This window comes from Mauremys mutica, unplaced genomic scaffold, assembly GCF_020497125.1.
Source record: "Mauremys mutica isolate MM-2020 ecotype Southern unplaced genomic scaffold, ASM2049712v1 000090F_np12_subseq_1:148583_obj, whole genome shotgun sequence".
Lineage (NCBI taxonomy): Eukaryota > Metazoa > Chordata > Testudines > Geoemydidae > Mauremys > Mauremys mutica.
This window is the reverse complement of record NW_025422840.1, coordinates 5,142-148,583: the sequence shown is the minus strand read 5'-3', so window position 1 is coordinate 148,583 and position 143,442 is coordinate 5,142. Positions and strand designations below refer to the sequence as shown.

The 143,442-nt window shown below is 43.6% G+C and overlaps 3 protein-coding genes and 1 non-coding gene across 5 annotated transcripts; 1 reads left to right on the top strand and 3 right to left on the bottom strand.

Moving 5' to 3' along the window:
• Positions 1–21,775: 21,775 nt before the first annotated feature.
• LOC123356958 (leucine-rich repeat-containing protein 28-like) lies at positions 21,776–42,878 on the bottom strand. Of its 2 annotated transcripts, none has more exons than XM_045000213.1 (5): positions 42,614–42,720; positions 32,720–32,947; positions 26,732–26,772; positions 23,851–23,888; positions 21,776–23,055 (listed from the first exon to the last, which is right to left on the bottom strand). In XM_045000213.1, exons 2-5 carry the CDS (start codon positions 32,885–32,887, stop codon positions 22,718–22,720), a joined length of 585 nt encoding a protein of 194 aa, XP_044856148.1. In that variant the 5' UTR covers positions 32,888–32,947; positions 42,614–42,720; the 3' UTR covers positions 21,776–22,717. The 2 variants fall into 2 exon arrangements, with proteins under 2 accessions (XP_044856148.1, XP_044856147.1); XM_045000212.1 differs by lacking the exon at positions 42,614–42,720 and adding an exon at positions 42,747–42,878 and having other exon boundaries at positions 21,779–23,055.
• LOC123356959 (tetratricopeptide repeat protein 23-like) lies at positions 42,530–93,152 on the top strand. Its single transcript, XM_045000214.1, has 6 exons — positions 42,530–42,637; positions 55,227–55,332; positions 70,594–70,721; positions 72,323–72,472; positions 78,327–78,410; positions 93,043–93,152. The coding sequence occupies exons 1-5, from the start codon at positions 42,530–42,532 to the stop codon at positions 78,408–78,410; spliced, it is 576 nt and encodes a 191-aa protein (XP_044856149.1). The 3' UTR covers positions 93,043–93,152.
• LOC123356957 (synemin-like) lies at positions 85,184–108,498 on the bottom strand. Its single transcript, XM_045000211.1, has 4 exons — positions 107,707–108,498; positions 99,584–99,708; positions 90,838–90,911; positions 85,184–90,229 (listed from the first exon to the last, which is right to left on the bottom strand). The coding sequence occupies exons 1-4, from the start codon at positions 108,496–108,498 to the stop codon at positions 86,079–86,081; spliced, it is 5,142 nt and encodes a 1,713-aa protein (XP_044856146.1). The 3' UTR covers positions 85,184–86,078.
• Positions 108,499–114,615: 6,117 nt separating this feature from the next.
• TRNAV-CAC lies at positions 114,616–114,688 on the bottom strand. Its single transcript has one exon. It is a non-coding gene; the product is annotated as a tRNA-Val (tRNA).
• Positions 114,689–143,442: the final 28,754 nt, after the last annotated feature.

Genomic DNA, 143,442 nt, shown 5'->3' with positions numbered 1-143,442 from the left:
GTTCGGCCGATAGCGGCTCCCTCTGGCTGAGGTTCACTGCTCCAGGCCAAGGGGGGCTGCGGTAAGCGGCGCGGGCCGAGGATGTGCTGGCCACCACTTCCCGCGGTCCCCATTGGCCTGAAGCGGCGAACTGCGGCCAGTGGGAGCCGTGATCGGCCGAATCTGTGGATGCGGCAGGTAAACAAACCGGCCCGGCCCATCAGGGCGCTTACCCTGGTGAGCCACATGCCAAAGGTTGCCACCCCCTGCCCTAGACAATGCATTTAGGATAACAGGGCCTGATTTTTGGAGGGGCGGAGAGCAATCACAACTCTTCTTGAGATCAATGGGAGCTGCTGCTGCTCAGCATCTCTGAAAATTAGGCCAGAAACTCTATTTTACTAGGAATTGCCCCCTTTTCAGTCATTTGGAATTGCATTCCTCCAAGCACATAAATGGGTAGTCATAGTCCACAAAACTCACACATTAAAGGTACACAATACAATTACTAACTGGAATACACTGTTTAAACATGCTGTGTGTTAATGATTCCAAGTAAGGATTGTTAATTTAACAAAGACGTGGACTACTTTTAATGACTATAGCCCTTAATGTTAACTATTGATGCAATAAAATAAAGAAACATGAACACAGGTATCAAACTCCATATGTTTGTGATGCATGCAATGAAGAAAGTCACTACTTAATGCCTATAATTTTAAGCATTTGTTTTGAAAGGTTTTTCACTTAGTTTTAGTGGCATGAAATCCTATTTTGCTTGAATTCACTTAATAGATTAGTTGAAAAAGGATGCCAATAATTGAGAGATTTTTTTTTAAATCCTCTCACAGCAATACATGTAACTGAAAAAGTCAAAGTTCTTTTGCGTTAAGACCATCAACTTTGGGGTGAGTGTTCTGATTTCTACATTTTTTGTATTTGTTCAGGTTCTACAGGTTCAATAACTTTGTTTTTCAGGTTTCCTGAGTAATTATGGCCTAATGGTAAATTTCATTTGCCAAATGAACACATAAAAAGCAACCACCCATTGGTCAAGCTAATCATCCTAACTTATGGCAAGCTTGCAAGAAACAAAACTGAAAAGACCCAAGTGGCTTCATGGATCAGTTTTATTTTTTGAGACTAAAGGGTTCTATAAGTCAGCTCATATCATTCAGCTCTTAAGACATACAGCATTATGAAATAACATGGCAAAAAACTAGGGCTCCAGGCTTGATCTTCATTCAAGCACATAAGCCATACATGGGAGCACAGGTCACTTAGTTCCATTCAGCCCAGAGTTTCTTGAAACAAATGAAGTTTATTAAGAAAGACATTATAATTAAAAATATATTATGCTCTTAAATTAGGAATAGATTTTATAAGAGTACCTAAGAATCTCCATATATTGTTAAGAACAAAGGTGTAAGTATTATTTTTCCTTCCAAAAGTGGTGGCCAAACAATCTCTAGAGATTAGCTAGCTATCATTTAATTTTGGCTAGGAGATAGAAAGTTTGCAACCATATATTAAGGCCAGATTTACAGTACAAAATTTTGCCGGTGTAGTTATCTTGGTCAGGGGTGTGATCTGTGACTGACATAGCAATGTCAGCAAAAGCCCCTAGTATAGATGCAGTTGTTCCAGCGAAACTGCAATTTTGCAAGCTTTTTTCGCTTGGGGGGAGTAGAATAAGCTATGCCGGCTAAAGCGCAGTTTTGCCAGTATAAGCTGCCTCCGTACTAGGAGTGCTTTACAAGTGCAATATATTGGTATACCTATACTGTCAATGCATGCCTATTATAGATCTGATCTTGGCAAAGAAGTTTCTCCTCCAGTTTCATACACTTACAACTTTACAAAATAATCATTTTTTGCTCTGAAATTTTTCATGCTTCGTCTCTGTTCAAAGGTGAGGTTCTCTGAAAGTTTAGAAAATCAATTCAACTTACTCTCTGGAAAAAAAAAATCACCACCACCTTGCTCTAAATATATATAAATAGTGACCACCATCCCCCACCCTAACAAACACAACTTAAATAAAAACAAAACACTGACTTCAAGCATGGGCCTCAATTCTGCAAACACTTAAACAAAAGCTTAAATTTACACATACAGACAGACAGTCCCATGCACATTTGCAAGATTGGGGTCTTGGCATCTAAGGAGGTCTCTCTAAAGTGTTCAGCTTTGTCCAATTTGGGGGGGAGGGGGGAGGTTACATAACAGTTTTAAGGGGCTGAAAAATCATTTAATAACATTGTGAAGAGCATCTGCTATGAAATCCCTCCCAAAAATATCAAGCTGGGCCATTCTCCATCACCACTGATTTGTCACACACGTGGACTGTTTTAGATTGCTGACAGCTCAAGTAGCATGAAGGAGACTGTTAATGTGTCAGTGCCACACAATTAATAGCCTTAGCCTGTATGTACTCCCTCCCACAAAAACAAATCCAGAACACATCCCTCTCCTCAAAAGAAAAACTGCTCCAACATCAAAAAGTCACAGGCATGAAATGTCAGATTCCAAAATTTCAGGATGTCTCTAAAATTTTTGCTACATTTTAAAATTTGCATATTTTAAACTTTCATTCAAAAAAAGGTACATTTCTTTCTTTTTCCTGTACCAAGATATAGGTATCACAGTATAAACAATTGTGCTAATGCCAACACAGAACTAGCAACTGTGAGCCCTTCACCTGTCACCTCTAGCTTGGCCTACTGCAATGCGTTCACCTAGTGGCCAATCTTAAAGGCCACCCAGAGGGCAGAGCATGCAGTGGCCCACCTAAGCAGGGCCAACAAATACAACCACATTACACTAGTACTCTGCACTCTATATTAATTTAAAGTCAAATTCCAGGTCCATTTCTAGGTCTCCTTGTTCTTCTCTTCAAAGCCCTGAAGAGAACAAAGCCTCAGCTATCTTAGTGATCATTTCCCTCTCTGTGCTCTCCTGCATGCCCTAGCTCAGCAGGGATGTTTCTATTGCTGGTTCCTTCTATAGGTTTGATCTTGCATGCACCACCAAGAAACATTCTTTCTAAGGTCAGGCTTACATGGAATCTCATCACCATCAGAGGGCACTGCGAGACAAACCTATTTAAGCTTGTATTTAACGTAGCTTTTTGCATGCAATGTATTTAATCTAACTAGCACTCTAAGTTGTTCTCTCAGTTGTTTCTTGTAAACCTGCCCTAAAATAAGATTACCTTGTCGATGGACTTCTGGTGTAAACACATATATGAAATACACAAAAATGTTTGGAACCAGGCAATCAGACTCTGACTTTTACTTTCACCAATGATATTATTTTGTGTTGGTAGACAACCTATATGCTGACGTGTTAAAATCCAGTTGTTCTCCAGAAGCTACTGGAAAAGGTAGCCTTATATCAGGCACCATTGGATTAGAGGTTAGAAAGCAACATCAATAATTTATTTTTGTAAGACGTAGTGTTCAAATGGAAAGGCAAAACAGCAGTCAAACTCCTCCCTTCATCAAACTAAGGTGTATGTGTAAAGGTGTATATGTGTGTGCACACGCAAATATGGAGAAACTGCCTTGTTACAGCCCCTAGGTATGTTACTCAGAACCTGACTGTTGCCAGCCACCACCTGTAAGAACGTGGGCATCAGCTCCAAAGAGGTGTGTTTTCTGTGCTCCCAGGAGGAGAAAAAGACTCAAGAGATAAAAGCAGAACAGCAGTAGCTTAGTAAATATTACATACAAAACCCAAGAACATTCAAGTTGCAAAATCTCAAAAGTTATTTTTATTTATTTAGGTTTATAATAATAGATACCTATCCAAGGCTCTGGGCCCTCTAATATAATTAACTATACAGCAAATACAATTAAATTAAATCTCAGCAGCATTAAAATCAGTTCCACAGGAACTCGATCATCCAGCCAGCAACCTACTGGAAGTATACCCTCAGCATGCCACAGAAGTCTCAGTATGTGGACTATTTTGGACATGGATGGGAGAGCACATTCCAGAACTTCAGAGCCCTCCCAGAGAATGCCATGCCAGCTGCCCCTACTCTTTTATAACAAGAAGCATCCATCTTGATGGCCTCTGCTGTGGCAGTATGGCATGAGGGGTGAGGCAATCTTTCAGATAGTTCAGAAGTGCCAGATTTAATTTTACCTGTACAACCTTAATTCAGCCTCCATGTGCATTAGGCTTGCCAACTTTCTAATTGCGCAAAACTGAACACCCTTGTCCCCGCCTTCCCTGAGGCGTGGCCCCTTTTATGATGCCCTGCCCCCACTCACTCCATCCCCCTCCCTCTGTCGCTTGCTCTCCCACCACCCTCACTCATTTTCACTGGGCTGGGGCAGGGAGTTGGGGTGCGGGAGGGGATACAGGGCACAGGCTCCTGGAGAGAATTTGAGTGCGGGAGGGGGCTCAGGGCTGGGGGTTAGGGTGCAGGAGGGGGTTCAGGGTGCAGGCTCTGGGCCCACAGGAGGCTCAGAGAGGTCTGGGAACACACCCAGTGCATTTTCTATGCAAGTAGTTCTATGGATCCAGGCAAGCTCAGCATCTCTCTCACTGTCTAGAATTTCCTGCCAATGGCTGCTCTGGTCCTTTGATGGTTTGCCTCTTCCCATGACTCGGCCTTCTGACCAAATCAGAATTTAGTCCACCCCTTCTGGGGTAACAAATTCCTACAAATAGACAGTTCAATTCCCTTATAACAAGACCTCACACTCTATTCTCAGGCCTCTCTGTCATCCTGGTCCCCTTCTCTGGACTCATGCCCCCTTGGCAGTGGCTAGTAGGGGAACCTGGACCCTCCCACTACACAGGATTCCAGCTCAGAGACCCTATAATCAACAGCCAAGGCCTGCTCCTTCGGACTACTTGCTGCTGCTTGCCTGGGCTTCTTTCTACTGGGGCCTTTCTGAGCACATCTGCACTGCAGCTGGGAGCGAGAGACTCACACTAGCGGGGCTTGAGCTAGCGTGCTAACATGGACATTGTGGCTCTGACAGCAACTGGGACTCAAGCTCACCTGACCCTCCTGGGTCTGAGATCAAATGGCTATCCCAAGTCTCCAACATCCACGGGCCTATTTTTAGCATGCTAGCTTGAGCCCAGTTAGCGTGAGTCTGTCTACCTGAGCTGGAAGGCTCACTTCCAGCTGCAGGGGTAGACACACCCTGAGAGTCCTGGCCCAGAGAGAACGGTGAGCCTAAAGAGGCTGTGGGGGGAAAAGGCCAGAGAGGGCATGTCTACATTACACTAGAAGAGCTGCAACATGGCCACGGCTGGCCTGGGTCAGCTGACTCAGGCTCATGGGGCTCGGGTGCAGGCTTATAAAACTGCAGTGCAAATGTTTGAGATTGGGCTGGAGCCCAGGTTCTGAGACCACATGAGGCGGAAAGGCCTCAGAGCCTGGGCTCCAGCCCAAGACCGAATGTCAACACTGCAATTTTATACCCCTGCACCGGTGTCCTGCAAGCTCAAATCCACTGACCTGAGCTCTGAGACTCAGTACTGGGGCTTTTATCGTAATGCAGACTTATCCTCAAGGCCCTGCCTGGAATCATCTAACAAACATCCCAAGATAGAAGTATACAAACGCAAACCAATGTCCAAATCCTGCCCTTCTAACAAGATTTACCACTGGAGCCTGCTCCACTCTCAGTGGCTGCTCAGTCTCTCTTGGCAGCTTGCCAGCCCTCTCTACTCAACCAACGACCCAGGGCTAACTCTCCCTCGGCCCCAGGTTTTCTTCTCACAGCCTCTCTATTCTCAGAGAGTGACTGCAGACTCTCCTGCTTTCAACTTCCCCTGTTTGTAGTCTCAGTTAAGCTTGGTTCTCCCTCCAGGTGCAGCCTAGTGTGTGAACTGGCTTCTCAGGCCCATGTTTCAAGGCCAGTGTGGGGTACACACCCCATCACACAATGGAACGTTCAATGATTTTACTAGCAATTTCTACAGAGCATGATCAAATGCTGGTTTTTAGGGGCTAATAACTCAGTCAAAATTCAATGCATTTTCATGGAGATAATACAAGATATCTCACTGGTATGAGGGCTATCCCCTTGCCAAATTTTAAATTCTTGCTCCAAACATGGAGGTGTTAAGAATTTTTAAAGAAATGAGTGGGAAATGCTTTTATTGGCAAAAATGGCTCTTTCCCCCTAACTTTTTCTGAAACTTTCCCAAAAACTTCAGCCTGAGACAGAGTGGAAGCATGAAAATGTGGAGACCAACTAATTATAGTTTGGCAAAATTATAAGCAACTGAAAATAGGGGCTTATAATGGAAAGTGTTAGGCTACCTTAATTATAGACATCACTACTAGCTCCACCTAGAATGCCAACAAACCTGTTACCATCACAACTATATTTAGTAATCAAATCATCTGAAACAATTTATAAACGGTTACCTTCTCTTTTCTCACAACACACCTGGAAATTAAAGAACCTAAGCAAAAAACTGTGGTAACTTTGATTTGAAAATCTATATAGAATTGTACAAATAAATCACCACTACAACTGCTCAAACAAAGCAAAACCAGAACAAATTAAAATACTAGTTATGTAGCTTTTAATTCTTGGTTATCTGCTTTTCTAGATCACACATATCCAGTTGGATAGGAACAAAAGTGACCAAAAAAATTTAAGGAAACTTTTGCTGGATGTGACCAACACATAGACACAAAGCATTCTCATTGGTAAAAACAAACGCTAAGGGAGCAATTACAGCTTTCAATTCAAATACACCTTTTGGCACCACTGATAGTTATATTTCTGTCTTTGACACAGTTATAAGCGAGTACTTCCCATGACTTTCAAAAGCAAATTCACAATATTCTATCATCAGTCTGTGAAAAACAACCCCATTTGAGCTTCATTATTTAGGTCTGTGTGCCAGGTCTCATCAGTTCTCAGTAGCAGAATCAGTTTTTTTAAAAAACAGTCTGTGTAGAAATACATTTTTCAAAATAAAACAAACAATGCATTGTTTTGATGGCACGGCCTGGAGCTCTTTATCTGATTGTTATCAAAGTATGTTCTAGAATTGATCAAAGCAGCAATGACAACTTAATGTTCTTTAAAGTTATGTATCACTGCATAACTAACTTCCCACTCTTGCCTTGTGGCCTCTGGCTCAATGTGTCATTGGGAGTATTCTCAAAGGTCAGGAGATTTCTAAAAACCCTCCATTACACAGTGGCAGCTGTAAAGATGGGAAAGGCAGAAGTGTGGAGACAGGGTAGCTTAAGTCTATCAGCCTTACCTCCCACATGCCACAGGAAAAATCACTCTTACCACTTTTCCCTTCAGGTGCAAGGTTTCTCTCAAAGGTATTATATGTACTACTGTTCTATAAGTAGTACTTTAGGATGTGGTAGTAGCTGGTCCATATTTAAGAATGGGTCTTGCTTCCCGTTATAAATCTGATAAAGAGTCTTTGGGCCCTCTTCCTATTTTAAAATACTCAATTTAAAACGCTCCTATGGTTTCGAATTTGCCTTCTGCTGTCTGTGGCTGGCAGATAGTTGGTTTTTAAAATCATGTGTGAGGTTACTGAGACATGCCATTTTACGGATATGGGATACAGAAAAAAGGTGTTCAACACAGTTTGAAAATTCTTGCCACAGTTCGCTGCTCCAGGCCAATGGGGGCTGTGGGAAGTGGCGTGGACCGAGGGATGTGCTGGCCGCCCTTCCCGCAGCCCCCATTGGCTTGGGACAGCGAACCGTGGCCAGCGGGAGCTGTGATCGGCTGAACCTGCGGATGCGGCAGGTAAACAAACCGGCCCGGCCCACCAAGGTGCTTACCCTGGCGAGCTGCGTGCCAGAGGTTGCCGATCCCTGATATACACTTTCCAAAAATCACCTTGAAAGGTTCACATCAGTGGAACAGTAGGGATCCAGGAGGAATGCAGGGAGGAGTAAAAATGAGTAAGTCTCAGGTAGAATGCCCAATAGCCAAGAAAGGGGAACAGAAGCATGTAAAAGGCAGAGAAAAAAGAGCAAGTGACTTTGTTGGGTGCTAGAAACTATGGAGATGGATTTGGTATAATAACCTAGTTAGAAGAGCATTTGTAATACAAAGACCTTATAAAGCCCTTCTCCCAGTAAAGCAACACTCCCCCCCAAGTATTTTAAAAAGATTGAAGAACGCAAACTTCCTCATCCTGGCATGATGCCCTGGCCTACCGGGGATTCACCTTGAGGATATTAACAGTCACACAGGTGGAGAGATCCTGGCCCAGAGGAACATGCACAGCTCAGAAAGTCTGCACACTCCTGCAAAATGTAACATCCACAAGTGGAGTCCTGCAAAGCCAGGAGCATGCAATGCTTAACAGCTCCACAGATGTTAACTGGGTGGCTCTTCTCCTCCCAGCCTCAGTTCCACCTGCTGAGTTTAGGCGTTCCCAGTGTTCTTGCCAACCCAACCCCAGTCTAAGGATATATCTACACTAGAAAGGTAAGTCAACCTATATAAGGCCGACTTATAGCCACCACAGTAATTACGCGGTGGTTCATGTCCACACTACTCTCCTTGGGTCAATGGTGCACATCCTCACCAGGAGCACTTCGACTGACCTAAAAGGGGCAGTATGAGGAGCCGAGAGCCCGGTTTCTCAGCTCCGCTGGCAGCTCCCTTTGGGAGCCTCGCTGCTCCACAGGCTCCCAGTGGGTTGCCCTCCCGCTCAGTTCTCCACTGAGTACAAGGAAGCCACCTGGGCTTCTTGACCCCTTTGCCTGCTCCCCTCTGGGTGCCCGGAAGCATAGTCAATTTCATGGCTGCAAGCTGTGCAACTGACAAGACATCCTGGCTCCTGGTGGAGAGCAGGCAAGGGGGCCAAGATCCCCTGGTGGCTTCCCCCTGGCTCCCACCCAGGAACTGCAGGGAAGCCACCCAGGGCTTCTTTTCCTGACTCCCGGAATGGGGCCCCTCAGGGTTCTCGCCCTGACTCTCAGGTGAGCCGGCTCCAGGGGAGCCTGGGGGTTTCTTGTCAATTTCTCCTGCCGCGAAATTGACAAGAAAGTCAATGCAAGGGACACAGTATCTACATGTCCACCTTACACCTCTCACTGAGGTGGAATTATTTTGTCGGTGTAGTAGGGCACTTACATCAGCAAGAGGAAGGCTGTAGTGTAGACACTGTCATAATTAGGTCGACATAAGCTGCCTTATGTCACTCTAACTGTGCAGTGTAGACCAGCCCTAAAGGAAGGGGAGAGAAGGAAGTCCTACAGAAGTCCTACACATGGCAGGATTGCTGGAGCTGCTGAGGTCAGAGGAGTCTGGAGGAGATGAGACTGCCTGGAACAAATAAGAGCAGAAGAAAAGAGTGCGGAGCAAATGGGCATGGCTCAGTATAACCAATAAATTTCCAGATACAAGGAGCACAAACATGTCCACAGGGAACTACAGTTCTGAGTAAAATCTCGGGCAATGGACAATAATGATGATTCAAGAAGGATGCTGATAAATTGGAGAGGGTTCAGAAGCGAGTCAGAAGAATGATTACAGGTTTAGAAGCCATGCCTTATAATGACTGAGCTGCTTGAACCTGTCTATTTAGCTTAACAAAGACAATGTTAAGGGGTAACCTGATTGCAGTCTACAAGTATCTACACGGTGAACAAATATTTAATAATGAGCTCTTCAATCTAGCAGAAAAAGCTATAACACATGATCAAATGACTGGAAGTTGAATCTAGACAAATTCAGACTGGAAATAAAATATGCTCTAGGAATTCGGGGGGGAATTCCATGGTCTGTATTATACAGGAGATCAGACCAAATGATCATAATGGTTCCTTCTGGCCTTAGAATCTATGAATCTCTAATTCCATCCACTAGGCCACTTACCACTGAGAAATTCCTAAATCAAAGGTTTTTAAAAAATTAAGTCAATTACCAAAGGAAAACATAGATTATTTCCAGCTTAACAATTAGTAACTAAGGGTAAAAATCTTTATAAAAAACAGTTATCAGAAAGACTAATACTGAAAGATCAGGCAATTGAGAGTTAAGGTTGAACTTAAGACATATTATAAAGTATGAAAATGCAGTATATTAATAGATTTTAAGGACAGGAGCAACAATTATGATCATCTAGTTATCGACACCCACAATTCAGAAGTGCATATCTACTCTGAAAACTGACTCAGGTGGGAAAAAAAACTTTTTACTTGTAAACAGAACATAATGCCATTTATTTTTCAAACTGCCAGCCCTGCAAACTCAACATGGGATCTGAAAGTAAAGTTGGGTTCTTTCCTCCTGGTGAATCATCCTCAAAATTAAATAGCCACATTTTGTCTTCAGTAATTTCTCTAAAACTCCATTTTTCTCAGTAGACTTGTACACCTGCATTTAACTGTTCATATACCAACATTTTGGTATAAATTCTGCTGATAAAGCAAATGAGCAGATTCCAGTTCACACACTGTTCATGTTGATTCTGCAGAATTAACAGGAGTAAGAAGCAATAAAGCTTATTGTAGTCTATAGAAGATATGACTGACTACATAAAGTAAAACATATTTAAGGACAAAGAAGAAGAAGAAAAACCAGAGACTCTGAGATTTGTCCTTCACAGAGAAGTTAATTTAATTAGCAACCACAAAAGCTAGCAGGTTGTACACCTAACTGTACCATGGTTGTTCTAACTCTGGCCTTCTTTATGACAATAAGGAAGACCATGAAAAAAATCATTTAAAAAATTCCTGATTAGACAAAACACCATATTGAAGTTGGTCATAGAATCATAGAATCATAGAATTCAAGATCAGAAGGGACCATTATGATCATCTAGTCTGACCTCCTGCAAGATGCAGGCCACATAAGCCGATCTACAAACTCCTTTAGCAAGCGACCCCTGCCCCATGCTTCGGAGGAAGGCGAAAAACCTCCAGAGCCACTGCCAATCTGCCCTGGAGGAAAATTCCTTCCCGACCCCAAATATGGCGGTCAGCTGAACCCCGAGCATGCGGGCAAGACTCTCCAGCCATACCCTCTGGAAAAGCCCAGCCTTCATTAAGATTCTCTGGTCAACAATTTTGTAAGTATTATTAGATACTGGGCAAGTATACCTATATATACACAAAACTCCTAGGCCTAAACCATTAAAATTATAGCACTTACATGAAAAAAGAGCAACATTTACAATGAAGTACTATTACTTAATATCAGAGACATCTATGAAATCAGTTATAAAACAGGTGAAAATGTGAATCACATTTTTGATACAATACCTACACGCTGAACAAGGGCAGCAGTTTTTCCAGTTTTAACACATCAGCATACTTAGGCTGTGTACTACTTAACGCTCTCAGCAAAGTGCTTGATCCAAAAATAACATTTTATGAAGAAAGTACAATAGAATCAGAGAAGGGAAGACTGGAGGTTAATGTCATTTACAGGGTAGAGTTAAGGTTATTTAGGTGACAATGCTTTTTCATATTTCAATTTAGTCTTGACTCAATTTCCTGGGTTTCCAGATTATAGTTAAAAATGTTCTCGCAAGATTTTCAACCTGTAAGTTACTGATACATAGCTGCAAATTTAACTGCAGCTCAAATTTGTACAGGAACAGCTTTCTGGATAGATCTTAAAGTAGGCTTCAGTGGCAGATTAAATGACTGCTATGCATGGTTTGTAAAGCCAAGTGACATCTGGAATGAGATATACTGCAGAAATCTAAGTATATTGTTGGCTACACCAGTACAATGTGTTCTACAACCCCTTATTTATATAGTTTTAAATTTTTAAATTACTAGTTACTTAAAGGCTAAGTGCTTTTTGTTTAAATACTATTGGAACAGCAAATTCTATTTAGATTTTTTTAAACTGGACACAAAACGATTTCAAAAGTGTTAAAATTATGATTTTAAAATTATGATAGTTTTTTCCAATTGCTTTAGATATTTTCTTTATTCACTGATTTCAGGTTTACTGAATTACAACAGAAAACAAAAACATTTAACGGCTGGATTTTTGCAAATCTGCTATGCAGCCTCATAGTAACTAACTTGACAACTGGGAATCTCAAAGGTTTCTCTTGAAAGAGAGAGACAAGGTTTGGGTTTTATATATTCTCTTTTATACATGTTGGTAATGATGTTTTAGCTCCATTAATCCCTACAGACACGTGTTTGAGAAAATTGTTGGAATAAAAATGTACACTCTAGATAAACATTTTAATTTAGAAAAAATATAGCTAAATCATTGCAGATTATATTCTTAGTATTAGTATTTTTGCTATCAGTGTACAGTGGTATTATGAACCTTTTGTTGTGCGCTAAGAAATACTGTATGACACTAATAAAGAGGCTTTCAAAAGCTCCTCAACAGGCAGGAAGTGGCACAGAACTGTGGAAAGAAAATAACCATAAAAAGCAGTAAGCAGACAGAGAATAGTGCACTTCTCTGTACACAGAGATGACTCATTTTGACATGCTGTACAGGTCAGAGTCTGCACAGAAAGGCTTTAGTTTCAGGTTAAATTTCCAGGAATTTACTGGCATTTGTCTTCTTTGTCTTCACTTCCCTATCCATCATTTAAATTCACAGTCTGTCAGAAGTGTTAGTAGTTTTATTAAGAGTTTAACTCAAACAGAAAATCCATGAGAAAAATAGATTACTGCAAAAATTCATACAGCTTCTCAGTATTAATTTACAAAATACTTGTCACGACGGTTGGGCTTTACACAAAAGCTTACTAGTACAAACTATTGCTTTCTGCTTTGTTTAATTCTGTAAGATAAAATTCTTCCCATAGTAAGCACTCATCTGCCATTTTGCATTTCAAGTATAACTCCTTTTAAGAGATGGTTCTCCTTTTGGATTTCTTAAAATGAAAAAAAAACTTAACACATCTCATTCCTGCTTGATGTCAGAGATAAATTTATACAAGGAGACATGTAAGAAGTTGTTCTCTTTTCTTCCAACAAACCCAAAACCAAAAGCATCTCTTTAAAATAGGATCCTTTTAACATATGTCCTTCTTCTACGTATCTTGGGAGTCAAGTCTGCCTTGTAGTTTATGAAACCTTAGGTATTAACAATGCATCGTAAAATAACAACAGCTATATATGAGAGTGGATGAGTATTATATTAGAGTAGCTAAAGAAATAGAAATGTGGTTATTGATCTTAATTGATTACTTCCAAAATTTCAGCATTTGAGGAAAATGTTATTAAAATAAAACAGAGCAACCTTAATTTTTTTCCTCTGTGATTCTTATACTTTTCAGGCTGAATTACTTGGAGAAAAGTCATTTAAGAATGAGGTTTTCAAAATAATGGGTTGAATTAGATTAGTGTACTTTTTGCATTATAAGAGATTTTTTCAAAGACACAAACAGCAGGTGCCAAACTCCCACTGACATTAATATCAGAGTCCTAAGAATTTCAGCTGTATGCCCCCAATTTTTATGGAAGCAAAAACTAAGTGAAGAAAGTGGCACCACAGTTGTTTGAGTTTTTTCAAAGTAGTGTTTGAGAGGCCCCTTGAAAATATCAGACATCCTGACAATCACTACTGAGTCCAGATTCTAAAGCTTTGAAGGCAATAGGTATATATAATTAATTACCCAAAATCTGTGCCAGAACCATTTAACCTTTTCTTTCCTTTCATAGAAATTAGTGGAATTGTCAATAACTCTTCATATACATTTCATGGACAACTTTAAATATCAAATGAAGATTCCATTTCTGCTGGAAAGAGCCTACGGGAGGGAAAAATATAACAAACCCTGTTGGGTTGACTTTCAGTTTTATATGGTAAATATAGTTTGGCTAGAAATTAAACTTACTAAACAGAACAAGCATTTTACAGACATTGTGTTAACTGAGGAGAACACAAATCTAAAATTAAATGCCAATCTACTTTAATAGAAACAATATATTTTGTGTTAAAAAAACAATTATGCCTGACTTTATTTAGGAGATAGTGCTCCTTTAAATAGTTATGTACTTGCAAAGTGCAATGCTTGTGCAACCTAACCTATGTTTTCCTCAAATGCCCACAAGTCCAGTTACTTACAAACACCACACTCCTGGATGGGTGCCTGACATACCAAACCTGCCCCGTCGTGCATATTTTTATACGTTACTAAATTAGGAAACCAGAGTGGACTAAGTCTATGCCAACTCTGAAACAGAAAAGGGTCCAGTTTGTGCCTTGCATTTAAAGCCAGGAACATTGTAAGATATTTAATCTTTAATAAAAGGCACCAAAGTAATTTAACCTAATAAGAAGCAGCACTGAAGAGTAGTGAAAATAAGGAGAAAACCTCAAGATTAATAACACAGATTCTTCTTTGCAAGTCTAAATCAAGATACTGAAAATTAATTCCAAAAATTAGGCAGATTGTATATTTTAATTCCAAGTTCTAGAATGAGAATAGAACGTTGGCATGCCGTACTCTTCTAAGCAGTGAAAATCTATTTCTTTTGCAGAGAGGAAAGGAAAAGAAGCTATTTAAGCACTACTTGTTCATGGAGATTTATTGAAATACCTAATATTGAGCTCAGCTCAGAAACACTAAGTAGGGCATTCAAGACTTGTTGAGTAGAAAAATACTGAGAAGTATTTCAGAATATGTCATCTGTATGAATTCTAAATACATATATTGTACAAATGGCAACTTACAAAATGAGAAAAAAGGGACAAATATGTAATTTTCCAGTCTTAAAACTTCACTTAAACTGCTAAGCAAAACAGACTTGGTGGTAATCAAGTGGTAACATTCCTAGGATTATTTTATAAATACACAGTGGTGATCAAAAGTTACAGCTTGATTTATATTTTTAATGGGGGCAGGGGGTGTGTGTGAACCATTCTGATCTGTTACCACAGGAGTCTATTTATATGGGGTGAGGTCCTCAGATGGTTATCTGTACATTGTTGTTTTGAAATTCATCTTTACCCCTGCTACTTAGCCTTCTGCAAAAGTGAGTAGTTTCAGCTGAAAAACATATTTTATTCATCTTATTGCTATACTGGGGCTTCCCACTACTCATTTCACATTTTTAAAGCAAATTATACACTTTATTCCAGAAAAGTTAGCATATGCATATATCAGTGTGACATGCAAAAAAATATTTTACATACAAACCATCAGTTAAGCACCTGAACATACATATTGCACTTTCAATACAGAGAAGACAGATATCTTCTCTCTTCAAATATTTAATACAATAAACTTCAAAAAGGTGTGTTCTTAGCAAAGGGACTGGGAGCCAGGAACACCCAAGTTCTAATCCTGGCTCTAACACTGATCATCTCTGTAGCCTACAGCAAATCATTTACATTAAATTCTGCTTCTCCAGCTGTAAAATGAGGTTAACACACTCCCTTATCAACTTCACATGGATGGTCTTAGGATCAATTCATCTTTGTACAGTACTTTGAAGAAGAAGAAAGTTTTACATCTATATAATTATATTTTAATGTTTAAGTTGACTATTTTACTTCTAAAATAATTTGCCTTGAAAATATCAAGGGGGCAGGGGAAACAATGGGTGAATTTCAGAATCCAGCCTGGATCCAATACATGGTACCAAGGCAGTTAAATGTTATGGCAGTATGTACTTCAGAAATGCTAGAGGCAGATAAATACCATTTCCTTTTGGTTTAACAGAGAGGAAGTAAAATGGCAGCTCGGGCACATAAGAGGCAGAAGTCTCTAAAGACAGCAAAGGAATATCAATTTGAGATGGAAACCACATGATATTGCCTTATATAGAAAAGGAAGGGCATCTGCAAAACCTGCATTTGACTATTGCAAAGGGTTCTGGCACCTCTCTTCAACCACATCATGTGTTGCTAAACCATCATCAAGCCGCAAATTCTCTTTATGAATCAGATGAAGAAACTGCTATCCGTATCATTCATTTGGGTACAAAGAGTTATATTACCAGACCACATACTTTTTCCCCTGACTAAGGACCCAACTCTTATTGTTAATCAAAGTATGAAAAGCTAAATATGACCAGGGAAACTTGATTTGCTCCAACCAAAGGTATTTGCTAATTTTTTCTTAAATGTTTTTTTTAAAAAGCAATGCACACATTTATTGAAAGGGAACTTTGCCAAAACATGGGTTGGGAGCATAAACCACGCACAAGTCTTTGTTTAATTACTTCAATTTCCTTCAAAACTTGGCAAAACATTAAGCTTTTCATTTACTAAATCTATAATTAACTATAACATTTGCTGAATAAACATAACCTTATTTTTAATTAAGTCAGAGCAAGATGCTACAACTTGCATCTAACAAGCAACATGTATCTCAAGTAACATGCAATAAAAACACCTGTCTTGTCATACATGAAGACTTAACTGTAACTACAGTGAGCCAATTAACACACCCTCATTTTAACGACATCTAGTGCCAAAACCTGGATTCGTTGACTTCGGTGCAACCAAAATTTAACCCCTAAAAATGGAAACAACACTCTATCCTCAAAACATTATGATTTGAAATCAAGCTGAACCATAACAGTAGCCATGTCTACAGCAATGGATTACACATCAGAAATACCCCTGACCTAAATTTAAGTCTGGACAAAATATCTATTCAACAGTTTGCAAAGGAATTCAGGTGGAACAAGTGATATGATGCAATACTACTTTTGTGGAAAAGGCCTCTCATAAACAGTAAATATTAAGCTTAAAGTTTTTTTTTAAAACGCATTAAAGAATCCTGTACGTAATTGTGAATGAGAAACTGAAGCTAAACCTTATTACAAACTAAGTAGCTGTTTAGAACTGGAAGATCTGCACAGACAAATTATAGTATAATTGCAACAGGCACAAATAGTGGAAAATCTACAGCTAAGAGAAACAATTCTGAACTAGAACTTGTAAAACAAAGCTTTGAAATGAGAATAAGAAATCTCTAAACAGAGTAGAAGTTAGGTTATGCACAATAGCAGCAGCTCCCGTTGGCCGGGAGCAGCGAACCACGGCCACTGGGAGCCGCAATTGGCCAAACCTGCGGACGTGGCAGGTAAACAAACCAGCCCGGCCCGCCAGGGGCTTTCCCTGCACAAGCGGCGGAACAAGTTTGGGAACCACTGCTTTAGAGGATATGATTTTCTTAGCTATATGAAGAATCAGCCTACCTATCAAAAGAGATAATCCATTTAGGGAGTCAGCTCTACCCCCGTCCCCAACCCTCAAGAATTTTGGAGATAAACTGGTACAGTTAATTGTAAGTATCAGAGAAATGTACTTTATATTCAATAATATTGTGTACAAATACCAAGCAAGACAGGTTATTAAACCTTAAAACGTCATAATTTACACTTTATTAAATAAAATGATTTGAACATTCATCAGAAAAGAGCTCCAAGAACTTTGCAAACCTTATGCCTCACAATACATTTGTTTCTTATTGCTTATCATCATCAGTGATTCTTTGAAGCAGTGCTGACTTTGTAAAGATGGCTGTGGTGGAAGTAGGATCCAGATACTGATGGCTGCCATTTCATGTGAAGATGCCCGTCTAGTAACTAACCCTAACAGCAGTACATTCAAAAACTTACTTGAAGAGGCTTTTATAAAACATTTTCCTTCTAACCAATTTTATTGCAAGATATTATGAAGGTTTGCATGTTTATTCTGGACAATTTCCCACCCACCCCCTCAAAATTGGGCACTTTTGTTATTTATATGTGGGTATGTTTTGTCATCAGCTCTACCACTTCATCTGTGGGATAAATAAGGTTTTATAAAATTTTAAAGAAGAAGAAAAGGAAGCCAGACTGATTTAATGGCTGAGTCTGAATTTAACCAAGGTGCCTTGAGGCCAAACCAAATAATCTAATCATTGGATGGCACTGACTCTGTCACCTTTAATAAGCATCAAAGGAAGATGTGTATATATTATGGTAGTGCCAAAATGGGCTAGATGCTTTCCAAATAAGAGGAACACAGTCCATGCCCCCATAAGGCTCATCTTTTCCCTGAAATTTTTTTTTTAAATAAAGCTATTTCTGTGTTCTGTATGACAAGTCTAAAGCTAACTTCTAGCGTTTAATGAGGGCATCATTGTGAAAGCAGTATCTAAAAACGACAGTGACCCAACTGTTTACTGTGATTTAGATTAATTTTAATGTTTGCTACACCTACTAACCAGCTACAACCAAGGAAGAGGACATAGTTCAGCTCAAAAATTTGAAGTGTGCTGGAATATTCCTGTAAATGTTTGATCACTCACGTGTTATTACAGCCACACTGTCTTGAAGTCGCAATTAAAACTGTCTGAACATCATCAAGGTCATTAAGAATATTACTGAGCATAGGACTTCATTCCACTAGGTGCTCACAACTTCATTAGGTGTTGAGGGCACTCAGTACTTGGAAGGTCAGGCCAAAAGTTCTTAAATATGGTTTTTTTCATGTAGAGACATTATGCTATAGGTTAGCCTGTCCGGTTACAGAATGGCTGATCGCTGCTTGCTGACTTATTTGGATCTTCCATTGTGACCTGATGCTTTCTGCTATTCCGGTCACAGTCTTTATTACCAGCTATGTAGTGCTTGTGTGATATGTACAAATGGCAAGCAAATCCACTTTACTTGGGACTAAGCCAAGAGTTAAAAAAAAAAAAAAACACCCAAAAAAGGGCACCAGGGCTGATAGGTGACTAACAATTTACCATCTCATGTACCTGCAAGCCATTTTGTTTTTTCTAACAAGCTGTATTTTAAGTCACAGATTTTTCAGTTCTACCAACTAGGTAATTTGCTGGTTATTCTGTAACACCCTCTGATTACCAAAAGGAGGGAAGAAGCAGCTGTCCTTGCCTAGCAGCAGTGTACTATCCAGATAAAGAGAGGTAGTTGGCAAAAAACATTAAAACTAGAAAAACATTTTATGCTACCATGAAGTTAGAGCTCAGTTTCATCCATTTTATTAAATCTGCCAGCTTTCTAGCATGAATACTGTAGAACAGCTTACTATGAGGTTCACATGCTACCTGTACCCCAACATAACTAAAAGAGACTAGACCATTTCAAGCTATTTATCAAAACTTCACAGAATCATAGACTTTAAGGTCAGATGGGACCATTATGATCATCTAGTCTGACCTCCTGCACAATGCAGGCCACAGAATCTCACCCACCCACTCCTGTATCAAACTCGTGTCTGAGCCATTGAAGTTCTCAAATTATGGTTTAAAGACTTCAAGGTGCAGAGAATCTTCCAGCAAGTGACCTGTGCTCACAGGGCTTCTGCCAATCTGCCCTGGAGGAAAATTTCTTCCTGACCCCAAATATGGCAATCAGCTAAACCCTGAGCATGTGGGCAAGACTCTCCAGCCAGACACCCAGGAAAGAATTCTCTGTAGTAACTCAGATCCCACCCCATCCAACATCCCATCACAAGCCATTGGGCATATTTACTGGTAGTAGTCAAAGACGAATTCATTGCCAAAATTAGGCTATCCCATTATACCATCCCCTCCATAAATTTATCAAGCTTAGTCTTGAAGCCAGATATGTCTTTTGCCCCCACTATTCCTCTTGGAAGGCTGTTCCAGAACTTCACTCTCTGATAGTTAGATACCTTCGTCTAATTACAAGTCTAAACTTCCTGATAGCCAGTTTATATCCATTTGTTCTTGTGTCCACATTGGTACTGAGCTTAAATAATTCCTCTCCCTCCCTGGTATTTGCTCCTCTGATATATTTATAGAGAGCAATCATATCTCCCCTCAGCCTTCTTTTGGTTAGGCTAAACAAGCCAAGCTCTTTGAGTCTCCTTTCATATGACAGGTTTTCCAGTTCTCGGATCATCCTAGTAGCCCTTCTCTGTTCCAGTTTGAATTCATCCTTCTTAAACATGGAAGACCAGAACTGCACACAATATTCCAGATGAGGTCTCACCAGTGCCTTGTAGAATGGTACTAACACCTCCTTATCTCTACTGTAAATACCTCGCCTGATGCATCCCAAGACCGCATTAGCTTTTTTCACAATATCACATTGGCGGCTCATAGTCATCCTGTGATCAACCAATACTCCAAGGTCCTGCTCCTCCTCAGTTACTTCCAACTGATGCCTCCCCAGCTTATAACAATAGTTCTTGTTATTAATCCCTAAATGCACGACCTTCCACTTTTCACTATTAAATTTCATCCTATTACTATTACTCCAGTTTACAAGGTCATGCAGATCTTCCTGTATGGTATCCCGGTCCTTCTCTGTGTTAGCAATACCTCCCAGCTTTGTGTCATCCGCAAACTTTATTAGCACATTCCCACTTTTTGTGCCAAGGTCAGTAATAAAAAGATTAAATAAGACTGGTCCCAAAACCGATCCCTGAGGAACTCTACTAGTAACTTCCCTCCAGCCTGACAATTCAACTTTCAGTACGATCTGTTGTCGTCTCCCCTTTAACCAGTTTCTTATCCACCTTTCAATTTTCATATTGATCCCCATCTTTTCCAATTTAGCTAATAATTCCCCATGTGGAACCGTATCAAATGCCTTACTGAAATCGAGGCAAATTAGATCCACTGCATTTCCTTTGTCTAAAAAATCTGTTAGCGTCTCAATGAAGGAGATCAGGTTGGTTTGGCAGGATCTACCTTTTGTAAAACCATGTTGTATTTTGTCCCAATTACCATTGACCTCAATGTCCTTGACTACTTTTTCCTTCAAATTTTTTTTCAAGACCTTGCATACTACAGATGTCAAACTGACAGGCCTGTAGTTGCCCGAACCACGTTTTTTCCCTTTCTTAAAGATAGGAACTATATTAGCAATTCTCCAGTCATACGGTACAGCCCCTGAGTTTACAGATTCCTTAAAAATTCTTGGTAATGGGCTTGCAATTTCATCTGCCAGTTCCTTTAATATTCTTGGATGAAGATTATCTTGGGCCCCTAATTTCGTCCCATTAAGATGCCAATCTCCCTTAGAATCCTTAACTTATTTCCTCCAGGTTTTAAAAATCCAACATTTCATTAATTAATCCTCCTTGCAGAGTTCTGTGAATAAAAATGTTCACAATCTTTTGTAATGACAAGACAAAAGCTATTCAAATGTACTTATGAAGTTTCCCTCCAGGAAGCATTATGGGCAGGAAACATTCAATGCAATAGAGTAGCAGAGCTAACGCTTCACAGAAATGAAAGATTCATTTTGCTCAGACTGATAATGCACAAGCTGCATATCGTTCAGCCATACAGACAGCATTTTGAAAAGGAAGTGGTTAGTAAGAGTAGCATTAAGCTGTTTATATACATAGACCCTACATCAGCACCACAACACCTAAATGTTGCTGGATCCTCTGGCATACAAACAGCCTGCTGTGCATCTGAAATTTTCATGCACCCAAGGCTTTGAGTGCACAAAATAAGGAAGCTTAACATCCAAAATTTCATATAATTCACAAGGAAATAAATGCAGCTTGCCTACACAGTAACACTAGTTCCTAATCAAACGTGGTAGACACAATCAACCTTTCAGTAATGTAAATTATCCTTTTCAAAGTCTCCTTTTTTGGAACCTTTTTAAGTTTGTGTGTGAAGTTTTGCAGGAAATGTGTCAGTTTTTCTTTGAACAAATCTTTCTTTCATGGTATGACACCGCAAGGTAAGTTATCTATAAGGAACACAAGCATCCTCATGCAAACTCAAAAGAAAGAAGCATCTATCTGAAAGCTGATGAAAATTTTACTTGCTTTGTGTCATAATGTTTACAGGTTTATGTAATTTCATTACATACAGAGTTGTGTACATTTATAATTTCTAATCACCACCACTTTTTGCATTAGTCTGTAAAGCTTACCTTATTACAGCTTAAAAAACAGAGGCAAAGGACAGCTCAATTTCTGTGCTCAAAGCTTTAAGAAACAGCTATAGCATCTTCCTAAAGAATGCAAAATTTGTGTTTTGCAAACACATGAAGGACATGTTCAAAATTTAGTTAAAATTCCAGCCAAAAGTTAATCCTGTTAGATTAAGTAAATCATTTTTTGAAATGCTGACCTTAGACGCTATCTTCTGCACAGATCAAAACACAGTAAAAAACAAACCAAGGTTTTAAAAAACAACCTGACAAGCAAACAGCTTCATTTGGGGGAAAGTTACTTTTAAATGCTTTGATAAGCAAGAAACAAAATAAAGCCGTTGAAAAAATGCCAAGGGTCAATCTTTTTCTAATGGTGTGTCAGATTTCTTTTGGACAATACACCTCTACCTCGATATAACGCTGTCCTTGGGAGCCAAAAAATCTTACCACATTATAGGTGAGTCCGTGTTATATTGAACTTGCTTTGATCCACCCGAGTGTGCAGCCCCGCCTCCCTGGAGCACTGCTCTAACGCGTTATATCCAAATTCGTGTTATATCGGGTGGCGTTATATTGAGGAAGTGATGTACTTGCTTTTTTTAATAAGCGGTTAGATCAACATTTGTCATCTATTGCCACAGTGAGGTAAATAAACTACAGGCAAAGCTACATGAGTAGTGTCTCTTTAGGGACCATAGACACGGGACAGTTGCGACATAAGAGTAAGAGAAGACTTTAATCCTTTAAATTCTGTAAAATAGGAATTAAGGTCATTTTGTCAATGCGACGTTTGTTGTTAGCGTTTTATGTCTCCTTCAAGAAGCTTGAAATATTATTGATACAATAGCAAAGAATATCATAGACGATCCATATGAAAAAAGAATCCTTCGGACATTTTTCTATCCAAAGTCCACCATCAGAAATAGCATGCTACTGGGAAAATTACGACTTTTTATTTGTTAAACACAGAGTATGTTTGGCACTATATAAAACTGAGGATAACAGTCCCCCTGCCCATTCTGCTCTAAAATTTACTTGCATCAGCCTTTTTTTCAAATCACAGAATTGAAGTGTACAACGTAAATACACGTACAAATTTAGTTTTAGGCCAGATCCATTTGTCACTGCTCTGATCCCCTCACCTGCAGGTAAGTATTTCAGTTGGTTGTTGGCTAATCGAAGGTGACGTAAAGACCTCAGGCGGCCAATCTCAGGGCACACAATTTCAAGAGCGTTGTCACTTAGGTCCAGAAACTGCAGTTTAACCAAGGAGCCAATAGCTAGTGAGAGAATAGAGACCAAAAAAAAAAAAATGAATGTGACCCAGGAGTAATGTTAAAACCTTAATAGGACTATGAGATGATAGAAGGCCTCAATATCTAATTCCTATATCTGAGCAGACTGTGAGGTATTAAAACCATTGGTCTCATAACTGAATGTCATGGGAGTTAAGTATTTGTAAGCGCTTCTATTGATAACAAGCAGTATTGGGGGTATAGAAATATGAAAAAAAATAAATCACACATAAGAGACCATAGATTTTGATATTATTCCAACCATGATTCTTCTCCCATGAAATTACTTTTTACTTTACTTTGCCATCATCTTTATCTGATTTACTCACCCCAGACTGGGAATTTAAAGTTTTCTTTTCTGAAGGTAGGACATGTTTGCTCCACAATAAAATGAAAGGAATAGAAAGGCCAATGCAATTATTGATGCTTTAGGTTTAAACCTACCAATCATGACCAAGCAAAATGAAAGTATTGTATGTAATAATTGGCTTAGCGAGCAGGAATGATCCTGGAACGTTGTTTTATTGATAAGTGCCATTTAGTCTTTTCACTTCCTGTAATTGGAACTAGAGCGAACAACATGTAGATGCATCTGAAAGTTTAATAAAATAGTTTAACATAGTACAAACAAGGATATCAACATTCTAAGCACTACAGTGGTGTATTTCTGTGGATATCTTCAGAATTTCATGGGAACATAAGGAAAACAGGCCTTTTACTGAATAGAATAAAATATTTGATAGTTTCTGCCACTTATTTTGAAGCTAGTAGGGCACTTACCTTCAGGTACAACAACTATGTTATTTGAATGAAGGTACCTGGGGGGAAAAGAACAAACAACACCACCTGTTACCCTCAAGGACTTTGGTTAGATAATCAGTTGGCAAAATGTTCAATCTGAAATTGGAAGAGAAAAAAACCTTCACAGACATTTCTCTTTCTGAGCATGACAGTAAATTTTACAACACTAATTAACATATTCTAAGGTTTCACTTATAATCTATTTAAATCATGAACAGAAATTAAGATCAAGAATGTCTTAGCTGATGATTATTAGAATATTCAAATGTAATGCACATGATCATTGTACTCGCAACTGTTTCATTTCAAGCTGTTGAATGCAATTTTTCTTCATAACAACAAAATATCCAGGATAGGAAAAATAAATCAGGAGTCACCAGATTGCACTAAATTCTGCCATAGGTCCTCTCCTGCTGTGTACAGGGAAAAACCAAACAAATAAATCAACTATGTACACTTACACAAGCATGCAGAATCTACTTGTCACGATAATGTGATTTTTTTTTAAATGTAAAGTACTAAATTAAATTTTACAAAAACAATTTTCAACCAGTAAATACAGTGACAAGTCCAGACAAGTTTCGGTGGCTATTTTAAGGTTGATAAAGTGCATTTAGGGCTCCCTGGTGGTGAACACCCGTAATTACTACAATTTGAGAAGAGCTTAATCCATATCTTTTAAACTGTAAAGATCTGCTTGAAAACAGAAAGACTATATGAAGTTTGTAGGCAAGCAATCAATACCTGAAAATAGAGTTACAATGTCTATTCTCAAAAGATAATGAGTACTCTCATGATTTAAGCATGCGTGTAAAAGATTTGAACAAGCAGTTTTTCTATTGCACTGTGAAACAATGTTTCCCAAAAGCAGGGTCGTGTCCCTCTGGGAAGATGGGAAGATCTAACTGGTGAAGTGAGGATATAGACTTTTCCATTGTTCTGCAGAGTCTCAGTTTTCTGTTTTTTAAAAGTATGTCCTTCGTGTTTGTGGTTGTGTAGAATACTTTCACAATGGAAACCATGTGTAACTTATGTAGCAATGTCTGCCTGTGTTTGAAGACAGCCTGAAACAATATCTCCAAAGTGTGAACTCTCCCACTCATTTCAGTGGATGGTAAGTATGATCATTAATGTTGACACAAAGTATTTCACTGCTCAAAGGACATAAGAAAGCAGAAGTATCATTACAAAGCTCTACACCAGTGTTTCTCAAACTGGGGCCTCCGCTTGTGTAGGGAAAGCCCCTGGCGGGCCGGGCCAGTTTATTTACCTGCCACATCCGCAGGTCCGGCCGTGGTTCACCGCTACAGGCCAATGGGAGCTGCTGGAAGTGGCGCAGGCTGAGGGACATACTGGCCGCCACTTCCAGCAGCTCCCATTGGCCTGGAGCAGCGAACTGCGGCCAGGGGGAGACACGATCGGCTGGACCAGCAAACGGGGCAGGTAAACAAACTGGCCCGGCCTGCCAGGGGCTTTCCTTACACAAGCGATGGCCCCAGTTTGAGAAACACTGCTCTACACCAAAAAAGTTTCTGTGTGAGGGGTGCACCCCTGGTGGGAAGCATGGAAAGTAATTACACTAAGATGAGTAGATCTTTGAAAACACATGGTGGTATTGCAAGGGGGATATATTCAATTTTATTTTCCTGAAGGGGAGCTCAGCTTTCAAGAGTATAGGAAACACTGCTCTAAAGTAAAGGAGGTATATATACAGTAACAAATCAGCATTTTAAATATGAACCTATTGGCAAATTATTCTTTTTACTTCATTTTCTGCTCTAGCCCCAAACCAATTATTATCTCAGCTAACAATTTAAATTGTGTTACTTGACCTACAGAAGCTGCAGAACAATTGCAATCACCTACATACCAAATACATGGGATAATGGTAGCACAACAAAGCTTGGTGGTCATGAGATAATATATATTTACTTGATTTAGTTAATAGACTTCTTTTGCTTATTTGCTGCTTCTTAAATTAACCTCCTCCAAGCAATTTTAGGCTTGCTCTTCTAAAGGCATCATCAGATAATACTAAAAGTTCTTGATGCCTGGTGGCAAAATGTCAAACACTCTTAAATATATCAAATACAAGAAAGTTGTTCCACTGTTCCAGTGTATGCGAACCCAAAATATAGGGCAAGATGAGGCAAGATTGTCTCTTCAGCAAGCTGGAGACTGCAATGACCTACAAAACAGTTAAACTATGTTGTGGACATTAGTCCTAGAAAGGTGCAGTTTCAACAGCCAAATTGAGAAGACAAGCTCAGACAGATAACTTATACTGTTCAAACACCCCATGCTTCCTTTAAGTTTGAATTTACAGTATGTACTTCAAAAACACACTGCACTACCAAACCATCCATTAAGATCAGGTCATAGCTGTCATAAAGCAGTATGGGAGGTAGGGAGAGCATATTTAAAGTTCAGTTCTATTGCATGATGGTTGTTTGGGGAACTACATCAAATGTAGGGCTCAAAAAATGTATTATGCATCTACTACCCAAATGGGCTATACTTAATTGAAAAGGACAATACAACAGATGTGTTGCCTCCCGCAGCTGGATCAAGGTGCACAGCCCTGGTATGAAGACCAGTACACACCACTTTCTTACCGGATGGGGTGGAGGAAATCAACATTCCCTCACAACACAATCTGAACAAGAAATTATGACACGGAAAGAAATTTCAGCATGGGACTGAATGTAGCTAGTAGCCAAAGTACCGCATTTTATTACCAAGGAGGAAAAACCACATTATACTGAAAAGGAAAAATGTATACAAACAAAGCATTCTTTTTTTTTTTAAATAATTTGACACTGATTAGCATAATAAAGTTGGTCAAAACTCCAACACTCACAATTCCACGAGGTTTGGAAGCTTCTGTGCAAGGTTTTCTGGCTGAAAAAGAGAAAAGAGATTTATTATTTTAAAAACTAACATGAGTCCTACTCATTTTAATAACCATGCCAACAAGAGATATCACAAGTGTGTTTCAGTAGAACTGTGTACAGTAGAACAAAATCAGCAACACTCAGCCATGGGGATGGAAGGATGAGAAAATGGAGCACCTGGTGCCATTCTTTCATAGTCTAGAAGTGACATTGATGGGATCTAGAGCAAATTGCATCCAGCCCTCCAAGGTTTGAAGAATGGATTATCAATACTTAGCTTTTGAAAAGGAATTAAAGCTAAGGAGTTGGAGATGAGATAGAGGGGTTTCCTAAGCAGCTGCTGGAAAGAAAATGTTCACTGATTTACAGCAGTAGTAAAAAGCAGGAAGCATGCAAGACCACCTCCTAAACAACATATATTTTCTTTGTAATACTGCAGAGCAGCAGGACAAGACCTGCATCCTCTACAGTTTATTCAACACCTCTGTACCAGAAATATCAAACCCACAGATTTCTTTATGCATGTCAAGATGCACGTCCTTTCCTGTATTCTAACTCACTCCTGGGTGCGCATGCCTGTTTCTGGATAGTCTTTTTAAGTGTAAACAAAAATTATGGCAGTCAACACACTGGGATCAATACGGCTATTTTAATAATTTTAAGACACAGCAGGTTAGATTTTCTCCTGCATCTGAGCTCCATTCAGTGCAAGAGAGCAAAAATAACGAGGGATATGGCAACAACTCTCTGATTCTGAGCTAGTCAGACTAGAAGTTGCTCGAACTCGTACCTGTGGTTTATTCCCCTTGGGTTGCATGTGGTCCCTTTTCCTCCCCTGATACATTCTCTATACCCCAGAGGGAAGGGAAATTGGTGTGGGAGCTAACCGATGGTTTTATGCCATCTGAAAGCTTCTCATAACAGGGAAAATGTCAGCTGGCCAGCGTGGCCAGAAATTGGCTGTTCTGAATTGCCTGAGTTGTGCAAATGAGCCGAGTCAGACATCAGAATTGGGTTTGAAGCTGTGCTAATTGGGTGTATTTTAGCCTAGTAGGGAAACATGTTAGCCTGAAGCATAGTAGGGTTTTTCAGTCATGTTTAGCTAACTCAACTGAGCTAACATGGTTGAAAAACACACCCTTTGTGTCAATCAAGACAGGTCCCTAGGTTTTCTTGGAAACGGCAACTAGTAGGAATTTTAGGAGAGGATGGAATATGTTATGCTGGAAGCCATATTGAAAACCCATATTCAAGGTTAAGAAGATTTTATTGCTTAGGAAATCTACTTTAAATGCAGTGACTGCATTTTGATTTTAAAATTCTGGTTTTAATTATATGGAATGCAGAGTTTAGACATGCAGAACTGGAAATAAGTTTTAATGAAGAACATTTAACAGCACACAGTATCACAGCACAATCACTTACAGAGTTTGGCAGTTTTCCTATTCATTCTTCATCTAAATTTAAACAATATTCCTTCTTAAAACACACTTTTTAGTTAACATATTTTGCCATAATTTGAAATTTGTATAACATAGGCAAGATATGCATATTTCTCATACATAACAATGATGTTGAACATCACTGATTAAAGTGCAAACCTCAACTCAGCCTTAACCATGAAGCAGCAACCAGCAACTCCACAAATGAATCAATTTTCTATATGAAAGTGTCACTCAAGCCACAGAAGAAATGAGGAGATACCTAAGCAGTGGTTGCCACCTGCTGGAAAGTTTGTATTACAATACATTCATTTTCAACATAATATAGCATAGAAAGGTTTTTGCACAATGTTCTTTTCCTTGTATATTTTTCTCGGTGTTAACCAAATAAATGCAGAAACTAGCTTGACCCTTAAAAACCCAGCAAACATTTTTTGCTTTAAGTTCTAAAGGAAAAAAGTTTCAATCTAACCTAACTCTAGATCAATCTTAATGAATTCTTGCCCTAAACTATTTATTAATCTAACAGATACTTCTGGTGTGTCTATTTTAATGTAGTATTTTCTCTTCAAACCCCACTCACCTCTCCCCCGCCCTCCCAAAAAATTTACTTGTTGGCTTTCCCTTGCAAAGTGAAACAGATTTCAAGGGTTTTGAGTGTTTGATCCTCAAATGAATTGCTCTAGAACTGGATGATGTCTTGGAGGTTAAACAGGCAGGGTTCGGGAAGGGACATAACACCTGTGATCAAGTCTTGGCCTTGACCATCTTTCTCTAAAATCATTTTTAACAAAATCTAAAGATAGGAGCAGTCTTCCTGGAATTGACTGCCGCTTATGACATGGTTTGGCACAGAGGCATTCTGTGTAAACTCTCATGAGTTGCCCTGCATTGGGTGATCGAAGTAGTACATCTCTTCCTCCAAAACAGGTAGTTCAGAATACACGTAGACAACCATTGCAGTTCCTGGAAGTGTCAGATTAATGGTCTTCCTCAAGGTTCAGTTTCTTCACCAATACTATTTAACGTGTACATCAATGACTTGCCAGCAACACTCTCACGCAAGTTTATCTTTGCCAACGATATCTGCTGCAGTTATCAAGCTCAGATCGTCTCAGAAATTGACAACATCCTGAATGATATGAAGCTCATGGCAGACTACCGTAGTCGATGATGCCTGCAGCCGAGCTTTTCCAAGACAGTTTCTAGCATATTTCCTCTGCACAATGCAAGTGCAAGCCACGAGTTAAAAACCATCATCCCAGAAGGTATGACCTGCAAAGCACCTGTGGTCATCCCTGAACTGGTTTTGAACAGGACAGGGCAATTGTACGGTCAATCTCTTCAAATGGGTCATTCTCTAAATGACGTGCGATGTAGATGCAGTCAACTTCAGACTGTGTTGGATATCCTTGATGAGTGCCTACTTAGTAGTTATCAGTGATTCACAGTCAAGCTCGAAGGGCATATCGAGTGGGTCCCACAGGGATCAGTTCTGGATCCTGTTCTGTTCAATATCTTCATTGATGATTTAGATCGAAAAGATGGGGATCAATATGAAAATTGAAAGGTGGATAAGGAACTGGTTAAAGAGGAGACTACAATGGGTCGTACTGAAAGGTGAACTGTCAGGCTGGAAGGAGGTTACTAGTGGAGTTCCTCAGGGATCGGTTTTGGGACCAATCTTATTTAATTTTTTTATTACTGACCTTGGCACAAAAAGTGGGAATGTGCTAATAAAGTTTGCGGATGACACAAAGCTGGGAGGTATTGCTAACACAGAGAAGGACCGGGATACCATACAGGAAGATCTGCATGATCTTGTAAACTGGAGTAATAGTAATAGGATGAAATTTAATAGTGAAAAGTGCAAGGTCATGCATTTAGGGATTAATAACAAGAATTTTAGTTATAAATTGGGGACACATCAGTTGGAAGTAACAGAGGAGGAGAAGGACCTCGGAGTATTGGTTGATCACAGGATGACTATGAGCCGCCAATGTGATGTGGCCGTTAAAAAAGCTAATGCAGATTTAGGATGCATCAGGGGAGGTATTTCCAGTAGAGATAAGGAGGTGTTAGTACCGTTATACAAGGCACTGATGAGACCTCATTTGGAATACTGTGTGCAGTTCTGGTCTCCCATGTTTAAGAAGGATGAATTCAAACTGGAACAGAGAAGGGCTACTAGGATGATCTGAGAACTGGAAAACCTGTCATATGAAAGGAGACTCAAAGAGCTTGGCTTGTTTAGCCTAACCAAAAGAAGGCTGAGAGGAGATATGATTGCTCTCTATAAATATATCAGAGGAATAAATACCAGGGAGGGAGAGGAATTATTTAAGCTCAGTACCAATGTGGACACAAGAACAAATGGATATAAACTGGCTATCAGGAAGTTTAAACGTGAAATTAGACGAAGGTTTCTAACCATTAGAGGAGTGATGTTCTGGAACAGCCTTCCAAGGGGACTAGTGGGGGCAAAAGACATATCTGGCTTCAAGACTAAGCTTGATAAGTTTATGGAGGGGATGGTATGATGGGATAGCCTAATTTTGGCAATTAATTTGGCAATTGATCTTTGATTATCAGCAGGTAAGTATGCCCAGTGGTCTGTGATGGGATGTTAGATGGGGTGGGATCTGAGTTACTAGAGAGAATTCTTTCCTGAGTGCTGGCTGGTGAGACTTGCCCACATGCTCAGGGTTTAACTGATCACCATATTTGGGGTCGGGAAGGAATTTTCCTCCAGGGCAGATTGGCAGAGGCCCTGGAGGTTTTTCGCCTTCCTCTGCAGCATGGGGCACGGGTCACTTGCTGGAGGATTCTCTGCAGCTTGAGGTCTTCAAACCACAATCTGAGGACTTCAATAACTCAGACATAGGTTAGGGGTTTGTTACAGGAGTGGGTGGGTGAGATTCTATGGCCTGCATTGTGCAGGAGGTCAGACTAGATGATCATAATGGTCCCTTCTGACTTTAAAGTTTATGAGTCTATGAGATCGGGGTGGGCAAACTACAGCCCACAGGCCAGATCTGGCCCCTCAGGGCTTTGGATCCGGCCCGCGGGATTGCCCCCTGTGGCGCCGCAGGCCCCGTGCCATTCTCAGAAGCGGCTGTCACCACTTCCCTGCAGGCCCCCGGGTGGGGGCGGGCAGAGGTCTCCGTGTGTTGCCCTTGCCTCCTGGCACCACCCCCCGCAGCTCCCATTGGCCGGGAACGGGGAATCACGGCCAATGTCAGAGACATCCTCCCCTTGCCCTCTCCAGATAAGGTGGGAAGGGATGGGGATGGGGAGAGTGTGGGGGTCCCAGGCTAGGGGTGGGGTCATGTGGAGGTGGTCACAGGGGTTACTCCCCTGACTCCCAGCTTCTCTTCTCTCCCCCTCCCCAAAAATTTCCCCACCAGTTGCTGTCCTGTCAGGGTAAGCAGCTGGCACGCCAGGACACTTTGTTTATTTAGGTTTACCTCCGTGCCTGTGGATGCTCGAGGTAAACAAACTGTCTCAGCCCCCAGTGGCTTATCCTGATGGCCTGGGAGCCAAAGTCTGCTGACCCCTGAATTATAGGGTCGTCTTATGAATGGATTATAAACATTTTCCATTTTTACTTATCCATCTTGTGGGGGTCGGCTTATAAACGAACCGGCTTATGATCGAGTACTCCACGCTGATTAGGCCTCAACTGGAGTATTGTGTCCACTTCTGGATGCCAAATTTTAGGAATGATGTGGACAAATTGGAGAAAGTCCAGAGAAGAGCAACAAAAATTATTAAAGGTCTAGAAAACATTACCTAGGAGGGAAGATTGAAAAAATAGGGTTTATTTAGTCTGGAGAACAGAAGACTGAGAGGGGACATGATAACTAGAGCCCTGCACAGATATAAAATTTGTATCCGCATCCAAGCCGCGATCCACAAAGATATTCACATCCGCAGATGCAGATATCCACAGATATATAGCAGATATCCATGGGTTTTTGCAGGGCTTTAGTAACAGTTTTCAAGTACATAAAAGGTTAACAAGGAAAAGAGAGAAAATTCTTCTTCTTAACTTCTGAGGATAGGACAAGCAGCAATGGGCTTAAATTGCAGCAAGAGAGGCTTAGGATGGACATTAGGAAAAACTGCCCGTCAAGGTGGTTAAACATTGTCATAAATTACGTAGGCAGGTTGTGGAATCTCCATCACTGGAGATTTTTAAGAGCAGGTTAGATAAACACCTATCAAACGCTATCAAATGGCTGGGCACACTGTGCATATGCTGAGAGACCTGAAGCCCACCAAAAATCTTACCTATTGGATATCTGAATTTCCAACATATATAACAGAATGTGGTGTTTAAATCTTCTCAATGGAGCCAGGTCCTGAGTGGTGTTTAGCACCATTCAGGATCAGCTTTTCTGAAAGACCAGCAGCAGGCTACAAAAATGCACTTCATCACTCTTTTCAAATCAGAATTTATCAAACTACTATAAACATACAGACAATAAGAAGTATAACAATTTATCATACCAGGGTGGTCAAGGAGTTTCTTTTCATATAGAGTCTCTCCAGGTACTGCAGACCCTCATCTTTCAATAATTCCAAAGGAAAATTATGCAGATTTCGGTAATTTAAGAACAAGTTCTTGTGCCTTTCCAGCTTTGCCTCAGAGATCGTTTTACAAAGTTCTGATGCCATTGTTGACTTTGTCGCAGGCTTCACATTAGAGCTCTACATCTTCTGAATGCACATCCATTTCTAAAGAGAAAGCAAGAAAAGGAAAACATTGTAGCAATGAGATACTCAATACAACTAACGTTAACAACATGGAGTAAGGAACACAAGCCAAAATAGGGAAAGAACAGGCTGAAGACTATTTAGATAAGTTAGATATATTCAAGTTGGCAAGATGAAATTCTTCCTATAATTCTTAAGGAACTACCTGAAGCAATCTTAGAATCATTAGCACTTACTGTCAAGAACTCATGGAGGATGGGTGAGGTCCCAGAGGACTGGAAAAGGACAAACATAGTACCTAATTTTAAAAAGGGGAACAAAGAGCACCTGGGGAATTATAGACCTGTAAGCCTAACTTTGAGACCTGGAAAGATATTGGAACAAATTATTAAACAATCAATTTGAAAGTACCGAGGGGATAACAGAGTTAAAGGGAATAGCCAGCATGGATTTCTCAAGAACAAATCATGTCAATCCAACCGAATTTTCATTGACAGGGTTCATGCCTAGTGAATGTGGGGAAGAAGTAGATGTGATATAAACTGCATTTTGGTAAGACTTTTGACACAGGGTATGTCTACCCAGCAACTAGACACCGGCCATTGGCCTGTGCCAGCCGACTGGGGCTTGTGGGGCTGTTTCATTGCTTTGTAGGAGCCTATGGGGTGGGAAGGTCCCTGAGTCCAGACTCCACCCCGAGCCCAAGTCTACACTGAAATGAAACAGCCCTGCAGCCCAGGCCCCACGAGCCCGAGTTGGCCGGCATGGGCTAGCCACAGGATTTTCTTTGCTGTGTAGACATACCCACAGTCCCACATGACATTCTCATAAGCAAAATAAGGAAATGTGGTTTAGATGAAATAATTATGAAGTAGATGAAAAACTGATTTAAATACTGTACTCAAAGAGTAGTTATCAATGGTTTCTATCCAGTTGGGAGGACATAGCTAGTGGGATTCCGCAAGGGTCAGTTTTGAATGTGGTACTAGTCAATATTTTCATTAATGACTTGGGATAATGGAGTAGAGCAGTGGTTCTCAAACTAGGGCCGCCGCTTGTTCAGGGAAAGCCCCTGGTGGGCCAGGCCAGTTTGTTTACCTGCTGTGTCCACAGGTTCGGCTGATCGCAGCTCCCACTGGCCGCGGTTCGCCGCTCCAGGCCAATGGGGGCTGCGGGAAGCGGCGGCCAGTACGTCCCTCAGCCCGTGCTGCTTCCCGCAGCTCCCATTGGCCTGGAGTGGCAAATCACGGCCACTGGGAGCTGTGATCGGCCGAACCTGCGGACGTGGCAGGTAAACAAACCAGCCTGGCCCACCAGGGGCTTTCCCTAAACAAGCGGAGGCCCTAGTTTGAGAAGCACTGGAGTAGAGAGCATGCTTACAAAATTTGCGGATGGGGATGAAGGGGTGTATGAGGGATGGGAGGTGCTATATGGCCGGGAGGGGATGAATGGGTCGGGGGGGCGGGGGAGGTGCTGCTTGGTCAGGTGGGAGGATGAATGGGTCTATGGGCGGCAGGAGGTGCTGCATGTCTGGGGGGTGGGGGGAGGGAGATGAATGGGTCTATGGGGGAGGTGCTGCACATCTGGGTGGGGGGGGATGAATGGGTGTATGGGAGTAGGAAAGCAAAGTTCTTCAGTTAGGAAGGGAAAATCAAATGCAACTACAAAATGGGAAGTAACTGGGTAGGTGTTAGTACTGCTGAAAAGGGTCTGAAGGTTATAGTAGACACAAATTGAATACGAGTCAACAACATGATGCACTTGCAAAAAAGGCTAACATTCTGACATGTTTTAGGAGTGTTGTACATAAGGCACAGGAGAGAACTGTCCCTCTCTACTCAGCACTGGTGAGGTCTCAGCTGGAGTGCTGTGTCCAATTCTGGGTGCCACATTTTAGGAAAGATGTAAAGAAATCGGAGAGTCCAGAAGACAGCAACAAAAATGATAAAAGGTATAAAAAACTTGACCTATGAGGAAAGGTTAAAAAAAAAAATACACTTCAGATTTGAAAAAGAAAAAAAAAATAGAAAATGAAACGTGCTAAGGTAACAAAACTAAAAATCAATCTAAGCCTGAACTCCCACAGACTTCATTTTACTTCTGCTGTATAGTGTTAACTAACATAATTCTCTTTATGCTTCCGCCTACAGTGGGATACTATCTTGACTAGCACTGCTATAAATAAGAATTTAACAAAAAAAAAAAACAGGTATCAAGAGTATTGATTAGGAGCCTAGCACAGGAAGTCTATTCAATGGTCTATTCTGCCAATGTGCCAGGGACTTAGGCAGACAAGTTTACATTCATAATGAAAGAACAGACCAGGGAGCTAACAGCTCCTATCTACCAACAATATTTTCTGTTTGCTCTCTTAACTTTTTCTTGATGAAGGCATTTTTAACCACAAGTAGTCCTGGAAGATGACCAGCTACCCAGAAATCAATGTGAACTTTATCTATTGAACAGTAATTGTTGTAAATACAACCTTGTCTCTCAGATAAGACTAAGACTCCTTGTATAGATCAAACTACCTTATCAGTTTGAGTAATGCTCTTGAGCTCCAGAACAAGCCTTCACAAACAGTCCATATTCTTCTGTAGAGTTACATAACTATCTTCTTTATAGGCCATTCAGAAATGCTAACCACAGCTCAGACATAACATCCCTCATACACTTCAGTGCCCTTCACCTCTAACTCAGCAGACTGAGTTACCCTCAGGTCAGTTCTGAAAGAGTCATAACCTGTGTTCCCTGTAAGTTGCTTGCTTGTGGGGCTGACCAGGAAACATTCAAATGCCACCCAGCTGATAAGCAGATCATGCACAGCCAGCAGCATGAGTTCAGGTGCCCCACCCACCATGTTGCTCCGTCATGTAGCTGCTCCTGGGACCCTCTTGCTGGCAGTGTGTGGAGGCAGGGGCGGCTCTAGGAATTCCACCGCCCCAAGCAGAGCGGCGCGCCGCGGGGCGCACTCTGGCGGTCGCCGGTCCCGCGGCTCCGGGGGACCTCTTGCAGACGTGCCTGCGGAGGGTCCGCTGGTCCCATGGCTCTGGTGGACCTCCCACAGGAATGCCTGCGGATGCTCCACCGGAGCCACGGGACCAGCGGACCCTCCGCAGTCATGCCAGCGGGAGGTCCCCCGGAGCCGCGGGACCGGCGACCGCCAGAGTGCACTTGGCGCGCTGGGGTCTGGAGCCGGCCCTGGTGGAGGGGTGGGGGGCACTGAGGTCAGGATGTCCCCCTTTCCCCGCCCCAGAGCAGGAGATCAGGGACACAGGCTGACTCAGGACTGGAGCTGCAGCAGTGTAACTGAGTGCCTTTCTTAAAGAGACAGTGCACTGTTTCTGAGGTTTCCCCAACAGCCAGCTCACAGTCTCTGTCTCTCTCACTCACACCCACACAGTCTATGTATCTCGCTAACACACAGTGTCTTTCACATTCACCTCCCAACATATACTTGTATTATTATTATTGTTGGTGGTGTTTCTTCTTGGTATTTCCTGCAATGCACATATATTCTCTGTAATTTTATCCTTTCAAAGTGTGTTATTTTAGTGTTTTGACTGGTCTATGCATTTCATAATTTTTATTTCTCATACACTTACATTTAATTCTTTGAGTAGTGAATTCTAAAATGCCTAACCTGTCCTGGCTGGAGTAATTATCCCTATGGTAGATTATAATAAATATTTTTACAAAAGTTAAGTTTTTTGTTTCTACTGGTGGTGCACATACCTCGGTGCACATACAATTTATTCTGCACATGGATGGAAAAATTTAGAGGGAACATTGGTCATAACTATTTTATGGCTGTTCAGTTACCTGTAAGTAAGACAGCATCAGTACAATTCCAAGTGAGCCAGCATCCACATCAGAAACAGCCTTACTATGATTGACAGTTCTTTGTGGACAGTCTTAGGGCATGTTTACACTGGCAGAGTTACAGCCCCGGGAGTTACAGCACCACTCAGAGCATTGAGGGGAAACCACTGTTGTGCGTTCACACTGTCAAGTGCCTGCGCAATAGTGTGCTCACACTTGCGGCACTTGCAGCAGTATTCGGAGCAGTGCACTCTGGCCAGCTATCCCTCTGCTACTAAGAGTTGTGGGAAGGCGGAGGGAGTCACGGGGCATCCTGGGTCTTGTCCCAAAGCCCTGTGATGCACTGCTTTGCATGCCAACAATCCCTGTGCTTCCGTCCAAATTTGGTGCCAACTTTCAATGGTTTGTGTATTATGCACCCTGCCTCTTTGGGCTGCAAGAATGGATCCCGAACTGTTGACCAGTATGTTGCTCACTCTGACCAACACATCATGAGTGGCAGTGAAGTTATTCCTTAAACTACAAAGGCAAGAGGAGTGCGATTTTGATCTCACCACACGTAGTAGCTATGACACGAGATTGCTTGTGGTATTCATGGGGGTGCTGAGCACAGTGCATAACATTGTAGATGGCTTTGCACAAATGGGCTTCCCTAACTGCGGAGGGGCAATAGATGGCATGCATATTCCAATTCTGGCACCAGACCACCTAGCCACTCAGTACATTAATCGCAAGGGGTACTTCTCAACGGTTCACCAGGTGCTTGTGGATCACCGTGAGCATTTCACAGACATTAACGCATGCTGGTCTGGAAAGGTGCATGACACATGCACCTCTCAGAATGCTGGCTTGTTCAGGAAGCTGAAAGCAGGGACTTTCTTACTGGACCAGAAGATCACCGTAGGGGAAGTCGAAATGCCCATTGTGATGCTGGGAGACCCTGCCTACCCCTTAATGCCGTGGCTTATGAAGCCATACACAGGGCAACTTGACAGCAGCAAGGAGCAGATCAGTAACAGGCTGAGCAAATGCCGAATGTCTGTTGAGTGTGCTTTTGGTCATTTAAAAGCCCGCTAGCACTGCCACTATGCGAAGCTGAACCTGGCCGATGACAATATTCCTATGCTTATAGTCATGGGCTGTATGCTCCATATTTGTGAAGGGAAGGGTGAAAATTTCACTCAGGGCTGGACTCAGCACCTGGAGGCTGAATTTGAACAGCCAGAGACCAGGGCTATTAGAAAGGCACAGCATGGGGCTATAAGCATCAGCAATGCCGTGAGGCAGCAATTTTAAGCTGAAAGCCACTAATATTTGTTGCTATGCTTAGGAGTGCAGTGCTTGTATTGCTAGGAGGTGATTGGTGCAGACAATGCAATATGGGGGTTTAACATAGTTGTATGTTGCTTTGCAGGGCTCTTTGTGCTTTCAATTAATAGAATAAAGATGGCTTACAAACCAACACAATTCTTTTATTTAAAAACAACAACTGGAGGAGAGTGTCAAACCAAAAAAAGCCATCAGCCGTGAGGGGAATGGAGGAAGGGAAGGTCCCAGGAGGAGGCGGGGTCCCGGGATGGCTAAAGATTTGTGTATGTCCAGGGATCATATCCAACCTCCTTTGGAGTACAGTGCAGTGGGTACTGTACTTCAGCAGGGCCAAATTGCAGAGGGATGGGTGCGAGTGCAGTGGGTAGTGGGAGTTTGCAGTGCTGGATTGCGATGGGGGACGAGTAGAATGCCGCGGGTATAGACTGGAGCCAGGAGGTTGATAAGAGTGTGTTGGCAGTGTCTGGGGGGAGCATGGGAAAGAGTTTTGCGACAGCGGCTGTGGGGGAGGGCGGGTGCGAAGCTGCTTGGTTTGCAGAGCTAGTATCGCCTGGAGTGTGTCTGCTTGGTGCTCCATAACCTTTAAGAGCCGCTCCGTGGCTTCATTCTGGCGTGCCGTGTTCTCCTTTCGGTCCCTCTTCTCGCTGTCCTGCCACTCCTTCAATTCCTGTTTCTCAGTGACGGAGTGCATCATAACATCAGGCAGAAAGTCCTCCTTAGCTCTTCTCGGCCGCCTTCTAATTCTGCACAGCCATTCAGCTGCCAATAACAAAGAGGGAGGCTGGGCTCCCAAGGTCATCTCTGTGAAGTTTAAACGCAACATTTTACAGAAGCACTATTGTTTGCAACACAAAGAACACCGATTCAGTGATTTAAGACACAGCCAGTACTCACACACCTGCCACTAACTGGCTGACCCCAGGAAAGCACACATGAGCCACAAGATCCCCAAAATGGTGAGCAGCCGCAGGGGCAGGGTAAATCACTCTTCCCGGACCCTGCTATACACTGGGCGCGTGGCTCTTGGGGAGAGCCAGCAGTATGGGGGAGCCTGATAATCATTCCTGTCCCCACATTTTCCACAGAATGTGATCATTATGGAAGATATCTCGCTGCTGAGGGTGAGCAGGGAATCAAGGGAGGGTCTTCTCCAAGACTGCGGCTTCCTCCTTGGCCCCTATGCAGCTCATCTGTGTGCAGCAATGGTCCATCCCCATCCCCACCCCAATCCCAGGACGGCACAGTAGTGCAGGAAAGTTACCATTAATGGGGCAAGAAAAAAAGCAGCTCTGTCAAAGAACCCGCGGCAGCGGATTGCCCAGTATCTCCACCTGAGTTCCTGGAGATCTCAGAAGGAGATTCCCATGAAGTGAGGGAGTCAATCAACAGCCTATTTTGCTGCTGATATTAGGCATGCGGTGGGAGACAAGCCTGCATTCTACAACCCTCCTGCCCCCAACAACTCGCTTCAGCGATTCCCAAAATCAAATCCACTTACCAGGGGCCTCCTCTCCTGCTTGCACTTCACCAACATCAGATAGCTGAGACTGGCTAGCCTCCTCTGGGGTAGAAAAGAAGTCCTGGCCGCATGCATCTCTGACCTCAGAGTCATCCTCTACCTCTGGGTCCCCCTCCTCATCCAAGATTTCCTCCTCTTGGCTCCGTTCACTTTCGACTGGCATGCGAGCCACTGAAGTATCCACAGTAGTCTTCACAGTGGAGGTGGAGTTGCTGCTGAGTATTGCGTCCAGCTCTTTGCAGAACCGGCGCAGCACCGGAGCAGTGGTTTGCATCCTATACCTTGTGTGCATTCTGCAGGTCCTTCTCTTTGATCCTGAACTGCACTGTGTCCCGGTCATGGCCCCTTTCTGTCATACATCGTGAAATCTGTCTGTAGGTATCATAATTCCTACAGCTGGAGCGCAGCTGGGACTAGACAACCTCCTTTTCCCAAATGCTGATGAGGTCCAGCAGCTCGGCATTGCTCCAAGCAGGGGATCAGGCTGTTACATGGAGCAGGCATGGCCACCTGGAAAGATGTGCTGAGACCACTACACACATCACCGAGCAAACAGGAAGGGGACTTTCAAAATTCCAAAGGAATTTATGGAGTGGGGATGATGGTTGGTCACCTGAGGGCAGGGCAGTAGAGTTCAAACCGATGACCAGAGGCAAGAACAGTCATTGTGGGACACCTCCTGGAGGCCAACTGCAGCGCTTGTAATCGACCAGTGTCTACACTGGCACCGCAGCCTCGGTGCAGAAAGCTGTACGCCTCTCGTTGGGGTGTTTTTTTTAAAGCGCTGCAACTGCGCAGTTTCTGTGCACTAGGTGGTTTGGCAGTGTGTACACCTCGGAGTTATAGTGCAGAAAGCTGCTTTACTGTGCAGAAACTTGCCAGGGTAGACAGGGCCTTAGACAAATGAAAACAGAGACAATTGCCCTCACCTCTAGAGAGAGTCAGTAAGGCAACATATAAGGGAAGCTCACATTTCTAGTGCCCAGGCTTTCCCAGTTCAGTGGACAGATGGCTTCATTCTCCAGGATTCTAAACCAAGCATGTCACATCAACATACATTTTTTTCTCTTAAAAAAAAAGAGCATAAAAAACACTCACGTGATGTACTGAGAGAATATTTATGAGTATTATTATATCATGTTCCCTGTTACAAGACATGACCATAGAATGCTCACTATCAAAAGTAGCCATGACTGATGCAGAACAAAAAGGTTAATGCACGTCTTAAATATCTCAGACTGTAGATTCCACTTTTCTACTGTATTATGTACATTTCTGAAAGCATGAATTGGCTTGTAATGTGGATTTCTTACAAGCACCAAAGACACGAAAGCATCCAAAAACAGTCTAAAATCTTTTGCAACATGCCATCCAGATGTTCTTTACTGAAAGCTGAAATTATGGAAAAACTACACAACTCAGACTCAACATCCCCAGTGGACCAAATGTAACCCTGGCATAAGCAGGCACAATGACTGGTGAGTTCAATGGGAGTTTTGTGTACTTATGCCAGAGACGAGTTTGACCCACTGTGTTTGGGTTCCCACTTCCAAGGTCAACTACATACACTTTCCCACACCCAACAGCCAGACGGTTCATCACTAAATACCCCCCTTTCAAAGCACTGAGACTGAGTTCAGTAACTGATGGCATGAGAGCATAGGCCACAGAGAAAGGGGTGGCTGTTCCAGTCCTACATGGAGGTTACGAGTGGAGTTCTGGAAAACCAGTTGCTTCTACATCACTGGAGAAAGGGGAGAATGAATGGGATAATGGGGAACTGGGGGCTGCTGTTTCATAGGGTGGGGGGACTGGTGCATGGACGTACTATGAGAGGAACCAACCAGGAAAAGGCTGTATCATTAGGAGGTTAGGAAGATGAATAGATGGAGTGGGGGGATTGGGAGGTGTACTACTGGGTGGAGGGATGAATAGATCTATGGTGGAGGGAAGGAGAAATGTTGAATGGCTGGGTGGGGGAATGGGACGTGCTATATGGCTGGGTAGGGGGATGAATCGGTGTGTGATGGGGGATTGAGAAATGCCGTCTGGGGAAGATGAAGGAGTGTATGATGGGGGTCTGGGAGGTGAGTATAGCTGGGTGAGGGGATGAATGGGTGCATAGGGGGGGTTGGGAGGTGCCTGTGTGGAGAGATGAATGGGTGCATGAGGAGGTGATGGGTGAGGAGATGGGACATGCTGTATGACTGGGTAGGAAATGAACGGCTGTATAAGGGGGTTGGGAAGTGCTGTATGGCCGGGGGGGGTGGGGGAAACAGGCTATATGGGGGAGGTGCTGTATGGCTGGGGGGGGGGGGGGAAATGAACAGGGTCTATGGGGGGAGGTGCTGTATGGCAACGGGGAACGGTCTATGGGGGGAGATGCTGTGTGGCTGCAGGGGGTGGGAATAGGGTCTATAGGGGGAGGTGCTGTATGGCCGGGGGTGGGGGGGGGCGGGTCTATGGGGGGAAGTGCTGTATGGCCGGGGGGGTAAACAGGATCTATGGGGGCGGTGCTGTATGGCGGGGGGTGGGGGGCAGGGTCTATAGGGGGCGGTGCTGTATGGCCGGGGGGGTAAACAGGGTCTATGGGGGCGGTGCTGTATGGCGGGGGGGAGAACAGGGTCTATGGGGGCGGTGCTGTATGGCGGGGGGGGGGGGAACAGGGTCTATGGGGGCGGTGCTGTATGGCGGGGGGGCGAACAGGGTCTATGGGGGCGGTGCTGTATGGCGGGGGGGAGAACAGGGTCTATGGGGGCGGTGCTGTATGGCGGGGGGGTGGTGGAGCAGTCACAAGGGGGGCGCTCCTGTATGGCCGGGGGGTCCAGGGTCAATACGGGGCGGTGCAGTAAGGCGGGGGGGTGGGGGAGCCGGGTCTATGGGGGCGGTGCTGTATGGCCGGGGGGGGCAGGGTCTATAGGGGGCGGTGCTGTATGGCGGGGGGGTGGGGGAGCAGGGTCTATGGGGGCGGTGCTGTATGGCGGGGGGGATGTTGTCCGTTACGCCGCGCCCATCACCGCGGTCCAGTAGCGAGGGAGCCGGTGAGCAGATGGGCCCGTGCCGGGAGCTGCTGCAGCCGCAGGGGAAGGATCCCCGCCAGCAGCGGGCGAGGCGCTGGATGTGTCGCGGGGGGGAGGGGGGGTCACTTACCTGCGCTCCCTACGGGCGGGGCGGGGCGGGCCTGCGGCCTCGGCTCTCAGCGCCGTCGCCAGGGGACAGGAACCCCGCGAGCGCTCCCTCCGGCCGGATCTCGCGAGAGCTTGGCCGCTTCCGAGCTCTGACTCCTCCTATGCCAGCCCTGGGGGGCGTGGCTTCGGGGGCCTGGGCGGGCGGGGTTGACGCTCCCCGCGTATCCTGGCGTGTGCGGGGGATCAGCCTGTCAGTGCAACGTTCTGCCCTACGTACCGTCTGTGCCTCAACACGTTCCCTGGTTACACCTTGTCTCCTTGATTTCCAGGGGTCAAAACAACATCCCCCCCCCCCCCCCCACTGATAAGGCATTTAGGGAAATGTCCATCACTGGGCTCTGTGTGAGACTATATGAAGCCTTGTCTGGTTTGGCGCTACCACATGTTAGCAAATGTGTTGACCAGTGTGTTTTAAATCGTGTTAAACTCGTGGAGTTAGTCTGGAAGGACCCCTAGGCTTTAACTCAGCCACTTTAGCCTGTGTTAAAGGTAGTTTGCCTTGTCTAGATTAGACTTAAAATGTGTTTCTTAGCCCCTGTTAAGCCTTAACACACATCCCAGCCTTAACTCCTTGTTTAGATAAGGCCTTGTTTTTTTCTGATACGTTTGTAGATACATGTGATGTACTCAGAACTCTTACAGTAGCATTTCATTCATATTCAGAATATTTAACATTGCTGGGTTAAGAACCTTCTAAAAGCTGCCCTGTTTCTATAAGAGAAGTCTTTGGAAGGGACATACCCTTAGCAAAACTCCCTTAAACTTCCATGGATTGGTTATCCTCTCATGACTGCCAAGCCTAGAGCATTGTCTCTGTTTCTAATTGGTTGGTCTTTTTATCCATCATTCACTGTATTCTGAGCTTTGTGGATATCAGGCTACTTTGAGAGAAGCATGAAAGAGATTTTTATTGGTGCCATGAATTTTGACTTCTTTGTGATTAACATACTGTATAAATAAATGTACACAAAGCTAAAGATTTACACTGATGTTAAAAGCGCAACTCAACAGCAGCATTACGTGTTTGAATGGAACAGAAGTGAGAAACTAAGACAACAAAAAAGAATAAGTGGATAATTCATTTACACTCTCAAGTTCATTTTTCCTTCTAGGAAGTTTGTTGGCTTTCTTATTCATTTTACTGGAGAGTAGTTACCTAATGAATGTGACATTTAAAAAGGGTAATGATGAATTAAGTACATTAATTGAAGGAATATCTCAATCATCCTTAGGAAAATGGATTGTGCTTATGACTAACCAGGGAAGTTGGGAGGGACAGCAAAACAGATATTTTCTTAAGGGCCAGTTGAACAATTTTGTGAATCCTCAGTAAAGTTATTTTTGGGGAGCATCCCCTCAATTTTTCATTCTCCCTTTCATCTTCTTCCTATCTTCCTTTTCCCTCATGCTCAGGAGGGAAAATGTATAATAGACATTCGCTCTTTTCCCAACTGATCAAGGTAATTACACAGCATCAGACTATAGAGCCTTATAGTAAATTTGGGATTGTCTCTACACTGTTTGAAGGAAAAGATGAATGTATATGACTCCCTTCAGAGACCATCTATACTGCCTCTTAATTAGCACAAGGGTCGCTATGGAATTATGTGAGCTGTTCACCCATTTCTTGCCAAAACAGGACCAACCTGGGATTTGAAATTCTCCCACATCCTACAGCTGTATCACTGGCCCACCGCTACCTACCCCTTTTTAAATGGTGTTACGGTGTCCCATTCAGCCTGGATGGGCTTTCATGATCTTCCCTAAGCAATCGGTCATAGGTTTATGATGAAGTTACTTCTTCACTGGAAGCCCTGCCAAAGCAGTGACTCAGCAGTGTGAATTCATTGGCTGGAGGGCCCTGCAGCCTCCATGATCTTTCACCCTGAATCCTATTCCATCTGCTGTTTTGGTTACAGTAGCGACACTGCTGAAAGATGAGATTAGGAATTTTTTTCTTGCTTGATACTATCATGGTCTCTTCAGTTTATGTCACCAGACTCTCTGAGCAGTGCTCATATATCTGTGCTTGACAGCTGATCTTTCAAGGCTTGAGCCTGCATACCACAGAAGTGACATGTTGCTTTTATAATCACAAGGTTAAAAATGATGAGCAGGACAGGGAGTGCTGGGAACCTGATCCTGCATTAAGGAAAGTGCTGCTGTGTAGCTGCTAAGTTACTCCTATCCAATAGCAAGAGGCTGGCTACGAGGGGAGTTTATTGCTAAGAAATCATCATCTCGCTACCTACACCCTGCCTCTTGAGAGGGGGCTGGAGACTTACTTCTGCTTGGAGCAGAGCATTACACCTCCTAGTGCGTAACCTTATTTGTGGCCACACATACCGATTACACTTGCACTGAAGTGCAGCAACTTTGCAGGAGAAGACCTGTGTGTTCTCCAGTCACCACTGGCCTGGAAAGTAGAGCTCCACCAACTAGTCTATTTTTTGACTTGGGGCTAAATTCTGTCCCTGGAGTTAATTGGCATAATTCCATTGACTAGAATTGCACGTTCTTATACCAGAGCTAAATATGGCCCCAGTCAAATGCCTGACTGATGATGTATGGTGCTGTGTTTCCAGGCTAATTGCACAAGCTTGGAAAGATGCAGGTAGTGGCTTCTGTAATCTAATAGTAAAGCCTTCTGTAGTCATCATATGCTGTCTTGCTTAGATAGGGCCAGATATAAACATGAAGTAGTGGTAATAGTTTTAAGGTTTTGTTGTTATTGTCGCAAGATTTTTAGCTCTCAGTTTTGCAGATTCCGGGGATTCAGATAATTCATCTGGGTTTGGAGCTGAACCTGCACAATTTGAATCTCTTCAGGCTCCGCAATCACTAGTTTTGATGGATAAGCCTTTTCCATCCAATATTGTGGATACTGCTCATGTTGAAACATATTCACTAATTGCACTTTGTAAATTTGACTTTGAAATTCAAAAACGTTCACTCCATAGTCAAAGACCTGTCTTGTCAGTAGTGGAGTCAACAACATTAGTTTTAGTGACATGTCTCAGAAAAATGAATTGGTTTCTCTTTTAGTGGCAATTAAAAATAATATATTCTAAGCTAATTCACATGTTAAACCTTGTGCTCACACCAAAAAGTAGGTTTTCTTGGACACAGTTCTCTTTTGAGAAGTACATAAGGCACTTCCCTTATGAGAAGTACATAAGGATGGTCCCACCAGGATTGGGTGGAGCCTCTTCCCAGGAGGGGAAGTACTTGATGGTGGTCTGTGGAGGGCTACTGGGTAAATAGTTCTCTTTTCCAACTGCTAAATCTGATTATATGAATCTAAAAATACATTAAATACTTTCATAATATTTTCCAAATGAGCAATTGCTGTAGTTGCCACAGGGGTGTTATATGATTGCAAATGGGAGGAGGAGGTGATCCTTTGGATCACTAACAGCAAGTGGGACGTACATGAGATAATCTTTCAGTTAAGTAATATTGCCAACCACAAACATTGCAAAATCATGGGTCAGGCTCCTAAAATCATGAGATTTTTAAAATAATGGGTGAAATCCTGGTCTCATTGCCGTTCATGGTAAAGCTCCCTTTGATTTCTATGGAGCCAGGATTTCATCCAGTAAATCTGGGGCTCTTTATTTGCCTTCTAGTTTTTGAGACTATAAGGTTCATGATTTCAACTTTTTCCTCCACAACCGTTACAATTTTCTTTTAATAAAAACTGATATCTCAAGTAATCACCTGATTCCACAAGCTTTAAAAAGATCCTCAGAATATCACAAGAATCAAAATAAAAGCACAAGTGTTGGCAACACTGATTAAGATGTCGTGTACACTATGAAAAAATTTGCTGACCCCTGCCATAGATTCTGGGGACCCAATGCAGGAAAACATATCTATTTAGCAAAAGGAACAGGAGTACTTGTGGCATCTTAGAGACTAACACATTTATTTGAGCATAAGCTTTCGTGGGCTACAGCCCACTTAATCGGATGCATAGAATGGAACATATAGTGAGGAGATATATATATATATACACATTCAGAGAACATGAAAAGGTGGGAGTTGTCCTACCAACTCTAAGAGGCTAATTAATTAAGAGAAAAAAACTTTTGTAGTGATAATCAAGATAGCCCATCACAGACAGTTTGACAAGAGGTGTGAGAATACTTAACATGGGGAAATAGATTCAATGTGTGTAATGGCTCAGCCATTCCCAGTCTCTATTCCAGTCTAAATTGATAGTGTCTAATTTGCATATTAATTCAAGTTCAGCAGTTTCTCATTGGAGTCTGTTTTTGAAGCTTTTCTGTTGCAAAATTGCCACCTTTAGGTCTGTTACTGAGTGGCCAGAGAGGTTGAAGTGTTCTCCTACTGGTTTTTTAATGTTATGATTCCTGATGTCAGTTTTGTGTCCATTTATTCTTTTGCGTAGCGACTGTCTGGTTTGGCCAATGTAGATGGCAGAGGGGCATTGCTGGCACATGATGTCATATATCACGTTGGTAGATGTGCAGGTGAACGAGCCTCTGATGGCGTGGCTGATGTGATTAGGTCCTAGGATAATGTCATTTGACTAGATATGTGGACAGAGTTGGCATCAGGCTTTGTTGCAAGGATAGGTTCCTTGGTTAGTGTTTTTGTTCAGTGGTGTGTGGTTGCTGGTGAGTATTTGCTTCAGGTTGGGGGGCTGTCTGTAAGCGAGGACAGGTCTGTCTCCCAAGATCTGTGAGAGTGAGGGATCATTTTCAGGATAGGTTGTAGATCTTTGATGATGCGCTGGAGAGATTTTAGTTGGGGGCTGAAGGTGATGGCTAGTGGCGTTCTGTTATTTTCTTTGTTGGGCCTGTCTTGTAGTAGGTGACTTCTGGGTAGTCTTCTGGCTCTGTAGCTTTACTTTCTGTTTTCCTCATTATATTTTGTACTTTCAATCTTTCCAAATTTGTGTTAAAAGAAATGGAAAAGAGCTAGTTCATCCTCTGGCCTGGGCTTTGATTGTTCCTACAACATCCAGTATTTGCTACTGCTTCATCCAGTCTCAGTTTAAATTACTCCACTGGGAGAGATACTGTTCCATAGTCTGCTCAGTATCAAAATTAAGACATTTTTACCAAATATGCCATCCAGATTTAGCTTTGCTTAAAATTTCATCTTTATTGTTTCTACTTATTCCTATCCTTTGCAACATCCTAAATAAGGCCTTTCCTTTTTTGATGTTCACACCTTTCACAGAATCATAGAAATGTAGGTCTGGAAGGGACCTCAAGAGGTCATTTACTCCAGCCCACTCTGCTGAGGCAGGCAGGCAAGGACACTTACACAGAGGACCCTTACACCGAGGACAATACCAAAATGTTAAGATCTTTATTAAAATGAATGAAAGAATAAGCAAAGATATAAAACACAGAGTCACAAAGACGTAATACAATTCTATGGCCCCTGGTGGTAACATCTCTGTTCTAAAAGACTACTTAAACTAGCATACTCCATCTTTCCCTGAAGACCTGGTAGTTGGAGACAGAGGAGTAGCCTTGTTTCTGGCAGGCCCGATGAATTCAATGGTCCAGGCTCCCCAAATTGCTAGGGATCAGGTTTGAGTGCTGAGTAGCTGAACTACATTGCAAAGCTGAGCTGATAGCTTGATAGAAGATAGGAAAGAGCTACCTCCCTGCATAGTTGTTTGCCCTCTGATAGGGTTCTGGCACTGCTTTAATCAGAGCAACCTACCATGCTGAAATCTTATTTCCTCACCCAGATAAATCTTTGGGTACACTTACTCTATAGGCTAACATATACTCATACCTATTAATATCGATTATCTCATCCCCAAAACCATTGGCCAATACGTCCCTCGGCCCGCACCGCTTCCAGCAGCTCCCATTGGCGTGGAGCACCAAACTGCGGCCAGTGGGAGCCACGACCAGCTGGACCTGCGGACACGGCAGGTAAACCGGCCCGGCCCATCAGGGGCTTTCCCTACACAAGCGGCGTCCCAAGTTTGGGAAACACTGCTCTAGGTAATCAAACAGGATACCGGCCTGTAGGTTCCTTGCGTTACAGCCAACTATTATGAGTAACATATACTGGAATTCAGCATAAGCAAAACCCAAGAAAATAACAATATAATCAATCAAACCAATGAAGAAAACACATTATGCAACATAGCAAGCTAGCAAAATAGTGTTATGGGCTACAAGAGGAGAACTTCCCTAAAGTATTTGTGTTTTTGCTGGTGCAGAAAAGGATTCATGTAACTGAAGAGAATAGGTCATCTTATGTGTTGTTTCCCAATGTCCAGCTTATCTCATTAGCAAATCATGTTAGTGCAGCAGATCCTGCTTAGCTGAGCATAACAAAGTTACAGCTAATGGTTTCAATACTGTTTACATTGAATCCTAAGCCTTTGCTAAATCAGCTGTTGCTTCCCAAACAGTACCCAGAATTGCAAGGCAGATGGAGCCCTTGCATGCCTAGTGGCCGTATTCCAGTGGTTAATGATTATGTGACATCTGCCTTTATGCTTAAATTGTTCTTTTATTTAATTACCTCAAATATATTAAACTTTAATTGACTCCCTTTCACTTTGATTTGTTTCAATTCTATGCCCTAATGAGAGACCTGAAATGCTCTAATTTGAATTAAAATGACATGTTTTGCCCTTTTGTTTTGGTAAAACGTTTGTTCAAAAGAGTAGCTTTTAAAACAGAGTGTCCACCTCAGATTTGTGCTGAGCTGATGATTTGAAGGAAACTTCCTGAAAGTGAGATCAATTAGGCCATGGAATAGACTGGGGAAGTGGTAGAAGCTCCTAGTAGTCCAAAGGGAACAATCCTAGCAGATGACATACTAATAGTGGATTTTTAACCTGAACTGCACTCTTTGCTCACTGCAGTTCCCAGTGATATTACTAATATTAAGTGTGCAAGGACTGATGCCTGATTGACATCCCTAGAGACCAAATTCCACTGTTAATACACAGAGCAAGTACAGGAAAGGCAGAACAAGCTTCCTCTCCCCCCACTCCTTCCCCACTGCTCCAGCCAGAGGATCGAAAAAAGGGTGAGAGAATAGCTCAGTCTCCATGGCTTATGTGAGCCTCTCTTTAGAGAGGGCGAAGAATGTAAACAACTGAGACTGGGACTTTTACTGTGTGGACACTGGTTGGCTAGGAACTCAATTAAAGCTACCAAACTCATTTCACATAAACCAGCATCATTCCTTATCTACTCCCATTGCTGCTGTTTGCTACCTGTCGGGTGCATTTATTAAAAAACTCTTTTTTTTTTGCTTTCTTTTTAGATTTTAGGTTATAAAACTCCTTAAACGTGACAGGTTTCCCTGAATTCAGACCATTTGTGCTCAGCTCAGAATTTTATCTCCAGCTTTCCCCACTCACTTTTAGCTCAAGAAATAGTACAAGTTAAGCAGCAGATTTATACCACATGTAGATGTTTGTTAGTGTCAAGCTGCAAGTGGCATGACACATTCTTTGGTCTATTTTTACATGACCTCGGTAATATTTTTACCGCTGCCCTCTGCTGTCATTGAGGTTGTACAATGGTTGTCTCCAGTTCTATTCTTCATTCTGCCTGGGCCAAGATTTGCCACTCTTTTCTTTTCACTGCAGTTGCTTTGAGTTTTATCTACAGAAGAGGGTCAATATTTGTCCAGCTAGTAGTTTTAGAGGACTGTCTAAGCACTTTTGACTGTGCATTGGATCCACTCAAAGCAAAACTTCTTATATATATGACAGCAGAGGTCTAAAAATGTCACTCACATTCACCTCAGGCTGTTTCTGTTTCAGGTCATCCAACTTATTTAGTGCTTTTATTCACTGCTATGCATCTCTGTTCCATTTCTGCAATATTTGGAAATCACATTTTCTCTTGACTTTTCTTTTTCTTGCATCTTAGCCCTTCAATCTTCTTCTGAAGGAGATAAATTGATCCCAGGCACTTTTGTGTATATTTTGCATGAGACATTAAAACTGAAGCCCTGTCTTCTCTGTATGGACATTAAAGATCCATGCACTTTTTGTAAGTTTGCCCAGCACCCTTGGCTAAAACGTTCAGCCTTCCATCTGGCTGCCATAGTTCATCCCAGAGTTGACTATAATACTCTGGAGAGTGAAGTGTGAGTGTAAATTTTTCTATTTTTTTTTAAATAACACATAGCTGAATCTGCATATTTTCATCTTCCTAGTTACAAATATGTATTTTCAGTGAAAATTATTCCAACTCAATTGCCTAAGATCTTGGTTGTATAAGACTGAACTTTTTTTTATTCTGCCGTTTGTATCAGGACAGTGTTAATGTCAGGGCCTGATTACGTTATGACAGAAGTGAGACAGGTGGCGAGCTGTTTTTCATACCTTGTGCATATAAATAGTGAAGGAAACAAGTGTGGTGTGTACACAGCTCTTTGAGTTATGTAGGCATCTAGTGGAACCTGCTTATAGTGAATTTAGGTTATAGTGGACTTCTGTCCCAGAGCCCAATGAGAGATCTGTGTGTAAAGGGCTTGCAAAATTTAGCCCTTTATGGTGAAGTCATCTAGTGGTTATAACTGCATTCCAGCATTTATTCCAAGTGATTGCTGTACCTATCTGCTTCATTTTTGAATAACACAGCAGGTACAGCCTAAAACGCTACTCCATCTTTTTTAATGGACTCTCTGTAGGAAGCTTCTGTTGCTGTTAAAACACAGATTTTCTAGCAGCAGTAAAGGGGTTAAAGAGCAAAAAAATGAATGGAACTTTGAGTTGAGATTCATTACGTAATTTAAGTGAATTCCTGAGCAGTGGGTCTGTAGAAAGTTAAGCAGCCAAAGTTTGAGCAAAAATTGATGAAAGAAGAAGTGATAATGAAATTGGGCTGAGCCGTTTCTAAAAGGTGCTCAAGATGCTGATATCTTGCACAAATGTCTGCTAAGAATATCTCATTCGTTTAAGTCCCTGACTCCTTCCTGTTTTTGTCACTGTGACAGTGCAAAGTCCATGCCTAGTAGGGCAACTGGGAATTCCCTGGTTGTAGGGAAATCCTGGATGACATAGAGCTGGAATAGCCAGCTCGGCACTACCCATCCTCTTCCCCCCTGGAGTTGGGGGGCATCCCTGGGTGCACTGGGAATATGATTGGAGAGAGAAGGAGACTCAGCCGGAGTGTGATGAACTCTGGGAATCCCTTGGACAGCCAAGCTATCTCTAGGGTCCATTCCAGCCAGCATAATTTAGAGCAGGGATTGGCAACCTTTGGCACACGGCCTGCCAGGGTAAGCCCCCTGGGGGGTTGGGACAATTTGTTTACCTGCCACGTCCGCAGGTTCGGCCAATCACAGCTCCCACTGGCCGCGGTTCGCCACTTCAGGCCAATGGAGATGGTGGGAAGCAGCGGCCAGCACATCCCTCGGCCCACGCCGCTTCCTGCCGCTCCCGTTGGCCGGGAGCAGCGAACCGTGGCCAGAGGGAGCTGCGATCGGCCAAACCTGTGGACACGGCAGGTAAACAAACCGGCCCGGCTTGCCAGGGTGCTTACCCTGGTGAGCCGCATGCCAAAGGTTACCGACCCCTGGACTAGGCTTTTACATCTTCTCCAATTTCCATGGACTTGATTTGGCAGATTAAATAAACTAGTGTTTCCTCAATGAATTTCTGAGGATCTTTCTGGACAACACAAGAAAAAAATCTAATTCAAAATATCTTTTTCTTTCCTATTTATTTTGTCATGATAGGAATATACTTTTTTAATTCATTCAAGCCTACATCCTTGTCCCATTTAAGTCAATGGCAACATTCTCATTGACTTCAGTGGGATCATAATTTGGATCTAAATAAGTGTTACATTTTTATGTATGATCACACATTTAATATTTGATGCCTGAAATGTATTTCTTTACCCTGTACATTTGTTACCATTACCAAAAGTGTCCCATTTGGCCATCAACTCTAGAAGATTACTAGCTAGTGCAGTGATAATGACATTTATAATGTAAGGGCCAGATCCTGCAAACCCTTTGTATCCAAGTTACAAGTCTATCTGAAAGTTTTAATTCCTGTTTGAAAGTCAGAATAAAAATGAAACTGAAAATCTCCATTAATGAGGTTGAATAGCAAACAGTAACCATTCTGCCTAAACTCAGGAATGTACTGGATCACCATTACACTAGAAAAATTCCTGGTGCTTTGCTCATGATATTTGGCAAACATCCCCGGTGCTCCCTATCCTGTAGCAAATTGCATTTTTCAGATCATTTCACAGCTGACTTTATTTCTGCTGCCGTCTGCATTCCTCCTCTCCCACTGCACCATTTACTCAGATTGTCTTGGGATGGACTACATCACTTACATGCAAGAGGAAGGGAAGAAATGAAAGCAGTTGCGTTGTCTATCCTAGGAGTTAAAGATATATTGTTAGAATTTGTTAGCTGGCATGTTCTAAAAGTCTAGTGTAGACAAGGCCATGGAGACTTTAACACTTGATAAAATTGTTCAAATTAAAGCGTAGACTCTTCCCTGTGGGTCACTTTGACCAGCTAATGTGTTAAAATACAACTAGCCCTGTCTATGCTTAGGTTTTAGTTAGGCTGTGTTTACTAATCTGTTTTTTTAACACCACACACTAACACCTTTGTCAATATTCTAGCAAAGGCCTAAGGGGAAAGCCTGTGTGTCTGAGAGGCTAAATTCTCTCCGCAGGCCTGAACATTTTCCAAAGTGGCTATGGCTGAAGCTCACCTGCGTACGCTTCTGTACAGTCTGAGGGCTTGAGCCAAGTCCCTTTCAAGTCAACAAGTTGGATGTCAGTGGGAGTTGGATTCAGGGCCGCCCAGAGGATTCCGGGGGCCTGGGGTCTTCGGCAGCGGGGGGCCCTTCCGTTCCGGGACCCGCCACCGAAGTGCCCCGAAGACCCGCGGCGGGGGCCCCCCCGCCGCCGAATTACCACCGAAGCGGGACCCGCCGCCAAAGTGCAGCCTGGTCTTCGGCGGTAATTCGGCGGCGGAGGGCCCTCACTGCGGGTCTTCGGGGCACTTCGGCGGCGGGTCCCAGAACAGAAGGGCCCCCCGCCGCCGAATTACCGCTGAAGACCGAGCTGAACTTCGGCGGCAGGTCCCGCTTCGGCAGTAATTCGCCAGTGGGGGGTCCTTCCGTCCCGGAGCGGAAGGACCCCCCGCAGGCGAAGACCGGGAGTGGCAGAAGCTCCTGGGCCCAGCCCCGCAAGAGTTTTCCGGGCCCCCCAGAGCGAGTGAGGGACCCCGCTCCAGGGGCCCCGAAAAACTCTTGTGGGGGCCCTTGTGGGGCCCGGGGCCTGGGGCAAATTGCCCCTCTTGCCCCCCCCTCTGGGCGGCCCTGGTTGGATTGAGTGCTAAGAGATTACCAGCAAGGACAATATATCCACTAACCATAGAGCAGTAACTTTTGAATTTGATTTTTCTATAGTCCTTTCCTTTTCAAGTCCACTTGAGGGTCTGGTTTTGACTCCTCATTTCCCCCCGTTAGACTAGGAATTGCAGTTGCCTGTGAGTTTCTTATTACCTTATGGAAGGCTCCCTGCAGTGAAGAGTGGATGGGAGGAGGATAGGGAAGCAAATCCCTTGTATTTCTGCATGGCCTGACACAGCTGAGCTGGCTTACTGCTGATTATGACAATGAGCAGCAGTGGCAGGGCTTTACTGTCAGAGAATGCTGCCGCAACATTATAGCCTCTTGCCATTAGTGTCATTATGCCCACAAGCACAAAGCCCAGAAATGGGGAAAGGAGTAAAAATCATCTTTAGCGGAACAAAGATTTTTCCCTTTTTGTGTAAAAAGTTTTAATAGTGGATCAATGGATCTCATTATGAGGTGTCTTCTTCTCTCAGGCACATGCATGTAAATCCCATGCATTTGGAGTGGCATTGCATGCTTCATTCTGGGCTTCAAATAAATATAACCAACATTTAGACAGTTCCTTTTGCCCCCAGGATCCCAAAACACTCTAACCCCAGGATCCCCAAAATCTCTATATAACCATTTATGTGCAGGAGTCATCTCACCCACCCCGCAACCACAGCCATCTCGGGAGTGGAATATGCAGCTATAAAGGTGCACAGGAAAAATGCACAACAATTTAAGACAGGAAATGAATATGAATTCTGTTGTCATTAGACATTGAAGTGGAACATTAGATTGCGGGGAGGGGGTTTTACTTTCTGAACCAAAACAGAATATAACTGACATTTGGGATTGGTAGCTAAACAGTTCACCTAGGACCTGATCCAATGCCAGTGCAAGAAATTGGGAAAACTGATTTTAATGTGCACACAGCCTCTCATTTATAAAGTCTGTTTGATTTCCCTGAAAAAGAAACTTTCTGCCAAATAAGCCCATTTATTTTCTTCTTGTCCCACTGGAGACAGACCTCACTGTGACACTACATCAAAGCAATGTCATTTAAACTAAACTGTTTCCTCTGTTTATTTGTAACAGGCTCATTTCATTGCCCTGAGAAAAAGCCCTTCTTCAGGGGAAGCAGCAGAAACTGCTCACTTGGTGGCACAGGCTGCAGTTGCCTCTAAACAATCAGAGCACAAGGGTGAGTGCCTTTTAAAGGTTATGAATGGTTACCATGCTGTCCTGCTTGTAGGAATGCACACTTCAGTAAACGCTGCACACTGGATCACAGTAGATTTAGTCCCTCTTGCACTGTTTGTTTCATTTTGCAGACTTTGTATGACTGTGACGTCGTTTCTCAAGGCATGCCGGATGCTTTTGATATGTATCACCCTCCACTTAATCCTTTGCCTTTTATGAGCAATAGCTAAATCGCCAGAGGGAGTTACAGAGGGAGCCTTGAAGCCACAGAAGATGTTCTAAACCGATGGCAGGCATTTGCCATTTCTTTCTAACGTGTTTATCCATCTTTTAAAATCATTAGTGAGCTGCAGCCACTGCTGTGACTGAACCAGTGAGTGTGCTGCTGACTGCAGTCTCTTTGCATTCCCTTGCTGGAAGTCTTACTTTGCAATTTGAAGTAGCTTCAAGCTATCAATCAGTGTGTGCAGCTGTAGCTATACAAATTTACTGTATCCAAAAGCCTGGGCATAGGGTTGCTACGATCAAATTTTAAAAGCCTACCATTTATCCTTTTGGGACCCTGCCACTGAAAGTTTTTTGTCCTGATTTAGTATTTTGCTATTCTGTTGGGATTCTTTCAGTTCTATCAGTTAATAATAACCTAGTATTTATAGATTTGGTTCTCAACCAGGGGTACATGTACCCCTGTGGATACACAGAGGTCTTCTAGGGGGTATGTGAACTCATCTAGATATTTGCTTAGTTTTACAACAGGCTACATAAAAAGCACTGGCAAAGTCAGTACAAACTAAAATTTCATACAGACAATGACTTGTTTATACTGCTCTATATACTATTCACTGAAATGTAAGTACACTATTTATATTCCAGTCGATTTATTTTATAATTATATGGTAAAAATGAGAAAGTCAGCAATTTTTCAGAACAGTGAGCTGTGACACTTGTGTATTTTTACGTCTGATTTTGTAAGCAAGTCATTTTTAAATGAGGTGAAACGGGATACACAAGACAAATCAGACTCCTGAAAGGGGTACAGTAGTCTGGAAAGGTTGAGAGCCGTGGCTGTAGAGCATATTGCATGTTCCTTACACTTGAAACATTTTCTACTTAATTTTCTGTAAACGCTGGATGCACACTAATCAGGGTGACATGTAAGGGCATCCACCCTAAACGCTGATTGGATGAGAATTCAAAACTGTCATTAAGGTACATTGATGGAGCCTCAAAGCCAGAAGCATTGAGACAGAGCTAGAAGCAAGAGGATTTGACTCCCAAGAGGGATGTTATTCAGTGAATCTGAAATTCACCTGGGTACAGAGAGCTTGGTACAAGGCTCTAAATATCACTTAAGCCTCATGTTATAGCCATAAGTGCAACATAGGAGCATAGATCCACATTGGAAAGGTGAATTTCACCCAGAGGGCATTTTAAATGTGAGAATTTAGAACAAGTCTATTCAGTTATTGTGAAGTGAAAGCAAGGAGATTTACTGAAGGTTTAGAAATGACCAGAGAGAACCAGGACCTTGTAATTTATAGAAAACACCTTTATAAGATTTCTGATGGCACCTGAATGACTAAGACTGGCTCAGAGTAACAGATAGGGCCACCCACTCTAAGCCATACACTGACTATCCATTTCAAGCAGATCAGTTACATACAATGTGTGGGGAGAAGATATTTTGAAATAAAATTACTTATGCTCAGTATTTTAGTGGTTTATAAAGTGCTGCTGGTAAGTATTCTCATGCATCTTTTAAAAGGCTATTTCAGGTGAGGAAAATGAGGAAAGCCATGCAAGACTTTGGGATGGCAGGTTTATAAAAGGAAAACAAATAGGGGGAACAAAAAACTCTTTCCAGCAGTTGTCAGCTATCCCAGCCCGTAATGGGCATTAGGAATATGTTCAGTGCTTCTTCATGACCCTGAATTAACAGGATTTCATCTGTTTGCAATTCCCTTGGAATCATCTGTCTCAACCCTTAGTTGAAGATGCCAATTATCCCTATAGCAGTGTTTTGGCCTGCGCCGCTTCCCACAGCTCCCATTGGCCTGGAGCAGCGAACCACGGCTACTGGGAGCTGTGATTGGCCAGACCTGTGGACGCAGCAGGTAAACAAACCGGCCCGGCCCACCAGGGTCTTTCCCTATGCAAGCGGTGTCCCAAGTTTGGGAAACACTGCTCTATAGGTTCAGCTATTATTTTAAATCACAAAGAAATTAAAGAGGCAGGAATGTATATTCCTTATGGGGAAAGCAAATTCCTGCCGTCTCATCCTGGTTTACACACTAACCAAATTTGAATACTTGCATGTCCCATCAAGTCCTGCAGCCTTTGAGACATTTCCTTTTCTTGTGTTTTTCTGCACATTTCTCTTTCAATTTTTAATTTTTAAATTTCTTGCTTGTAAAACTGAGCAAGAAACTGTGACAGTGTTGTCATTAAAAGTTGAAATATTTTTCATTATACGGAGCAAAGGAAAGAGCTTTGATCTCTTTCAGCCCTGTGGCCTTGATTCTTCCCTGCATCAGGGCTAAGCCTAGTGCCAGAACTGAGTGGGGCAGCAGTACTTCTTACCTGGGACTGTCAGTGGTTCTGTCCCCAACTCAAGTTTGGATATGCCTGAAGGCTGGCTTAATTTGTGCCATATCTTCACTATCTGGGGCATGCCCCCACCTACCTTCATTCTGCTCCATCGTGCTCCCAGATCTGAAGAGGCTCCCTGTGTTGGGGTTATTTCCCAGGTGTACTTTACAGCTGCTTTTTAATTATGGCCCTTTAGTCTCTGAATGGGGGACACCGCCAGACATGGTCAAGTTGCTGCTTTGAATGTGGGCATGGAATCGGAAAGTTGGTTAAGCTACCAACATTTTATGATTAAAAAAATTCTAGCTACAGATTACTAGTCAGCCCTTCTCTGAGCAAAATACAATTATGAAATTATCCATGTAAAGATTTCTTAAGTGCCTTAACTTCTTGGAACTGTTTACAAATATTAATGAACATATGAAGAACTGCCTTAAAAAAGAGTAACAGAAGCGGCTGCTCTTGTTTCAGCCAGATTACCCTTTTATTGTTAGGCAGAGTGAGGAAAGGAGGAGAAAATAACCAAAATACTGAACAGATAAACATGCTTTAGATCATGCCCTGAAGCTCACGGGTTCTGAGCTCTGGCAAACAACCACTTCCAAAGGTGAGAGCCCTGTGCTGAGAGAGTTTTGCTGTCAGTTATAGGATCTAGCAACCAGAATGCTCTGGCTGATCTAAATTAATGTGATGGAATATGTGAGAGGTGATCTCACAGGTCCCAGACCATTGAAGACTTTCAAGATAATAATTAAAATTTTGAATTGCAACCAAAAGCAATCGAGTTGCCAATGCCTATTTGAGCATAGGTGGACTAATAACTCCTCTCACTCCGAAGGCGGCACCTTTCTTAGCTGAAACATCCAGCTGTTTTTCAAGAATAGCCCTAACGATTCCATATGGTAGCTGTCTAGCCTGGATGTGACAAAGGCACAGATGCCCATTGTGAGGTCAGTTATCTCAGCCCTCACCTACATCACTATGACACTTTATATTTTTGTTCTAAAATATTCTAAGAAAATAAAATAAAATAAAATAGAAAGCTTGCCAGAGCCTGTGTACTATAGTTTACTTTTATAATTCCATGGGAGATAAAATAACATTTCAAATTTTACATCCTCTACTGGGTACATGCTTTTTGAAGTCACCTGCTTCATATAAGAAGAACCTATCACAGGAACAGCTACATAATAGGAATTTTGAGCCTGTTTCCTCAGAACACCCCATCTATATACAGAGTCTAGAGAGGAAAAAAATTGCTCCGTGCCCACTTCAATTCATTTCCACTCTATTGGCCTGCACAGTGATACTAATCTGGCTAGCCTGCCAGTGCAACCAGTGTCAAACTTTATACTAACATTTCTCCCCAGCACTGAAAGGCATTCGGGATATTTGCGTTTTGTTTATAGCTTTTTCCATAAATGATATTCAAATAAAATAGCTTTTGGGACAAAGTGTACTTGAATGTAAACCTTCAAAGGCTGATAGCAAAAACAGAGCTGCACACAGGCAGCCTTGTTTGGAATTGTTTCCCTCTTCGCTTTGCAATGCTTGAGCCCTTCCAGGCTGTGTTCTTTAAAGAGTATTTGACTATAGAGTCTGCGCATCACTGCAGACATGAGGCAGAGAGACTTTTTTTTAACTATGCCATTCCTTCCAAGCATGCAGTTGCCACAGGTTAGTAAAAAGCTAACATCACAAAAATGTAATTTGAGTCACTCTAGGTATTACTTCAGGATAGGTTCTATTTATTGTACGCTTTCAGATTTTAAATGTATGTAGATCTATAATATATCAAAGGTGCTCTGCTTAGATATGTCTGTAATTTCCACTTAGTTTATGGTATAAATTATGGCTTTGACAAAATATGATATAAATTTATACACATTTATAATTAATCTAATGCTGATACATTGCACTTATATAGCACTTTTCCTCCAAGGATCTCAAAGCACTTCATAAACACTCTCGTGCCAGTATTTAGCCTTAGATGGAGTTTACCACCAGCTTTAGGCTGCATTCTCAAGTAGCCCAACTCCAAGAAGACCCAGTCCCGGCACGCTAGGGACTGCTACCGGCCTCACATCATCCACAGGTTTTAATGGTTTCACGCCGGGACCAGGTCTTCTTGGAGTCGGCTTGCTTGGGAATGCAACCCAGAGCTGGTGGTAAACTCCATCTAAGGCTAAATACTGGCACAAGACCGATAGTCAACAAATACCATAAGGGAAAGTTGAAAAGAACTTTGAAGAGAGAGTTCAAGAGGGTGTGAAACCATTAGGAGGTGCCCATGGAGGGTGTGAGGCTGGTAGCAGCCCCCAGCACGACAAGACAGGGTCTTCTTGGAGTCGGGTTGCTTGGGAATGCAGCCCAAAGCTGGTGGTAAACTCCATCTAAAGCTAAATACTGGCACAAGATTGATAGTCAACAAATACCATAAGGGAAAGTTGAAAAGAACTTTATAAACACTAATTATTTATGCCTTAATCTTGTTACTTATTTTACCCGTTTTAGGGATGCGTAAACTGAGATTCAGACCAATTAAGTGATTTGCTCAAGATGCCACAGCAAATAAGTGGGAGAATTGGGAATAGAATTCAAGAGTGTTGACTCCAGTCTCACTAGATCCCATTCCCTCCCAAAAGTATCTATGCTTCTATATGTATAATACTAATTTTGATACAGTCTTCAGATATTTAGTATGTTCATACCATGAACATGTTCATATTCAATATTATTGGTTTTCAGCCTTTTGCCAGAGATCATATGTGGTAAGGTGAATTCATTTCTGTGATGACGCTACCTATTCTGAAGTGGGTGATTGTCACTTAATAAGGTATATATGGTTTTGTTCCAACCGGACAACAGCACTCATTGCAATTCCAAATTAAGATAAAACCTTAGATACTTCAAACTAACTTCAATAATAATTTGCACAGTTTAGTATGTTATATGGGAAACCTGTCAGGACTAATTAATATAGTGATTTTCTTACCTTCCAAACATTACTTTTTCCATTCATAAATCACAGTTATGTGCCCATCTTGATAAAACAAATAAAAACAGTAGCTTTGCAGTTATTTGCACTAGTGAAGAGATGCTGATGCCATTTTAGCATTAATGACTTACAGTCTACTGCTGGGATTGGAGTTAAACACTCAACCCCCATTGAAATGTCATGGAATTTGGGTACCCACTTCCCTTAGGCTCACTTGAAAATCCCTGCCTTTTCATTAGCACACATACCACACATGGCATTTTTTGTTGTGTTTTGTTTGGTTTGTCAACATTTTGCAGATACTCAAGTCAAAATGATCCACTAGGAAATACTTATCTCTGAAAAGAACGACCATACTGGGTCAGACCAAAGGTCCCTCTAACCCAGTATCCTGTCTTCCAACAGTGGCCAATGCCAGGCACTTCAGAGGGAATGAAAAGGACAGGTAATCATCAAGTGATTCATCCCCTATGGCCCATTCCCAGCTTCTGGCAAACAGAGTGTCAGGAGTCTACCCTCACTTGAAACTGGGCGGTTTCAAAGTGAGGACCCGCATGTCTTCCCCCCACCCCAAAATCCTAGGGTAGGTCTCCTTCAAGCTGCCACCACTCGGTCGATTACGTGGGCCGAGACACCCCTGTTTCCCCCCTTGGGAACACAGATCAATTCACAGAGGAGGAACCTTCCCCCTCCCCCCTCTCTCCAGCCTGCTCTGGAGACAGAGGTGCCTGGATTCAAACGCCTTGAATCTCACACACACAGGGAAGCAGCCCACTTCCCCCTCCCCTTCCCCTGAATTTCCCCAAGGGAAGGAATTAACCAAGTCCAAAGAAAAGAAAAGAATTTATTAAAGAATAAAAAGAAAAATACAGAATCTCTATGAGCCCAAGCTGGACACTCATAGGGTATAACCTTATCAATCTCTGGAGAGAATCCCCTCTCCCCCTTTTCTCAGTAAAAGCAATATCAGCAAACAGGAATAAAGCATTTCCTTTAGCAAACACACAATTGCAAATATAGAAATCAAATCATAAGACTAATTCGCCTTTCTAATTAATACTCACTATTAATTAGTAGAAACTACTCCAGGAGAACTTGGAGACATGACTGTCTTCTGTTAAAACCAAAACCAGTTCTCACCCAGACAAAGGCTTCCCTCCACAGAGATTTGAAAAAATCTTATCTCTGATTGGTCCTCTGGTCAGGTGGTCACCAGGTACTACATGTTAACCCTTTACAGGTAAAACAGACTTTAACCCTTAACTATCTGTTTATGACACGCCCCCCAAATCGCCAACAGTGGGAACTACTGGTGGTGATTTCCTCCTAGCACTGTAACATAAACAGATAAACAAAACACATGCACTATTACATATACTACTAAGTATGTAAACAACAAGATTTTTGACACTGAAGAACACTTTGTATGCATTTGAGCGGACATACTTGGCATTGTCCTTGCCCATCCTCCCAGTGGAAGGACTTTCCCAACCTGTTTTAGGTTTGTTGACCCCAGAATGCCCACTGGGATGTGAGGGCCCAAGCTTAAGAGCTTGTCCCAGTACTTAGTTGGAACTACCAACTGTCTTTGAGGATGCTGGCCTTCCTGGTGTCCACCAGAAAGAATGTCCTTATATAAAAGTTCTTGTTTTACAACAAACTGGAATTGGGTAGAAGAGCTGAGAGGCGGTGGGTTGCTTCGTGCCGCCGCCCAAGCTTTCTTAAGGCTGTTATCGGCTTCCTGCTCTGTCTGGAACTGTTCCCTTGAGGCGGGAGACACCAGTTCCTTTGGGAGCGATGTAGGTGATGAGGTTGTTTCTATTGACTGTGGACCGCTCGCCGCTGGTGCACAAGGTGATATTTCAGGCTCTGGCTGAGCCTCTTGGGTAGAGTTGTCTGCTGCTTCTGCCAGTTTAGGCCCGTTGGCGCCCCCTGGCGGTGGAGTTGCAAGCGCTGGCGTCAGTGCTGGCGCTGGTTCTGCCGCTGGTTGCTTTTCCAGTTCCGGTCCTGGGACTGGATGTACTATGGCTGCTGTAGTTGTTGGCATGGGATCCGGTTCCACCACCTCTGTCTGGGTCTCTGGTAACACAGACAGGGTCCTGGTGGATGGCTCAGGAACAGGGATGGGAGTGCCTGCTTGTTTGGCCTGGCCGCGGGTGACCACTCCCCCCCTCTTGGCCAGCTGCACATGGTTGGCCAAGTCTTCCCCCAGTAGCATGGGGATGGAATAATTGTAATAGACAGCAAAAGTCCTTTTTCCTGACCAGTCCTTGTACTGGTCTTCAGGGATGCTGTACCCATGGCAGGTCCTTTTAACCTTTTTGAAGAAGGCCTCAGTGTCCTCACCTGCCATGTAGGTGGGAAATTTCTTGGGATGGGGAACAGTGCCTTCTGGTGCTGGCCACACCCCTCTGCAGTCAGTGAATTTTATGTGTGGCTTGCTGGTGTTGCTTTTTGGTGCTGGCCACACCCCTCTGCAGTCAGGGAATTGGTTTCCCCAATTCCTAACCCTTTCTATTCCCGAGAGACTGAATAGAAAAGAAACAAAACCTTTTCATTTGCAAATGTGTAGTTGCTGTTTGCTGATATACTGAGAAGACCAAAAAAAAACTGGTTTGTCCTGTTTCTAGCACTTGCTAAGTACCTCACAGTGGGGGTCCTTCTAACAAACCTCCTAGAAAAACTTGCACCTTTTCCCTAGCTGTTTTTAAGCAGACAAAGAAAAGAGAAAAAAAGAAGAAGCTGGTGCTACTTAGTACCTGCGAAAAAAGTCTAGTAAATCCTGTCAGGGATTTGTATTCCCTGGCTCCAGAGGATTTGAAAAGACACAGGGAAAGAAAACCTGGCTGGAGGGTTTAGTATACCCTCCCCCAAACCTGTTTTCCCTGTTGGATGGGAATGTACTTTGTCGAGTACTTCCCCCCACCTTAGGAATCCTGAGTGATACCTGATATCACAAAGGAAGGACACACCTCTAGGGAAGAGTTTTTCCTCAGCATAGCCAGCAGAGAAAAAAACCTCCTAACCCTGAAAACTGCTTTAAACTGCCTTTTCCTCCAGCTGCCTGTCCAAGCAACAGAAGAAAACTTGCTTCCAACAAAGCCTGCTGGAAAACTAAATTTCCTTCAGCCAAACTGGCTGAACTGTAACCTGCCTGTGCTCTGAGTTGCTGTACTCAGCAGCCCAGCTGAAAGGCTGCTGCTAACAATACCCCTGAGAAAAATCTGGTCTATTCCTTAGGGATTTGTGTTCTCCTGTCTTCTGATCCTTTCAAAAGACACAGGGAGAAAAAAAACCTGGCTGGAGGGTTTCTCTCTGCAACCCCCAAACCTGCTTTTCCTGTTGGATGGGAATGTACTTGGCGAGCACTTCCCCCCACCTCAGGAATCCTGAGTGGTACCTCGTATCACAATGGACGCAAGAGGGCTTTGTAACAGAAAGCCCTGCAAAAACTGAAAATACTTCTAACCCTGAAACTGCTTCAAAACCACCTTTTTCTCAAGCTGCCTGTCCAAGCAACAAGTAAGAAAAAGAGAATGCTCCCTTCAGCGTAGCCCAGCTGAAAAAAATTCCTTCTAACAATGGGATCGAAACTCCGCTGCCACCATGTCAGGAGTCTACCCTCACTTGAAACTGGGCGGTTTCAAAGTGAGGACCCGCATGTCTTCCCCCCACCCCAAAATCCTAGGGTAGGTCTCCTTCAAGCTGCCACCACTCGGTCGATTACGTGGGCCGAGACACCCCTGTTTCCCCCCTTGGGAACACAGATCAATTCACAGAGGAGGAACCTTCCCCCTCCCCCCTCTCTCCAGCCTGCTCTGGAGACAGAGGTGCCTGGATTCAAACGCCTTGAATCTCACACACACAGGGAAGCAGCCCACTTCCCCCTCCCCTTCCCCTGAATTTCCCCAAGGGAAGGAATTAACCAAGTCCAAAGAAAAGAAAAGAATTTATTAAAGAATAAAAAGAAAAATACAGAATCTCTATGAGCCCAAGCTGGACACTCATAGGGTATAACCTTATCAATCTCTGGAGAGAATCCCCTCTCCCCCTTTTCTCAGTAAAAGCAATATCAGCAAACAGGAATAAAGCATTTCCTTTAGCAAACACACAATTGCAAATATAGAAATCAAATCATAAGACTAATTCGCCTTTCTAATTAATACTCACTATTAATTAGTAGAAACTACTCCAGGAGAACTTGGAGACATGACTGTCTTCTGTTAAAACCAAAACCAGTTCTCACCCAGACAAAGGCTTCCCTCCACAGAGATTTGAAAAAATCTTATCTCTGATTGGTCCTCTGGTCAGGTGGTCACCAGGTACTACATGTTAACCCTTTACAGGTAAAACAGACTTTAACCCTTAACTATCTGTTTATGACACAGAGGCTAGGGACACCATCCCTGTCCATCCTGGCTACTAGCCATTGATGGACCTATCCTCCATGAACTTATCTAGTTCTTTTTTAAATCCTGTTATAGTCTTGGCCTTCACAACATCCTCTGGCAAAGAGCTGCACAGGTTGACTGTACTTCCTTATGTTTGTTTTAAACCTGCTGCCTATTAATTTCATTCGGTGGCCCCTAGTTCTTGTGTTCTGAGAAGGAATAAATAACTCTTCCTTATTTACTTTCTCCACACCAGTCATGATTTTATAGACCTCTATCTTATCCCCCTTAGTCGTCTCTTTTCCAAGCTGAAAAGTCCCAATTTTGTTAATCTCTCCTCATATGGAAACTGTTCCATACCCCTAATCATTTTTGTTGCCCTGTTCTGTACCTTTTCCAATTCCAATATATCTTTTATGAGATCAGATGTCCAGATCTGCATGCAGTGTTCAAGATGTGGGTATACCATGGATTTATATAGAGAAATATGATAGTTTCCATCTTATTATCTATCCCTAATAATTCCCAACATTCTGTTATCTTTTTTGGATTAGGATTAAGGATCAGCTACTTTGCAGGTAAGGGCCTACAATTTGGTATCGCGTGGGGTGCAATATTATACTACAGAAATTCCTATTGCCCACCTTATTTTAGCACTTCTATATTAACATTATGCCACAAATAGTATCATCTGCTAAAATGTAATTTTTTTAAAAATTCTCTGGTTTCTTAATGATTTTTCATTAGTGCTGACAGGTTCCCTTGTGCAAACTGTAAGCAGGAGCTAGATTCTGGATTTCAATAAACTCTTGGACAGGGCTTTTTATTCAAGTATCTTAAAGCATTTTACAAATGCTAATTAAGCAAGCCCCACAAGTTAGTGAAATTGAAGGCAGAGAAGTTCAGTTATTTGCCCACGGTTACACAGTGAGTCAGTGACAGAGACGGGATTCGAACCCAGGAGTCTCGACTCACTGTACTCTAACAGTATAATGTTACAGACCCAGATTACATGCTGTATAAAATTTAACATATTTTTAAATTTAGACTTTCCGCAGTTTGTAACTGACCCTGTTGTCAAATTACATCAGCGAGAGAACATCTCTATTTTATCATGTGTTGATAAACGACTCCCTAAATGGGTCACAAAGTGGAATAGCCGCTCTGCACATACTAGCTTATTGAACAGTGTTGCTGTTTACAGTGTGTTGCAGTTGTAGTCACAGTGAACTGCATGAGTTGCACTTCCCTTCCTTTTGCATACCTCCTGAACAAAATGGGAGGAGGGCAGAGAGGCTGAGCTCCTTAAATTAACCTTGTAATAACTAATGACTATGGGAGTGATATTAAAATAGCTGCTACTCAGGATGCCAATTACAGACTGGTCCAAATGCCAGAGGTTAAGAAAGTGAGCCAGCACCCTGTGGAAGACTAGGTATCAGATAACTGATGAATCAAGAACAGATTTTAATGTTAGTCACAGGATATCTGGCATTCGCTACAATTCTATTGTCCAATGATGAATTTAAACCAAATTCCATATTGATTGCACCTATTCTCTTACTAAGAATAAGGCCAAGGTGTCAGATGTGCACAAATTCCTGATTTGTGTCAGTGCATATGGTACTTTATGTGCAAAGAAGAGACGCGCTTACAGCCCTTTCTTCAGCCATCCCTCCAAAATGTGTCCTTGTATGTCTAAGTACTTTTGTGAAATTCCTAGACTGGGGAGGGAAAAGCCACATGTGTCTGTTGACGTACATGTTGTAACATAGCACATAAAAGCAGAGGACCTAAAGTCCTGATACAGGAAAAATTTCCAGTGGCACAAGGGATCAGGCCCATAGAAACCAGAAGTGAAAAAATACAAATGTATTCTCTAACTGGACAGTTATTGCGCATTTAGAGCCAAGAAACAGATAATTTAGGGAGGGAGAATTTCTCTGGCTTTCCCCCCTACAAATAAATCACTACTTCTCTTCTTCCTTGCACATAGGCCCTTTTAAAGTAAGGTTGTTAGGCAGAAATAATAAATGAGCAGCAAATGTATTTTTCTAATGGAAATCCAAAAGGAAATTTCATGACCTTTAAGAATATTTATCTTTGTACAAGTAATTGTGCTTCAATTGTCATAGAAGTTATCATACAAACTAACAAAAGTAGGAAATTAAAGCAATATTTAGAAATCATTTATTCAAAATGAACAGTTCCTTACATTCATTATTGTTAAAAGTGAAAAGGCTTTTTTTCTTTCTTTGCACAGCTAAGAAGAACATAAAAATGGCCAGTATCCTGTCTTCCGACAGTGGCCAGTGCCAGGTGGCCCAGAGGGAATGAACAGAACAGGTAATCATCAAGTGATCCATTCCCTGTCGCTCAAAATAGAACTATTTACAGTTTTAAATCTAGGCAGTTGCTTCATATTTTACTCTTATAAACATCTGCATCCTATTTCATTTAGATTTCTAATAGAGCTGGTTGAAAAAATTGAATAATTTTTTGTGAAATTTTTGACTGAAAATTTTTGACTGAAAATTTTGATGAAAAATCAGATTTTGAAAAATTTAGACCAGCTCTTGGGTCTAACCTGGCACTAATGAGGGCCAGATTATGGAGTTCTTGCACATCATGAAGTGCATTTATTCGTTTGAGTAGTCCCCACTGAATCCAGCATTTCACTTGGATCATTTGTTTCTCATGGGGTAGTGTGTGCTAAATCTAGCATAGCATAGCACAGCATAGCATCTCCCTGGTGCGAGTTTGCAGCTATGGGCATGACGGTGGCAGTGTAAAGCAGGGCCAAGAGGCTCACCTAAATGAGTGCAACTAACATTTCAAGGAAGATCATGCAGAGCTTATAAAAATATATGCCGAGACACGTGATCCTAAAGCTAATGCAGGGGTTCCCGAATTGTGAGATGTGAAATTTTTTCCCCCTCTAGTCGGCACTGGTGAGGCCACATCTGGAGTACTATGTCCAGTTTTGGGCCCCACACTACAGAAAGAATGTGGACAAATTGGAGAAAGTCCAATGGAGGGTAACAAAAATGATTAGGGGGCTGGGGCACATGATTTATGAGGAGAGGCTAAGGGAACTGGACTCATTTTGTCTGCAGAACAGGGGCGGCTCCAGGCCCCAGCACGCCAAGCGCGTGCTTGGGGCGGCAAGCCGCGGGGGGCGCTCTGCTGGTCGCCGCGAGGGCGGCAGGCAGGCTGCCTTCAGCGGCTTGCCTGCGGAGGGTCCGCTGGTCCCGCGGCTTCGGTGGACCTCCCACAGGCATGCCTGCGGAGGGTCCGCTGGTCCTGTGGCTTTGGCGGACCTCCTGTGGGACCAGCAGACCCTCCACAGGCAAGCCGCCAAAGGCAGCCTGCCTGCCGTGCTTGGGGCAGCAAAATCCCTAGAGCCACCCCTGCTGCAGAAGAGAAGAAAGGGGTAGGATTTGATAGCTGCTTTCAACTGCCTGAAGGGGGTTTCAAAGGGGATGGAGGTAGGCTGTTCTCAGTGGTGACAGATGACAGAACAAGGAGTAATGGTCTCAAGTTATGGTGGGAGAGATCTAGGTTGGATATTAGGAAAAACTTTTTTACTAGGAGGGTGGCGAAGCACTGGAATGGGTTACCTAGGGAGGTGGTGGTATCTCCATCTTTAGAGATTTTTAAGGCCCGGCTTGACAAAGCTCTGACTGAGATGATTTAGCTGGGGTTGGTCCTGCTTTGAGCAGGGGACTGGACTAGATGAGGTCTCTTCCAACCCTAATCTTCTATGATTCTAAATTTTTGCAATTGGAATCTGTAACAGGGTGTTCTGTACCCTTTACGGGGGTGGAACTTGGGGCTGTTCTGTGACCTGCTACTTTAAGGAAACAGGTATTGAAAAGCGCAGTGGACTGGCACCAGCTGTTAATCAGGTAGATACCTCTTTAACATGATAACATCCAGCAGGTAGGTGACACTGAGGGGGAAAGCCTGGAGAGGAGAATTGCAGGAAGGCATTGAGTCAGGAGAGAGGCTCCTTGGGATGGGAACCCAAAGCAGAAGGGAGATTGTGCAAAGAACTGCACATTGGAAAATATAATCCCAACTATACATACAAAATGATGGGGTCTGAATTAGCTGTTACCACACAAGAAAGAGTTCTTGGAGTTACGGATATTTCTCTGAAAATCTCCGCTCAAGGTGCAGCAGCAGTCAAAAATGCTAACAGAATGTTAGGAAGCATTGGGAAAGGGATAGATAATAAGATAGAAAATATCATAATGGCCTTATATAAAGTCATAGTACACCCACACCTTGGATACAGTGTGCAGTTCTGGTCGCCGCATCTGAAAAAGTATGTTAGAATTGGAAAAGCTACGGAGATGGGCAACACACATGATGGGGGTATGGAACAGCGTCCATCTGAGGAGAGATTAAAAAGACTAGGACTGTTCAGCTTGGAAAAAAGACAAGTAAGGGGAGATATGATAGAGTTCTATAAAATCATGAATGGTGTGAAGAAAGTGAATAAGGAAAGATTTACCCCTTCACGTAACACAAGAAGCAGGGGTCACCTAAGGAAATTAATAGGCAACAGATTTAAAACAAACAACAGAAAGTACTTCTCCAGACAATGCATAATCAAAAAAGAAGTAGATAAGTTTGTGGAGGATAGGTACATCAGTGACTATTAGCCAGGCTCTGGGTGTTCCTAAGCCTCTGACTGCCAGATGCTGGGACTGGACAACAGAGAATGCATCACTTGATAATTGCCCTCTTCTGTTCATTCCCCCTGAAGCATCTGGCATTGGCCACTGGCAGACGATAGGATACTGGACTAGATCAGGGGTAGGCAACCTATGGCACGCGTGCCAAAGGCAGCACGTGAGCTGATTTTCAGTGGCACTCACACTGCCCGGGTCCTGGCCACCGGTCCAGGGGGCTCTGCATTTTAATTTAATTTTAAATGAAGCTTCTTAAACATTTTAAAAACCTTATTTACTTTACATACAACAATAGTTTAGTTATATATTACAGACTTATAGAAAGAGACCTTCTAAAAACGTTAAAATGCATTACTGGCGCTCGAAACCTTAAATCAGAGTGAATAAATGAAGACTCGGCACAGCACTTCTGAAAGGTTGCTGACCCCTGGGCTAGATGGACTATTTGGCTGACCCAGTATGGCTGTTCTTATGTTCTTAGGCTATTTGCAAACCAGCATGGTTTGAGGGCTCTGGTATCTGGCCCTGAGAGAGTAATATAGGTTAATGACCTCCAATTTCAAGTATATGTTAAATTTATTTAGATCTGTCTGAGAAGTATTTTCAAGAGAGCATAAATGCTTTTAAAGAAGCTGAAGGGATGGAGAGTGCTAAATGCCTCGGAGCTGTGGATGATTTCTGTCAGTTTCTTATAGCCACTGGACAACAGGAGGTAAGGAATTTTGGAAGATCACTCTGCCTTTATCCATTGACACACTTTATAAGTAGTGGTGTGTATATTTTTTTGCTAGAACCTTTCCACAGAAGTGGTATTGCTCTCACAGTCAGCTCATGATAGAGATGATGGTGAAGCAAGAGGAGACTAAAGAAGTAATTCATATTTTTTGTTTAGCATAATTAGGGTTTTTTCCATTTGGGAATTATTGTAAATAGCTCATAATTTTTAGAATTATGTTATTTGCCCTTTTTATAGTTTGTTTTCATATTGAACTCTGTGATCATTTGCTATGTGCTATATATCATGAATGGAAAGTGATTGGTCACCTCAGGCACATGATATTGTTTGTTTCCTGATTGGATGGTCTGAGCTTTTAGAAATAGAATTCCCTTTTTCTGTATGTACCAGGAGTCAATAACCTTTGGCACGTGGCTCGCCAGGGTAAGCACCCTAGCGGGCCGGGCCGGTTTGTTTACCTGCCGCGTCTGCAGGTTTGGCCGATCACAGCTCCTACTGGCCGGAGTTCGCCACTCCAGGCCAATGAGGGCGGCAGGAAGCGGCGGCCAGCACGTCCCTCGGCCTGCGCTGCTTCCCACCACCCCCATTGGCCTGGAACGGTGAACTGTAGCCAGTGGGAGCCACGATAGGCCGAACCTGTGGACGCTGCAGGTAAACAAACCAGCCCGGCCCACCAGGGTGCTTACCTTGGCAAGCCGCATGCCAAAGGTTGCTGACCCCTGTTATATACCAATATTCATAATTGTTTGAATCTATGTGCAAGTAAAAACAGATCTTCAAATTGTCTGGGAGAGTACTTCTGAAACAGGTAATCTCACTAGTATTTGCACTATTATTTATTTTTTGAATAACAGTAGCACCCAGGAGCCCTAGTTATTGTGCTAAGCACTGTACACAAACAGAAAAGAAGTCCCTAATCTAAGTAGTATTCCCAACATGCTTGCTTCCGGCAAATATTGTTGTGAATAAAATCTCAGTCAACTACACTTTTTGATAGAAGAGCTTGCAAATATCAGCAAAATGAATCCGCAGGCTTTATGCACAAAGACATTCACAAATACTTTTGTAATATCCTTTTGTCTATATTTAGGGATCACTAATACAATAATAATAATTTAATGCCCATTGAAAACAATGGGATGCTTTGCACTGAATTTAATGGACTTTGAATCAGGCACTATTAATATATGATGGGCAGAGAAAGAGAAAATCTTTGACCTAAAAAAACCAAAATAATTTCATTAGTTACACTAGTAAGACACTAAAGAGTCCATTCTTTCTTTTCACCAATTTCTTTTTGAAAATGAACCCAGAATTTCACTATCTGAGGGTTCTCATTTTGCACACACAGTTTTTGGTGCCTGTTATTTCCTGTCTCATATTTAACTAAAGAAAACTTGGCTCAGATAATAGACCACACTCAGAGTGTGTTTGTTGTTTGTAACTGTAATAAAGAGAAGTGATTTTCATTGTTATATAACAACAAACAGACGTTATCTTATATCCCATAGCAGCTGCTGATGTTTTCTTTCCCTGACCCATTTTTAATTTTTTTTTGGCTATTTTTCCTTTCACAGAGAGCACCAATAATGCTGAAAGGATCATTAGAAGCTAAAATATCCCTATTTGGGTATCTCAGCCTGGAAGTAGCAGAGACATACTGGCTCCTAGGAGGAACAGAACTGGCACAAGGACACACACATTTGGCATACAAGAAACTTAAGAAGGTAAAACCATAAGCTTATGAATAGGCCAGGATAAATGACATTTTTTTGTACTGGTAAGTTATGCCCTGGCAAAACTTTCTTTGGCAAGCTGAAGCCTCTTTGTACTGTGATCTGCATGAACAAATATAGCGCCCTCTAACTTAGTGTAGGGAAACTGACCTGCACAGAGTAGCTGCAGAATTAGGGCAGTGCAAAGGTAAGCTTTAAGCCACTATCACACATCCATCCCTGGCTCATATACAGTGCAGTTTGGCCCCACTAGCCAGGATCTGACCCAAACATCTGCACTTTATACCTCAAGGAGAAAGTTTTTAGCTCTGCTATCTAGTATCATGCAATGTTTAATTCATGCCTTACTTTGTCAACACTTATTAAAACTTCCCTGTAGTAAGAAATGTATATTCTCCTGAGAGGGTCCTCTGCATCCTTATGAACCTTCACACATTCCCTGCTTTTCCACCCCCTTCCTTTGAGTCTCAGTATTGAGGCTAGCAGTTCTCTGTTAGACTCAGACAATCTTTGAAATCCATTCCTTCTTTCTCAGATGCTGGTAATGAAAGGAATTCTTCTTCCCCTCTGCCCCAGCAAGCAGGAGTTTTTGTCTGGGTTTATATTTTTAATCTCGAATAACCACTTCTACAAAGAATTTGTAATTGTAGTAAACTAAACCAAAATACTGGTGTGTGCCTGTGTATATCAGTATTTGCCTTCCAAAATCATTGTTCTACTTTTATTCTGCTAGAAGCACATCATAAAAAGGAGAAACACAGGTTGTGTTTTTAAGGGCTTGATCATATACTTGTGAAGTCAATGACAAAGTTCCCATTGACTTTAATACTGCAGAATGAGGGCCTAAATGCATTAAATCAGTCATTCTTTACAAATTTATAAAGAAGCATCCATGCTGCATTAAAATCAATGCTAAGAAAAAGGCATTGACATGTAGGACATTATCACCTCAAAATTTAGGCAGATGTCCCAAAAAAGGATTCTATGAAACAGTTCTCTGTTTGGGGTTAGAAAATTAATGGGATGATTTTAACGCGTTGCCCATTTCTAAATTTCACAGGAAAATTCCATAGATGATAGAAAAACTAGTAGTTGTTTTGTAGTGTAGAACATACATTTCAAACATGGAAAACCAAATACGCTATTAACATGCTTTAAGATGTATGCAAGTGAAGCAGGTGTTTTTAACGTTTTCCCTATACTCGATGCATACCTAGAAAAGGTGGCCTCTTATTTTGCAAATGCAGTTTTCACTCTGCCATTTCCAGGCACAAATAAGTGCACATGCAATTGATGTCCCTTAAAGCATTAAGCAACCTAGCAGTTCCCCCAAATTAGATGGATTTTGTGACACCAGTTGCAGCTGTAGTTATTTGCAGCAGTTAAAATGCAGGCACAAAATAGGAGGCCAAGTGAAGGATCATTAAAAACAGGCACTATGTGTTTTATTACATGTAACTTTAAGAAGTACATTGATTTACATACCATGAATTTTGTTTTTAGAGAGAAGGGTAAGGAATTAGTGTTCTTGTCTACTTTAATGATAAATTCTACTCTTAAGATAAGATGACCTTATAAATACCTTTCATAGACATTAAAAGAAATATCTTATGACTTTGTGAAAGCACATTCAGCTATTTTATTTAGTTATAGAAACCTCTGGCAGCTTAAATAAATTGGAATTGTTATATTGTGTGATTAAGGCTGACTCCAATTTTAAAGAGTAATATACAAGGTTACAACAGAATAATTCTTTCATACCACAATACCCAGAAGATATTTTCCTGTGCTCTCTTGGATAATGGTTTGCTGTTATTGGCCTGATTGGAGGAAAAAAAACATATTAAACAATACGATTTTTGGAGACAGATTTCTCAAATCGAATAGGCAATTTCAAAATGTTTGATTATTGTAAGTAAATATCATGCTTGTGAAGGTGCAGAAGTTTCAAAACAATAGAAAATTATCACCTCCTCATTCACTGAGCAGGTACAGTCCGGCAGTAGAAATATCAGCTTCCCACAGTGCTCGGCCAGCGTGTCCCAGCTCAGACCTACAAGTTAGCTCACTCTCTGTGTCCATTCGGTTAATGACCTTACTGCTAAAACTGCCATACAGTAGTGTTTTCTATAAAGTAAACATTTTCTGCTAGAAACTTGACTAAGGCAAATTCATTTAACATAGGCCACCAAATAGAGAAGAGTTAACACCCCAGACTAGATTTAAACCGGTAACCTACATTTGAAAAGTTTCACTACCAGACACGGGTTATGTATTTTTTCCACTTTGGATTCTTTAGTAATTAGTGAAAGCAGCCCCATTAAAACATTAAGGGCTGGGTTTTCCAAAAATTGAAGCCCATGGTCTATGTGCATTTGCATATCTACACAGTATACATAAGCCATTTGAGTACATAAAGGAGCAAATAACTCATTAGTGCTTGCAGTTTCTGTAACTGTGTACAGACTGTGCGTAAATGGGCACCTACCATCGGCCTCAACTTTCTGAAAATTAGGTCCAAACAATGAAAAGGTGGAAATCTGTTAAATTCCTTTCAAGAAACAAGAACTAATGGCTGGTTTTAGATAATAATACTTTGCACTTATAAAGTGACTTTCATCAGAGGATCTCAAAGCAACTTACAAAGGTAGTTACCTACTTTTCCCTCCATGTTACAGATGGAGAAACTGACAGAGATGAGTGATTTGCCCAAAAGTCTCCTTACAGTCTATCCTCTATTTTAGCTGCTAGACTGTGCCAACTCCCTTATAATTTACTCTGCATTCCTTTTGTGTACTTCTCCTTTTTTAATCTTTAATCAAAAAAGGTATTATCGAGGTGAGCTAGCAGACAACATGCAGGGTATAGTTACGACCCCATTCTGGTATAGCGACAACTCACAACAAAAATAATCTGTAGTTAAGTCTGAACCTTTGCAATTGCCCAATTTAGTATTTGGAATGTGTGAGGCCAACAGCCTCTTAATGGGGCCTGTTGTTGCCGGCTACTTTAACTGCACATTCTGTGTTCTGCTGTTTGTATCACAACAGCAGCTGCAGCGGCAGAGTTCCTAGCTTAACTACATGGAATCCATTTAAAACAGAAGCTTTTCCAGGTGTAGCTTTCCCTGTGCTCAGGGGTCTGTCTGGTACATTAGTATAAAAACAAATCAGAAGGTGAGATTATATTATGTAATACAATGTAACATTATTCAATAATCAGTTGAAGGCGCTAGCCTGAATTGAGAAATATGGAAGGGCTCTGTAGGACTTCAGCTGAAAAGAGAGAGTCAGACGTTTTTGTATCATAAAGTCCCTTTTTCACCTTAAGGCAAATACAGCTCTAAACAAGTTTTTGCATGTTATATAAGACTTGCTAATAATCTATGGCAGTGTTTCCCAAACTTGGGATGCCGCTTGCGTAGGGAAAGCCCCTGGCGGGCTCGGCTGGTTTGTTTACCTGCCGCATCCGCAGCTCCTAGTGGCCACGGTTCACTGCTCCAGGGCAATGGGACCTGAGGGATGTACTGGCACCACTATTCCTATGCATCTTCTATATTAAATAGAATATATGCTGTTTATCTCACACAAGCACAGGCTAAATCACCAAACGGGCTATATTGTATAGTGAGAAGAGCTCTTTAGAAAAGCTATAGGGACCCATGGAGTTCGTGTCTCAGCTCAGAAAATGTATAAAAATTACACTAGTAAAGACCGATATTTGTGACATTTTAGATGACTATTTGGACTTGCTCTCATCATATTTAATGTAGGATATGTGCCCACAATACATCAATTTACAGCATAGTGTTATGGCATAGTGTCCTTTAGTATACAGTACTTTATCTGAGATGAAGGAAATAGAGTGCAGACAGAAGTATGATATTTAAGTTGACCATTTCCCTTTAATTCCAAGTCTTTGACAAAATATGCTAACTTCACTGAGTGAAATACCAGCTTTAGGCTGCTGAATCCAAAAACAGTCACCATGTCAATAGCTTGAAACAATCTGTTGGTATCATAGGTGTCTTTTACTATGACGCTTGTCAGTGCCAAAAGTGTTCCACATCTTTAAGGTTATTATTACATGTCACCACTATTTTTATGAACCTTACTTCATTCTGTGTTTGTAACTAATGGCACAATCCTGTAGCTAATGGCATAGCTGTAGGTGGAGAGGGAAGGATCTAAGTTTCTGTTTCAGTCTTTCCTATCTGACATAGTGAGGTCTTCAACTTTTCAAAACATCTCACTTTAGCTGTGTTTCAGCTAGTTTTATTAGTGAAGGAAGGAACATTCCCCGTGTTACCAGCTGTGTGAGTAGATGTATGTTCCCAGACTTTGTGTGATATTTATTTTTATAGTTCTGATTTTTTTTTCTTACTCTAGTCCAGACTGTTTCTCAAACATTAATTAGATCAGGGGATGATTAAAATAAAAATAACACTGTAGTGCTACAGTTATTCAGTTAACATAAGAACATGCTTGCAATGTTCTCTCTGTGATCTCCACTTGAAGGTTAGGTCCTTGTAAATACATTTTTAAAAAAATATGGTGCATTTAAAATTAAACCTTGACCTTTAGAGCTGGTTGAAAGCATTCTGATTTCCTCCCACTGAGGGAACATGATCTATTCTTGTATGAAGTATCATTAGTCTTTAAAACATGGATATCTGAAGACCCACTTCATCTTGTAACTAGTTAGCTGACAACAAACTTTAAGGGTAATTTTGGACTGTGTCTTATTAAAACACAAAACAGTTGTGTTATTAAAGCTTGCTGTTAGCAGGAAATACTTGTTTATCTGATCCTCTGTCTTCTGCCTAAGAGGACAAAACAAAAATGGTAAGTTCTTTGGCACAGGGACCAGTCTGTCTTTTGTGTTTGTACAGCACCTAGCACACGGTGGGTACCACCACAAAATATAAATAATCATATTTTTTGTGAGAATTTGTTTTTTCCTCACTGTTCTGCGAGGAAACAGCTATTAGTCTGAATTTCCAATGCACATTTTTAAAATTAATGTTTTAATATTTTCAAGGGCTAATCCAATAACAGCATGAGTTCAGATTACTGTATACAGATTAGAGATGCACCAAATGAATAGAATAAATAAAAACCAGCCAGAACCTTCCCTCCACCATGCAAACCAAGCACAATTTTTATTTTTAGGTACAAAACTGTTTGATTAAGATTATTTGTAAATTTTAGTCTGTTGTTCCTGGTTTTGGCTGGAGCCTCTTTAGGGTTTTAGAGTAATTGCTGTAGGTCCCTATTAGTTTCAGCCCTGTTAAACTATGTAAAACTTTGCCATAAATACAATTCGCTTTTCCAGGAACAGAATGCAACATAAACCCTGAGCTAAATTCTCCACTCAACCATATGCAAGTGGTTTTCTTTAAGGTGAATGTGGACTCTATTTTCATTGTTAGCTAAATGAATACCCCTATCTCACACACACACACACACACACACACACACACACACACACACACACACACACACACACACACACACACCTATATAATCTCAGTTTATACAATCAAACACTAATTGTGTTTAGTAATCCAATGGCAAATATAAATAAGTTATCTTCATCACACTCCCCCTTTAATTCACAGCTCCAGTGGAAGTGGCTTTATGAAACCCAGGGCTATGACAAATTAGTCTTGTTCTTATTTAATTTTCTCCCTAATTATTTTGTAATATGATTAAAATTTTCTTTAAGATATCTGTCTTTATTTGTATAAATAAATGTTTGTTTTTCCTAGCTTGGCTTTTTTGATCAAAATATTTTGGATCAGATTCTGGTGGTATTATGAATCTTATTAAATTATGTTTTGCAGTGCCTGTACCTTCAGACCCTCTTATTTGGCAGCCACAACAAAAGGACTGTAGCAACCCAGGAGGTCATTGACTTGTCAAAATGAGTGAGTTTTCAGTCTTCTTGGCTGATCTTCCTTTTATATGCTGTTACATTCTGTATTTCCCTGCACGTCTCAGAGATATTTGGGCCATAGAGCTCACAGAAATATGTGATGGAAAAGAAAGATAACCCACACTGTTGGAAAGTTCACAGGGCAACAGTTTGTTGAATATAACACTCTAATTTAAGGATAACTCTTCAGACTTCCACATCAGTGATCTAACCACAGCCTACAGAGATTTTGAGATGTACCACCCCCTCCACCCCCGCTTAGATTAATCAGAGCAGCAAATAAAATTCAGATGAGGGTAGATTCCCTTTCACCTTCATTCCCATCCCCCTCCAAAAAACAAATTAGCTACACTGGCAGTGTAGTTCACCTATTAGGTCCCTACATCTAATAGACATCATCACAGTCCTAGAACTGTTGCTCAACATCTTCCTCAGCCACTAACAGATGTTGCCATGTAATCATGTAGCACCCCATCTCTCTCAGAGGATGGCAAATTGAGCCATTACAGAAATCAAGTAAAGGCCAGGATTAGGAGAACAATCCATTGAAAACATCAGTTCCCAATTATAAAAAGTGTTTGGCTCCATGGATGAGCTGAGTGTTTCAAGATATGCCATGCTTACTGGGGCTGTTAATTATTCATATTTTGTAAATTAAGTGGTGAATAGTGGAATTCACAATGACCTATTATTTACAACACCCTTCCTTTTTTCGGGATCCCAGATGTAGCAGCAAAACAGAGACCATCAGATAAAAAAGACCACCAGACTGTGCTATTCAACAGTACTCCATAGTGGGAAGACCCAGAGCCTCTATATAGGAGACAGGTTTCTCATGCTTACTTCTGAAGACTGAACCTGTATCTGCACGTATCGGTCACGCAGAACTGAAATCCGTCATTGGATTAAATACTGAATGTAAAGCAAATTTCCATGGGGATAAATTACTTACCTTAATGGATACAGAAAAAAAATTAATATAGGGGACCGCTATTTTTAATTTTTATACTCTTGGATCATAGCGTTTTAAGATCATGTAATAACAGCCTCTTCAGTTTTCTCTCGTGAAAGAAAAAAAAATTTTTTCTGTTTGGAAATGCAAAACTGCCTCAGTAATAAAATAAATTTGCATCAAAAATATGATTCAGGCAGGCATTGCTGTTCTGCACTGCACGCTTACTAGCTTCTTGAACAAAGGATTTTAATTTTTCTATTTAGTCTATTCATAAAGGCACCCTATCACCTTGATAGCCATGCACCATTAACTGCATTGTGCAAAAACTGTTAATCATTTTTTTTTTTTTTTTTGGGTTAAACACAATAGGATATGAGTTAGGAAAATAACCCCACCCTACCCCACCCCCAAAAAAAGTTGACAGTAGGGTGGGGTATTTTTTTTCTTGTTTTTAAAGAAGTCTTTTGTATCACATATATGTAACTTTAAGTAAGTTCTGCCATATGAAGAACATCTAGGATTCATTTGAGCTCAGGACTCTTCCTCCCATTGGCAAAAGATGCCATAGCTGAAGTGTGCTTGATTTCAGGCTGCAAAGTACGAGCTGCTGCTACCCACAGCACAATTTGGAAGGGAAAAACAGGATCAGTAGGGTCAGCTACACAGTGAACATGCATGAATAATTGCAGATCATATCATTTAAAGATTTCACTTTCTAATCTAACAGTTGTGGGGTTCAGTGCTTACATCAGTTCTATAGGGATTTTTATGCTGCAGGAAGATTACAGATTCATCAAGAATTTTGGATATAAAGATGTGTGTATCTCTGGGAAGATGTTACCTTCAAGAGTTCAGTACTTAATGGAAAGAGTAGTTTCCATGGAATCAGTTGATGTTAGCATAACTAAGAACCATGATAAATCTAGGAATTAAGATAGGGTGACCAGACAGCAAGTGTGAAAAATCAGGACAGCGGGTGGGGAGTAATAGGAGCCTATATAAGAAAAAGACCCAAAAATCAGGACTGTCCCTATAAAATCGGGACATCTGGTCACCCTAAATTAAGATTTTAAACAATGTGCTGAAAAAATAACCCAAAGTGATGGCCATCTCCTTATTATTCAGAGAGATGCCTGGAGTTTCAGCTCTGATTCACAGTACCTTTAGGGAGAGTCACTCAGAAGAGGAGACTGCCTGAGGGTATGTCTACACTTACCGCGCGGGTCGACGCGGTGAGTTCGAACTCCCCGCGCGCTCCGGTCGACTCTGGAACTCCACCACTGCAAACGGCGGTGGCGGAGTCGACCTTGGAGCCGCAGACTTCGATCCCGCGGCGTCTGGACGGGTAAGTAGTTCGAACTAGGGTACTTCGAGTTCAGCTACGCTATTCACGTAGCTGAACTTGCATACCCTAGTTCGACCTCCGCCCTTAGTGTAGACCAGGCCTGAGTCCATTCATAAGAAGGGACTTTGATACCACAAGCACACAGCATCTTGCCTCACTGAGATCCAGGAAGAAAGGCAGGGCATGCAGAATGGAGGTATTGGACCTGGAATCAGCTAGTCCCCAGAGCAACCAGGAGGAGGCGCACTAGCCTTGAGTAGACCCCATGACAGAATGGCATAATTCAGCCAAATCTTAGAGCAGCAGGAAAACTATGGTTCTCCTGTCCACTCCAACCACTTCGGGTTTATAAATGCCCTGCCCCTGCTGCTAAGAAGGCACCTCAGCCACTCTAACCATGCTGGTTAGATGAGTCAAGGAATAACTAGTTGCTGTGTTTTTACTCTGTCCCTGCCACCAGTGATACAAGCACTTCATACTCCAGAATGAAAGAATGTGTTCTTTGAACTGAAAGGGGCTCATGGATCTGAACATACAGAGAGACCTCAAAGCATGAGACATGAAAACTTGGATTTCTTTTTCCTTTGCTAATGGAGATTTATAAATACCAACCGGGGGGGGGGGGGGTTCGAGGGGGGAAGGAGAAAGACGCATATACACATTCTTTTTCATTGTTTAATACTGAATGTGAAAAAAGTGCAAAAATCATGAAACCACAACAGCAATGCAGACTGCATCGTAAATGACCATACCACAAGCTGCCTGCAAAGTCTCACAGCTGACATCAACAAACCCTGCTTCAACATGTCTACAGTCTTTTAAACACCTGCTATAGCAAACATCAATCTGTACAGAGCTGTAGCTCTCTCATATATCTCTCTTCTTACACATATATACTCTATTTTATTTGCTTTCAAATCCAAAAGTGTACATGTTTAAAGATTATTATAGTCCCCCACTTCTGAGGTAAACTACCTCAAGCATATAAATACAAACTTCTACTGAATAAAACTAGTAGTTACATTTTAACAAAATTCTATTTGTTAAATTCAAACTCAGCAATTACCTTACTTGTATTTAATGAAAAAAAGAACAGCAAAGTTTCTATGAGTAAGCTTCAACAGTATGTGCTGATTGAGGCCATGTTATCAATCCTTCCAGCTCCACGCTATCAATAAAGTAATTACACACGAAGCTGTTAAATAGGGCGTCAGTATTTTTTTTTAAAAAAAAAACAACCCTCAGAGTAGTAGGTTATATTTGCTTGGCTAGGAATAGAAGCATGTGAATTAAGACCTGGATTCTGCTACCACAGTGGTTTTCAACTTTTTTTTAGGGGTTCACAACTGAAAAATTTTGAATGGAGGTGCGGATCCCTTTGGAAAACTTTGACATAGTCTGCAGACCCCAGGTTAAACACAGTTCTATGATAACGACACCCTTTCATGAACCCCTTAGACAGTCTGCAGCCCTCCAGGAGTCCATAGACCACAGGTTGAAAACCACTGTGCTAACACATCCAGATGGAGGTGGAATCTGCACAGATCAAATCGCAACATCAGGGCCCAAGTCACTACCTCTTTGTTTCCTGGAAGAGTCATTACCTGAAGGTGGTTGTCGTGCAAAAAATAAAATAGATCTGTAGCTCTTTCCCAGTTTTCAATAACATTGAAGATGACGACATAAGTCTCATGTTAATGGGATTCAAATGGAGAATATGCTGCTTACACAATCTTCTTCAAAGCTTATATCCTTTATTCATTAAACCTAGTTTTCATGGCTTGAGGGAACTCATCCATCGGAATGACTTCATGTTACTGTTCTTTTCCAATTCGTTCGGACAAACCTAAACTCTTCAAGCAGCAGATTAAAATTCTGATTCAATCTAGAATTAAAGCACTTAAATTTATGGAACAAACCTTTTCCTCTCCAAACGACTAAAGCAACCAACAGCAACATAAATACATTTCAATATGACCTACTACACCTGATAAATTAATGCTGTTACAGGACATTTTAAAGAGCAGCTGGTGCCTCCTTGGAAACGTTTTATTTAGAAACAATACTGACATGGTCTCTTTTTCTTCTCCTTCAGTACTATGGACATCTGTATAAAACAGGAACTTACGATTCATTTACTCCTTGCTGGTTTTTCCTTCACCTGATGTCCTAATTCTCTGAACAATGGAAGATAAATACAATCTAGCATCAGTAGAATTGTTTCTAAAGAAAATAGGTCTCAAAGTTTTCCATGAGGCATCAATAAATGCAGCTGATATTATTGGCTCTCTTATTTGTGGCAGGAGAATACATATTCTGCAGCTATCCTTATGTCTATTTTAAGAGAGCTTTTTTTTAAGTTTCAACTTCAAACCAAATATAGAGAAAACTAAAGGTGATACTTTTCAAACCTGTGTGCCTAAAATTGGATACCTAAATTATGTTTAAGTAAATATTTTAATAAAATTCTATCAAAGTATGAAATTACAAGTCTAACTGAGCAACCATGTTTGAAAATTTTTGCCTAACTCCCATATAGGAATTTTTTAAAATCTAAAAATGCATTCTTTTGTTGCCTTTTTTTTTTTTAAATCCAGTTCCAGAGAGGATCAACTAAGGCAATGGAATTTTAAGCTGTTCTTTGAGCTGTAATCATTCATGAGCCCCTTATCGGTCAGTGGTAGCAAAAGTATGTTTTACAGGAGCATATATGAATAATTCTGACAAATATATCAGTTATGTGATTAACAACATAAAATAAATGTAGCATGCACACCTTGGATGCATCTGCACTACTCAACTTCATGTTTGTTTCCAGCACTAGGGCCACTGGCTCCCTCTCTTCCCAGCTCAGAGAACTGCATCAGTGCTGGAAAACTGATACAAAATTTTGCAGTGCAGACAAGGCCCTATGCTTAAACCTTGAAATGCTGATAATTACTTGAAGATACCTGGTATAGTCTCAATCTTGGTAATGAAGGCAGATCCTAATACACTAGTGTGTCTCATATGAAAAGTAGGTTAAGATGTTAAACTACACGTCATCTATCTCCACTTCACATTTAAGTCAATACTGCAAAGTAGTAGTCAGTTTTATAAAATCTAGCTTCTTCTGATACGAAAGAAACGGAGAAGTTAATGAAGGCCACACCACAATAAAATAATTTAGTTGAATTGTAATTTGAGTTAAACACACACAAACTATGTTTAAGTAACATTGCGCTTGTGACCAAAACCAAACCACAAGAAAGGAATTCAAAGTTAAAGGCTAACAGTCTGGCACAATAGGGCTGTCTGGGTTTAACGGGTGGCTCTACTTTCAGAGCGTGTGTGTATAAAAATGGCAGCTTCTTACTCCATATACCTAACTCGCTGTATATTCAGAGGTGTGTCTACAACAAAAGCTGTGCATGGGCTAGCCTCCCGAGCTAGCTTAAATCCGGCTAGCACAGGTAACAATAGCAATGAAGAGAGCACAGCATAGACTTCAGCACAGGAACTACAAGTTCAGCAGAGACCCTGGGTAGATACTCACCTTGCTAGTCCGTGCTGAAGCCCACTACTGTTATGTTAACAGGCTAGCAGGATCCAAGCTAGCTCAAGGTTAGCCCTTGCACAGCTTTCGCTGAGTAGGCATACCCAGAGTCAGATCTTCTTTTAGTGTCAACAATAAATGTTTGTTCCTCTTTTTGCTCCTGTTAGCACTGCAGGGCTAGTACAGCTACCGGAGAATGAGCTGGATGCTATTCTTGATTGGGCACCAAAGAATTAACTCAGTTCTAATTGCAGAACTGAAATATGCTCCTTGGTTACACACTTGAGCAAACCCAATAAAAACAATGGCATTTCAAGTGCTGTAACTGAAGAGTGTGGCCCGAGAAAATCTATTACTGATGAGAAGAAGTCACAAAGAACCCAGAGGAGTGACTTTCAGATCCTAGGTTGAATATACAGTTAGAAAAAAACATCTTTTTAAACAGAAAAAGGTTGATCTGGAAACTGAGACACAATGAACATGGAAGCCATCAATGCCATTTTTTCAGTCACTTGTCAGAGAAGAACCACACTTGAGCTAATCCCACAGTGCCAAGGCATTATACCATATGGTATATGCCATCACACTCTCCTTAGGCATTTGCAATACCTAACATCAGAACAGTACTATATACTGAGATTAGTCATTTCACATATCACTATGTAGAGTAGGGATCAGCAACCTTTGGCACGCGGCTCGCCAGGGTGCTTACCCTGGCGGGCCGGGCCAGTTTGTTTACCTGCCGCATCCACAGGTTCGGCCGATCGTGGCTCCCACTGGACGCGGTTCACTGCTCCAGGCCAATGGGGGCTGCGGGAAGCTGTGTGGGCCGAGGGATGTGCTGGCCGCCCTTCCGGCAGCCCCCATTGGCCTGGGACGGTGAACAGCAGCCAGTAGGAGCCACGAGCGGCCAAACCTGAGGACAAGGCAGGTAAACAAACTGGTCCGGCTTGCCAGGGGCTTTCCCTGACGGGCCATGTACCGAAGGTTGCCGATCCCTGATATAGAGTCAGGGAAGTTGGAGGGATTTTACCACTGTTTTCAATGTAACTAGGATTTAGCCTATGGTTTTTATCCATTTGCCTACTGATTCTCTTTAAAAATATTCAAAACATTACGCTTTGTAAAGGCCAACCAAACATTTTCCTGAAAACAATATGACTGATGTAGTCTTACTGCTTTTCTTTTTAGTATCTGGTTCTAACTGTAAAGGTAACAAAGGTTACCATAAATTTTTGCTATGCATGGTTTGCTTAGAAAGAGTTTGACTTCATAGTTGTAATGATTTAATTTTTCCTAAGATTTTACTATTATTTATTGCACATGAGCACATGGGAGTGGAACTTAAAATCAATTGCCCGCATGCCTTAATCTAATACTCTTCTAATAGAGTTATTGTTACTCATTTTGCCTGTGGTTAATACTTTGAAATCTAAACAGAAGTGCTGAATTAAGAATCCCAGCACAACACAGTGTTCAAAAGTTGATAGAAAAATCCAGTTCAGACTCTCACTTGTGGATTAGCTCAATATTAAAAAAAAAAAAATCCTGAAAAAATCTCCAGCAGAAACTTCATGTCCTGGAGACTGAAGAAATTTGAAGCAACTGGAAATAGGTCAGTGAAAAAAGAATTTGCAATAGAGGTAGGCCTCCCTCAAAGAGCTTTCACAAATTAGGGGGAAGGATGGTGGATATATTGAGGCTTGGATTTAAAATTGTCAGTCCAATGTTGGTGTAGTAGTGGGACAGTTCCTTTTAAAAAGACGGCAGTCAAAAATCTCTGTGATAAACAAGCTGATAAGCAAGGTTATATTAAAACGTCCTTTCAGAACCAGTGTCCATCATTATCTTCTTCCCCCTCTTCTTCTTTGTCTAGATACACAAGGGCAATTTTCTTTTCATCAGAAATCACTGACCTTTGGTCTACAAGTCTTTGCAGTTGTACAGTTTTTTCAAATGCTGACTTCTCTGTTACTTGTTCACCATGAGCCTGGGAAGCATCAGGAAAAACACTTGCTTCTTTGGTACTTTCACTGTCAGTGTCCTTCTGGTCACTTTCAACCACAACCTGTGACTGTCTGACATCAGGCTCCTTCCTATTTGATACAGTGACTGTAGCTGCTTGTGTTCTCCCTTCCACCACAGGCACTCCTGCCACATTAGTTACATCCATTTGAAAAGTAAAAGATGTTTCCTGGGGTCCTAATTTAATATGCCTTATAGATCGGCTGCTCTCTGATGACCCTTCTGTCTGAAAATGATCACCCATTGTTTCAGAAATGGGTCCTTTAAAGATGATTTGCTCTGTATGAGTTTCTGTGGGACTCAATTTAATGAGCCTGATGGATCTATTGATATCTGAGTTTCCTTCACTCTCCAAAAGGCTTCCTCCTGCACTGCTGATCTCTGGAGATTCAGAAATGGAGCCTTGATATACGACTTGTTCAGTAGTTTTAATTTGCTTTTGACCTAATGTAATGTGCTTTATTGACCCTTCTGAATGAAAATTGTCTCCTGATTCACTGAACTCCAGATGTTCAGAAATGGGCCCCTGGTAGATGATTTGCTCAGTTGTCATAAATTCTTTGGGACCTAATTTAATATGCCTGATAGATGCATTAGTATCTGACCTATGCTCCATCTGAGAGCTGTCTTCCACACTACCAAGCTCTGCTTTTTCAGAAAGAGGCCCTCCATATGTGATTTTCTCAGCTGAATTAATCTCTTTTTGTCCTAATTTAATGTGCCTTATTGAACTTCCTGTTTGAGAAAGATCTCCTGTGCCGCTGAGCTCAACATTTCCAGAAATGGGCCCTTCAAATATTATTTGTTCTGTGTGAATTTCTTTTGGACTTAATCTAATGTGCCTTATTGATCTGTTGGTATCCGTTGATCCTTCTGTATGAGAGAGATCCCCTGAGCTACTGAGCTCTAAAGAGTCTGAAATGGGCCCTTTGAAAATGATACCTTCAGTAATTTGCTGTGAACCTAATGTGATATGCCTCATGGACCTATTAATATCAGCTGAAAACTGTGGCTGAGCAAGATTTTCAGATTCATCTACAGCTACAGTTTTAGTAACAGGCCCTTTATAAATGATTTCTTCAGTGGTTTGAATTTCCTTAGGACCCATTTTAAAAAGCTTCACAGATCTACCAGTATCCAATGATCCTTCTGTCTGAACAAGATCTCCCCTACCACCAAGTTCCAGAGTTTCAGAAATGGGTCCTTCATATATGACCTGCTCAGTTCTCCGAATTTCTGTTGGACCTATTTTAATATGCCTGATAGATTTGTTAATATCAGTTGATACCTGTGACTGAGAGACTTCTTCTGCATTACCAAATTCTACAGCTTCTGAAACTGGACCTTCACGAATAACTTGTTCGGTGGAATGATATTCCATGCCATCCTTGCTTCTTACACTGGATGAGCTGTAAACCCCTTGGCTAGCCCAAGAAGTGGATTTATTACTCGATGGAGAAATGTCTGTTTCTATGCTGCTTTTACCATCGGTCCGTCTTTCCAACTCTGGGTCGTTATGTTCATCAAAGCCCTCTTGTTTTGGGGACTTGGGTGACACCTTCTCAATCTCACTTGTGATGACGCCACCAAGCTGTGCAATATCAAACTGATCAGTGTCAAGGGTCTGGGTCAGATTGACTTCAGCCACAATTGTCACCAAACCATCTTCGTTGGTTTGCTCAACTTTTTTGATGTCAACTGCCAGGCTACTGGAGTCAGCATGATTTTCTTTCGTTAATGCAGCTAGTTCCTCTTTCACACTTTCTGGAAGACTCCCCTCCAGTTGTTCCAATGCCTCTTTCAATTGTTGTTTAGGGTCCTTGGTTTCTTTCAATAAAAGCCCCTTTATTGAGGCCTGAAATTCATGTGGTATTTTAATCTCTTTTTCAATAACAATGGATTCTGCATGTGATGCTTCACCTTTTGGATGTTCCTCATTTAAAACATAGGCACTTGCTTCCTCTCCCACCACCTGATACGTTTGTTCTGGTGAGCTCATGCTATCATCTTTTCTTCTTTGTGTGCCTCGCAAAAATTCATCTTGCCAAGAATATTTAATTGTCGATTCTTCTTCTATGTGAATTTGCCCATACACTGAGTCATCATCTTTTCCATGAGCCAAAGGGTGATCATCTGGAGTAGATACAAAATATCTTTGTTCATCAATTGAGTCGTCTGCCTCGGTTACTTCTTCCACATGGGTGAGGATCTCACTGGATTGTTTTTTCTTTTTAAAATCTTCAGCTGTAGCTGTGATGTTCTGCTTCCCCTCATCGCCATAATGCTGCTCTATGCCAGGTGATGTATCCTCTACTTCCTCTACTTCAAATGGTGTTGAAAATTCACTCCTTTCATCAGTTGCAGATTCTAGTGGCTCCTCAACAATCTCAACATTAACAGACACTTTGCCGATACGGTCCCTTCCTTTCAGGCCAACATTTATTATATCTTCTATCACATCTTTGGATGGAATTCCCATAGCATCTTCCAGAACCACTTTGCCATCCTTGTTTAACAGACTTCCTAGATCAACTTCATCAGAAATCGATATTTCTTCTTGAACTTGAGACTGTACTGTGATCTCAGTGGTCTCTTTCTCATCATCCTGTTTTTTCTTTTCAAGGTAGTTTACTTTTGTATGTGGAGTTGTTTCTGAACCAGAAGATTGAACAAAACTTTTAAGAATATCAGCGACAATAGTTTCTGCTATGTTTTCTGTTGACAAAGTACCCATTCTAGGGCTACTTTTGTCACTAATTCCATGTTCATCTTCCAAATTGGGTTCTTTTTCTGAAACATTCACACTGAGAATTTCAACAGGTTTAATTGTATGTTCATCTGTCTCTCTTCCTACAGAGGTTTTAAAGCCTTGAAATGTTATTTCTGTGTTACTGTTCTGCAATATTTTGTCTGGAGTATACATTTCAACACTGATGGGTATCTCAACAGCCTCTTTGCTTCTTGATTCCAAGAACACATTTGTATTCCTTTTGGTTAATTCATCTTCTTTAATCTTTGCATCAGGGAGAAAAAATTCTCCCTCTCTGGCTGATTTATGTACTCTGGTTTGTTCTTCCCATGTAACATTTTTTTCCTCTTTAGCAGTGCTATCTTCCTTACTCCTGACTCCTGAAAAAATCTTTTTGTTATCATTAATAATCACTTCTTCCATTATATGTGTTTTCTTTTCTGGTTTTACCTCAGTCTTCTTTCCAAAATTAACACTTCTTTCTGCTCTAGTGGGTTTATCATCCATTTCCTTTTTCTCCAGGACAATATTTCTTTCCTCATTGACTGGTTGCTTATCTTTTTCTTCTAACAAGCCACTTTTCCCCTCTTTAACTGGTTTGTCTCCTTTTGTTTTTTCTTTCAATATAGCACGAGTGTCATCTAGGGTTTGTTCATATTTGGTTTGTTTAAAATTGGAATTCAGCTCATAAGATGGAAATTTAGTAAAATTATCTGGCTTTGTTCTTGTACTTTCAGAAACACCTGACCTTGTGTCAATTTTGTGGTCTTTGTTTGAACTTTGAACACTTGTCAATTCTTTTGAAAAAGAAATTGCCGAAGTAGTTGTAGCTTCTGTTCTCTTTCTTTCAGGAAATGTTTTTCGATGAATTTCAGTGTCTCCCCAAAGACTATATGATGGAGTAAAGGTTTTGAACTCTCTATGGTCCTTCATAGTTCTTTCATAAGTGGCATCCTTTTCAATAGTGGTTGATGGATGATATTCTGAACTAAGAATATCTTTCCTTAAAACTTTTTCACTATCTGTTGTCCGTGGTCCACCACGCCTTGTCGGAGTTGAATAAAGTACAAAGCTGCGAATATTTGTTACTGGTGTTTTATGTCTAATGTCAGCACTCTTGATAATCGGAAAGCTTTTCTTTTTATTTTCTTCTCGGTATGCAGAGTAACTATTAGTGTAGTCATAAGATGCATTTCTGACACCTGCAAGAAGAGCATAGATAAACAAAAATTAAAATACTGTCTTGTATGTAAAATATAAAAATAATCTACGTACAATAACAGTGACAAGCAATAATCTAGATATCATCTTAATATAATGTTAAAATAATTTATGAAGAAATAATGTCAATTCACTTTCAAGCATACCAGCAGCAGTACAAATAGGGCGGTAGGGTACGCCTTACCAGCAAGGTATTTATAGCTGGTACGGCATACTGAAAAGACACAGGAGAAGCAGAACGGCCAGCAGCTCCTCCAGCACAGCTGTACCTCCCCCAGTCCTTCCATGCAGGGTCTCCTCCATCTGTATAGCAGCCCTGCCAGAGGACTGGGCTGAGGACGGGGCTGGAGGTGGTACAGCCACTCCGGAGGAGCTGCTGGCGTGGGGCCCCCCGGTGGCCTGATGTTATGCTCCTTTCCCCGCTGTGGTTCCCAGGAGAGCTGATTCTCAGAAACAGCTCACAGAGTTCATTTTTTGCTCGACAGCTAAAAATATACTGCACGAAACTGACAGACTCATTGGAAAAAAAATATAAAACAGTGACTAAAACCTACATTTAGAGGTCTAAGTTTAATGTTCGCTTTTTTACCTTGTGGTATTTTTCTCCCCTGCTGATCAATCCATGTAATAATCCACTGGCTGCTCTCCCCTTCTAGTAAAGTTCTGTAACACACACATGCAAATACATTTGATTAAAAGAAAGAGAAAGAATAGTTATAATATACTTTAGAAATCTGGTGGCAAAGCACTATCACAAATGAACAGGAGAAAGGAGTATTACTTCCACTTTCAAACATACTGACCGATACTAAGGAAAACAGAGTTCTAAATAGACTAGAGAGGGAAATTATTCTCAGTAATGCACAGATAATGAAGTAAAATCATCAAGTTGAAATCAGCACGATATATTTTGCAAAAAAGGTTTGGGTCACTTTTTATGGCGATAGTTATCTTGCCGATTCATCTTTCCCCTCCATTTCTCAGCATTCTGTTCTCGCTCTTTTTGGCAATCCCTCCCCAGTGTCTAAAATAACTTGCATGGTTTTAGGAAACCAGGTGGCTGTAAGCTTTATCCCTGTAAAAGCTCTTCAGCCCAGCTATATGTGTTAGCTCAACAGCTGTTTACCAGAAACAATGAGAATACAAATTTTGTTTGGTTTCTCAATAAAGGGCTTATACCAGAAGCAAAAAAAAAAAAACCAGGGGAAAAAGTCACAGCTATCTGTTGTTGAACATCTGCATCTATCACTTTCACTTGCTGCCTATCCTCAGGACACCAGTAGACTGCAGAATCTGCCAGACTACATCCCCTATATTAGTGACAAACACAGCTGTCCTTAGGGACCAAGCCTTTAGCTGGCTTCATTGAGAATACTAGACTGAACTTAAAACGTTGTCTTAGAGAATAAGAGCATAGAATTTTTTCACCTGGCCACCATGCCTGGGTACATACTGTAGAGCAGTGTTTCCCAAACTTGGGGCACCGCTTGTGCAGGGAAAGCCCCTGGCAGGCCAGGCCGGTTTGTTTACCTGCCACGCCCGCAGGTCTGGCCGATCGCGGTTCCCACTGGCCGCAGTTCGCTGCTCCAGGCCAATGGGGGCTGCTGGAAGTGGCACGGGCCGAGGGACGTACTGACCATCACTTCCAGCAGCTCCCATTGGCCTGGAACAGTGAACCGCAGCCAGTGGGAGCCTCAATCGGCAGAACCTGCGGACACGGCAGGTAAACAAACTGGCCCGGCCCACCAGGGGCTCTCTCTACACAAGCGGTGTCCCAAGTTTGGGAAACACTGCTGTAGAGTATACCTCGTATGCAGCATATAGAGACGCACTGGCCACTGTTCATCCCAATATTTTGCTCATTCTGACTGGCAGTCTGACAATCAGACACAAACTCTGCCTATCCCTGCATGTTGTGCTACCCTGAGTTTTTTCCTTTACGCACCTGTGGCAAACGCCCTAGGGAACAAGTCCCATTGAAATTAACATAGCTGAGATTCAATACATTTTTAAGGAGCAATTATCTTCCATTAGGAATGCTGAGTTACACACATTTCATCATCAAATGTTTTTCCTGAGGAAGGATGCTCACAGGGCCCCAAAGGTGCTCTCTAGAATCAGCACAGAAATTGGGGGTGGGGGAAACAACAACCACCCTACTCTCTCTGCCAGTGCAAGATTGTTGCCATCTCTATATCATCTGCAAAATGCATGCAGTAAGGCTGCATCTCGTGCGCTACTAGACTTTTTTAGAAATGGTGGCCAAATAAATAAGGACAGGAGAATTTCTAGTAAATCTAAAACATCTATGTCAGGGGTCGGCAACCTTTGGCATATGGGCTGGGCTGGTTTTTTTACCGGCTGCATTCGCAGGTTTGGCCGATCGTGGCTCCCACTGGCCCTGGTTCGCTGTTCCAGGCCAATGAGGGCGGTGGGAAGCGGCGCGGGCCGAGGGATGTTTGCTTACCCTGGCGAGCCGTGTGCCAAAGGCTGCTGACCCCTGATCTATGTGCAGGTTTTTCCTACGTCATTCCAAGGTTGCTGTTTTTTCCCCTGCACCACCAACACACTCCTATACTGCCTGCTGTGAAATAAGTTTCTCTTTCTGTTCTTTATTAACTGATGCCATTTTCCCCAATTATATACCTCCCCAAAAATTAGACCTAAATTCTGCAGCACTCTGATGCAGCAGACTGGAAATTCTGTGGTAGCTTTATTTAAATATCAAATTGAACAATGTAATCACAGTACAGTAACCCTTGTTTCTTATAGTCTGTTTTATTCATGTTCATAGAATCACAGAACTGGAAGGGACCTCGAGAGGCGATCTAGTCCAGTCCCCTGCACTCAAGGCAGGACTAAGTATTATGTTATACTGCGTCCTCATTCCGTTTTGGAAATGCCAAATGTTTTGCACTGATAAGCTGTAACTACATCATAGAAGTTGTTGGGTTGAAGCTGGAGGTTCTTGATAATTGAGGCTTTGAACTCCTGGAGGGAGTGGAAGAAAGTTTCATAAACACATTAGCTGGCTGCTTCTGCCATCATCAGTGAAATGGATAATGTTTACACTTAAAATATCATCTTTAGGTTTCAGACTTAACCAGTGAGATGAATGGGTAAGTTTTTACCTCTGCCTTTCTGCACATTCAGGAGGACAACACTACATCAGTTGACAGTTCACTTTTGTAAGGTTTTCTTTGCAACCATGTATTTGTACAGATTAAGAAAAGGGCAAGGTTAGGTCAGGGTTTGTTAACATGTGGTTGCTAACCACAAACTTTTCCCTAGTGTAGACATGGGTTAATATATTTAAGCTAGTCAAATTCAACCCTTGAGATGAGGCCCAGGTCAAGCTCAATCAGTTAAATCAAAATAAAAGGTCATGGCTAGTTTTTCCTAATCTGGGGAAACCTCCAAATACCAAACATCTGATCTCTTCTAGCCTGTAAGTGCAAAGAAAATTGCTCAAATTGCTCCTCTCATTAGGCACTATGGATGGCACTGCCAATGCTACAGAAAAGTTTGAAAGATCGGACAGTGCAGGCACTGAAAGTATTAACTGTGACGATGGAAACTAGGAATGTGGATAGTATGACTAGGGATTTTTGGCTGCTGTTAAAACAACAGTTCAGTTGCTGGAGCAACATATGAAGTCACTAAAAATAAGTTCCAAGAAGTACACTGTATATGGCAAATGGCAACAGCACACAGAGACAAGCTGGATCTGAAAACATTACTTCTAAAAACGCGCTATTACATGAAAATAAAGAGAAAACCCCAGCAAAACTGGACTGCGACTCAGTATTTCTGTGGGATTTGGCTTATGATATAGTTCCACTGACTTTAATGCAATGCAAATATTAAAATTGTTTTTACACTTTAAGATAGTAAATTAGTAAGGAACAGCATAGTCTAGTGGATACAGCACAAGCCTGAGAATAGGAACTCTGGCTTCTATTCCTGGCTCTTCCAACGATTTGCTGTGTAATCTTGAACAAGTAACTTCACCTCTCGATTCTTCAGTTTCCTCTTTGTTCGTCGTATCTATTTAGACGGGAAGCTCTTTGGGACAAGGACCACCTCTTACTATGTGTTTGTACAGCTCCTAGAAGATTGGGGCCCTCATCTCAGTTGTGGCCTCTATGTACGACCATAATACAAATAACAATGAAAAATGCTCCTCCAAGAAATCCTCCCTTATAAAGTAATTGTGCAGATACTTCCCTGAAGTCATACCCTGAATGCAGAAATCCACGCCACTAACATAACAGTACGTCTAAGATAAATTATTACCAAGAGAGTCAGGAAATTAATACTGAATCTTTAACTCATCCCCGATTATTATTGTCAGTATTTAACACTTATTGTGTGTTAGCACCTAGAGGCTAACCAGGGTGGGGTTCCATTGTGCTAGGTGAAGTAAAATCACATAGAACATGACAGGCTCTGCCCCAAAGAACTTACAGTCTAAAAGACAAGAGAGAACAGGTGGATGAGACACACAAGTGGGGTGGGACAGGAGGGAGAAGGTACCAAAAATAATAAGATGTGCGCAATTGTGATGATCTGCAGCACAAGCCTTACCACAAAATCAGTCATGTACAAAAAAGACCTCTTTGGTCATTTCTTCCATGGGTTCTCAACTAGGGGATCAAGAACCCCAGAGAGGGATGGGTTGCAATCAGGTCCAGGAGGTCCTGGCCACTCTCCCTTTCTTCAGTGCTAGATGGGAGGGGGTCCTGAAACTCCCAGGCTGTGGGGGATGTGGACATTTTTCCGTTGCAACAAAAGGGAGATTATCTGGAAATGGTTGAGAACACTGACATACATATGCTAGGCCTGTCACAGGTTGAGTAAGCCCTTTAAAGAGAGTTCAGGCTCAGTTCCACTGAGCCTGGTTTTCCTCCTAAATCATGGGATTGGAGGACAGGGATCATGTGAAGAAGATCGGGTGACTGAATGCTCGCCAGGCCTGCTTGGATATATGAGAGACAGAACACCCTCAGTAAATGAGGGAGCTGGCAGGAGCAACATGTTTGGTGGTAACATAAATAATTGGCAGTGGTTCCCTGCAGAAGGGGAAATCAGGGAATGAATCTGGAAGGGCTCGGTGGAGGGCTCCTGAGATGGGACCAAGAAGGAGGTCTGGCTGAAGTAGGAAGTGGCCCTGGAAACGAGGAAGCAGGGTGGACTGGTCTTGGTAGCAAGTAGCTGCTTCAGTGTATTGGGTCTCTAAGCCTGGAGTAGAGAGAGGACTGGGTGAGACCTGGAAGTGGTGGTGACAGGAACAAAGCTGGTGGAAGGCAGAAGGGCTACTAAGCCCAGAAGCAGAGACATTGGTCAGCTCCCAATGTAAGGGAGAAGGAGCTCCTGGCAACTGAAGGGGGCCACAGGATGATAATGCATACCTTAGGCAGAGGGCTATGACCCATGATGGCAAAGGGCTTGTTTACTATTTAGTTGTCCTTCCATTTGCCCTGGAAGTGGAGGACTTTTCCTTTAGCTGAAGGCCCAAAGTCCCTAAGTCACCAAACGATCCTACCAACCAGAGAGAACCTGTAAAGTGAAACTGAGACACGGGGTACCTGATGAGGATCCAGGCAAGATGATGCTGCAACAATGCCCCACTGCCCAGTGAAAGATGGTTCCTAACAGTCGGCCGCCCAGAATTTTGTTCAATCCAGTTTTAAGTATCTCAAGTGATGTGTCTTCCACCACTTCCCTTTGGAGACTATTACACAGTCTAATCTACTTTGGCTTTTGTAGGATCTCAGCAGCACGGAACCATGTGGTGCAACACTAGGAAAATATTTATTTCAGCCTTTGCAGATAAAGAATGGGAATGAAAATGGCCATGTGTAGAACTTCACGCTGCCATGCAACAAAAGTTCCATTGCCAGAACCGGTCCCATTCATAAGAGCAGGAAGGGTTGGCAGCGTTGGAAAGGAAGTATGCTTGGTCCTTGGGGAAGGGAGTTCCTTGCAACGTGATCCTTTTGGCCAGCCAATGCAGAAGTGGCCATGACTAGCTCCAGTGGAAATACTCTCTCATCCTTACTTAGCGACGCTAGCTCTAGGAGTTGTAAAACAAAGCCAAAAAAAAATACAGAGTGGGAGACACAGAGACACTCTGGGCTGTGTGGGATGAAGGAGAGGGAAGTAAACCAAACACCATGTGCTTAGTCCATAATGCCAACAGGACAGGATGTCTCACGGCAATCACTGAATCTTCACAATAGAAATCTCAGAATTATGAGCATGGGTCTTTATAGGGGCCTTTGGATGTACCTAAATAAAGGATAGGAGCTGATTTCCTCTGTGAGAATGAGAAGAAGCTGACATCACATACCCTGGTTATCACAGGCACAGACAGAGGCGGCTCTAGGTATTTTGCCGCCCCAAGCACGGCAGGCAGGCTGCCTTCGGCGGCTTGCCTGCGGGAGGTCCCCGGTCCCACAGATTCAGCGGCACACCTGCGGGAGGTCCGCCGAAGCCGCGGGACCAGCGGACCCTCCGCAGGCAAGCCGCCGAAGGCAACCTGCCTGCCGCCTCACGGCGACCGGCAGAGCGCCCCCCGTGGCTTGCCGCTCCAAGCACGCGTTTGGCGTGCTGGTGCCTGGAGCCGCCTCTGGGTACAGAGGATTACTACAGGAACTAGTTTAATAATAACAGAAGACCAGGAGTCCAGAGCAGTCTTATACAACAGTTGATTCAGTGGAACCAAGTTATCTTCCTTCCTCAATGGAATGAATAAAGATCATCCACTAGGGGAGGGGATTAAATCCCCAGTGAAGGGTGGTGGTTTTGTTTGTGTGAAACATGGAATTGCCAAAATAGTAATTTTTCCCCCTCCTGAGATTTTAAAGGAACTCTCTTTACAGCGATAAAACAGACCTGCTTTTCGATAAACTGGAAGTTTATCTCTGGCCTCAACCAAACACGGTTTCTTTCAACAGGAAGCTGTAAATTTAAATGCTGAAGTCTGTCCCAGCAAGACAGAGACGGTGACAGACAGAGGTACAGAGAATCACAAGCTATTAAAGAATATTTCTCAAGTCTCTATAGGCTAAGGCAGCAACCTCAATGGACAATAAAAACCTTCCAGGCAATGCCAAGCTGCTTCCTACTCCCTGAGGACTGCAAATCCGTACACAAGCCAACAACACTAGAGGTAATCATGATATGACTTCTGGAGAGGCTCCGAGATTTAATGAGTTCGCAGTTGACTTTTACAGAGCTGCAACACTGCCTGTTCACTTACTAACTAAGCATGTGTCAAAGCACCTAGATATCTGGGCAGCATCATGCACAGTCCTGTGTGAATGTTAATTGTCACAGCATCTCTGGGTCTTTTGTACCGAGATGAAGGTATTATTACCCCATTTAGCAGATGCATAAACTGAGGCAGAAAGATTAGATCATGAGCCCAAAGCAACAGATGAAGTCGGTGTCAGAGCTGGGATTAGATCAGTAACAGTAACTTCTGTGCTCTTTCTACTAAATAACTGTCTCTGAATTAACAAACATGTATGGATCACTTCACCCACCACTTTCTGGACAAACTCAGCTGCTTAATAGTTCACAGCAACATTACACAATATTTAAGGACAGTAGTAGCAGTACTTATCAAGCAATGTTGTAACTACACATTCTGTGTGTGTCAAACATTAATACACAATATAAACAAATCTATGGATTCATGAGGATAAGATAGCAGCCAGACATATTAAACTTTTGCAGGTTATTTGGTTCACTCAATAAGAATTGTTGTCTTCTGAATTTAAAAATCAATACAAATTGTAAAGAATAAGTTTCATCGCCAACTTTATTGAAAATAAAGTGTTAATAGCGGAAAAACTCAAAATCTTTACCATAAAAATGTTATCTGTCTGCTATCCATCAACTTTTTTCCCCCCTTCTGAACCAGTATGTGCCGTGTGTCAATTAACAACTTATGATCTTGAGATTTCAAAATTGCTCTGGCTTTTCAATTGCTCAACTAGTGACTGACTAGAAAGATTCACAGGTAAAGAGGATTTATTAGCAGAATGGCTGTTCACTACTCAGACTTGGCCTGAGCATGTGTTTCCTTAACAAAGCCCAGGATGGTGCAAAGTAAGGTTTAGAACAGTGATACTCAGACTTCTGTGGTTCAGGAGCCAAATTAGTGATCAACATTACCCAAAAAAGCCACAGTCATGTGAATTCATTGTTTCATTTACTATATATATAAAAGCATTCTGAATGGTTAATAGCTTAGATTGGTTAATAATTAAATCACACCATGTTTTAATATCATGTGCTACAAAGAGCCACAAGCGACACATTAAAAGAGCCATTTGCGGCTCCTAAACCTCAGTCTGAGTATCACTGGTTTAGAAAATGGAGTTTTCTGTTAACTTCTTTATTCCATTTCCTTCTTTGGCAAAAGAAACAGAACGTGTATTTGAAACAATGCCTTAAATCAGTGTGGTAGAGACAAAAAAAGTACAGTAAGCAGCACACCCAAACCCTGTAACCATCTGAACATTGAATGCTGGCACTATGACTTGCCAGGTGGAAGATCCACACTGCCTTATGACTTATCAATTACAGTCTGACAGATGCTGAGCCTTCAGCTAATACTTGCATATATTCAAATATGGTAAGAACAATTACATTCACTTGGCTTTTAGCATCATAGTAATCAAGCATAGTCCTTTAGCACCAAGAACTTTACTGCAAAATAAGTAGCAAGCTTTTAGAATTCCAGGATTCAAAGGGTTGTATGGCTTCAGTAACATGCTGTTCTATAAACTGTAGACGTAATTACTATTAGTTAAAATGGCTGGACTTAAGTGCTACATCAAAGGTTCTAATCTCCGTCTGCAGTCTGCATGTGGGTAATACCTATTAACATTATTAATGAAGAACAACAATAGTTACAATAACGTTACACTTTTACATGATCTTCTATCTGAAGCTATTAAAGGACTTTACAAATATTATGCCTCAACACTCCTACAACATAGCTATTATTTCTCTTTTACACAGATGAGAGGACTCAGGCTTTGGGAGGTTAAGTTGCTTGACCCAGATCACACAGTAAGCCAATAGCAAGCTGAGAACTGAACCCAGAAGTCCAGAGACCCCACTCTAATGGGAATTATGCAAGTGCACTGGGAGGAGAAGAAACATGGAGAGTTTAAGGGCAAGTGTCTTCCTTTTAAACAGCTGATGCACCACTACACCCTAAAGATGGAAAAGGCCAGTGTAGTTCACGGGTCTGACTTGTAATGAGTAATTTAAAAACATCTCCTGATGGTACTACCCACTGCAGTTATAATCCTTACCTGTAAGTTTCAACTTCAAGGCTGAGTCCCACTTTCACCTGCATTAGTTCATTGTAGTCCTTTAGGTAATCCATGATTGACATAGTCAGGAATTGTTTTTCTTCTTCTAGGGCATCAATTATCCTCTAAACAGAAACACTTCCTATTAGTTTTGAAGAATTTGACTTTACACTTTCACACTTGTGCTTATAATAACTTTCCAGTTTTACGACAAACACCAAGATAAAAATCTTAAAAAGTATTAAAGCAACATGCACTAGCAGCTCAGCTTTACAGAAAAAAATAAATAAATGTACTCTCAGACTTCACTGGCATATGGTTCATGAGATACTATTACTGGAATAGATTATTCATGCTAGGATGCGAGAGTTACACCTGACTAAATTGTTTTCAAATATTTAAACAAAATCCCATCTAGCTGCCGCTCACCCTCCCCACAGACACACAGGTCACCATCTATGCAGGTAAGCAAAAAGCTCCCTATTATAAATTTAATGTGGCACATTAAAAGTCAGATTCAACACTGGAATAAACACACATGCCCCTTTCCATTTAAACACATTTGAAATGCTCAAATACAATGGGGAACGATGCAGCATGACAACCTGAATAGTATCTGACTTGGTTGCAACTGTCTGTTAACCTTTTAGGAGACCACAGATTTGTGGACCAAGTCATGAGTTTGAGATTCCTATGTCTGGGGATGTTTGGACCTATGGGTGATGGTTTCAGGTACAGTTCTGGCCTCTGGGAATAGGCCAGTGATCACTCATTTTCCTCTTGAGAAGTTTAACTGAGCAGCATTCTGAATGTTCACTGAGGGAGAGCATTGGTCTTGGGGCTGAGGGCAGCTAGACCACAGAGTCCCATCTTCCCATCGAGAGGTCCCAGACAGGGGGTCTGCACACCGAGAGTGTACATGAGAGGCCAGACCAAGAGATAGTGCCTGGACACGACCCAGACCTAGTGGGCTTGGAAGCATGTGTGATCCAAAGGCTTGGGTCCAATACAGCAGTCTAGTGACCTTCCACAAAGGGGGACTATAGCAATTACAACAGCATTATATGCTGTCTGCTCCTGGTGGAATTAGACAGGGGTAGGGTGCATCAACTTGTTTGGCCAGGTTCAGGATGCCCGGAACAGATAAGGGACTTTGAGAAGGATAAAAAGGTCAACCCTTGAAGAGGCTCTGTCCTCTGTCCAGGTGGATTTTTCAAACAACAGGCAATGTCCAGGATTTTTGCAGAGCAGACACTGCAGCTCAGAAAGAGCCCAGACTGGTCCGCTTCCCGATTGGTCCCTCCCCTGCATCCGCAGTTGATTGGTTCATTCCCCCGCCGCAGGTAGTCACTCCAGCACCCCTAACTCTACTCCCCCTCCAGCTCACCCCCAAACTGCAGCAGTGTCCTCTTTCTGAGCGCCTGAAATATGGTAATCTGAAGGGGTGCACACTGTCCCCCCAGCTCTAGATGCGGGGCTGTCTGGATAAGCTGAGCCTATCTACATTTTAGGTAAGACAGTAAAGTCTTTGTTGTGTTAATACCCCTTTCCTCTTTTGATGCTGCATTCCTTCTGTTTAAATTAAACAATACTTTGTTTTGAAAAGGCTGTTCAATCTCCCTGTATTCACACACTGGTCACAGCTCCGGAAGGGAAGCATTTCAGGGCTCGAATCCAGTCAAGCCTGCTGCAGAATCATGGTTGATATGCAAGAGACTCTAGCCTCATGCCCAGGTCTAAGAGTGGGAGAATTGCAAGATTCCACCCCAGAGAGGGGAGGACTAAAGGCCTAACGCCACAGAGAGGATCCCCTGAGACCAACTCACAGAGCGGGTCAGAGGAACATCTAAGCTAACCATGAACTGTAACAAAAGCAAATAGCCAAGGATGTCATTACATGGTCTGGAGAAAAACAGATCTGTCACTGGAATCCCTTGATGGAATTACGTCTTCCTTCACTATCTGCATAGCCACCTGAGACTGCAGAGCATGTGACAGCTGGAACATCTGCATGTTAAACTGAGGGCTAGTCTACATTAGAAGTGCTGCAGCTGCACTGTTGTGGGATGTCTGGTGAAGATGCTCAATGCTCTCCCACTGGCATAACAAATCCACCTCCACGAGAGGCAGTAGCTCTCCCACTGACATAGTCCTGTCCACACCAGCACTTAGGTCAGTGCAATTTACATCGCTAAAGGATGTGGATTAGTCACACCCTGGAGCTACATAAGTTATACTGAAGTAAGCTCAAGTGCAGACCAAGCCTTAAGGAAGGGTAGTTATTACATTAGTCCCAAAAATAATCCTTAAATCGCCTTATGTTTTCTTGGCCTTTATACATGCTGAGCTAACTGGGTTCACACTAATAATGTCAAAGGTCTTTCCCGGTATCGCTGGTAAAGAAGCAGCATCCACGTCTTGGAAGGTGACCTGTGTTCTTGCATTATGCTCACTCCTTTCAGAGGTCTGAGCAAAGGGATTAACTTGGAAAAGTTCACCGCTCAGTTATATAAAGAGAAGAGGAAAAATCACTGGTGTCCACTCAAGCACTGAAGGGGACTAATTCTCACACCCCTTACAGTGGTTCCGTCTAGTCAGGGATGAGAAACATCAGCAGGGCAGTGGGAGAATGGGCAGCATGAGGGCAGTCTAGCTGTACTTGTTCTGCGAATAAAGAAAGGACTTCAGTCTCCAGCACTCTTGGTCTGGCGTCTTTTACAAACTTCACGGCCACTTAGCAGCTTAATGGGAGAAAAAGGAAAAGAGGACACCCAGCACTTGGCTGGCTGGAAATTGGTACAGGAATTCAGCGTGAGAGATTTGTGTTAAATTCAATTGTGTTAATTCAACAAGAGGCTGTTTTCCTCTCCTTTGGAGCTCACAGCACCATGGAACAGATACAGGAGCCAATCCTAAGCCTATTGAAGTTGGTGGCAAATGTCCAGTTGGCTTCAGTGGAGCAGGATGAAAGCCAGGGTCTTCTTTGCATTCTAAAAATATAGGGCCCACTCCTGCTATCGCACTGTATGTGAATCTGCCACTGCAGTCAATTGGAGTTTCTGCATAAATATCATCACAGCATGTTTTTAGGGCCACAGAAACCTGAGACAGAAGAGTCCTACTGAGCCATCCATTGGCCCACCAGGCCCAATGCAGGATTTGGGCTAGTGCTTGGCCAATCCAAACTATACTGTAAATACATTTTACTACCTATCAGCACTGAAAGCTTTACTGAGGATAGGCAGCGCTGGAGGAGACAAGAATGGCCACACAGAAAGAGTGGATAATATATGGAAAATATTAATAAATCCCCTTGCTGCAACAGCTGTAAAGGAAATTCCTACCATAAACACTCATATTTTTAAAAAAAACATATCTGTGAGTGACATCACTTTTAAATAAACAAACAGCTAATAACTGGTTTTTAGACATGACTTCAAACGCCCAACTAAATATCTTCTCTCATGTAAAAGAAATTATGTCCAAAAAAACTGAGTAAGAGTAGAAAGCCTAAAATACTTGCTTTCCCCCATTTTAAATTTTTCCATGACAGATATGAATGAGAGATCACCTTTTCCCCACCTCCTGCCTGAAAAACCAGGTTGAGTTTGCATAGCTGGTCACTAGAAAAATCTTCTTTAATTGTAAACGGGGCAGTTTTAACATGATACAGATGGTGGAGTGTAGATTCCCACATTGGCACTGAAAGGGTTAAGGGAAGGGAATTAGAGACCTAGTGGCAACCCCATTAAAGATGAAGCATAGCCGGGAAGAAGCCCAGATAAGCTAGTGGGGAGAGAGTGAAAGAACTCTACACAGTCCCCTTCTCGGCAGTTCGGTGGCGGACAGAAAGCTGAAAGACACCTGCTGAGCCAGGGAAGGACTCCAAGGGAGTAGAGGGGAAAAGCCCAAGGAAAGAGTTGGCCCTGGGTTCCTCCTCCTAAGCAGAGAACTGGCCAGGAGATGCCAGTGGGGTGGACACTCGTGGTGGTCCTTGATAAATGGCAGGATCTGGACCTCTGGGGAGAAAGCCCTAGGAGGTGTTGAACTGAGAAGCAGAGCATAGGGGAAAGCTAAGAAAGATTAAAGTTCAATTGTGAGGACAAAATGGTTTGTTTACATTTTCATTTGGGATTTGTTAGGGGGGGGGGGGGGAGCCCTGCCAGCCCCTCCCCTGCCATGAACATTGAGAAGTGGTGCAGCCTGGGAAGACAGGTTGTGAAGGCTGATAAGAATACAGGTACGCAGTGGGTCCAGGAAGGGGCTGTGGCAAATGCCTGCTGCGGGAGGAAAAAGCCCAGAGAGTTAGCAGGGAGCAGGTCTGAATAGACAACGCTTGCCTGCTCACTACTGTGTCCCGGCGCTGGAACCTAGAGGAGAGGAAGGGCCTGGGTTCCCCTACCAGCAAGGTGGCATGAAGCCCCCGATATAAGGACTCTTTAAAGTCCTGAGACGACAGAGTTTAAGGACAACGGGGTCCAAAGCTGGGGGCTGAAGACCTGATGTAAGGACACTGGACTTGTATTTGTTGGACCCACTGGCACCCAGCAGAGCAGGGTTGGGGGAAGTAAATGGCCTGTGTGGAGGGCCGAGCTGTAAGAAGAGGCAGACCACCACAGGCCTAGAGCTGCTTCGGCAGGAAAGGAAAGCCTGCTACACCATGCCCAGCCATAAGGTGGCATGCCAGCGGTAAGTCCACCCTCCCACGGTATCACTGAGAGGCAATAAACACGGACCCTCATGATGCCACTTTTACAGATGTTTCAATATAATCTAGGTGTATGTGCAAATATGTCAGCTATGTGCTTTCATTGTGGGGGCTAAAGCAGTTTGGGTTGCTTACCATAACTCATTTTAAGGTAAGATATTGTGTTTAAAAAACCAGCACAGCTAGGAGCCACATGGTAATTTTGATTTTTCTATTAACTGGCATTTTTAACCTGTTTCTCCTCTGTACTGCCAATCCTGTAAAGTTGATTCACTCTCCAGAATACCTGCAGTCACCTTTCCCTACTAATCCTCAGCTAAATGTAAACATATATGGAGTACCTTTGCCAACCCTCCAAGATTGTCCTGGAGTCTCCAGGAATTAAAGATTGTCATTGATGAAACCTCCAGGAATACGTCAAAATTGGCAACCCTAATATGGAGATGACACTGGTACAAAAATACCTTTTCTGGTTGAGTTAGGAAAAAGATATAGCCATTCTTGTAACTGCAGGAGAAAAACTTTTGGTACTGAGCTGTAAATGATAAGCGGGGAGGAAGGAAGGATGACTCTTGAAATATGGTGCTGCTTAACCCATTATTGTTAAGGATCAATGAGTTTTTCCATTATGAATTTCTAATGTCAGCAGTTTATAACAAGGCTCTAAAGATAATGTATCTTTAGGAATAAGGGCATTTTTACATTTTGCTGGAGGAAATATAAGCTTATATAATTTTTACTCATATCAAATAAAAACAAAACCTGAGCCACAGGAAACTCCTGATAAAAGCATTGTTTTAGTTGCAGGACTATTATTAAACTCAATCGGAGATTCACAGATAAAATCTCCATCCACTGCTTTGAAAAATATTTAAATGCGTGTTTAAAAGGAGAATAACTTAACCCCTCAAAGACCCAAATATTTCAAACTAAGTGTAAAAGCTCTGCTGTTTGCTGTGTTTTGTTTTGAATTGATCAGTCTCTGTTCATAGCAACTTGCAAACAAGCTAGCAATTTAAAATCCAGACACAGAGCAACCGCACTCTAGTCCCTTCACAATGTGCAATATCTCCATAATCTCCCATGCCAGACATGCCCTTACACACAATGTGATCATTAACACGAGGGCTGCAGACAGACAAAGAGCTCTAGCAGGGTGTTAATAAAAGGTCTGATGAAGAACAAAAGAAATGCTGCCCTGAGGAAATTTAGAGCATCTGATCTGCATAGTGGATTGATGGACTGGATGATCTAATATGTCTTCTCCATCCCTAACCTTTGATATTTTGCTTTCCCAGCATATGCTGATCTATCCATGCACATGGGGTGCTTTATAACTGGCATACTGCAGAACAGTGGTCGCCAGAACTCTTGGCCAGAAGTACTGTGGCAATTTGCTATTGTAAAACACAGTGGCATTTTACTGTCCACACAGAGCAGACACCTCTATTTAAGGTCTCATTCCATCCTCCCCCCCCCCCCCCCAAAAAACCCCATCCCAGTCAACACCATGGTAATCAGTCTCTCTGCCATAGAAAAGTGGAGGGCTCAGTTAACCACGCTGGGGTCTGAATCCTTCAGGCTCATGACCATGAGTAGAGAACTATTCTAGCAAGAGGGGAATGCAGGACATCACTGACTCTGGTGGGCAGGAAAATGGTAGGACTCACTTCACGTGTCCCAAGGGCCAACTCCCATCACCGGATACTTGGTGTCAGTGCTTTAAGGTGCTCTCTGTCACAGACCCACCAAATAAAACTTCTACAACTCAAGCCTTTGATTACTGAGGGGTGCACATTTCAGCTCTGCCTAGGGAAAAGCACCTCCTCCTGGCTGCTTTCCATTCCAAGGAGTAGGCAGCACTCTCCCCTCCTAACAGGATCACCACCATCCTCACAGGAAGAGAGTGTGGAGAAGTGCAGCTCTGATTCTCCCATCCCTCCCTGGTACTCTAGGCCTTGAAGTGGGGGAAGGGCTCCTCCTGCAGTTGCCCCCCTGCTCCGACCATGCCAAGGGGGGGTGATGAACCCCAGGAGCTGCAGGAAGAGCAGAGGGGGGCTGGAGGGGGCAGAATTGATGGTGGCACTTGTGGGGGGGCAGGCAGAAGTGACAGACACCCCCCCACGCACACATTCATGTTTTTAGACCATTTTAAGCACCGCCTGTCACGTGCTGGAAAGAGTGCTCAGCATGCCTGTCCCCAAAACACCACATCCCATGACGCTGCGGCTGAGTTCACCCACTGCCAGGGCTTGCTTCGTTCCCCCGTGTGCCTATGGCGAGTTGGCAATGGGGCTCAGGTTAGCCGGCTGGGTTTGATCTCACCCAACCCTGACTCTGCAGCTGGGTGTGTGCCTGTTCAGGGCAAAGTGGGAGCGGTACACCCCTCACGAAGATACGCTAAGAGTCATCATCTCCCTGTTCACTCTCACCCCTTCCCCAGCCAGAGGTCCCCACTCTACCCCAGGTTTTGAAAAGGAATCCCTGAGTTTCTGTCCTCCTGCCAGAAGTGGCCACTCCCAGGCCTGCCCTTTAATGCAGCAGGCTCCTCTCCCTGCTGGCTGCCTCCTCGCCCAGCCTCCGCAGACCCAGAAGAGGTGGTGCTGGGGAAAGGCAGAGGGTGCCCGACAGGAGGGAGCCAAGGAGTTGGGTGCAAACAGCTGGTGCATGGGAAATGGGGTGGGAGACAGGGAGCAGGGGTAGCACAGGCTAAGGCAGAGGGGGGGAAGGGTGTCAGAAGCAGATGCACAGGTGAGGGATCAGAGGTAGGGAAGGATGTATGGACGGAGGCAGCTGGTGGAGCAGGGTTATGGGGTGGGCCAGCAGGCCATTGCACAGCATGGAGACAGCAGGGGTGGGCTGGGTACTGTGGGCAGGAAAGAAAAGAAAAGAGGGGCAGACACAGAAGGAGCTGACAGAGTCAAGAAGGAAGACAGGGGGGAAGAGGATCCCAGGGTGTGGTGCAGAAAGAGGATGAAGGGTTAGGCCAGATGCACGGGGGAGGAGACACCCCCCCAAAGGGAATCCAGGGGAAAGCAGGGCTGGATTTCCAATTAGGCACATGCCTGGCGGCACCAGCATTCCAAGGGCCCCTTTCTCTCTAGAACTGTGTGCAACATGAAGGTCACCTGGGGCCGGGGAGAGGCGGTTTGGCTGAAGAGGCTGTGCCTGGGGGGGGCATAAGGTGTAAATCTGGCCATAGGCAAAAGGCACAAAAATTGGGACCCAGTGAGGGGAGTAGCTCAGGGTATTGGGGGGGGGGGGGAGAGATTCTAGGAAATGGGAGATAGTGGGGAAGAGAGGGGGCAAGGGGAGGCCTGCGGCTTTCCCGTCTTGCCTCCCCCGCTGGCGGTGCCAGCCGGGCGCCCAGTCCCCCTTCCTCCCCCCACGCCGCGCGTGGGCCGCCGTCACGCACCTGGTACTCGTCCGCCTCGGCGCCGTGCAGCTCCCGCAGAGCCAGCAGCTCCTCCTCCAGCCGCTGGCCCAGGCCGCCCAGCTGCTGGCCCTGGCGCCGCAGCTCGTCCAGCCGCCGGCGGCCCCGCGCGCCCTCGGCCCGCAGCTGCTCCAGGCTCTCCCGGCCCAGCCGCGCCTCCCGCTCCTGCAGCGCGCGGAGCTGGCCCTGGTAGCGGAGCAGGCTCTCCCGGCAGGCCTGGCCCAGCACCCGCTCGTAGGTCTCCTCCAGCTGCTCCAGGCTGAGCCCGGCCAGCGGCGGCGGCAGCGCGGCCAGCTCCAGCCGCAGCGCCCGCACCTCGCCCGCCTCCCGCCGCTGCCGCGCCAGCAGCTGCCCGTGCTCGGCCCGCAGCCCCTGCAGCAGCTCCTCCAGGGCGGCGCACTCGCCCCACAGCCGCTCCAGCAGCTGCCGCTGCCCGGCCAGCTCGGGCGCCAGGCGGCGCCGCAGCTGCAGCACCTCGGCGGCCAGGAGCTCCAGCTGCCCCAGCTCCTGCCGCAGCCCGTCCCGCTCCAGCTCCGCTTCCCGCTTGGCCCGGCTCAGCTCGGCCACGCTGCCCCGCAGCTCGGCCAGCTCCTGCTGGGGGCCCCGCAGCCCGGCCAGCTCCTGCTGCTGCAGCTCGGCCAGCTCCTGGGCCAGCAGTCGGTTCTCCTGCTCCAGCTCCCGCACCCGGCACACGTAGAGCCGCAGCCGGGAGTTGAGCTCCCGCAGCTGGGTCTCCTCGTCCCACTCCTCCTCCTCCTCCCGGGAGTGCAGCATCGTGCCCGGCGTCGGGGCTGCGCTCGCCCCTGCAGCGGTGTCACTGGGCTGCGGGCTCCGGGCGGCAGCTCATGGCCCCCGCTGTTCCCCCTGCCGAGGACGGTGCCGGACTCAGGGCTGCACCGCGGCGGCTCACACACTGGGCTGGGGCTCTCCGGGGCTGGGGGAGCCAATCGCGGCAGCAAACCAACGCCCCCTGCCGGAGCCGCCCACCCCGGCGCGGTCCAGCTTCGGAGAGAGGTGGTTTTTCCCCTCCCCAGTTCCCAATTTTGGTTTGTTTTTTAAAGCTGGGTAAAGTGGAGTTAAGAGCTGAGCCGGCAAACCCCTGATCCCTTTGGGAAGGGTCCCAACCTACAGTGAGGCAGCTGAGAAATTAATCATTTGGAATCCAAGTGTAAGGCTCTCGGTAGGACACCAAGCCCGCCACATCCCTGGCTGTTGTGAAAAACTTTCTTCTGCTTCTCCATAGGCTCTAATTCTGTTCTTCCATCAGATATTGGGTTAGTTTGGGATTCGCTCCTGTTCCTGCATCCGGACTAGGTTTAATTTATTTAAATAATAAAACTAAATAATAACTGGCTTTTAACATGATTTTTGTAAGTTTAGAAAATGTGGAAATACAGAGCTAAGGGAACCCAAATGACTGTTCCTCCCTGTATCCTTAATTAACCTCCCAACCTTTGTTTCTAGTGGGTCTGGTTCTCCTCTCCCTGCTGCAGCACTTTGCACAGGTGTATGGCTTGGTCCAGTGTTTGCTGAAATCAGGAGGAGTCCTTTCATGGACATCAATGCACATTGGATCAGGCTCCAAACTGACCACTCAAAGTGCAGGTGGTGCAGAGTCAGACCCATTATTTTTCTACACAAGCTTGAAAAAAAGCTGAAGAGTGACCTACCTGAACCATTTTATTCTGTACGTGCAGTGTGTGCATGATTGTACGCACATTTACATCAAAGTCCATCAGACCTTGCATTGCTACAGCAAACTACTCGGCATCTTTAGGACCATGTGACAGAGATACAATTTCCTGCCATACCCTTGCAAGACCTTACTGAAATAAGTTTAAGTATCGTTGGGCTCCATTGTATTAAATCAATGGTTTATGTATTACTATGGGCCAGGATTGTATGTAACTTCTGGAATGGGCAGAGGTGACAGATGTGAGACCTGGGGGTTCAAAGGACTATATTGAACAATGTGCCAGACCCGAACAGACTTTTGGACCAAAAATTGTTCAATGGTTTTCCTGAGGAATATCGAGGGTGGTGTGTGCAAATAAAAAAACCAGCCTTTTGAAACTTCGCTCTGCCATTGTCAGCTGCTCACCTGTTACATGAGACCAAGATCAAAGGCCCAGGATGTATAACTGGTGGTTCTGGTTTTGAATCTGAGACAATATTAATACTGGGAATACCCAGTTGTGGGTTTTGGAGGACTGATACCTACCAGAGCCTGAGGTTAGAATTGAGGTTACCTCTGGTAAGCCTTTTAGCAGGCATGTAAGTTCTTTTATTATTTTTAATGTTTTCTTTTTGATGCTTTCACCTTAAAAATAAATGTGCTTGGTTATGGAGAGCTGTGTAGTAACTTATAACTGCAGGCAGTTATGCTGTTCAGAAGCTCTGGAGAGAAAGCATAGCCCAGACACGGACCTGTTTGGGCAGTCTGGCTTGCTGAGAATATCACAGTGTGGGCAGGAAGCTGGGCAGCCTGGAAAAACCCTGGTCAGGAGGTAGGGAGATGTGATGGCGGAGGAACTGTGAGCCTAGAGTAGGTGCCATTGCACAGAGGGGGGACACAGGTGCAGTTGCCCTCAACTATGACAGACCTTTCACAGCCACCAGAAAAAGACAAGCTAGCAAGAACTGACTGCATTTCGGACAATCCCTCAGAAGCATGGGGACAGGAAGTGCACAGCCAGGGTCAGATTAGGGTTTTGTGGGGCCCCTGGGCCAGAGCAAGTAGGGGCCCCTCCCCACCCCTTCCGCCTGCAGTGCCCCAGCCCCTCTCCTGACTCCTGCCAGGGAAATGGGGTTGAGGTGCAGGGCCTTGCCCTGCTTTGCCCACTCGGCACGCCTGCCGGGAAGTGGGTCAGGGTGCAGGGGCTAGCCCCGTTCTGGCTGCCGGGGAGCGGGGTTGGGGCACGGGGGCTTGCCCTGCTCTTCCCACCCAGCACTCCAGCTGGGGAACAGGGTCAGTGCACGGGGCGCCCCGACAGGTCACAGCCCCTAGGCATGGCCCCAGTGGCTAATTTGCCACTGCACTCAGCCCTATACCCTCTTCCAGGATGGTAGAGATACTTCTCTGTTGCCCACCCTGGCAGCCTGAAGAGCTGAATCAGCAACACATCTCCTCCACATCTCCTGCCAACAAGCAGGGCCAAATCTTGCCCACTTACTTAGTCCTCATTCAGTCCTTAGTTCTTGCTCAATACATTTTTGCCTGAGTAAACACTAAATAAAATCGGAAAATAAGGATGTCAGGATTTGGCCCTTACCAAAATAGGTCAACAAATTCAGGCTTTGCAGATTTGCTTTGTCAGAAGTAAAAGTGAAGTTGGAATGTACTAATCATAGAAATGTAGAGCTGGCCAGGACCTCGAGAAGTCATCAAGTCCCTCTGTCCTTTGACAAGATCAAGTAAACCTAGCTACTGAATGGTAGCTGCTGCTTCATGGCCTTTTGTCTAAAAATCTAGCACCAGTTTAATATCTGCTACACCTGTACCAGGGAAACCATCCTTCATTTACAAGGGGATGGATTTCAGTGGTCTAATAGGATTTTCCCATCTCTTACTTCTACTATGCCAATTACCTGAAACATTTAATACAAAACATAGCAAATATACTGCAGGAAGCAATCGTGCACTGGCCAGGAAGAGGGGGCCTAGAGAGATGAGCTTTCTGGATTTTACTTTAATGATGATGTGAGATGTAATGTCAGTAGTTTCTTGGCATCTTTTCTTATTGACAGTATTTGAAATGATTTACTGTATCTATATTAATACTTTATTATTAATATTATTATACTGCAGGAAATTAGGTACCTAAGAAGCTCCCTGTCTCTCTTGACCTCACACCACAGAACTATTTGTTCCCTGGCTCTGAATGTTAAGTAACTTTTCATACCTAGTGAATGTATTTTTCCACCTCTCCTCTTTTGATTTTTCTATACTTTGTATGGTCATTTGCTAAATAGACTATGACATGCTCCTTGGTCTGTAGCTGCAAGACTTTTCTGGTGACTTCTCCCCTTCTAGGAATTTTGCAAATCACTGTCTATAACTACATGGCTGTAGTCTCATCACCCTCTAGCAGTGATTGGTCACAACCATAAATTGCAAATGAAGGCTACCCATATCTTTAGATGTCCCAATTATTCCTCTTCCTTTTTGGGATGAAGTTTTTAGCAACTTTTTATGGAATAAGAATAAACCCTGTGCTAGAGATTCTTTGGTGCAGCCAGACCTTTGTGCTAGTTCCTGACATTTAACAGGGCTGCAGAGGCACATGCAGAGTCTGCCACAGAGAAGGTGAAGAGGTTGATCTTAAGCACAAGTGAGACAAGCACCTGCCTGGAGTCTCACTCTATCCAAAGCAGTGTGACACACTTAGAAATCCATGGCTCAGACTGCTCCTGGGGCCCAATCCTGCCTCCACTGAAGTCAGTTGTAAAATTAAATTAAATCAATGACAGCAGGTCCAGCAGCAATATAGAGGTGGAGGGGTAACTCGCAACCCCATCCATGGTCTGCCACTTCAGTAGGAAGCAACTCATGTCAGCCCCTTCGGCAATAGTCAAGGCCATGTGCTTTCTGGGTCTCAATTGTAGTGGGTCCCACAAACTGTAACCTCACCAATCCCTGCTTCAGCATAGATCATTCTTATTATCTGATCTGTTACGTGTAAATGAAATGGATACACCTGTAACACTGGGGAGGTGTTTGGATGCTGGCAGTTTTAACGTAACTAGACAGAAAAAGCACTGCTTACTGAAATAATGTCCATGTTGTATTGGGGGTGGAGGGAGGGGTTGTCTCTGCAATTCCTTCTCCAAGGCCCCAATCCTAAAATGAGCTCTAGACAATCACACCCCAGCCCAGACAATGGGGTCTCATGTGGACACCAGGGTCCATTTGCCTGGAGCAGTTGGCAGGACTGGCACCTTCATTTGTGGCTCTTCACCCCATAAGAACATAAGAACATAAGAAAGGCCGTACCGGGTCAGACCAAAGGTCCATCTAGCCCAGTATTTGTCTACCGACAGTGGCCAATGCCAGGTGCCCCTGAGGGAGTGAACCTAACAGGCAATGATCAAGTGATCTCTCTCCTGCCATCCATCTCCATCCTCTGACGAACAGAGGCTAGGGACACCATTCTTACCCATCCTGGCTAATAGCCATTTATGGACTTAGCCACCATGAATTTATCCAGTCCCCTTTTAAACATTGTTATAGTCCTAGCCTTCACAACCTCCTCAGGTAAGGAGTTCCACAAGTTGACTGTGTGCTGCGTGAAAAAGAACTTCCTTTTATTTGTTTTAAACCTGCTGCCTATTAATTTCATTTGGTGACCCCTAGTTCTTGTATTATGGGAATAAGTAAATAACTTTTCCTTATCCACTTTCTCAACATCACTCATGATTTTATATACCTCTATCATGTCCCCCCTTAGTCTTCTCTTTTCCAAACTGAAGAGTCCTAGCCTCTTTAATCTTTCCTCATATGGGACCCTCTCTAAACCCCTAATCATTTTAGTTGCTCTTTTCTGAACCTTTTCTAGTGCTAGAATATCTTTTTTGAGGTGAGGAGACCACATCTGTACACAGTATTCGAGATGTGGGCGTACCATGGATTTATATAAGGGCAATAATATATTCTCAGTCTTATTCTCTATCCCCTTTTTAATGATTCCTAACATCCTGTTTGCTTTTTTGACCACCTCTGCACACTGCGTGGACATCTTTAGAGAACTATCCACGATAACTCCAAGATCTTTTTCCTGACTCATTGTAGCTAAATTAGCCCCCATCATGTTGTATGTATAGTTGGGGTTATTTTTTCCAATGTGCATTACTTTACATTTATCCACATTAAATTTCATTTGCCATTTTGTTGCCCACTCACTTAGTTTTGTGAGATCTTTTTGAAGTTCTTCACAATCTGCTTTGGTCTTAACTATCTTGAGTAGTTTAGTATCATCTGCAAACTTTGCCACCTCACTGTTTACCCCTTTCTCCAGATCATTTATGAATAAATTGAATAGGATTGGTCCTAAGACTGACCCTTGGGGAACACCACTAGTTACCCCTCTCCATTCTGAGAATTTACCATTAATTCCTACCCTTTGTTCCCTGTCCTTTAACCAGTTCTCAATCCATGAAAGGACCTTTCCTTTTAGCCCATGACAGCTTAATTTACATAAGAGCCTTTGGTGAGGGACCTTGTCAAAGGCTTTCTGGAAATCTAAGTACACTATGTCCACCGGATCCCCCTTGTCCACATGTTTGTTGACCCCTTCAAAGAACTCTAATAGATTAGTAAAACACGATTTCCCTTTACAGAAACCATGTTGACTATTGCTCAACCCCGGGGCTGTGGTGGCCCTATTCATTTGCATACCCACTAAAACAAAGCACATCTCAATGCAATTATTTTAATAAATATCAGCTGCTTAATTAAGCCCTGACTGTCCAGTCAGTGCTGCTGAGCACCAGCTGATTGCAGGAAATGAGCAGCTTCTCATTTTTCTTCATCATGGGGAAATGCAGCAGAGATTTTTAACAACTTTTTTTTTAAATTAGAGATTTTTAAATTCTGTCTTTTAAAAAGTCCTCTGCCCCCAGCCTCTCAAGCAGGAATACGCCCTAGGGAAGGGATGAAATCCTGAGCCCATTGCAATCAGGGGGAGTTTTGAGCCAGGTTTTCACCCTGTGTCTTCCATCCTGCGATTACCGTTCGCCCTCTGGTGTAGGTTTCCTTAGTGAGCAAAGGCAGGAGAACCGCCAGCGTGGCCGGCGGGCTGTGAAGCGCAGCGGCACTAGCTCTCCCCTAGCAAACCCTCTCCGCCTGTCCCTGGATAAAACTAACGCTAGGACAGCAGCAAAATCCGGCCTGGCTGTTTCCGCCCGGGGTCGAACCGGGGACCTTTCGCGTGTGAGGCGAACGTGATAACCACTACACCACGGAAACCCTCTGGCGCACTGCTCCCCGCCGGCCCCTTTGTAGGGAGGCGAAGCCGGACCCTGGCCGCCGGGGGCAGCAGCAGCAGCGCGGGGACTCCGGCCGCCGAGGGAGGCTCCGCAGCAGCCCGTGGTGTGAGGCGCGCGGGCTGGCCCCGGCCTCGGAGGGCGGGGCGAGTCTGAGAGGCCCGCGGGGGAAGCTCTGTCACCTCCCCCCTGTGACGCGGGCTGGGCCTGCGGAGGTGGGTGGGGCAGCAGGGAGCGGGAAGGGCAGCAGGGGGCGTGTCAGAGGGGCAGGGAGGGGGAAGGGGGCAGGGCAGAAGGGGCAGGGCAGCAGGGGGCTTGGAGGGGGGAGGGCAGCAGGGGGCATGGAGGACAGAGGGGGAAGGGGAGCATGGTGGAGGGTGAAAGGGGGGTTTGGGGGGGGGAAGGGCAGCAAGGGGCATGGAGGGGGCAAGGGGTGCATGGCGGAGGGGGCATGGAGGGGGGGGAAGGGCAGCAGGGGGCATGGAGGGGGGAGGGGGCATGGCAGAGGGGGAAGGGGAGCATGGTGGAGGGTGAAAGGGGGTGTGTGGAGGGGGGAAGGGCAGCAGGGGGCATGGAGGGGAGCATGGCAGAGGGGGAAGGGGAGCATGGTGGAGGGTGAAAGGGGGTGTGTGGAGGGGGGAAGGGCAGCAGGGGGCATGGAGGGGGGAGGGGGCATGGCAGAGGGGGGAGGGGAGCATGGTGGAGGGTGAAGGGTGTGTGGAGGGGGAAGGGCAGCAGGGGGCCAGGAGGGGGAAGGGGGCATGGCAGAGGGGGGAGGGGAGCATGGTGGAGGGTGAAAGGGGGGTGTGTGGAGGGGGGAAGGGCAGCAGGGGGCAAGGAGGGGGAGGGGGCATGGCAGAGGGGGGAGGGGAGCATGGTGGAGGGTGAAAGGGGGTGTGTGGAGGGGGGAAGGGCAGCAGGGGGCAAGGAGGGGGAGGTGGGGGGCATGGGGCAGGGCATGTCCCGGCGGGGAGAAAGAGGGCACGGTAGTGGGAAGGGCAGCAAGGGGCACTCTGGGGGCTAGGAGGGAGCCTGCTGCCTGGGGAGGAAGCAGGTTGGGTGGGGAAAGGAAAGAAGTTAGTGTTTTGTGTCCCCTCTCCCTGCCTCCCCTAGCGTTCAGCCTGGGAGCTGTGTGGAGGGATAGTCCTGCACCTGGCCACTCTACCTACACTAGCCAGCAGTCACTGCAAAACCTTTGTTCTAATAAGTAAATTCCCTGCTTTGTGTAACTGCTTTCCGGGGGGAGGGAGAGAGCACAGATCCATGTCACACTTTTTGGTTTAAGTGGAGTGATGATTGTGATTTTGAGTTCAGCGGTGAGCTCTCCTTGGATTTTTTGTAACTGCCCTGCTGAGCAAGTGGGCAATAAACGGTATTTTACGCTTAATTAACAAGTACAATTGTGTTTGCTGTAGGAAATGTGCCAGGTAATACAAGTGGCTTAGACCACTGGAGAAAATGTTTTTCATGTGTAATGGGGGGAGTGTAGACTCTGCTTCTTTAGGATTTCATCAGGATTTCACAACTCTCTTCAGAAACAGGTTTTATCCCCTTATTCCAATGAGGGAATTTAATCAGTGCTCTCAGTGCACTTTGCAAACATCACTGGAACTAGCCTCATCAGACATTCCCATTTTAAATAAACAAGGAGATTAAGGGCCACATTTTCAAAGTGGCCTCTTAATTCTGAGTGTCTCAATTTTAGGTGCCCAGCTGTGGACAACCATTTTCAGATATGCTGAACTGCCACTCTCCCATTGACTTCAGCGGAAGTTTTGGGCACTCAGTATTTCAGGTCCCAAGCCAGGCACCTGAAATGTGAGACACCCAAACTTAGAGGCCACTTTTGAAAAATTTCGTCTAAGTGACTGGCTCAGAAGCATACAATGAATCTGCAGCAGACTTTGGAATAGAACAGCAGGTAACTTGACTCAGGCATCTGCCTACATCACAAATTGATCTTTCCTCTCTAGACAAGATTGTCTTCCTGCAGAGGGTATTTGTGTTTTCCTTATATGCACTAAAAGCATGAGATTAAACAGATAGTTTTGTAGATGATTGTGGCCTTTGGATGTACTACTGCAGCATAAACAATTGCACAGTTTTCTCTTAAAGAGGACTATAAAATATACGGGTCTCAATATGTCTTGGTACAGAAAAACGCTCTTTAACAAAGCCGTATAAAATGATTATTCCAAAGAACCAAAGCCTAAAGTTGTGGCTAATGTTATTTTTCCCTATTAGTGATTTCATTTCGTTTTCTCCGTGAGTTATTTATTGCTTCTGCCAATATAACTTTTCCTCCATTTAAGAGGCATTTGCAAGTCCTATATCTACCTCTAGATGGTGCGTTTTCCTCAGGAGAGTATTACTTTTGGGGCTTTACATAAACATTTTCGGAGTGCAAGCTTCGGGCAGGTTTGAAACGCTAGAACTGGACAAGACAGATTGTGGGTTTCTCCTAATTGTAACAAAGGAATCTGAGATTAACACAGTGCAAAAATTACTGTGTTACTTCACAGACATAAAGCATGTTTAGGCTTGGAAAGATTCATTGCTTTATTGGTAAATGTTGGTAGACGTCAGTTTCACCATACACACAAATGGATGAAAACATATTTCCATTGACGATAAAATTGTACAGCTAGGCAAAGTAAAAAAAACAAATAAAAATAATACAAAAAAGCAGCTGCAGAACTTCAATTTTGATTAAAGGATATTTCCTTTGTGTACTTTGGCATGTGGTGGTGACACTTTGTGTATTAATGGTTACAAAGCTTCAACTTTTTGAATCTCGGCAGGTACTGTCTTTAAATAATTATAGTCTGACACCCCCCTTTGCCTGACCCTTCCATAATTTCCTACAGTTGTGAAATTTTAAATCAATTGTTGTTTTTTAAAAAATAAGATTAAAAAAAAGCTTAAAACCCATGATTTTGTGTAACCATGAAAACGTAACTAGATAAAAATTGAAAAAAAATGTTTAAAAATAAACACTGATAGTATCCATCTAAATCATTTAAAAAAATGAATTCTGCCGAGCCTACGCATGTTTAAGCTCCATGTGGTTGGAAGTGGGCTTGTATCTGTTCCTTCCTGTGTTTGTCTTTGCATTATACTAAAACAAAATCCATTTGTTTTCTAAAGAAACAATCTTACCTTCCACTATTCTACTTGAATTTAAGTTGAGGAGGGTGACACAGACTTGAAAGGAGGAGAGAAAGATCAGTAACATTATAGCCCTGAAATGTTTGGTGCTACTGTAGTGACTAACCAGAAGCAGGGTATTTATCTTCTTTCTGTTTATATACTCATGTTCTGTGTCTAGCAACCTATGTAGTTGTGTGGAGATCTGGAGGGAAACACTGTTACAGGGTTTTAGTTTTGCAAGTGTGTCACTTTCTCCAAAATAAGAAGCTCACTAACAAATTATTTTTTTTTAATGAACCAGAAAGAAAGAACTCCTCAATCTGCTTGGATGTGGATTGTCGTTTGCAGACTGTCATTATATTATTTCCATAGGGCATTCCAAATATTAATCTATTAAGACTCAGAACAGCTCTGTGAGCTGGGTAAAAGATATGTAAGGAGCACTTTTTGCCCCATTGAAATTCACCATCCTCTAGGGTGGAACATGACAGCTGCTTTACTGCACAATAGTTAGGGGAGGAAGTGAAGAAAAATACAATATCCAATTCAAATAGAATTATTTAGACATATAGATTGTAATTTCCCCAAACTGGAATTTAGACCGCAGAATAGAAACCCATATGCCTACAATAAGTGCCATTGGATTCAGAATGTGTTAATTCAGTAACTGAGAGTTAATTAGCTCACAGTTAATGCATGGGGGGATAAACTGGAGTCTGCTTGAGCTGATGTGGCCAGATTTTATCTAGAAGTGCCTAGAAAGAATCGAAAAAATTTTGCAACTAATATTTTATGATGTATCTCTCTTAATTTCATTAGTCTGGAGCCAGAGCTATACAGAAGTGTGGCTTGAGGAAAGAGTAGTCTCTGAACTGTCTGGAAGCTGGTTATACTGTTGTTTGATTCTCTAATTTCCTGGGAACTTTGTGTTCAAATAAAGGATAGTATCAGAGGGGTAGCCGTGTTAGTCTGGATCTGTAAAAGCAACAAAGAATCCTGTGGCACCTTATAGACTAACAGACGTTTTGCAGCATGAGCTTTCGTGGGTGAATACCCACTTCTTCAGATGCAAGTGAAGAAGTGGGTATTCACCCACGAAAGCTCATGCTGCAAAACGTCTGTTAGTCTATAAGGTGCCACAGGATTCTTTGTTGCAAATAAAGGATAAACATTTGTTACGGAAATCCAACTATCCTTACTTAATATACAATATACACCTTCCCTTTTAATATCAACATTTCTTTTGCATTAAAAGGTCAATATCAGATAGTTTAAAACCCAATATTTTGATTACTTTAAAAGGAAATAAAAAATTTTGCAACATCTCACATTAATAGTTTTTTTTTTCTTCCTGGAAATTGAAAGAAAGTGAATAACATTCACCATTGTTTTAGTGCATGAGAACCATACAGTTAAATTGACTAGAAACAGAAGTCCATCTTTCTTCAGTCCAAGCTGAACATAATGCAAAAAGTTATCAAATAGAATAAATGGTGTAAAGTAAATTAGATTTTAAAAAGCCCACTGGTTTTTAATAATCTAGGATATTGTTAGCAACATAGTTAAGAAAATTAGTTGCATTGACTTCAATGGGGCCAAGATTTCCCCAATGATATTTAACCTCAGATTGAAGCTTTAAAAAGTAAAAATGACCTTATATAAAAGCAGCATTTCTAGTGCATTATAAACATTGTCTACCTCTTTTATTTTACATCTTAACTCAAATGCTAGCAGTGGAACTTGCATGCAAAAAAGGGTTATTTCCCCTAAAAGGTGTCAAATATCGGGGTAGCCGTGTTAGTCTGTATCCACAAAAATAACAAGGATTCTGGTGGCACCTTAAAGACTAACAGATTTATTTGGGCATAAGCTTTTGTGGGTAAAAAACCTCACTTCTTCAGAATCATGGAGTGAAAGTTACAGCTGCAGGCATTATATAATGACACATGAAGTGAAGGGAGTTACCTCACAAGTAGAGAACCAGTCTTGACAAGGCCGATTAGATCAGGGTGGATGTGGTCCACTCCCAATAATAGATGAGGAGGTGTCAATTCCAGGAGAGGCAAAGCTGTTTTTGTAATGAGCCAGCCACTCCCAGTCCCTATTCAAGCCCAAATTAATGGTGTTAAATTTGCAAATGAATTTTAGTTCTGCATGTTTCTCTTTGAAGTCTGTTTCTGAAGTTTTTTTTGTTCAAGAATAGTTACTTTTAAATCTGTTATAGAATGTCTAGGGAGATTGAAGTGTTCACCTACTGACTTTTGTATGTTACCGTTCCTGATGTCTGATTTGTGTCCATTTATTCTTTTACATAGGGACTGTCCGGTTTGGCCAATGTACATAGCAGAGGGGCATTGCTGGCACATGAAGGCGTATATCACATTAGTAGACATGCAGGTGAATGAGCCCTTGATGGTGTGGCTGATGTGGTTGAGTCCTCTGATGGTGCTGATAGAGTAGATATGGGGACAGAGTAGGCAACGAGGTTTGCTATAGGGATTGGTTCCTGGGTTGGTGTTTCTGTGGTGTGGTGTGTAGTTGCTGGTGAGTATTTGCTTGAGGTTGGGGGGCTGTCTGTAAGTGAGGACTGCCCTGCCTCCCAAGGTCTGTGAGAGTGAGGGATCGTTTTGGGCTTGAATAGGGACTGGGAGTGGCTGGCTTATTACAAAAGCAGCTTTGCCTCTCCTGGAATTGACACCTCCTCATCTATTATTGGGAGTGGACCACATCCACCCTGATCGAATTGGCCCTGTCAACACTGGTTCTCCACTTGTGAGGTAACTCCCTTCTCTTCATGTGTCAGTATATAATGCCTGCATCTGTAACTTTCATTCCACGCATCTGAAGAAGTGAGGTTTTTTACCCATGAAAGCTTATGCCCAAATAAATCTGTTAGGCTGTGGCTACACTTAGCGCTTCAAAGCGCTGCCGCGGCAGCGCTTTGAAGTGCTAAGTGTAGTCAAAGCGCCAGCACTGGGAGAGAGCTCTCCCAGCGCTGTCTGTACTCCACCTCCCTGTGGGGAATAACGGACAGCGCTGGGAGCGCGCGCTTTGCAGCGCCGCAATTTGCAGCGCTGGAGAGGGTGTGTTTTCACACCCTGCTGCAGCGCTGCAAATTTGTAAGTGTAGCCAAGCCCTGTGTCTTTAAGGTGCCACCGGACTCCTTGTTGTTCCCCTAAAAGGCTATTCTGAAGTTTATCACTGACTCTAAGGCTACAATTGCAATTCCCTGTTGTATAAAACACTTTAAGGTATAAACAGCCTTGTTACATGTACTTAAATATCTTGGTTTCTCTGGCAGCAGCTTTGAAAAAAAGGAGAGTGATTATAATGTGGAATGTTTCACTGTGGTATGTAAAATTTCACATTCCTGTCCCAGGTTCTGTACAAAAGGGTGGCCACTGTAACATAGTCTTTCATGTGGGTTTCTCAGAGTGTTGCTAGAGGTTTTTATTTAGCTTTCTACTATTAGATTTTTTTTTCTTATTCTTGATTGCTAAGAGCCATAAAGATCAAGGGGCCCATTAAAGGCTGTCTTTTAGAAATACAGGCATCTTTCAAGCTAAAACCCTCTCTATATTTGTTTAGAATCATGACAGTTGTAACCATGTTTAAGAAGGGTAACTGTTAGCAGGATTCTCATCTACTGTGATGTTTTCCTTGATTAGTGGGATTGTGATTTTATTCTGCAGACATGCACTAGTTTAAACCGTGCTGTGGATTCTGTCCTACATGTTCCATGGCATGGTTTACGGACGTCTCTACACTGGCCAAAGAAATCATCCAAAACACTGCCCTTTCCAAACAGGACATAACGCTAGCTAGGATTTGTTGCAGTTCTAAAAAGGGCCTAGCTCCAGCCCAACACCCATGCAGCAGGAGAGTGTAAGGGAAGAAGCTGGTACTGTACCATACTCACAAAGAGTACTCATTTCTCTGGTGGATCAGGGCAGGGGCATGGAGCTTCCCTTCTTTCATGGAAGCCCCTCTCCAGTGTCCAGGCTCTGCCTAATGGGTGGATGAGACAGGCCCTAGCTTGCAATGCTCCTTCTTGATCCAAGCAGCCTATACTGGACCTGCAGGTTAAAAATGAGATTGGCTTAAGCCTGCTCTTTGTGCAGCTTGCAGGTTCCTACTAAGCTGCCCAGGTGGTCTGGACCAACTCAGGTACTTGTGCAGTGCTGGCAACGGAACCCCTGGAATGCAGAAGCCTCCATGTCAAGCTGCCCTACCCTGCCCTGGAGTTGCCTGATATGCTTTGCTCCCTCATTGCCAAATCTGCAGGACCCTCATTGTTAGGGCTGGGAGATCTGATGTTCCTCTCTAAAGATGTTGCTGCTCCAGAATATCATACAGTTGGTACAAGGAAAATGTTGCTCCTTGATATTACATGGGGCAACAGTCAGATGACAAGACCCCACCAGAGCCTCCCTCCAGCCCAGTAGTGCAAGAGTGCACTGGCTGGAGCCAGGAGGAAGGCAGAGCGTTTGTTTTCTGCTGCCCATGGCACTCTGTCAAAGAAAGCACAGCCAAATTGCTTACTGGAGTAAGTCTCAGCACTCAAGCAGCTCAGGCTTAACCCAATAGGTGGCAGTGGCAGTTAAGAGCTCAGGAGAACTACACCTGTTTAGTACAGCGAAAGAGTAAACAAGTGATCTGAGTTATGGGAAATGACTGAAAACACACTGGAGTTGGTGCGAATCACATTTTCACAGCACTGAGACTGAGTCTTAAAAACAATCCTTAAAGCATATGGCCCAAGAACCTTGGTGACCAGGGCTTGATTTTATAATGTGGTTCTAAATATTCTAAGACAGTCGGAGGCTTGGTCAACTTTTCAGGGTTTGTTTTTCTTTTCTGTTCATCCTAGTTCTCCGTAGTCTCCAGTGCTAAGGAAAGGGCCTGCTCACCTGCATACACATCTCCTCTGATGGTAGGCTTCATGTCTTGTTTGCCTCTGTCCATGAGATCTTTTGGCAAGGATCAAGAGTTTAACATCTATTATTTAGGGGTGAGGGTGGAGAAAGAATCGTTCCTGCCCTTGAACAGAAGAAGAATTGATGAACTCACAGGCCTTGATCATCTCAAGAAGGGGTGTAGTTAGTTAATGGAATGACGCAGCTATGAGGACAGACTAAGGAGGAACACAAAGAGGGGCATGCTCCATGCCACCAGCCCTTGCATAGCCAAACGAGTGACAAGCAGTGGTTTTCTGACCTGTTCTTTCAGTAGAACATTCCTCAAGAAGGCCTTTGCAGCCCATATTGTTCTGTCTGCTCACTGGGAGCACACCAGTCCTTTTCACATGGAAGATGTGTGTCAAGTTTCTTCTTCTGGAAAGAAATGAATTTTCCTAGCCACACGATTATTGCCAGCTTTTTAAAGTGTGGTGACTGGAGTGACTGTCTAGGGGATGTTGAGTTAGGAGTATTTTCACTCATCGTAAAAAGCCCAGCAACAGAGCTTCAGAGAGCAATGATAAATGTTCCTTCCTCTTCGCCACCAACATATTTTTATTAACGGATTGAGATATGTGAGTTTAATCTATTATAATTAGTATAACAACTTTTTTTTTCTTTGAATACTAAGGCTGTGATTCAGGACAGTATTTAAGTTTGTGCTTAACTTTAAGCATGTGCTTAAGTGTTGCCCTGAGTTGGGATGCTTACCTGAATTAAGGGTACAGGGCATTTGTCTTGCTAGAACGTCTTCCAGATAGAAACTGCATAATACAATTTAATTTGGGGGCTTTATTCTAGATTATTGAGTTATTTGTACTTTGGAGTCGATTGTAGTTAATAAAACAATGATTAAAAAGTAGCTATCGCTCTAATTCAGTTCTCATGATGTGCTTTACGTTCATTCCTAGTAATGTATCTGCCCTGTTTTTCTTTACTAGCTCTCACTGTGCCTAGCCCTGGTTCAGTAATTGAAGGATGGGCCTTATTATGATACAAGATTGGGTTTGTCATTTTAAATACAATTTCATTAAGATTGACCAAGTCAACCAAAACCGGAATAAAAAGCTCGAGGATTGGCCCATGGGCATATGGTCTAAGATTCTGCTTCTCAGGGAAAGTAACAAACTGACCACTATTTTGCCTTCTCAGTTTTCAAGTCCTGTTTGCAGTTTGATGACCTGGAACCAATGACTCCCATGTTAAGGTCATCATAAAAGTGTAAAATCACCAGTGATCCTCAGTTTTCCCTTATAATCTGAACCTATTATGGGTATGTGTGTGGGGGCAGGCGGTGTGGTTTGTCGCATTAGAAGTCAAAGTGTGACCACCAGATCGTCGGATCCTACTTCTCCTTCTTAGGAGCTTGGAGATCAGCCAGCTTAGCTGACGCAGACTGCAGTCCTGCTGAGCTGCACAGGGTACTGCACCAACAAAGGAAAAGAGTGCTGATCCCCACCTTCAAATGATGTGCATGCATGAAAATCACATGTCTCTGGACAGACTGACAGACGGCCTGACTGAAGGGTGAGGTGCCATGTAGACATTAAGATTTTTTTAACATAAATGCAGCTGCTCTAAGGGGGTAAAAACACAGCCATCCTCAATCTTGTAACACAGAAGTCTGCTGCAGATGGTTCCCACACTTCCTTGTGGTGTAAATCAAGCCAGTTCTCAGTTAGCAGGGATAGAAATGGTCAGTACTGGGATGGGGTTCCCAGAGGGACTGCATGGAATGGTGCCGGTGATTTGGTTGGTGACACTGTTACTGCTGAATCCCAATTAAGTCAGTGCCTGGGAATGATGTGCTGTCTCAGATGAGATGGGAAAGTGAGGTCATTAAAGCTGCCATGTCCCTGTGTGTAAGAGCAGGGCTGTGGGTTTTGGTTCACAAAGGTGTTGTGAAGCTAAACCATGAGAATGCATTCACGGCTCCTGAGCTTTGCTCAGGGTTTCTGGTTCATATGAACTGGGAAAAATCAAGGGAACCTGGTGAAACATGCTGGTCTCAGAATGAAAGCAGACTGTTATACAAATGCATCACATAGCCTTGTCCCGCAAGAGATCGCAATATCCCCCATTTCCTGGTGTCGTCTTCTCCTGGGCAGGTGTTCTGCAATCTTGTAGCTTTCCGAATATCTTTGTCTAGGCTAATGCTACATCTGTCATGTTTAGCAAGAAGGGCTGCTGCTCAGTCCCCATGGAAACCATTTCAAGGAGGCTTCTAGCTTGTGTAGCATTGCTACGCTGTTTAAAACAGCTACTGTGTTCCACCTTGCATTTCACTCCCAAACCGCCTAAGGTTGTTGTGGGACTTAGTTCACTAATGTTTGAAAAGCACACTGAGGTCCTGGAAGAAGGTGCTAGAGAAGAGCAAAGTGTTATTACTTCTGATTAACTGCTTCCTTTTTGCACTGTTATTCACAGCTCCTTTTGCTTGTGATGCCTGGTGGAAAGTAGCTGTATTCCAGAGTTACTGACCCTGTGCAAATGCATCTGAGACTCCAGAAAGTCAGCTTGACACTGGAGAGAAGTTTGATCATAACTTCGGAAACAAGCGCCAGACAAAGAGCATGTTCAGGCAAGTTCAAGAGTCTGATTTATACTGACAAAATCCAGAGAATTCCGAGTGAAGGACAGCACTATGTCCTTAACCCACATTGGTGTGTACGTAGAGCAGTACACAGGGTAATAATGACTTATGCTTCATTGAGTCCTTGAAGTACTTGGCACAAGAGGGTGAATTGAAGACCAACTGTCAGCTCTAAAGCCATGGTCCATATTATTAACTCTGAGGTCCAATTGCATCTGCACCTACTTTTTTGAGTACTTCGATTTCATGTTTGCATGCACCTATTCCAGCCCAGCCACACATCTAGCCATGTGTACATCTGAGGGAGGACATGTGCATGCAAAAACCGGTGCCCAGATGCAAACGTGCTGCATGCAGAATCAATACACAGATACATAATGATCTCTGAGCTGAAAATCAAAACCTTGTATTTCTTATGCTTGAGCTCCACTTGATCAGGAATGAAAGAAGATGCTGCACTTCCAAACCACTGTGGCTACCAACTGCTCTCCAGACTTAATGAGCAGAGTCCTCCACAGGGAGGCCCAGATTTGCTGGGACAACTTCAGCACTAGAAGCAACAGGTGCAACTCTATTGAGTTCAACACAGCTGTACCCACTTTCATCAGTTATGAATCTAGCCTACTGTATACATCATGCACAGCAGCTGAGATTAGAATTGGACCCTGTGTGGCCATATTCTGCTCCCAATTTACTTGGCATAAATCCAGATGTGCTCCAGAGACTACTGGTGTATCCAAGATCAGGACTCAGTCCAGTATCTTTACAGAATAAAATACTCACACACTTTTCTATGATACAAATATGTTTTGTTCCCTCAAGTAACATACTAAGGTCTGAGGAATCCCTACATGTGCCCCACATCTTTAAAACATATTGAGCTATCTAGCCCTGTCAAAACAATTAAGCCAGTTGGCATTTGCGTATGGCTGTAGTGCTCAATAGATGTTCCTGGAAGCGTGGAATGTGCTCCTATTCCCATCCTCCTCCATCTGCACCAGTGTCTGTGCGATCTCCCAGGATGGCCAGCCTGCGGAGACATAATGGGGACTTGATTGCCTTTGCAGCCTGTCCCCTTTGGAGAAAGAATCTGCAGCTGCTTCCATGGTTCCTCTTAGAGCCTGCCGGCTGGGTCTTTTGTTCAGAACTGGCTGTTTGTGTTAGCTCCAGCTCTGATTTTTGGACATTATTAATTTCTGAGTGTACCCAAGTTCCCCCCGAGGTACTGGATAACAAACACAGGTTAAGTCTCACGGTGAAACAGGGTCACTTCACCTCCTCTCCACTTTCAAACAACAGTGCTTGGTTACCCATTTATTTCAAGAATCAGATTTTTTTTAAGGTCACGCTGGTCTTACCTCAATTCATTTTACAGGCCTCATCTCTCGCCATTCTCTCTTCTTACCCATCACCAGCAACCCTCTTGTGCAATCTCACCACGCAAGGTACAAGAGCCTTCTCCTCTGCAATGCCTGCTGTCTAAAATAGCCTTCCTCTATCCCTCCACCTCATCTACTCTCTTCCCCTGTTTAAATTGCTCCCATGCCCATTTCTCTTGAATCCTCTCCCTCTCTCTGCTGGGAATCAGAATGTTATGGGACACAAGTTCCTATGGAAGATGCTAAACAAACAGAAAGTTGTGCTGTACTGTACAATTTCTTCACTGACTCATGACTCCCTCAGAATGACTCCATGCCATTCACACTTAGTCAGTCACCCACTCCCTACCCAGATAGTTAGTTTAACTCCTTGGTAAGGTCTTTGATGACTATTGTTAGTCTCTTTATTTTTTTATTTTTTTTTATTTTTTTTTGCCATTCACTTTTCTAACCCATCCTCTACAATCTAATTCAGGGCACCCCATCAGTCAAGGATACATGCTTATTCTGTACTGAGCACAAACAAAAGCAAAGGAAAATACTGACTGCAGCAACTTTGGCTACACACAAACTAAAAAGCATAACTGCATTCTCTCTCCCTTTTCTCCAGTTCAGCAACCTGCAAATTACTTTGTCATTGTGGAGAAACAAATAAGGCTTCATTATCGTTACCATTCTGATGGGGGTAAACAAGCTTATTTACACTTGAGCACTGCTGAAGAATAAAGTCATAGAGAAAAGTTCATGGTAGGTGGCCCTGCCTTTTTCATTAGGGACAGCTTTTTAGAAAATCACTGTGAACTGAGGGAGACAGTCTGCTATTCAGGCAAGCCGGGGTTAATGAAAGTACGGTGTGTGCTTGTTAAAAGGAGGACTACGACACTTGTAATCGTGGGTGGTCACATTTTTATTTAATGATAATGTATCTTTATTCTCTGCAGCATTCCCTCTTAACTCTTCTCTCTCCGCCCCCCCAACCCCACACTTATTCAATGAATAATTAAGTCTTGCACAATGAAATCTGATACCAGGTTCAAGACCAGCTAAACCCACTTGACATGTGATTTTTGTTTTTAAACCATCCTTGCATTAGTAACACTGGGATACTGCAAAGCCCTGGGAGCTCAAAGCCGAAAGGGGCCCCAAAGGTTTAATCATAGGAGCTAAACAAAAATACAGGACAATGGCAAACTCTCTTGCAGTTAGGGAGGAAGAGCCTGTGAATCTGAGCTCCTGCCTCTCTTTCAAAGCACTAGTTTGACAGAGAGGATAAACCCACTGGAACAGGGGCTCCTCGGAGTGAAGGTCTGATTCTGTTCTCACACACACTAGTGTGACTCAGGAGAAACTCCCCTGAAGTCAATGGAGTTACTGCAGTGAGAGGAGGCTCAGACCCAGTGTGCTTATCTCACAGATGCAGCAGAGTCCAGAGCCAAGTACAGTTGATCCTATCTATCTATCTGTCCATGGTTGGACCTGGATACAAACATCCTGGACTTTGAACATATTCAGATCACATCCAAACTTCCCAACTGGCTCTTATCTCTGTAACGAGGCCAAACCAAAATGTTGGCTCTTGAATCCTGGGGAAGTTTGAAGCCAGATCCTTAACTTTCCATCTCCTCTAGCGAGAGTTTAGAAACGCTCAGAGGCGCACACACACACGTTTATCAGCTTCTTGGATACTTTTTACCAGTACAGTAAGCTACAAATTAGTCCAATGATCACACTTAGGTTTGTGCTGTTGCCCTCCTAAGCAGGGATCTTCAAAGGCGCCTGAGGGAGCTGACCTCCGACCTCCCATTGAGTTACAAAGAAATTTGGCTCCTTTAGGTCCCTTTGAATAGCTCCGCTCTCAACCTGACAGTATCCCTAGCATCTGACATCCTGTTTTGTAACCTACCTGGCTGCTGCTTGTTTTCTTCTTTTAAAAAATATTGAATGTGGATTTCATAGGTGCCTTGTTCATGGGTGACATTTATTGATTACATTTAGGAACATAAAAACCTGAACGTTTCCTAAAGAAAACTCTATTGCAAACAGGGGGAAAGCTCTACATGAGTGGACCCCGTGTCAGCAGGTCGTCCCCATCACCTCAAGAAAGGATGGAGGGATAGGAACGTGCCTGAGGCAAAGCTTTGTGTGACAACATTACTCAGCTGCAAATTATTTCTTCCCTTTCTTCTCTGTCTGAGATGCTGGTGCTAAAGCTGCCCAAAGCTTAGCCTCAGGCACTTATCTGTCCCCATCAGTCCTTAATGGACAGACAAAGGCCTGCTCAGGCGTGCGTTCTCTCTGGAATGTGTTGTCAAACAGGAGCCCCCCAATGGTGTTTTGCAGGATTCTTTCCAGGTCTGCGCGCTCTTAGCAGGGCGACATTAAGGGTACATTAATTTCCACCAATATTCTGGATCCGCCACAGCTTTGGGGTGCCTCCCTAGGCAGACTCCCCCTCCTGCTCTAGGTCTCTGTCCTGTGCCAATGGACTCTCCCCTTCCAGCCCCACCAGGTGGGATCTTTCCTTCCCATGTGAGAAGGCCCAAAACAGTCCGGAACCTTCAGCCTCACAGTCGGCGGAGTCCCCTACAAGGTCCTGATCCTGAAGATCCTGACTTAGAGCCAGTCCTGATACTACTGAAGATAATGTGACCACCTTTTCAAAAGGAAAAAGCGGGACACATGTAGGAGTCCTGCCCCCTGCTCCTCTACTTCCCCTGAGGCCCCACCCCCTGGCCAGGCCAGAAGCCCCTGATAGTACCTTGACCGCTCAAAGTGCCAGGCCTGGCTCAGCCATATTGTTTGACAGATTTAATGCCATTTACCCACCAAAACCAGGTAGCACATCCAACATCTGGACCCGTAGGGGGATCAGGGAAACTCCAGGGGGTGCATACAATGTTTCAGCTTAGGAAAAATTTGAATGTCAACAAAGGGAGAAGCCTTTCCCACTGGGAATAAAGCTCCTGGTGGTCCTGCTTTAACCTTCATTTAAGAAGGTGTATTCATTATTTCCACAGGAAACAGCCCACAGACTCCAAATGTTATGATCAGAGGGTGAATACCAGACTTTCAAATCCGGGGCAACCTGAGCCTCAGCATATTAGAGGTTCCAGTGAGGAAAACGGAGATACAGTAGCTGAATTATACCTTTGGCTAAGTAATGTTGTCACATGGTCTGTGGGAATTCACTCCTGCAAAGTTCCCATACTTCATGGTGGGAAGGCGCTGTGTGAACCAAGCTGGACGTTCACTCCGAGGCTCCAGCCGTCATTTTGCAGTGACCTACTTGCTCTGGGTCTCTGACGAGGCTTCCTGGGAGGGAAATGACTAGTAGCTGTCCCATTTATGCTGTTTAAAGAATGCGCTGTAGCCGATGGCAGTGTTACAGGGTTTCCCTAACCCAAACCAATTTGGAAACGTTTATAGCTATTGATAGCTCAGGAGAGTTCGTCTAGTGTTTAGAGCAGGGTCTTTGCTCTCAGAACTCCTGGGTTCTCTTCTCAGCTCAACTGCTGATTTGCTGTCAGACTTTGGGTGTATCACCTTGGACCCAATTTTCAACTGGACACAGCAAAGGCACCTGCAGTATTTTCAGATACATGATTTTGTGCACAGCCCCACTTCCCTCCCACTCAGTCACGTGTACAGGGCTGTTTGAATAAATAAGAAGAGCAGGCTATGAGTCTCTACATAGCAGCAGCATGGAAATGCAGCCACCTCAGGGGTGGAGTGCACTGAACGCCACACACATACACAAATACAGGGAAGCGTCATATATATTGTACACCTCTACCCCACTATAACACAGGCGTGGGGAGCCAAAAATCTCTGCCATGTTATAGCTGAAACCCATTATATCAGGGTAGGGGCAGCAGGGCTCTGGCGGTGATTTAAAGAGCTCTGGGCTCCAGCTGCTTTGGGGAGCCCAAGGCCTTTAAATCGCTGGCAAGCCCCGGGGTAGGGGTGTCAGGGCTCCAGCGGTGATTTCAAGGGCCCAGGGCTCCCTGCAGCAGCCGGAGTCCCAGGCCCTTTAAATCGCCGGTGGAGCCCCACTGCCACAGCCCCGGGGTAGCAGCAGCAAGCCTCCAACGGTGATTTAAAGGGCCCTGGGCTCCCTGCAGCAGCCGGAGCCCCGGGCCCTTTAAATCGCCAGCGAGCCCCACTGCCGCAGCCCCAGGGTAGCAGCAGCAGGGCTCCAGCGGTGATTTAAAGAGCTCCAGGGCTCCCCACAGCAGCCAGAGCCCCGGACCCTTTAAAGCACCGCCCAAGCCCCTCTGCTACCGCGCTACACGTGAACCCGTGTTATATCGCGTTATAGCGAGGTAGAGGTGTATATTATTATAATACTAAGATAATAGGTATTTATTAGAATACTTTACGCTTCTAAAGCATTGTTAACTTGAGTCTCTCAATATGCTTTATAAACATTAACAAGTTAAGTCAGACATTCTTTTTATTACTCTCGTGGTACAGCTTGGGAAATGGGCCCAGAGGAGTTAAGGTCCATGTTTTCAAAAGCAGTCTCTGGCTTTGGGTGCCTGATCTGATGCACTCAAACATAGTGAATGTCAGCTCAATGGTAAAGCCAGAGACCCCAGTCTCCAGATTCCAGTCTGGCGCCTTGTCAAAGTGAAGGCACTAAGGAGGGAAGTCCCACAGGATCTGAACGTTTTTCTCGTATTTACTTCCATGCCTTTTAGAAGCCCCATGTCCTAGGCGTGGGCTGCAAGAACTTCTGAGTTCTAATCTCAGCTCTACCTCTGATTCACCGGGTGGGGCCTCGGGCGAGTTTCTTCACCTCCCTCTGTCTCCTTTAGTCTTTTAGTTTTCCTGTTAGTCACGAGGGGATAATAGCCAGGCAGAGGTGTTTTGAGGATTAGTTCGTTAAAGGCTGCACATTGCTGTGGAAATGTACAGCACGGTGAAGTGTTATTGTTCGGTGCATTTCCAATAGAGCTCCCAAGCTAGTCTGCCAGCCCCACGTCAATGAAAACAAGAATCAGTGTGAAAAATCCCAGCGCTCCTGAAAATTGTGGGATTTAAATTTGCAAGTGATAATTACAGTGTCTCCTGCATGGGCCCACGCTTTGCAATGCCTCCACAAGCGGCAGAGTCAAAACACCTGTTCTGGGCTCCTGGGGGCTTGTAGGTCCTTGTCTTAAGTTGTACACGACTCATTCCTTGGCAGGCAGCCTGTAACCATTCAGGTTGACCACTCCCAACAAGAATTTCTGCGTGACAAGGATTATCTGGAAATCAGGCTGCTGGATGGGGATTATACTGTGGGAGACCAAATTCTCTGAGAAGGAGGGTCACTTGGGAACATTTAAAAAAACTCTAGAGGCAGGATTCAGCCCAGTCGTGATCCAATGTTTTATAAATGGGAGCTCACAACCAGACTAACTTGATGATGTTTCTATAGTCAAAGTGATTACTGGCTAATGAGCAACATTTAAATAGCAGTTTTGCTGTGAGTAGCAACTTTGTGAAAGCAGCATTGTGAGATTTAGGTTGGATAGAGTCAGGTTCTGCTCTCCATTACAATGGTGTAAATCTGGAGTAACTCATGAGCTTCAGTGCAGTTCCCCTGGATTTACACCAGTGCAAAGGATGGAATTTGGGCCAATGTTTCCCAATGACTTGATATTAAAATCACTCTCTGAGGGTCCAGTTCTGTTCTATGTAAATCAGGTGCAAATGCACTGGAGTCAGTAGAGTGAAAACTGGTGCAAGTGAGATCAGAATCGGGACTTAGGCCTCTTGTTCTCTCCGGGCTGGATTGTGGTGGGCCCTGGAGTGGGTGTGCAGGACATGCCCCCCTCTTTGCTAGATGAAAGCCATGCAAAAGGAATGTCAGGGGGAATGGTAGAGCAGGCCAGCAGCAGAGGGGAGTGGGTGCTCTCTCCTTCTGACCGCTGGTGCACTGTGTCCCCACTGGCAAGCTCCCTTGAGGCACAGTGCCTCCTGGTGTTCACACTGGGGCAGTGCAGTTCCATGTCTCCTCAATGTGGGAAATATTTCATTGCCACCCTCTAGCCCTCATGCTCAGCTCCAAGCAGAGGAATGGGGACTGGCATGTACACCTTGTATGCAGTTAGGGTGACCGGATGAGAGAGATGAAATATCGGGACATGGGGGGGCGGGGGGGAGTCGCTGTGTCCTGCTTCTCCCCCCTCCCTCCCAGTGCTTGCGCCACCATACAGCTGATTCGCGCAACCCTGGGAGGGAGTAGGGAGGAGGAGGAATGCGGCGTGCTTGGGGAAGAGGCGGGGCCAGGGTGGGGATTTGGGGAGGGATCCAACGGGGCAGGGAGGGGGCGGAGTCGGGGCAGGGCCGGGGCTGAGTTGGGGGCAGGAGCACCCTCCGCCTGTGCGCCGGCCAGAGTGCAAAATATCGGGACAATTCGCGTCCTGACCGAACATCGGTCGGGACGCGGGACAAACAAGTAAATATCGGGACAGTCCCGATAAAATCGGGATGTCTGGTCACCCTATATGCAGTAGGTTGCAAGGCTCCTACTGGCAGGTCAGGCTTCTGTGCCAGGTATGGACTGGTTACAGAGCTTTCTTCTGCGGGAGATACACCAGAGATGTGTTTATGTTAGGACACTTTAATGTACTGCCAGGTATGGCTGACGTTAGCTTAAATAAGGTCTGCTACACACAGCACCAGCTAGTGGCTGACCAGTATAACACAGTTTAGCATTCCATTACCTCTCCCCATTTAAGATCCACTTTCCTACTATTTACAAAATTTACACTATCCTGCTATCTTTGAAATTCACTATGTATCAGTCTGTTAAGTGTCTCTGAATTGTACTGGTTTTCTAACTACATGACTCAAATGTGTAACTGCTTGGTCATCTGGCTGTCCATTAGTTCCAACAACTGGCTGTGGTCAGTTTGGAATCTTTGAGTTGTCTTCTTGTTCTGCATCTGCCATTTGTAGAGCTTGCTCTGTTGATTGTTCGTTCTGAGGAACAAACTGTAGATGTTGATCCATTGTTGGCCTCAATTACATGTGATCTGGATGCTAAATTTTTTTTTTTTTTTTAATACGACAGCTGGAGCTGTCCATCCTTTTTCTCTGTCCAATTTGACACAAACACGATCACCAGGTTCTAGACCAGCAGGTCTTTGAGTGACATCTGCTATAAAAGTGTTTTATAAGCCCTTTTTGCCTTTTTATCTGATTTGGCTACTCTCTTCATGTCTGGCCACTCTGAAGATAGATTATTTTCCAGAGTCAGAACAGTAGTTCTGATTTGTCTTCCCACCAGGAGTTGTGCTGGACTATATCCAGTAGCTGCTATTTGTGTTGATCTGTGAAACAGAAGAGCAAGGAATAGATATTCCTGTTGTAGGATTTTCTTGGATGCCTGTATAGGTCTCTCAGCCTTTCTGTCTGCTTCTGGGTAATGTAGACTGCTAGTAATATGATCAAAATCATATTTCATTTGGATTTATTTAAATTCTGCTGCAGTGAATTGTGATCCATTGTCCATCACTAGTTGTCTGCAATACCAACATGAACAAAAGTGCACTTCAGTTTCTCTATAAGACGACAACATGTTATGTCTTTCAAGTACATTATTTCTATACACTTGAAAAATAGTCCACTACTATCAGGTAATGATGTCCTCTGAATTCACATAAATCTGCAGCAAATCTCTTAAAAAGGTCTGTCTGGTAGGGGTGTTTGTACACGGCTTGATCCAGCATTGTCTCTTAATTTTATCTGTACTAGATCTCCTTTCAAAAGTCCAATATGATCAAATCCTCCATTAAGTTCCTCCACTCTTCTCGCCAAGCTAATCATGGTTGCCACACTGCGACTGAGAAGGTTGTTGGTCTTTGATCTCTTGATCACATGCAAACCTATCATCTTTGTAAGAAGTTTCTGTGGTGAGTTGGCCCCTGCAGTTCAGAATACCTCCAGGGCTAATCAAGGCTGTGTTAGGTGATTTCAGCTCTGGGAGGGGTTGAAGGTGATTTAAATCCCTTCTGAGAATATGATCCCATCTGCTCCTGAGTTACTTTTAAAATCAATAGTCTTTTCCATCAATATTCAGTTTCACTCTCCAGGCAGGCTCCATATCATCACACATGACACAACAATGGCTCTTGATTGCAGTCTGTAATCATAGTTAGCTCTCTCTCACTGCATTAATGTAGCAAACAGCTGTAAAATACCCATATTTTGTGCATTTATTACATATTTAACCTTTAGTTGGTCACACATGTCTTGAGCTATGGTGTCACGCAAAGGAGACTCCTACCATGTGCTACTGTCAAGCCAGGAAAAGACGCCCTTCCCAGATGGGCACAGGAGCAGCTCTAGGCACCAGCAAAGCAAGCAGCTGCTTCGGGCAGCCGATTTGCAGGGGCGGCAGCTGGCAGGGATCCAGCCTGGGAGCTGAGAACCAACAGGAAGCCCTGGGAGCTGTAGTTCCTTGGTTAGCTCCCTGCCTATAGAGCCAGCCCTGGAGCAGGGAAAGAACTACATTTCCCAGCATTCCCTTGGCCGCTATCAACAGGAAAGGGAGGGAGAAGGGAGTATAGTAGCTGAAACCTCATGCTGCAGCTTGCTGTGAATGGAGAGCTCACTGCTAGAGCAGGGTGGCACTGTGAATGGGGAACAAGTGTGCCCAAGGAGTAGAAGGCTTTGGCCCAGAGATCCCCTTCAGAAGACATCCCCAGATTGGATTAGGGATACTGGTGTGGCCTCACCTTGAAGCCTCCAAAGAAGGAATTGGGTGGACTCAATGGACAGTGCCCCTCTCTATCTGAAGCCTAGCAAGGGAGGTATGTGGATCCCACTAGAATTTAAAATGAAAAGTAAGGGAGGGGCGGCTCTGGACCTAGGCAGCTTATGATCCCATACAGTACCAGGCACTTAGGAGGATTTCCACTTTTGAGCCATGGAAGCAGAAATTGACTTTTCCTTTCCAGATTTAGCTAATATTCAGAAAGGGAATCTAGCACCTGCCTTTCAGATTTGAACACCTCAAAATTCAGGAGTGCTCAAGCTCAATTTGGGCAGCTGTTACTTCATTTCTCCAAAATCAAATATAATGATCATCCACTGTAACTTGCTCTAGGAAAAAGTAGGATAAAATTGAGCAAGAAATGCTTCCCAGTGGTTTTTAGGACTGGAATTGCTATTTTCAACAGCTATTGCCTTTTTTTTCTTCTAAGTTTTATTTGTTTAAAAGGAAGACAGTGATATTGCATTGGCAAATTCCCCATAGAAACAAAGAGTGGAACAAAAGAATAATAAAGGCACCTCAACTTTTCCTCATTTATGGAGGACTGTCTTAGAATATGCATCCAGATATCCTCCAGTCACACAAGCTGAAAATTGTTCCACTTTACTGCAGTTCTGTAACCATAAGGGAACCAATCCTGTCTGTGTTCTGTGCGCATCCAAAATTCCTGCTGAATGACCCGCCCTGGGAGCGAGTTACTAGTGATCCAGAGCTGGGTTGGCAGGGGGTGCGGGTGGGGGGGAGAGCCCAGGGCTGGGGCGGCAGGGGGTGTGTGGGTGGGGGGCACTGGTGGGGGGAAAGGAGGGAGCCCAGAGCTGGGGCAGCACGGGGTGTGTGTGTGGGAGCCCATGGCTGGAGTGGCAGGGGGTGCGGGGTGTGGGGGGAGAGCTCAGGGCTGGGACAGCAGGGGGGTGCAGGTCAGGGGGTGGCCTAGGGTTGGGTGGGGGGAGACCCAGAGCTGGGGCAGCGGGGGGGCAGGTGGGGGGGGGAGGGCCCAAGGCTGGGGCAGCAGGGGGGAAGGGCCCAGGGATGGGGTGGCAGGGGGGTGCGGGTCGGCGGAGGCCCAGAGCTGGGGCAGCAGGGGGGCAGGTGAGGGGGGGAGAGCCCAGGGTTGGGGTGGCAGGGGGGTGCGGGTCGGCGGAGGCCCAGAGCTGGGGCAGCAGGGGGGCAGGTGAGGGGGGGAGAGCCCAGGGCTGGGGCAGCAGGGGGATGCGGGGGGTAGCCCAGGGCTGGGGTGGGGGCAGCCAAAAAATTTTTTGCTTGGGGTGGCAAAAAACCTAGAGCCGGCCCTGGATGGGCAGAGACAAGTTGCCTCCCAGAGGTGGTTCTCTGTTTCCAAGGCACCGACATCAGTACTCTTTGGTCAGCCCTTCCCCAATATCCTCCTTCCAACAACCACGTAGTAGCTCAGGAGAGGTTGAGTGTTTCATGCCTCCACCTATTTTCAAGTCATGGGAATGTCAGACCAAAGCTATCAGGCTGGCAAGAGAGAAAACTCCATGGGACCTAGCCAGGCACTCTGATGAGAGCCTGCGCCAGGTAGGGTACAGATCCACTGTCATCTGGGGAGAAGAACTGAGCCTGTACAACTCTGTCCCAAGGCCATCCTGGGATAAAACCAGAAGAAAAACACACATTCAGCGTATCAAATACATGGTGTGTGCCAAATGTGGGTAGTCTATAGGGATCATCGTATAATGGTTAGAGCATAGAACTGGGACACAGAAACCTGGGTTCTATTCCTGGCTCCACTTCTATCCTGCACAAGTCATGTCACCTCTGTGTGGGCGGGGAGTGGGGGCTCTTGAGAGTAAATTCATTATTGTGGGCAAAGCTCCTTGAGCAGTTTACTTGGGAGGCACAATTGAAGACCCAAGCAGTATTGTATTATTATATGTCGGTTGGTATCTCACCCAGGAATGATATAGAATGATTTATTTTAAACTAATGAATCTGTCAATTAACATTAGGCTTGAAGGTTTATGCCCCATACTCTTGTTTATTTTTAATCATCGCTACTATAACTCGGAATATCATGGTTTTCCATAGAAATGTCCAGTCCTTTTTTGAACCCTGCTAAGTTCTGACCCTAAATGATGTCATGTGGTAAAGAGTTCTGCAGACCCAAGTGTGCCTTATGTAAAAAAGGTTTTTCTTTGACCACTTTTAAATCTGCTGCCTTTTGGTTTCACTGAGTGTCCCTTGCGCTTGTAGCATGAGAAGGAGTGAATAGCAGCACCCTTGCTTCAGATAAATGGAAACCTATGAAACAAAACCCCATGGAGGAAGAGCGGAGCACTCCAGGAGGAAAGCACATGTTTTCCAGACCAGGTTCAACAGAACTGCTCTTTTGAATGCTGCATTTTTGTACACTTCCCACAAACGTGATGCCAACCTCTAACTAAAGGGAGTTAGGAAGAAACTTTCCCTGGGGCACAGTTGTTCTGTATCTGCCTACTGCAGGGATTCTTGCACCTTCCTCTGAAGCAGCTGGTACTGGCCAATATCAGAGACAGGATACTGGGCTTGATGAAACCACTGGTCTGATAATTCCTATTTTCCTATGCACGTTCAGGATGAAATGATAGTGGAACACAGCTATTCTTAACAGAGGAGAGAACCTCAGTCATCCTCTTCATCCTTAGCCCAAGCACCAGCTGTGTCACTTCCCTCTCCCTTGCACTGGGGAGTGTCTTATGCTTCCCATCATTTGCAGGATTCCATGCCCAGGTCTACTGAGGGACAGCCTGTACGCCCCCCACACCCGCCTCACAGAAGAACCTTGATTCTTAATAGAAAATTGTTACCGATTTTTCCTTTTTTTTCTCCCTGACCTCCCAATCATAGCTCTGAATGACTCTGGACTGCTCTGCACATTATTCTGAGCATCTTTGCTTACAGGGAAATGAATCTAACTCCCATCATAGAATCACAGAAATGTAGGGCTGGAAGGGACCTCGAGTGGTCATTGAGTTCAGTCCCCTGTGCTGAGGCAGGACCAAGTATACCTAGACCATCCCTGACAGGTGTTTGTCCAACCTGCTCTTAAAACCCACCAACCTTCTAATTCTTGGGGAGGAGGCTAGGAGACATTGCACTTCTGTATCACTGCCAGAGGGGACCCAAAACCCTCTTTTGACTCCTCCTTGCCTGAGGAGGGCTTTTTTTTTTACCTTTTATATTCGTACGGTGACACTGCCAGAGAGGCATTTCTGCTGCTCGTTTCTCTGACACAGCAATGCCTGAATTTGGGCTGACATTGGATACCCGAGATGTAACTATCGTTTACTATTCCTCTTTATTGTTGATGTTGCTCTCTGCTAGCCCTAAACAGTTACTCCTCTCAGATGTCACCGAGAGATGACTAAGAGCTGAATCTGATCAAGTGCATCTGACATTACTGTGAAGTCGCTGCTGTAAACTTAGTAGACAGTCATATGACGAGTCATGTGCGAAAATTAGTAGACCCCCAATAAATTCAGTGTGTATCTTATAATCCTACTTGAAGGGCATCTGTTATATAAGCATCAGTAAGTTTATCCTGCAATCTCCTGGGAAAACACTGCAGAACCCTTCTGTACCAGACAGGTTCCCCTTTAGCCAACAAGACAGTCCATCAGCTATCACTCAGCAAAAACACCTGAGCTCAGCCAAATTAGCCTGTGATAAAATGTGTATTTAGTTCTTGCAGGGAACTTTCCACTCATCAGTTACTGGAATAACACAAACAGTGCTTTAGTAATCTCTCTCGCTGTGTCTTTTTCACTCCCTCTCTCTTCTTATTTTACACCTACCAGTCAAAACTGATGACTGATATTAGAGATTTAGAGCAAAGTGCATGCTTTGTGATGAATGGAAAGTGCAGAAGGAAGACTTAGCTGGGGGAAAAAACCAACCACTGGTGTCTGTTTTGTAACTGCTTAGAGTTTAATGCATATGATGTATATGGATTTACACTCACAACACTACTACGTGGTGGTCGGATCACAGACTTTCTGAACTGCCCTCGGGAAGAGGCTGATTTGCAGTCCCAGGGCCTAAGTTTCCCCACCACTGGATGGTCCTGATTCATGGTTGAAGAGGCAGCATGGACTAGTGGTTAGGACACTGGCCTCAGGCTGCTGGATCTACCACCGACCTGCTGTGTGATCTCATGCAAGTTGCTGCACTCTGTTCTCCCTCCCCGCTTGGTCTTGTCTGTTTACTGTAAGGTCTTTGAGGCAGAAACTGTGTCTCACTATGTGTTTGTACAGCGCCTAGCACAATGGGTCCCAGTCCCATTTGGGGCCTCTAGTTACTATTGCAGTACAAATAAGAAACATTGGCTCCACTGAGCCTGCTGCAGCAGCACAAAGGGGATGAAGGGCAGGCAGAAGCCCTCTCCTCCCAGTGAATAGCACTGATGCAGGGGGGCCTTTCCCCCAGAAACTCTGTGCTCCCCTTGCTGCAGGGGGAACAGCGAAAGTATTGCAGGGGTGACTCTGTGCCTTGGCCCCAGATGTAGGCCTCCTTGCCACCACCCTGTAGGGAGCTCCAGTTGTTCCATGAGAGAACCTCAGCATCTGTTGCAGGTTGAGGGGTGTGGGAGGGGAGGGGTTGATAAACACACACTGTCCCCCCTAGCCCCTTCCCCTGTGTGCATCCTGACTACAGATGGTCTACAGTTTGTCGTCCGACTAAACAATGGTTTTCTGGACAAAACCAATATTTTTGCAGAAAAAAAATTAAATTTTGATAGAAATCAGGGCCGGCTCTAGGTTTTTTGCCGCCCCAAGCAATAAAAAATTTGGCTGCCCCCACTCCAGCCCTGGGTTCTCCCCACTGCTGCCCCAGCCCTGGGGTCTCCCCCCCACCTGCACGCCCTGCCGCTCCAGCTCTGGGTTCTCCCCCCACAACCCGCACCCCCCTGCCGCTCCAGCCCTGGGCTCTTTATCCCCCCACTCAACCTGCACCCCCCTGCTGCCCCAGCCCTGGGTTCTCACCCCCACCCCCGGCCACTCCAGCCATAGGCTCCCCCCCACACACCCCGTGCCGCTCCAGCTCTGGGCTCCCTCCTTTCCCCCCACCCACCCACACACACCCTGCCGCCCCAGCCCTGGGCTCTGCCCCCTCCACCCACACCCCCTGCCACTGCAGCCCTGGGCTCCCCCTCCCACACCTGCACCCTCCTTCCACCCCAGCCCTGGGTCACTGGTAACTTGCTCCCAGGGTGAGCCATTCAGCAGGAATTTTGGATGCGCACAGAACACAGACAGGATTGGTTCCCATATAGTTACAGAACTGCAGTAAAGTGGAACAATTTTCAGCTTGTGTGACTGGAGGATATCTGGATGCATATTCTAAGACTGTCCTCCATAAATGAGGAAAAGTTGAGGTGCCTTTATTATTCTTTTGTTCCACTCTTTGTTTCTATGGGGAATTTGCCAATGCAATATCACTGTCTTCCTTTTAAACAAATAAAACTTAAAAAAAAAAAAGGCAATGGCTGTTGAAAATAGCAATTCCAGTCCTAAAAACCACTGGGAAGCATTTCTTGCTCAATTTTATCCTACTTTTTCCTAGAGCAAGTTACAGTGGATGATCAGTATATTTGATTTGGGAGAAATGAAGTAACAGCTGCCCAAATTGAGCTTGAGCACTCCTGAATTTTGAGGTGTTCAAATCTGGAAGGCAGGTGCTAGATTCCCTTTCTGAATATTAGCTAAATCTGGAAAGGAAAAGTCATTTTCTGCTTCCATGGCTCAAAAGTGGAAATCCTCCTAAGTGCCTGGTACTGTATCTAAAGCTGCCCAGGTCCAGAGCCGCCCCTCCCTTTCTTTTCATTTTAAATTCTAGTGGGATCCACATACCTCCCTTGCTAGGCTTCAGATAGAGAGGAGCACTGTCCATTGAGTCCACTCAATTCCTTCTTTGGGGGCTGCAAGGTGAGGCCACACCAGTATCCCTAATCCAATCTGGGGATGTCTTCTGAAGGGGATCTCTGGGCCAAAGCCTTCTACTCCTTAGGCACACTTCAGGATGTGTGACTCTTGCAGGGGGGCCAGATCTGGCTGTCCATTCTAGGCCGTAGGAGCTCTGCGTTCACATAGTAGCACTCTCCTTAAATTCCTTGCCCTGCTCACCACTTACAGGTGCAATACCTGTGCTGTGCAAAATCAACCTCCTTATCTTCCCTGCTAATAGTTCCCCCCTGTAACTGTGCAGAGAGACAGCTTAATCCTTCAGTGCTCACTGCATTTGTCTGTGCATTGTTCCCTTAACAGGTGTTTGTTTGGAGGGTTTCATTATATTATCGCACTGACATAAATTGGCGCACGGCAGACAAATTAATTTAATTGTTTTGTTCATTTAACTGACCTAATAATCATTAGATTTCCCCGCAGCATGTGTGTGATTTCTATTCATCTGACAGTTTGTTTCATGATCAGATATTTAGTTCAAAGTGTTTAAAAAGAGAGGCTGCATTTACAAATGCTCTGTGAGTTTATTGCAATTATCTGATTACTCTGTAGCCCTTTCATTTGTTTCTGTAGGTTTCACTCCCTCCTCCTTATCACCATGTTTGTATATTTCAGCTGGGAATATTCTTCAAAAGTGTGAAAACAAATCAATCCTGTATAGGCTTAAAAAAATTATATTGACATGCACAACATCCTACCCCTCCCACCCCATGTTTTTCTTCAGTAGTTTGTTATGGCTGAAACGCATGGAGCATTTAATAGACGCTACTGCATTTTAAAACAATCTTAGTCAAGAAGATTGGAAATCACAGTCTAAACATAGCCTGAAAAAGAATGAAAAAGAATGTCAACAAAGACTCTGAGATGGTGTTAAACATGGTGTGGTTCCCCTTAACCACAGAAAATAACCAAACTGCAGACTGTACGCTTGGGATTGACGGACAGACCCGTGTATGAATGAGTGAGTGTTACATTTATACAGCACTTTTCATCCTGGGATCAAAAAGCACTTTACAGACTCTGTGCAATTGAGCCAATGTGCAACCACTGAAGGCAGCCACCCCAGGGCAGGATGCAACAGCTGCTTGTGCCAGCCCAACACACAGCACCAGCCAACTGTTGTGCCTGTTTTTATTGAATTCGAGTAATGGGTGGGATTTGGGCAGAATCCTTGGGCCTGATTCTGCTCTAACACCTCGTGCAAGCCCATTGACTTCAGTGGAGTCACTTTTGATTTACACCAATGTAAAAGAGAGCAGAATCAGGCCATTTGGAACTTGGACTCCAGGGGCCACAGCACTGCAGGGATGGAGAGACGGGCAATGTGGTAGTGACAAGACCTGAGGGATGGCGGGAGTGGGGGGTCATGCTATATGTCCCCAAGCTGGCTGATGTGTGTGGCACATGCAGCCGTGTATCTAGGGGACGTGCAGTTCTTTGGAAGGGGAGAAGATCTGGAGGAGCTCAGCACACAGGCGTGTCTGGAAATAGGGTAGGAAAATCCATTGGTGAGTTATAGTCTGAGACCTACCGAATTCACTTGTGATAGGTGCCCCAGGCAGAGATCTGAGCTCTGGTTCAGAGGTGGAAGGTGACCGCTATTACCACCATGTCATCTGTATCTCAGTATGCATTCTGTATAGGACCACGGAGACGTTCTGTGATCCAGGCACAGCTGAGCTCAAAGGCCCCTAAAGAGAGCAAATCCAGGCAGAGCTGGAGGAAGTGGGGTCATCTTCAAAGCAAATGGATGAGCGGTGACGTGTGGCCCATACTGTGTCCATTCCACTTTTCCCTATTGTCCTACTGGGCAATTTGAGAACCCTCCTGCATTTGAAGAGCAGAGCTGGTTCCCAACTGTAGCTCTCCCCAGTTGCACCCCGTTGAAATCACGCTCTGGGCACAAACACCTGGGGTCAGAGCCAGACCG

Excerpts from the sequence above, each read along its gene's own strand:
- LOC123356957 (XM_045000211.1), bottom strand. The coding sequence starts at position 108,498 with ATGCTGCACTCCCGGGAGGAGGAGGAGGAGTGGGACGAGGAGACCCAG. Across the intron at positions 90,912-99,583 it reads CTTGAAGTTGAAACTTACAG|AACTTTACTAGAAGGGGAGA; the intron begins GTAAGGATTATA and ends TGTGTGTTACAG. Across the intron at positions 90,230-90,837 it reads GGGGAGAAAAATACCACAAG|GTGTCAGAAATGCATCTTAT; the intron begins GTAAAAAAGCGA and ends CTCTTCTTGCAG.
- LOC123356959 (XM_045000214.1), top strand. The coding sequence starts at position 42,530 with ATGGCGGGGGGGTGGGGGAGCAGGGTCTATGGGGGCGGTGCTGTATGG. Across the intron at positions 42,638-55,226 it reads GTCCAGTAGCGAGGGAGCCG|GCTCATTTCATTGCCCTGAG; the intron begins GTGAGCAGATGG and ends TATTTGTAACAG. Across the intron at positions 72,473-78,326 it reads CATACAAGAAACTTAAGAAG|TGCCTGTACCTTCAGACCCT; the intron begins GTAAAACCATAA and ends TATGTTTTGCAG.
- LOC123356958 (XM_045000212.1), bottom strand. The coding sequence starts at position 32,887 with ATGGCATCAGAACTTTGTAAAACGATCTCTGAGGCAAAGCTGGAAAGG. Across the intron at positions 26,773-32,719 it reads GAAACTCCTTGACCACCCTG|CCAGAAAACCTTGCACAGAA; the intron begins GTATGATAAATT and ends TCTCTTTTTCAG. Across the intron at positions 23,889-26,731 it reads CTTCCAAACCTCGTGGAATT|GTACCTTCATTCAAATAACA; the intron begins GTGAGTGTTGGA and ends TTTTCCCCCCAG.